The sequence below is a fragment of the Pecten maximus genome, chromosome 14, assembly GCF_902652985.1.
Source record: "Pecten maximus chromosome 14, xPecMax1.1, whole genome shotgun sequence".
NCBI lineage: Eukaryota > Metazoa > Mollusca > Bivalvia > Pectinida > Pectinidae > Pecten > Pecten maximus.
The window spans coordinates 29,996,963-30,122,240 of NC_047028.1; the positions used below are offsets into that span (position 1 = coordinate 29,996,963).

General features: G+C 35.0%; 5 protein-coding genes and 1 long non-coding RNA gene across 7 annotated transcripts; 4 read left to right on the top strand and 2 right to left on the bottom strand.

Annotated features, from left to right (window-relative positions):
* The first annotated feature begins 13,039 nt into the window (after positions 1-13,039).
* LOC117342118 lies at positions 13,040-15,323 on the top strand. The gene is made up of 3 exons (XR_004535748.1): positions 13,040-13,105; positions 14,446-14,673; positions 15,189-15,323. It is a non-coding gene; the product is annotated as an uncharacterized LOC117342118 (long non-coding RNA).
* Positions 15,324-16,561: 1,238 nt separating this feature from the next.
* On the top strand, positions 16,562-19,871 carry LOC117341857 (delta and Notch-like epidermal growth factor-related receptor). Its single transcript, XM_033903717.1, has 5 exons — positions 16,562-16,597; positions 16,966-17,059; positions 17,492-17,626; positions 18,297-18,480; positions 19,636-19,871. Exons 1-5 carry the CDS (start codon positions 16,562-16,564, stop codon positions 19,790-19,792), a joined length of 606 nt encoding a protein of 201 aa, XP_033759608.1. The 3' UTR covers positions 19,793-19,871.
* Positions 19,872-24,751: 4,880 nt separating this feature from the next.
* LOC117342286 (ankyrin repeat domain-containing protein 42-like) lies at positions 24,752-40,432 on the bottom strand. 2 transcript variants are annotated; one of them, XM_033904382.1, is made up of 13 exons: positions 40,339-40,432; positions 38,165-38,322; positions 37,134-37,241; positions 36,544-36,663; positions 35,984-36,119; positions 35,279-35,479; positions 34,741-34,866; positions 34,299-34,448; positions 33,165-33,278; positions 32,184-32,310; positions 31,279-31,414; positions 30,049-30,099; positions 24,752-27,151 (listed from the first exon to the last, which is right to left on the bottom strand). In XM_033904382.1, the coding sequence occupies exons 1-13, from the start codon at positions 40,343-40,345 to the stop codon at positions 27,008-27,010; spliced, it is 1,578 nt and encodes a 525-aa protein (XP_033760273.1). In that variant the 5' UTR covers positions 40,346-40,432; the 3' UTR covers positions 24,752-27,007. The 2 variants fall into 2 exon arrangements, with proteins under 2 accessions (XP_033760273.1, XP_033760274.1); XM_033904383.1 differs by lacking the exon at positions 30,049-30,099.
* Positions 40,433-40,593: 161 nt separating this feature from the next.
* LOC117342979 (nuclear fragile X mental retardation-interacting protein 1-like) lies at positions 40,594-54,496 on the top strand. Its single transcript, XM_033905310.1, has 11 exons — positions 40,594-40,678; positions 41,453-42,046; positions 42,427-42,549; positions 43,873-43,935; positions 44,653-44,735; positions 46,233-46,325; positions 48,136-48,265; positions 48,576-48,678; positions 49,356-49,523; positions 50,814-50,989; positions 51,462-54,496. Exons 2-11 carry the CDS (start codon positions 41,480-41,482, stop codon positions 51,639-51,641), a joined length of 1,686 nt encoding a protein of 561 aa, XP_033761201.1. The 5' UTR covers positions 40,594-40,678; positions 41,453-41,479; the 3' UTR covers positions 51,642-54,496.
* A 2,829-nt stretch (positions 54,497-57,325) lies between these two features.
* Positions 57,326-73,951, bottom strand: LOC117341858. Its single transcript, XM_033903718.1, has 17 exons — positions 73,840-73,951; positions 72,209-72,367; positions 71,845-71,895; positions 71,328-71,599; positions 70,441-70,635; positions 69,314-70,264; positions 68,503-68,596; positions 67,308-67,468; positions 66,294-67,061; positions 65,714-65,755; positions 64,101-64,180; positions 63,309-63,486; positions 62,677-62,906; positions 61,694-61,810; positions 61,233-61,378; positions 59,784-59,927; positions 57,326-59,250 (listed from the first exon to the last, which is right to left on the bottom strand). Exons 2-17 carry the CDS (start codon positions 72,285-72,287, stop codon positions 59,072-59,074), a joined length of 3,687 nt encoding a protein of 1,228 aa, XP_033759609.1. The 5' UTR covers positions 72,288-72,367; positions 73,840-73,951; the 3' UTR covers positions 57,326-59,071.
* An 8,597-nt stretch (positions 73,952-82,548) lies between these two features.
* On the top strand, positions 82,549-115,015 carry LOC117342848 (alkaline ceramidase 3-like). Its single transcript, XM_033905123.1, has 11 exons — positions 82,549-82,699; positions 101,146-101,256; positions 102,213-102,265; positions 102,605-102,657; positions 105,214-105,295; positions 105,662-105,697; positions 106,046-106,101; positions 106,943-107,044; positions 108,852-108,959; positions 109,733-109,778; positions 110,803-115,015. Exons 1-11 carry the CDS (start codon positions 82,606-82,608, stop codon positions 110,881-110,883), a joined length of 822 nt encoding a protein of 273 aa, XP_033761014.1. The 5' UTR covers positions 82,549-82,605; the 3' UTR covers positions 110,884-115,015.
* Positions 115,016-125,278: the final 10,263 nt, after the last annotated feature.

Sequence of the window (125,278 nt, forward strand, 5' to 3'; positions counted from 1 at the left end):
ACATGATATACCAAAGAGTTAACATGATATACCAAAGAGTTAACATAATATACCAAAGAGTTAACATGATATACCAAAGAGTTAACATGATATACCAAAGAGTTAACATGATATACCAAAGAGTTAACATGATATACCAAAGAGTTAACATGATATACCAAAGAGTCAACATGATATAACAAAGAGTTAACATGATACACCAAAGAGTTAACATGATATACCACAGTGTCAACATGATATAACAAAGAGTTAACATGATATACCACAGTGTCAACATGATATACCAAAGAGTTAACATGATATACCAAAGAGTTAACATGATATACCAAAGAGTTAACATGATATACCAAAGAGTTAACATGATATACCACAGTGTCAACATGATATACCAAAGAGTTAACATGATATACCACAGTGTCAACATGATACACCAAAGAGTTAACATGATATACCACAGTGTTAACATGATATACCAAAGAGTTAACATGATATACCACAGTGTCAACATGATATACCAAAGAGTTAACATGATATACCAAAGAGTTAACATGATATACCAAAGAGTTAACATAATATACCAAAGAGTTAACATGATATACCAAAGAGTTAACATGATATACCACAGTGTCAACATGATATACCACAGTGTCAACATGATATACCAAAGAGTTAACATGATATACCAAAGAGTTAACATGATATACCAAAGAGTTAACATGATATACCAAAGAGTTAACATGATATAACAAAGAGTTAACATGATATACCAAAGAGTTAACATGATATACCAAAGAGTTAACATGATATACCAAAGAGTTAACATGATATACCAAAGAGTTAACATGATATACCAAAGAGTTAACATGATATACCAAAGAGTTAACATGATATACCACAGTGTCAACATGATATACCAAAGAGTTAACATGATATACCACAGTGTCAACATGATATACCAAAGAGTTAACATGATATACCACAGTGTCAACATGATACACCAAAGAGTTAACATGATATACCACAGTGTCAACATGATATACCAAAGAGTTAACATGATATACCAAAGAGTTAACATGATATACCAAAGAGTTAACATGATATACCACAGTGTCAACATGATATACCATAGAGTTAACATGATATACCACAGTGTTAACATGATATACCAAAGAGTTAACATGATATACCAAAGAGTTAACATGATATACCAAAGAGTTAACATGATATACCACAGTGTCAACATGATATACCAAAGAGTTAACATGATATACCACAGTGTCAACATGATACACCAAAGAGTTAACATGATATACCACAGTGTCAACATGATATACCAAAGAGTTAACATGATATACCAAAGAGTTAACATGATATACCACAGTGTCAACATGATACACCAAAGAGTTAACATGATATACCAAAGAGTTAACATGATATACCACAGTGTCAACATGATATACCAAAGAGTTAACATGATATACCACAGTGTCAACATGATACACCAAAGAGTTAACATGATATACCACAGTGTCAACATGATATACCAAAGAGTTAACATGATATACCAAAGAGTTAACATGATATACCAAAGAGTTAACATGATATACCAAAGAGTTAACATGATATACCAAAGAGTTAACATGATATACCAAAGAGTTAACATGATATACCAAAGAGTTAACATGATATACCAAAGAGTTAACATAATATACCAAAGAGTTAACATGATATACCACAGTGTCAACATGATATACCAAAGAGTTAACATGATATACCACAGTGTCAACATGATATACCAAAGAGTTAACATGATATACCACAGTGTCAACATGATATACCAAAGAGTTAACATGATATACCACAGTGTCAACATGATATACCATAGAGTTAACATGATATACCACAGTGTCAACATGATACACCAAAGAGTTAACATGATATACCACAGTGTCAACATGATATACCAAAGAGTTAACATGATATACCAAAGAGTTAACATGATATACCAAAGAGTTAACATGATATACCACAGTGTCAACATGATATACCAAAGAGTTAACATGATATACCACAGTGTCAACATGATATACCACGATGTCAACATGATATAATGCAGCGTCAACGTAATATACCATAGTGTCAACATGACATACCACAGTGTCAACATGACATACCACAGTGTCAACATGACATACCAGTGTCAACATGACATACCAGTGTCAACATGACATACCACAGTGTCAACATGATATAATGCACCGTCAACATGATATACCACAGTGCCAACATGATATAATGCAGCGTCAATATGATATACCACAGCGTCAACATAATATACCACAGTGTCAACATGACATACCACAGCGTCAACATGATATACCACAGCGTCAACATAATATACCACAGTGTTGACTCATAAAGACATATACCACAGTGTCAACATAATATACCACAGTGTCAACATAGTATACCACAGCGTCAACATGATATAATGCAGCGTCAACATAATATACCACAGTGTCAGCATGATATACCACAGTGTCAACATGATATAACAAAACGTCAACATGATATACTTCAGTGTCAACATAACAACAGCGTCAACATGATATACCACAGTGTCAAGCGTCAACAGAATATACCACAGTGTCAACATGATATAACACAACGTCAACGTGATATACCACAGTGTCAACATGATACAACACAACGTCAACATGATATACCACAGTGTCAACATGATATAATGCAGCGTCAACATAATATACCACAGTGTCAATATGATATAATGCAGCGTCAACATAATATACCACAGTGTCAACATGATATACCACAGTGTCAACATAATGTACCACAGTGTCAACATAATATGCCACAGTGTCAACATAATATAATGCAGCGTCATTATGATATAACACAGTGTCAACATGATATAATGCAGCGTCAATATAATATACCACAGTGTCAACATGATATACCACAGTGTCAACATAATATACCACAGTATCAAGATGATATACCACAGTGTCAACATAATATACCACAATGTCAACATGATGTAACACATCGTCAACATGATATTCCACAGTGTCAACATGATATACCACAGTGTCATTATGATATAACACAGTGTCAACATGATACAATACAGCATCAACATGATTATCACAGTGTTTGGCACATACGGACATATATACCACAATATTAGCATGGTATAAGACAACAATATACCAGTGTCTACATGATTACCACAGCGTCAACATCTGATGACATTGTATACAGAGCATCATCACATTATCACACAATGTATCACAGCATCAAAACATCAGTCCACATCCTATAAAATGCGTCAACACATCAGTACACAACACACCACAGCGTCAACACATCAGTACACAACACACCACAGCGTCAACACATCAGTACACAACACACCACAGCGTCAACACATCAGTACACAACATACCACAGCGTCAACACATCAGTATACAACATACCACAACGTCAACACATCAGTACACAACATACCACAGTGTCAACACATCAGTACACAACACACCACAGCGTCAACACATCAGTATACAACACACCACAGCGTCAACACATCAGTATACAACATACCACAGTGTCAACACATCAGTACACAACACACTACAGCGTCAACACATCAGTACACAACATACAACAGCGTCAACACATCAGTACACAACATACCACAGTGTCAACACATCAGTACACAACATACCACAGTGTCAACACATCAGTACACAACATACCACAGCGTCAACACATCAGTACACAACACACCACAGTGTCAACACATCAGTATACAACATACCACAGTGTCAACACATCAGTACACAACATACCACAGCGTCAACACATCAGTACACAACATACCACAACGTCAACACATCAGTACACAACACACCACAGTGTCAACACATCACTACACAACATACCACAGCGTCAACACATCAGTATACAACACACCACAGCGTCAACACATCAGTATACAACACACCACAGCGTCAACACATCAGTATACAACACACCACAGCGTCAACACATCAGTATACAACACACCACAGCGTCAACACATCAGTATACAACATACCACAGCGTCAACACATCAGTACACAACACACCACAACGTCAACACATCAGTACACAACATACAACAGTGTCAACACATCAGTACATATCATACCACAGCGACAACACATCAGTATACAACATATCACAGCGTCAACACATCAGTACACAACATACCACAGCGTCAACACATCAATACACAACATAACACAGCGTTAACACATCAGTACACATCATACCACAGCGTCAACACATCAGTACACAACATACCACAGCGTCAACACATCAGTACACATCATACCACAGCGTCAACACATCAGTACACAACATACCACAGCGTCAACACATCAGTACACAACATACCACAGCGTCAACACATCAGTACACATCATACCACAGCGTTAACACATCAGTACACAACATACCACAGCGTCAACACATCAGTACACAACATAACATAGCGTCAACACATCAGTACACAACATACCACAGCGTCAACACATCAGTACACATCATACCACAGTGTCAACACATCAGTACACAACATAACACAGCGTCAACACATCAGTACACAACATACCACAGCGTCAACACATCAGTACACAACATACCACAGCGTCAACACATCAGTACACAACATACCACATCGTCATCACATTACTACACAACATACCACAGCGTCAACACATCAGTATACAACATACCACAGCGTCAACACATCAGTATACAACATACCACAGCGTCAACACATCAGTACACAACACACCACAGCGTCAACACATCAGTACACAACATACCAGTGTCAATACATCAGTACACAACACACCACAGTGTCAACACATCAGTATACAACACACCACAGCGTCATCACATCAGTACACAACATACCACAGCGTCAACACATCAGTACACAACATACCACAGTGTCAACACATCAGTACACAACATACCACAGCGTCAACACATCAGTATACAACACATCACAGCGTCAACACATCACTACACACCACAGCGTCAACACATCAGTATACAACAAACAACAGTGTCAACACATCAGTACACAACATACCACAACGTCGACACAGCAGTACAAAGCAGACATCATTAACAAACATCAAACCATTTACCACCTTGTCAAAGCAATAACGTACCATTCACCTCGTAAGGCTTATTTGGAACTCGGAGTCGATAAAACACTAACAAAAGCTGCAACGTCCAAAAGAGTGAAATTTTCAACTTCAATTTATTTGCGAAATGTGCGCAGGAAAATGTAGGAATATTTTATATTACCCACGGGTGGTTATTTCTGTACGAGGACATGCATAAATAAGGCAACGTATCATATGGAACTAAACAACGCCAAGACATTAAATTGTTCTGCACACGATATATTGTTCTTACTATAAATTGTCACGCTAATTCAAGCGTGGGTTTGATCCTGATGGCTGATGGTGTGTTGAGGAAGCGAAACTTCACTGGACAATGCATGTGATCGGTCGCATTTCTGTGCTTTCACAATTCCTACGGAGCCCTTTAACAATGCACTTGTTTGAAAATACACTGGAACCGCGTATATACAACCTTGAGGTGTAGATAGCATTTCCAATTTCCATGTGGTATTTACAGTGATCATAAATGACAGACCTTTAGGGCAAACGCTGCAGTCTATATGTGTATGATATAATTGACATGTGTATGATTACATTTTCTGAGCCTTGTGATGCCCTATGTAGATTCAAATCGGAATTTCCGAATTTAGATAAAAGAATCATTAAACTTTCATTTTGACGATGTTAAATTTCCTCCGTCCATGCCTACCTTTATCACGTTATAAGTGTATTTTAAAATCCTTTTGAAATCGCATTTTTCTCTAGATCGTTTTAGCCATGGCATTATCAAGGAAATGCACGGCTCAACTGTAAAAAAGAAATAAGAGGATGAACATATTTGCCATTCGGTCGTAAATATACAACATAGATATAAAACAATAGTGCATTGTTTATGACATAACAGAACATGTTGCATGATACATTCATTGCTGTTGTTTGCTGATGCTAACGAGCTCTGACCAGAAAAACAATTTTTCAGACTGATAGTAGCTTACTTGTTTTGCTGATATGATAAAGAGAAGAACCAGGCACGAATAACCGTCATATGTTACCAGTCAGGACGATAACAATATATCTGTTCTATCCAGTCTGGAACCATTTTACATTGGTATCAGGGAAGGAAGTGACAATTTCATCAAATCGTATATCAATAAAGATTAACTATAAAAACGTGAACTGATTATGGGGCCCACGGCGGGACGGTGTTGGTGTCTCCAATTTCATGTATTTGGGGACCAGTTGAGAATCTCAGAATAAGGTTTAGTGCACCCCAAGACAAAGTGTATGTTAAACGTAGAAGCCGATACAAAGTAAGCTTTAAGAGAAGAACAAAATTGATTTGTTGTCCCTAGTTCGAGCACAGTAGGTCGACATCTGTCTTTAACATTTTTTTGGTGATTACCTTTTTTCTTATTTTGCTGATTTACCTACCTTGTATTGGTCCTAATTACCTTTTTATGTGTTGATGGGCCTTTGAGAGGAGTATCATTATGATAATTCTTATGGGTCCCTGTTGAAACATTTGAATCATTGTTTTTATTTCCTGTCTTCTTTTTGGGGCCGCAGTGGCCGAGTGGTTAAGGTGTCTCGACACTTTTTCTCTAGCCCTCAACCTCTGAGTTGCGAGTTCGAAACCCATGGGGACAGTTGTCAGTTACTGACCGTAGGTCGTTGGTTTTTCTCCGGCTTTCCCCCACCTCTAAAACCTGGCATGTCCTGGCTGTTAATAGGACGTCAAACAAAATAAACCAAACACCCTTCCTTCTCTTCTGTCTATGCTCTTTCTTCAATTGCGATGAACTTCACCTCTGTAAAATAAAAACAATCTCTGTAAATAGAGGCATTTAAAATCTTTTTGATTTTATATTATTCGGGGAATCTTAAAAAGGTCCATATCAGCAACACGATAGGAAAAGATAGGGGAGATATCAAAAATTCCAAACTGATTAATGTATAGAGTTTTGTTAAATTAAGTTTAGTTCTTCTAGATCAATATTTACACTATTCGTCATAGCCAAGATATTTTAATTTTGGCTGGATAAACTAATGAGCCACACCTTGGTGGTACGCCAGTAGTTATCCATTGATTCGACTCGAATACCCTGGCTACCAACAAGACTATTTCCCGAGTATCACCTCTGCTTAACATAATACTTTAATTCAATAAAGATTCATTATCTTTGTTCCTAATTCGATCAGTTTGTATTTGTTACCAATAATTTGCTGTATAAACCCACTCCATGTTTGTACATTCATGTAAAATTGACGAACAACTACATGTTTAGTAGCTATGGTACGATTCTTCCTTGCTGATTCGATTACCGCCGAAATACAATCATCATCCATGTTTCCCTATATTGGTGGAGGAATGGACTGCAAAATAGTGCCGATGACTCATGTGACACAGATAATGTTCAAGTAGTGCATTATGGAAAAAGTGTTTTTATTAGGGGTTTGATTCAATTGCAATAGCGGACGTCATATCTGGGAGGGTTTCGAGGGAAAATTTGGTTTGCCGGGTATAACGTCCTTGCGACAGGTTAATATGATATGTTGACGGTTAGCAAGGAGACACCGAGGGGAGTGGAAACAAAACCAACAGAGTACCGGCATGATAACGAAACCGTAATAATCCGAACTCATTTTAATCAAGCGAGGGCAAAATATGTACAAAAAATGAAGATTGAAGGGAGCGGGATGGGGGTTGGGGTGGGTGGGGGGGTGGGGTGTTGTCCTGCAAAAGTACAAGAATAAGACCAGGGGATCCTCAAGGATAAGCTTTCGGGTAAAGCCACAAAATGAGAAATATGGCGATGGCAACGAAACCATTAGCTACATCAACAAGAATTGAAAACGTCTGATTCAAAAACAAAATTTATTGTCAAGGAAATACAATATTCCCACTACAGATCATTGCAAGAAATAAAGAAAAGAAAAGGCATGAAATTAAAATCATGAGCTTTGTTTTGAGTTCCCTAAGTAGGTTACATTGAAGAAAATCTCGATTCTGGTGGTGGCACACATGTGACATACATGTAGGATACAAATTTAGTTGGACACAGTGGGAATTTTTCAAGGGTTTTCAATGCCAGCTAAAAGGGAGAGTTTGAAAATAAAATATCATAGACCCTACCGGTAAGTCCCACAATTAGTTGTCCTTGACGACTTGACATCTTCTGGCAATTTGGTCAATAACAATTTAGTAACTAGTTAGTGACACGTTGGTAAACTAAGTCATGACAGTGAGGTCATTGGGTTCAAAATAGTCAGGTCACCGTAGTTCCAGAGGTCATTGGGTTCAAAATAGTCGGGTCACCGTAGTGCCAGCCTAAGGGCCAGTCAATACATGAACACGGTAAGTATAGCACATATTGCAAAAAAAAAGCAATCATTTCACGTACCTTCGACATTACCAGAATGGCAATCAATGGCCAGGATTGGCGAAACCCCTGATCATTATAATGGAAAATGGGGTCATGGAGTACGTGTTCACGGTTACGGAAAGCCCGAAGGAATATAGCTTACAAGTACAAGTTTAAAGTTGAATGGTGTACGTTACAGTTTATGTGTGAAACACAAGTCAGTTGCTGTTGAATACACAAAAGGAAATATTCTTTTTAAGAAAGACGCAGACAAATGTAGAAATTCTAAAGATCAAATATTGCTAAGCATGTATACCTAAAGGTCAGAACAGAAATGTCTGTATGTTTAGAGGTCCAAAGTGACCGCTTAATATATATATCATATAAAGCATATACCATGAATATCACGCGATGTTGTCCTATTCTTTCGTAGAAGGAAAGGGTTATTGTTATTCGATGTAGCACCGTTAATCACCCATTCAGTATTCTGACTTCTCATTAGTCAAATAAACACAAAAATCGGTTTGATTTGGTTTCGTATTGTTTACCGTCCTATCAGCAACTAATGACATTTAAGGACGCCTACCTGTGTGCGAGGTGTATGCGAGTGGTAAGTGTGTGTGTTTTTGGGAGCTGTTGAATGTTCGTGTTTGTCTCCTTGTGATAGCGCGGAACTGATGCCCGACTTTATAGTGCTACCTCACTGAAGCATACTGCCGAAGACACCATACAGGACACTTCATCCGGTCACATATTGACAACGGGCGACCTAGTCCCAAAATCCTGAACGCTAAGCAGGAATAGCTAGAACCCTTTCTATATATCTGGGTTTGTCTCGACCAGTGCACACAAAGTCTTTATCACAGGGGCGAACGCTCTACTAAAGGCCAAATGTCAAGGGGGGTCTAAAAAGAAGATGAAAGTTGCTGCGAAAGAGGAGATAAGTCTCATATTTACTCACCTCTTACGATCATGCAATGGGAACAGTAGGTATAACTAAATAGGTCAAGTTGTGGTGAGGACACCGAGAGTCAGAACAATCCACCAAGGTTTATGACAAGCAGAAGGAGAAAACTGGGATAGATACAGCAGTATTATAATCCATTTGTACGTTCTTCAGTATCTTTTTCATAAAAAAAGTATCCAACCCCTTTTCGGTGGTCCACATAAGTCGCCTCTAAGATTTTAATCTGCCACATATGTCGATTCTATTAAAGCGTAGTTGGTTGACGTAGTGCGAACGCAAACGCGTAATGGAGCAGATTCCATCTTGTATTCCTTTGTACTTAACAAGGCCTTGACAACTAAATCAAAAATGCAATCAACATTCACAATGACTACATTTCAGAGAAACTCGACGCACCGTGCATTCGATTATAACATCCCGCGGTATGACAAACTGTGCTGTCAAATTGTGAAATTGTGATAGTTATTTGGTGCGAAATTTATTTTATGTTATATAAATAGCAGGTCTTACTCCTTTGATTACGACTGCTATCTAGAGATATAGAAATATATAATAGACTTGGGATTTGAAATGTGTTATTCTCTTTACCTTTTATTTTACTACCGTTTCGCTGGCATTTCAAGTACAGTTCGATATATTTCCCCAAGTGTTTAATTTAAATATAAATTGAAATTACATTTGTTTTCAAATTGCAATTATTTTTTAGATTATCCATTAATGTCTAGACAATCGAAAAATAATTACATTCCCATGTGAGATTTTCAAAAGCTGATTAAATGTGAAGAACGAAAAGTAAGATAAAATGAATAAAAATGGATTAGAATTTAATGCTAAATTAAATTACTAGCGCTGAATTTAACTTCCAAATTCATTCTCTTAATCTTATTGTTCTTAATTTATCTTAAGGTTTTTGTGACGTATTTGTTCTCGTGAATCAACAAAGCATAAAATACTTCTTTTGGAACATAATTGATTAACTGTAATCGAATTGTAAAACTTTGACGCACCGCACACAAAATTTGCGTTTCCGCATCTGTACTTCTTAATTCCTCTTTGTCACTTGTGCTTCACTTTGAATTCAATAATGACGCCAATTGTCCTTTAATAGATCTATAGAACACCTCTGAAGTAGAACATGTTACATAACAATAGTGTCCATTCAACTTTAATTGAAGGTAATCTCCATTGATAGGTTGTAGTTTAGTTCGAGTCTGATGGGTTTCTTTTTGTGAACTCTTGTTGTTTAACCCCAAATGACTGCAATTGTCGATGGACCGTAATACAATAAAAACAACTTAGAATGATACCAGTTTCCATTTTTGAACTTTCAATTTCCGTTGACATTTTGACTTTCAATGACCTTTAATTCGCTAATGACCTTATTGTGCCAATAACACTGCTCATTGCGTTTAGGGAAAAGGGCACTTTGTATTATATCAGTGTTGTTAAATGACCTTGTTGTGATGAAAAGTTGATGTTAAACGATAAAATATCAAACCATGCCTTCCACGAAATATCCTTTAATCCCGATATCGACCCTGGAGAAATAAAACCTCTACAAAATACATCACGAACGAAATACATATGTAAATAGCATTACACTTCCGGTAAAAATAGTCTTTTTTAATCAATTTTCCGTTATTTTTTTTTAGAGATCTTCGCGGAGGTTTTTTTCCAAATATTTATTCAGCTTTCATCGATTTTTAGTTAGAACTACAGATTGCGTACGCATTAGTATTCTCTTGTGTCCATTTGATTATTCAAATACATTTTTTCAGACTAACGGAGTATTATAGTTAACTTATTAAAATGTTCTTCTGAGTAAATGAAGTAGCACTATCAATCGGCGTCAGTTCCGCGCTATCACAAGAAGACAAATCCAAACATGCCGCTGTCTCATTTACACCCTATCTCACGAACTAAGACATTAGTGTTGATAGCATGTTCAACAATACAAACGTGCCTAAGCCAAACTGGTCAAGTAATATTAATAATAAATTAATTAAAATATTACTTTAATGATAAATTATCTTTCATTTATTCTTAACCGGTCTTGTTGCTATGATAGCGCGTTGACGATGATTTATTTTCCGTGATTGAATTTTTGACGTTGGATTTAGTCTGAACACTTTTAAATTCTGTCCGCGGATATTTATTGTAATTCGGGTTTACTGTATAGAATTACTGTTGTTTTCCTTCCCAAAGTCAGGCACAGATATCTGTACTGTAATGATTTCGACGTTCGTTAATTCTTACTGGATTTTTCCCGGCATTAGATCGACCTTGTTTCATTTCCAATTAAGGATTCTTGTCGCGAAAATTTCTCATCAAGTCCAATTTCATTTTGTAGTTGACAAATACCTTTCTTTTTTCAGTTAATTCGACGGATAATTGCTTTAGAGGGATGAGAATAGCTGTGACAATAAAGACAAATCTTTGCTGGCCGTTATTTGGGAATCAATCCCGACTCTGTGGTGGGAAATGGTAATTGCGTCGTCGATTCGTCAGAGGTAATGAAATCGACATACGTTTCCTGTTTTTACTTCCTAAAATGTTCAATAAAGGACCACGAGTCTACTTGACTGTAGATTCTTGAGCAGACAAAGTAACATGATTTCGGTTTTGTTAATTAATTTAAATTGGATAATTGACGCCAATGCAGAAAAAAAATTTTTTTTTTATACATGATGAAATGAGAGAAAAAAAGTTCAATGATAGTGAATCGGTCATTGAATTACCTTACCATGTATGTGGCAACAATTTAAGGCCACTGTAAGTCAGATCAATTAAGTTATAAGGGAGCATTAAATCGGACAGTGATATGGAGGTGCCTTTTGAAGAAAATGTTGTGTTTTTTTAAATGAATGTGGGCCTTCACAACATGACATATACGAAGATAAGAAAATATATTTTAAAATACTATATACTATTTCACTGACGGATCTCGGCTTGGCTTAACCATAATGGTGCCAATTTATATCTTTTGCTATATATGGAAATTCGTTATTGCCCGAATTGGTTAAAATTCATGTAATAAACGGATATGTTCAATAAAAAGTTTATTGTCTACACAAGTTCAAATTTGATTTAAAGACAGAATTTTGATAGAACAGTGCCATTTACCAATAATGATACAAGAAACTGATTCTTAAAAATTTACAGGATTAGTAGAGAGATTGTATAATCTTAGTCAACAATATGGCGTCATTAAAAATATTCTGATACAAAGATTATACATTAGCAGCCTGATACTCAGTTACTTCATAGCTTACGTCTGTAGCTAATATCGTTAACGCATTCTATGAGGCACTCAAATTGTAAACTTCAACTTAAGATACTCTTTAATGGTACAACCACTGACATACCTTTGCCCAAAACTTCATAAACCATTACAACTCGTTTCCAAAGACGTTTTATCGCTTGAAGATATTCCCTCATTTAATATATCGATGGCTTATTATCATCGATATTTTAGATAGTAATTAAACTCTTGTCCTTGATTTCCCAGGAAAAGTTTACATGTGTCTGCTGTGCTGGATATACTTCGACGTACTGCGATAAAACGTACCAAGGTAAGTGATTTATCTCCATTGAATCTTAAGTATGGTAAACTTACTTATTTTTGCGTACGATTAAATTTCGTGGGCGATTTAAATTCGCGAAATTAATCGTCGCGAATTAGTTTAAAATCACAGGTACAATATAATATGTATAAGTTTTATTATTATTGCAGTTTTCGACTGTCTCGTTGGCTTGTACTTATCTAATTGGGAAATAATTCCAAATTTTGTTGTCATATTTGAATATCAATATATGCCAATTACGATTGTATCTTTTGGCATTTAGCTTAAACGGTAATGTTGTTATAAAGTATTGTTAATCATGCTGTAGATACCGTGATTACAATACACACAATTGTTATCTGATGAAGATAAAAAAAAAATACATTTTTTTTTTTTTTATGTTTTATACTAGGTAGGTCAATGTTGTTCCGACAGTGATTACATCATTGTGATCGCTTACCATTAGCTAAGGGTGGCATCCATGAGTTGTACTCACCCTATTTTGGCCCTGTTAACCATCTCCAATATCTAGATCTTGGTTTGAAATCTTATTTGTTGTTTTTTTTTCTATCTAAGGGTCGCTTTGTGATTTGTCATCATCGTCTTTCAGTGTTTTGAAATCTAACCGAAACATGTAACGATTTATCGCTCGTTCTTACAATTTGCGTCACTCACAACAATCTCGCATGTGGTAGATAGGGGAATATCTTATACATACCAAAGTCAATATGTATTGGCTTTGTTTCTTGTTCGTGACAAGAAGGAGAGTTGAACGTTCGTGACAAGAAGGAGAGTTGAACAAGTGTGTTAATCGATAACCTGTATCTGCTCTCTTGTTTTACGTGGTGGTTGTTCCACATTGATTTAATCATAAAACTATTGCATATTCTCAACAACGTCACGCATTACTCAAAGGTCTGAAAAAAGTAACAAGTTGAGCAGCAACTTGTACAGTGATTGCATTTCTATAACATGTTGACTGAAGGAACATCAAAAGGCATCTTTTCCAATAGCTAAATGATATCAATATCAACGTGAAATGTTTCTTATTGAAGTCATCGTGAGGTTTCTCCAATTTTCACTCGATCTTGAAACTTGGAAGATTTTATAACAGTTGAAATTTTCTTACCAGCATTTTGATTCGAGTATTTGTACAAAATTTATTGTCTTTTGTTTATCTTAATCTTGTCCAGAAATCTTTTGTCATATTTTTAACCGATCATTTTTAAACTCGGGTTTATGAAATAGGGTAGAGTTTACCTGAGTCACATCTTGATGAGACAATTGTAGAAAATTGAACTATGCAGTTTGACATGAGATTGTCTTTGTTTCCTGATGTTATTTTACAGATGTCATAAATACTACGACGCATGATCAACCGACAAACATATGTCAATCATCACCGTGTTCGAATAATGGCACGTGCGTAGTAGTAGATACAACCTCCTTCACATGTTTGTGTGCGGAAGGATATACTGGAACACAGTGTCAAAATATAGACCAATGCACACCAAATCCTTGCGCGTTTGGTATCTGCCAGACAAATAACGGCACGAGACAATGCTATTGCATCCAAGGTGAGTGGCATATAGAGATCGAAGCTGTACGTTACAGCTGCAGGGTTCTCGGTTAGCAGTATGCATTATTGTCAACACCAACAGCGAGTTTTAATGTTGCATTCGGCAGATTAATTCATTAACAAAACCACAATTCAAAGCAAACAACTCACACAATTCATCTTTCTTTTTTTTTGTCTTCTATTTGGGGGGCATTGAATAGTCCAAAATCGATCGCCTCTCCCAATTGCAACACTTGGGATCTTAAATCGTCCCTTTCTTTCCTCATTACTATGTCTTTCTGCGCTTTTCTTACTCTTGGTGTCTCCTTGACATCCGTCCTCATATGACCTTTGATGTCGCTATGACGTTAAACCTCCAAAAGCAAATATATTAATTAGCACTACTAGTTTGTAAATGCGTTTTGAAAATAGGCTAGAAATAGAACGAAAATAGTGTTTACAAGTAGAGCGTGCGTGTTGAGAGCCAATTATTCACAAAAACCATGACCCACTTTGTCTGTTGTCATTTTGAAGGATACCATGGGGAGCTGTGTGAGAAGGATTATAACGAATGTCAAAGTAAACCTTGTCAACATGGCGGACATTGTTTAGACCGTCAGGACAGATATGAATGTGTTTGTCCTAGGGGATATACGGGCGCTAACTGTTCCAGGAAGGTGAGTAAACGTCAAGCATATATGGGTATTAACTGATCAAAGAAGGTGAACAAGCCCCGAGAATATTTGGAAACTAAATGTTCAAAACAGGTGAATAGACCCCGAGGATACACGGGTATTAACTGATAAAAGAAGGTGAGCAAAGCCCGGAGATACACGGGTATTAACTGATCAAACAAGGTGAGCAAAGCCCGAGGATCCACGGGTACTAACTGTTCAAAACAGGTAAATAGACACTGAGGATACACGGGTATTAACTGATCAAAACAGGTGAATAGACTCCGAGGATACACGTGTATTAACTGATCGAATAAGGTAAGCAAAGCCCGAGGGTACACGGGTACTAACTGTTCAAGAACGTGAGGAAACCCCGAGCATACACAGATAGTAACTGTCCCATAAAGCCCAGTAATCCCAAAGTATGCACGATACTAACTGCTCATAGATGGGTGAGTAACCCCCGAGGATACAGAAATAAAAACTGTTCCCAGAAGGTGAGTGAAACCCGAGGATACATGGGTATTATCTGTTCAAAGAAGTTGAGTAAACCCCAAAGATATAGGCGAGTAATACCCGATGGCACAGGGATAAAGTTCCTAGGATGTGAGTCATCCACAAGGATATAGGATACTAAGTTTGCAGAATGCATGGATACAATGTTGGTGCATATGAAATGATTCTGTAATACAACCAAGCTCCTATGGAGATGTACGTGCACTTATTTCGATGGATGAGACACCCTTATTGAACGTGTTAGAATCGACACGTTCGTTAAACCCCTAAAAACAAAGCAAAGATTCTCAAATGGGAATTGGTCAGAACTTTGATCCGCCATTTAGGTTGAATTGTGCCAACTTATCCTGCCAACTGGTCAGAACGGTTACTTATTCTTGAAAATGAATTGATACGAATTATTCAGAGGATAAGTGACATCCTGGAATACACGATTACAAATTCTTCAGAAAACAGATTAATCTTCAATATACTCTGTGTGTCATCATTGCGATAATAGTTGCCTCTCTGAAAGTACTCGAAATATGGATGGTCATTCGGCATTCTCGCAATTCGAGGAAGGATAAATGACACTAACAGCTAAGAAAAATATCCTTTCATTTACTTCACCTGAGAATGATGGCAATCCGAGATTATTAACTCTTCTTCGGTGCTGAGAAGCGCAATTGAACACACAAACAAACTCAAAGTGGTTGTTGGGTATAATTGTTTTGGAAAATGACTATTGATCGGACATGGCTTCAAATTGTCAAAGTAAGATAAAAGGAACCTTCTAGGTTAGTTTACAGCCCGATATATGTATTAACACTGATGCGAAACAGACTGAAAACGTTACTCAAAACTTCGTTATTCTTCCTTAAGGGACGATCAGACTTCCCGGGGTCACACAGAGAACTGTCTAGACTGCATGCATATACAAGGTTTGCTATTACAATGGTCATTGTTCTTTGTTATCAATCTGGGTTGGAAGTAAATACCAATCAAGGAAGCAGACAATAGACAATAAAAGTAATCCCTCTCTTGATGATATTCACATATTATTTACATGGAAAGTAATATTTATTGAAATGTGAATGGTAATATTCTTAACCACGTGATAATATATAAAAATTTATTTGTAGGTAAACCTTTGCGCTCATAATCCTTGCAGAAACAATTCGGCATGTATCGATCTTGGCACCAGTATTAGATGCCTGTGTCGACCTGGATATACAGGTAATACTTTAGCTGATAATAACAGCTTGTTTCGTTTATGTTGCGTTAACGGAAAGGATAATTTACGTACACCATATCGAAATGTTTAATCACACATTACTACGGGATGGTGTTCAAGCGGCTAGACATGGCTGGGAATCAAAGTGGCATTAGTTCAAGGTGGTAAACTTGTGTCTCCTCCTAATGGACCCTGTTTATTACAATAAAAATACGTTAAAACCAGAAGTCAAAACTGCTCTCACCGAAAATCCGTGTTCAAATACTAACCGTGGCGAAATAACGAGAAATTTTGAAAGACACAATCATTTTTAGAACTTAAGTACGTCCGTACTGTAAAGCGAAAATACAATGTACATGTTACGATTCAGCTATTAACTTATTTCAGATCAAATTTAACACTCTTTCAGTTTTACCATGTTACCAATATTTCAGGTCACAATTGTGAAGTTAACATCAACGACTGTTCATCCAATCCCTGCCTTCACATGGGCACGTGCCACGACAGTGTCAATGGTTACTGGTGTTCGTGCACGGAACCGCACGCGGGCTTTAACTGCGAGTTCACATGTAAGATGTCAGAATTCAACCAATCGCCCAAACACATAAATGTTTGATATCCACTAAAATCTGACACAATATGCAATTAGATAATGTATCTTCATCTTTATATGTCCGATAGAATCAATATTTCATTGTCTCTACAAACGTAATGATCGGATAGAAATGTCGAAAGGAAACGAGAAATTATGATACAGAAAAATAAACAATAATTTTACGTCCCCTATCCAAATAAATAACTAAAATAGAAAGCGCAACACCTGCTCCGGAAACTGTATCATTCGTTGTGTGGATCACGTGTTTCAGCTTTTATGTTGTAACATGTGAAATCGGGAAATGTGTATGTCTCTAATGACGCAATTCATCCTTATTATAGCATATGCACTATCAGATTTTGAAAAAAAAAACAAACATTGATCGAGTTATTCAATATATTAAACAATGTGTTGAAATTGATATATATTCCAAACAATATACTGCCATAATCCCCTATTTATGGCTTACCAAATATAAAACTGCACATGTTTTACTATTACAGTGGCACATAAAATGCATTTACACGTTCAGTTAACATGGATGCGTTCTAGAAATGAGAACTGAAAACTTCTTTTTTGAAATAGCGTGAATAAATAAATAATTAATGTCCATGTTTCTTAATGCAATGTCATTGAAATTGCAGTTGACGTTTTTGCACCTCCTATGGAAACCGAAATTACAGAAGAAGCGAGCAAAAGTTATCTCCATAATCTATACATCGTGGCTGGAACGCTGATGGGCGCCATTTGTATTGTGGTTGCTGTGGTAACCACGTGCTATTGTCGTCTGCATGAAACCTACAAGAAAATTAGATGGAAGAGATTGAGGTAAGATATAATAAAGAGAGTAGGTCATAAGGCTACAATACTTTATTCGCTTATTATTAATGAAATAGTTATATCGTTTTGTGAACACAATAATAAACTTAATTATTTTTTTACGGTTAAGGCAATGTGTCGACGAAGACATTTATATGAGCATTGAAATGTTACTAGATGCTAGCATTGAGTCGATAGGAATACAATTTCTGTATTATTTTCAAGTAATTTGTATAACTGTTAATGTAAATATTGTTTTTATTTGCTATGGAAAAACGCCGTTAACCGCGCAATGAAATATACTGCAGAAGTGATGCACTTATTCCAAACAGAACTCGTACGCGATGGACAGAACGTCCCCAAAATAAGAAAACTAATATTTTCTATTAACTCTCAAAAAATGTGGCATTTATAAACAGGAGCATGATCACCTACCATTATCAAGCAACCTCCATTTGCAGTCGATCCTTTCAATTGCAAGAAGGGCGTAGGGGGAAATTTCACCTGTTTCCCCTATTGCATGATCGTAAGAAGCGACTAAATTATGGATATTATATTTTCTCTTCTTTCTGAATAGCTTTCTTCTTCATAATGTCTCCATTGACATTGCCTCGCTTTTGGCCATTAGTTGAGCGTTCGCCCCTGGGAGGAAGGCTTAGGGTTATATCCCCTGGTCAAGACATACATTGTACCACTCTATAAAAATGGAAGTTGCTACTCCTGCGCTCAGCCCCATGGGAGTAGGTCGACTGGTTCGTCAGTATAATGTGACCAGGTAGTTGGTCTGATAGGTGTCTTCGGCAATATGATTCAGTGAGATAGCACTATGAAGTCGACATCAGTTCCGCGCTATCGCAAGGAGAAAATATACCGCAGGTTCCAAAAATCCAAACGCATATACATCACATATCTCGCACACAGGGTAGGCCGTCTTTAAAGTACCTTAGCAGATATGATGTTAAAAAATAATTAACCAAACCAAATATTTGAATTGATTGTGAATGGTGGCCATGTTTGTCTTGATTACGCGGAAGACGTCACTGGCTGTATTCCTATTCCTATTGAGTCACAGTAAATTTGTACATGTAGACGAATACAACAAGGAATGCCAATATTAAATTATACGTAGTACTATCGTTATTGCTTTATGTCATTTAATTGCAGATCGTTTGAATTTAGAACTCCGAAAGGAAGTCTAGAAGTATCCAGCCTCAACAAGCCTCGTCTCTCTACCGACGCCATCATGGAAGCCACATCTTTGACAAGAGATTTGCATACCAGTTCATCTTACAGTGAGACACTTTCAACAAGACTAGTGTAGACAAGGCACTGTGTATACCGATTCAATTGATAGAGATGTGTTCAGATGGTAAAATATGGATATGCTGTGGTAATGCATTGTCTCCACCTTGACTGTTACATTATTATGCCATTTAAATCATATTCCGGACGGCCATCACATCGCTATCATATCATAACGACCCCGTTAACGACTCGGAATAGAATCTCTAAAATGCCAGGATTTATAATATAATTCACTCAGCAAACCATCAAAAAAGTTGCAGTGACGCAAAACATTGCAAATGTCGATCAAAGGTTCCTTTTTATCTATTCCAAGAAAAGTATACAATCAATAAAAAAGGTCTAAATGAGAAAATGTGAATTTTCACAGAAAATCATCCGTTTTGCTTAGACCTCGAACATTTGACCACCAAAGAGCATTTACACTTTAATTGGTACGATATACTGTTATGTGCATAGAAAAAACATTCGCTCTAGCTGAAAGAATGAGGCAACACATTATTGAAACATAGTGCAATGTCAAAATTATCCGTCACATTAAGTTTGATGCCAGCGGCCGCATTAACCAACAGCCATGTCCATAATGATTGTTTCACATAACGTAACGTTGACTCAGTAGGCGATTGTTTTAATGATCATTCCAATACCCGTAAATTTGCCAAGGGCTCGTGCTATAAACATGAAAGAAAAAACATCTACACCGAGGATTCAGCGAATATGATGCGAAAGTAGTTTACATCGCGAACATCAACCGCGAATGTCATTAACGCTGCGGAAACAGCGACAAACAGTCAAAAGAATAAAAATGTATAAAGTAAGGAGGTAGATCCATTCATTAATGATCCAAAAGAACATCATTAAGAGTTTAATTAACCCTCTAAAGCAGAAGGTATTCACAAGGCTGTATGTTCGGGTTATTTTCCCCTATTGAGACAGGCAGCAACGATGTCGGTTTGTTTCGTTCCTTCATAAAATTCGCTTGATAATTCATCGCAAAAATACAACAACATATAAAAAGACTGCAGAAGGAACGAAGAAGCAAACACAATGACTACGTAAGCTTACTAAATACATCAATTAAAGTTCCTCGTGGTAATTCTGACATCATCATATGGTTTTTTTTTTATAAAGAACGCTCAACCATCTGGAACTGAAAACCATGCTTATTAAAGCAAAAATTCCTAAACATTTGAGACCGCCATAATGGCTGCTGAAATATGTATCACCCAAATATCTGGGTCGTGTGTGTCCATCAATTCATATAGATCTCCAAGCCACCAAGACACTTCTGGACCATGTTTGCTCTGGCATACCATCCGATGGTCTAAACGGTTATAGAAGGTGTTTTTGTTAGTACTGATACATCTTTTACAATTTTTACATCATCTTGAATGACTGCAGAAAGACACAAGATATATGTAAATAATTTAATTTTGTATGAAACACGCATTTTCATTGGCTGAAATAATTTTGTTATACCTCCATAACAAAATTTTGGCGTTGCGAAATGTAACGTCATTTTTGATTGGCTGATGACGTTGCGTAATAATTTATCGCAGAAAAGAGTTCGCCAAAGAAAGTGAAATATCTTGGTGTGTATAAGACGAAATTAAATTAAAAGAATTAACATTAATTATTTTTTCTGTTATACAGTCATAACATAAAAAAAACTGGAGTGTACTCTCTTCATAAACCGCTTCGCGGTTTATTTAGAGTACACTCCAGTTTTTTCTGTTATGACTGTATAACAGAAAAAATAATTGATGTTAATCCTTAATTACCTATTTCAAAAAATCACATGTTAGAAAGAGTGAATTACAATAGAGCCAAAATGCAATAAAGTGCACCATACAGCTGCATGCTATTGATCTTGATTGATCAAAGGCGACGACTTAAAATAGTACGAAAGTACATACCCAGTATGCAATGATATACTATTGAATATACGCCAATTGTCCTTTAATAACACCGTCAAAGTGCAAAGGTAACAGCAATCGAATTCTTAGAACAACACTAAAAGCACAAGACTATTAAGAGAACCAAATATATAATTTTGTTGACGATTGTTTGTTTACCGAATCTATTTGAATCACTTGTAGACATTCCACGCCCGAACTACAAACCTACAATAGGCAATATTTCTCAGTTGTGTCAACATTGTAAGTTAAATCTCATCTGACAATTGTTTATTTATGTTATGTTTTCTATATTGTAATCGTAAGTGGACAAACGGTATCATAGCTACATACTGACATGGACAAAACATCACCCATTGAATTTGAAGTCGCCTCATAATTTACTCATCCATCCGCTGTAAAAGTATGAACGGACAATGAATACATAGGAGTGGATTCTACCAAAGCATTTAACAGTACATTTACCCGACTCCAGCTGAAGAAACTGTATTCCTGTGAATTTGGTGCTACTTCAAATGTACTCTGAATCTCTACAATTTTTGCTGATTTTAGTGTTTCTTTCTCTTCTGTATCCTCTCTCGAAGCACAAATGATTCGTTTAATGATTCCAAGTACGGTGTCGTTTTAAAACCTGTGTTAACTGTCGTTTTCCTTAATATTGTGCAATGTAAGTAATTTTGTCAGTTTTGTAACAAGATTTCACGAAACAAGCCGGTTGCTAAATATCTCCGCCGAACTGCGAAAGTAATCGTTGACCAATCATAGATAGACGCCAAATTCAAAATTTATCGCGGAAGTTCACGAACGGTTTTATAAGTTGTCGTCAGACAGACTTTTGTACCAAAGACATCTGTATAACACCATTTTGTAACGGAATGTTCCTTTCAAAAATGTTTATTTTATTTTCGTTGTTGCTTAAAGCGTAAACGTGTAGAAACAATTTCAAAATATTTCTGATCGTTTTCTATTCCGTCTTCTCCCGAAGGCCTGATTAACTCAAACCATGGATGAAATTGGTATTAAACTCAGTGAATTATCATTGATCTGGAATGATTCAGAAACATAGTAATACATGAAAGAACATTGTTGAATAATGTTTAATTTGTATATAGAAGAGTGTGCATATGAAAATTATTGTGTTAAGAGTGTGAGGTTTTATTCATTGTTGCAAGTGTCTGTCGAAATGTTCCTTACATTTTATTAAAAATATTTGTTCTGCTTGTTTGTACAATTTCGTCAGAAACATGCGTTTGCTGGATGCTGGAAAAAACCTTAGTTATAAACGACATGAACGTTTTAAGATGCCTCTTACTGACCGTGTATATGTTAGATACATGTACACTGTTTTCGTGTATTATTTTACTTGTAAATAAATAGATTTGTTGAAATGGATGTGTGTTGGGATCTTGCTTGTCTCGAAAGATTAAGGCAGAACCAGTTTCTTGATTTATTGATTCGACACTCAGGGTGCGTTCGAACGAGTTCCGTGGTAGATACAAACTGCTGACTGAGAAATAATTTAATACACTACAGAGTTTCTAACATGTGGTATCTGAAATTGAAATACATAATCACAAAGTTTGAACAATAATCACAAAAGTCTAACAACAAATTTTGACAACAAGAAACAATTTTGATGTTATGAAGTACCACATCGTCAGTACACTTTCCTCCATAGAAAATGGACTTACGTGACACCGAATCAAGGGAGACAATTTTAAAAGTTTAGTAAATTCCTTTATAATTACAATAATGTACAATCAAAATGGAACATTAAGCTATAAAACATGGGGTTTCGATCATGAAAATAATAAGATTTGAGTGGATGACCTGATGTTCCTGTGATTTAAAATTATTTCGCTGCGATTAATTTTCGCAAATTTTAATCATCCGTGAAATATGCGAAAATTAATCGCACGCGAAAAAGATGATTTTTTTCAGTAATAACAAAGCAGCACGCTATAGTCAAACAGTATCATTCGTTATTTTTCCTGATTCTGTTAAATTCCTTCAACTGCAAATGTATATTTAGTCCGCTACTTCTATGTTTTATCAAGTGTTTTATGGAGTCTACCTGAACAATACAGTCCGATTGTCTGGTTTGAATGGCGAACGATTTGAATTAAGTACGTACAGCTGTTTTGGCCATCAAGGATTGATAAGAGAAAATTATTAATGTTTTAATATCAAAACACTTCGCTGGGGATTCGATGTCATAGCAACAGTCCCATGTCTATAGACATATAGGGGTCACCCCTTCGTATCAGCCAAGGTCATACGAAGAAATGTCCTCCTGTCTATATATATATATTGGCTTTAACCCCTTCGTATCAGCCAAGGTCATACGAAGAAATGTCCTCTTTCTATATATATATCTGGTTTAACCCCTTCGTATCACCAAGGTCATACGAGGACATGTGTCCTCCTGTCCGTAGATACTGGTTTTAAAGCCCTTCGTATCGCCAAGGTCATATGAGGACATGTGTCCTTCTGTCTATATGTATTGTGTTTAACGCCTTTGTATCAGTCAAGGTCATTTGAGAAGGTTTTTGCTTCTGTTAAGGTCACCAATAAAACACAAAATAGAGAAGACTGAAAAAAAGAGATAAAGATAAAGATACTAAGTGTTGCGATGGAAGGCAGATAAATTTGGACCGTACAATGTCTGGAGCCAAATTATAAGTCTCGAAAAATAACCCCAAATTCTTTATACAGCATCAACTTAAATGACAACCTGCACCTGGATGCAGCGATGTGGGGGCCAAGTTTATGTGCAAGTTGGAAGAGGAGTTTGACCATTCCAATTCGCATAAACGCATGTGCATATTTCTATGATAAGTCTTTGCAATAAAGTCGGTAACCATGGCAATGACGGTAGTAAACAGTTACTCTCCTCAGCTACCTCCATTGCATACGCTACTTTGTGAGCGGAGCGCCGTCCTGGCGGAGAGTGAAGAACTAAGGGAGGGAATCAGTCTATGACAATAGTTGTTGACACTACACCATGTATATCCACACCACAGAACTGAGACTTCCGTAGGAAAAAATAACAAAAGAGGATGACAATTATTTTATCCTTGTTTATTACATGTATTAAGCCGATTCATTTCTTTAATTAGAGATGCTAATATGTACATTCATTTACATAAACATAAATTACATACATTTTCAATGAACAATGAACTTGTCTAAACCTGCTACAAATGTATGCTTGCAGCGATTTTGCTATTGGGATAATTGAGGAAACTGAGGAGACATCAATTTAATAATTTTCTTGAAACTTTTTTGTCTGTAATTTAATTTAAGCTGGATTTTTTTATCATAATGACAAGTCGATCGATCCATACGTTATTAACGATGTAGGTAGATATGCTAATGCTAGTTCATTTCTAACATCGATAGAGATTCTTAGAAAATTAACAGGTTTTACTGTATTTGTTATATTTATTTAACAATGACATGACACGGTTGCAGTAGTATAGATATATACATATAAAACAATAGTGATGAAGATTCAGAGAATGCATATTCAAAATTGGAAACAAACCTCAAACGGCATTGCGCACAACTATCAAAGTTAATCAGATACACGATACTCCCATAAAATGATATGTTTCGTTTAGATTTCAATCTTATACGGAACATTTAAAAATAAATAAAGAATTATTGATTTAGAAATGAATATTATAACTGTAACACAAGTCTGTAGAAGAACGACCGCAATATCAATTACAGAATCTTTATTCAGATACAGATAACAGACTTCTGCATTCCTACGATGTAATAAACTCTAAAACGACCTACAAAATAGATGAATATTGAATTAATCAATAAGGCAAACATTGACTCCATCAAGAAATTGTAACTGTATTACCGTAATTATTCAAATCAGACATCAGAATATAATCTCTTGTTAGTGGAAAGAAATTGACAAGAATTGATGAAAAACGACAAAAACAGATTACATGTACATGAAAACAAATGTAATTTGTTCTTAAATGAAACAATCTAGTGTAAGTGTAATTTTTTTTTGGTTTGATAGCAAATTATGACATATTAAATGACAATCGGCTTCCTCTTCTTACGCACGCTTTCGAAGATGGCGATTCGTTATATTTTATCCATAATCAACTAATAAGCTATTATCTATTAAGTTAATGTACTTCCTGATGATGAAAGCAAACAAAGGGCATATTATAAGCTATTTTAGGGAATAATATTGAAGCATTTTCCTCCACAAAAGTTTTTCCTTTTCTCTGCGTCTATGCCAGTCCTAATGCACTTGCACAGAAAAATCTTTCTCGCAACAACAAATGAAAAAAAATGTATCTATTCATAAAATACCAGCGTCTATATGGCGCATATGTGGGATCGCTCTCCCACAGCCAATGGGATGACGGGAATATAGCTTATTCTACCTTAAATCAAGTCAACAAGATGCGTCCATCAAACGAACATTCATCTTTAAATACTCTCTTATTGCTATGGTGTCATCGATCTGTCTATACATATGGCAATCATGAGCCTATTGATCTCAAGCACAATAGCAGATAAATTACTGTACCGGTTTACCTACCACGTGTGTGAGCCTTGAGACGGTCTGTCAGAAGGCAACATAGGGGTCACCAGGTGCATCAAGTATTTGTTTCAAATTATTTGGATTGGAATCTCGAGAACAACGTCATAATGTCATGTATATAAACATAAATGGCAAAAATACACTGTTTTTGCCCTGATAACCATCTTCTTTTCTAAATCACAAACATTTCGCGGGTGACCTTTGTGGGTCAAATCATAAAGGACGTTGTTCGTTGCTCTGTATTTTACTTTCTATCGTTCTAAAAATAAAAATTCACTTGACTATATAAACAAACGCAAAAGATTTTGCGTGTGAAGAATGTAATGAAAAAAGTGGATCTTACAATTGTGACCGAGTACCGGAGGTAAAAGGCAGCTCTATAATTTCTTTGAGCAGTTGTTTTCGTGTCCATTCCCAACGAAAATTAGTCAGTCATGAATATTTCAACAAATTATTTTTGCTTCTGCTTGCTTCGAAAAATTCAAACTATTATTTCTGTGACAATTAAAGGACAGTAAAAAAAGTCTTATCTAACGTCAGTCACTGTCATTTCTTGCAATTTCTCTTGGATCTTTGCAGTTACTGATTATTCATACTGGACTTCAGACCTCCAAAAAAAAGGAAAAGTACGAACATATGGTCACAACTTCATTACGTACATCCGCCTTTTAAATGGTCATCAATTGCAATTGGTTCATGTTGTTTTTTCTTTGTCCGTCGTGTTTTGTGAGATTCTAGTTTACACTACTCTTTTAGATCTTCTTTTTGGTGCCGACACGTTCCGCTTTATGAATATCCCATCATCTCCAAGACTCTTCTTGCCTTTCGAAGTTTTCTTTGACCGTCTTTGCCTTGCCATATACTCGCTGTCAGCGTCGCTGGACTGAAAAAATAAAATAAAATATTTTACAAATTGGAATTCATTTTTCAAAGTAATAGACATTTTGATACAAATCTGATAGCATTATCAATACTTTCATTCGTTTGAAAGAAGGCACAAATATACCACATCGCTGAAAAAGATAAATGATTCATGTTCCGTAACAAAAACGAGGCAAAAAATATGAAGATTTTGGTTGCTGTCTTCTTTTTATAACTCAATTTTCCTTCATCATGTTCTGAAAAGAAACACAAGCTTAGATAACAATTTCATAGACGTATATATAGTTATCAAGATTAGGATATTTCATGGCACGAGTCTCGACAAAACCTCCTGCGGATGTGGGACTAAAAGAGCAACAACTGTCACGGACTTTCACACACGACCTCAGAACGCTACATGGATGACGTCATCGTTTGAGCAAACCTCACCACAAACATATTTGGAGTGGGACGACTGATTCGCCCGTTGCCAGTATAATGTGACCAGCTGGTGGAGTGTCTTTTCGTTGGGTGCCTACGGCAGGATGCTTATACAGTGAGGTAGCACTATAAAGTCGACACCAGTTGCGACCTATCACAAGGAGACAAACCGATACAACATACACACACAACAAACATGCTTCTCACACACAGGGGTGACAAATGTTCAACCAAACCGCAAGCTATGATTCATTTTCATTCATTGGAAATCGCCACTATACATCAAAGAAGTCATCCAACACTTAATATTGATGTCAATCAGTGGTTCAATATAGTCAGATCTGATACGCAGTACATTGCGCCCAGTATACCCTACCATATCCACTTTTAATCAGGAGCATCATTTACAAGCTATATTACAAAAGTTTGTATTTCCCAATTGGCTCTATTTCAGATTGAGACATTTTCAAAGTAAAAACCACAGAGAAAATTCAAGTCTGTTTCACGATTTCTGTGACAAAATTCATACTTATTTTGCATATATTTGATAATTAAAGGAAATTAAAATCATCAAAAGAAAAACAAACAAAGAACAGTGAATTATATAGTCATAGCAACTTCATAGCAACTCAATATAGCGAAAGGTAAGCTCTTTATCCATATTTTTCAATGGTCACAGAGATTACATTACTTTAACTATGCTTATGATTACAACTATCTTGGTTTCACAAACTGATAATATGAATGATGTTTTCTTAATGAAATATTTAATAGCATTGACATTTTTGAAAAGACATTTAGAAAAAAAAATCATTTTAAGCATGTTAGTCTAAAAACAATAGTAAAGGTATAAAAAGGAATAAAAAAGTCTACTCTACCATAAAAAATATTGGATGTTTTCTTTACTACATTAGAAATAACAACTCATTTTGAAATGGATCAGAATACAACAATTTAATTAAAACTACCAAATAAATTGTGCAGAATCACAAAGTGCAACAACGAAAATGGTGCCATAATATAAGCAAAAAACGAAGCACAACAAAGTGAAAAAATAGAGGAAAGGAAGTAGAAGTGAAAGAAAAACTTAATTTTTTCTTGATTTTTAATTCCTGGAAAGGTGTTGGAGAATTTATGAGTAAAACCCATATTATTAAGAAACAGATTTCCAACTACAGCTGATGTTGTCATTATTTCAAGTTAGGTAATATTTATGGTACTTTTTCTGACTCTTGGTTTATGACACAAAGGTCATAGATATTTAAATAACATGTTTTTGCGTCAATGTGAGACAACATCAAAATATCAAACCTATTTTCTTTTTAACTGGTTACATACTATTGAAACATTTTTTTTAAGTTGTGTTTTCAACTGTTGATTGACATATTGAACACATGGCCAAAGACTTATACATGAAGCAACAGCTCCATCACAAAGTAAAGAAAATATAAATCTATAAAAAAAAAGGATCATTATTTGTTTACCTAGTTTTTAAAAAGAGTTAAAATAAAATTAATTTTAATAAATATGCATAAAATGTAGTTTTCAAGTATTTCTTGTGCTCTGTGTTAGGTTTCATAATTAAAAATGTGAAGTTCAATATTCTTTTTATAGTTCATTATCTTATTCTAAAAGATTGTCAATTTTGATCTGAAATTTGCATTTTATATTGAAATAGATGAAGAAGGTTTATCAATAACTCATTGAGCCATTAATTTATCACCTTATCTGACATAAAATCATATTTTTTAATTTTAATTGATTAATCATGCCAATGTCCTTGACAAAACATTTTTAAAACACCCTACACTTAAATGACTGACCTTCTTTAACTAGTTTATTCAATTTTTCTCATCTTCGTGACACATTCCCCCATAATGTTCTTAATAAGTCAATAATTTCTAGATAAAATATTTAATTGTAGTAAATTACTTGGAATTTTGCACAAAATAAATGTATGTAAATATGCTGCAGGACACTTTCAGTGTGTTAAAATACCAGGTCAGTATTGCTTGTACATAACGTTAAATACAGTCTCTGTCTCTCAACTGACGAAGCATGCTTCTTTGGTTCAGCTGATGGAGACCTGGATTATCATCGAATCATGGTGAAACAGCCCTGGGGTCAAAACACCATTATAGTGAAATGACCCCACCCCCAAATCAAAACCCAAGTGATCCTTTTTGCTGTGCCTTTCTTATACCAGGTATTTGAAGATGGATCGAGATATACAAGATACAGGATATGACAGCATCACAAATTGCAATCCTATTTTTGTTAATAGCATGAGAATTGTGCAACTGCCATAGATATGTGCAAATTTGGAAGATTTCAAACTGTTAAAGACATGGAAATACTGTTTAAAAGAAACACTGAAAATAGTCGAGAAAGAAAGTCTATTTTCTGAGGAGAATGGAAAGGGAGACAACTCTATTCCTCATAAGTCTACAGAGGAATGTTTAATGTTAGACCTCTCACCTCATGGTCTACATATGTCCTTGAGCCGTGTATGTTGATGGCCACATTTTCCTTTTAATTAATTTGAAAAAAAAAAAAGATTTATACATCTTTCTTTTTATAATACAAAATGGAAAAACCCTAAAAAATGCCTATACATGTATAAAATAATTAAAAGTAAATTCTGTCTAATCTGACCCCTGAGTATAATGACATGCTATATAATCTGACCCCTGATTATAACAACATGATGTCTAATCTGACCCCTGAGTATAATGACATGCTACATGTATCTAATCTGACCCCTGATTATAATGACATGATATCTATTCTGACCCCTGAGTATAATGACATGCTGTCTAATTCTGACCCTTGAGTATAATGACATGCTGTCTAATCTGACCCCTGAGTAGAACAACATGCTGTCTATTAAATGTAGTCCACAAGTATTCTGACATGCTGTCTATAATGTGGCCCGTGCATATCAAGACGTCAACCTAAACTAATATTATGTTACAATCTCATTTCTGATGAAAACTAGCTATGAAATACAAAATAAATTTACAAACCCTTATCTAACTCAGTAAAAGGGATCTACATAAATGGTTCTTACTATGTGGCGTAGTTCACACGGATATATCAAATCACACATCAAAACTTTCTCCGAAAATCCCTTTAACGAAAATAGCAGGACTACCGTTATAAAATCATTTTTCATAAACACAAGTTGGGTCTTTTTTTCATTTAATTTGATATTACTGGAGCTTTTAAAGAATGCACCAAATTTGTTGTTTTCATTTCTACAATGATCTTTTTTAAGAGTAATTCCATTGAATTATACCGAATATTTTCATGAATTTGGAGAAAATGTAACAACACATAATCATCTCCTGTAAAATACCATATTTCAGTTTTCTTTTCTTAGGGAAACTGGTTAAAATATTTCAAACTTTCATAACTTTCACAAATTATTATCCATGGTTATTAGGCCTTAAGAAGCAAGCCAATATCTTGCTCATTGGCCATTTCAGTGCTAACAGCTTCCAATAAATATTTTTTTCACTGCCCTATCACATACTCTTTTACAGAAGAGTTTACTTGATCACAACAAGTTAGGTATCTTGATCAAGAATACAACACAGCGTCCTTGCCAGGACTTGAAATAGCGACCCTCAGGTCACATAGCCCTAGTCCTACCACTAGACCAACATGCCTCCATTACCAGGAAATAACTAATACTTATTAACTTACCCCAGAGTTGTAGTCGCGGCTCTGGAGTTGGTATTTCAGGTCAGCTATTTCCCGCCTGTACTGGTCAAGTTGAGCCTCAAGCTTTTCTCTCCTCAATCTCTCGTAGTCCAGCTGGGCCTCCAGCTCACTGATAGTTCTGATATGGGAAAAGGCAACAGTGAATTTGATTGACTTTGATATTTGTTATAATTTGTATAAACATAAAATGGTCATTAAGTTTAAACTTTATTTTATTATTGTAAATTGCAATAGTGCACACATTATACAAAACTTATGTAAATCCGTCTCCTATATCAAATGGTCATTTGAAGGCAGGTGTCCACAAATGATTGGGCAACTGGAAATTATAGTGTTATCCCACTGAAATGCCACATTTGGATATAACCATGTGACACACCTTCTAGAGAATCAGTCATTACAGCAAATGTTATACTGGTCACCAGCTCCTAATTTTTTAGCTAAGAATTGCAATGCTAAGTTCTAATACTAGATTATCTCCCCCTAGTTTGAAACGTAGTATCAGAGAATGATAAGAATCAGAATCTGACACATCTTAGAGACCAAAACCATAAAGCTCAATTTTATAAATAATTGTAATGTTCTTGAGACAGAGGCCATTCTACAGTAAATGTCAAAAACCTTTACAATGCCAGAAATTTATTTTATGCAAATGATGAATGGTAAAAAGAGAATGAATTTATTTTGATCATTTTGATTTTGGTGTAAAATAAGATAAAATTTCATAATTACTAGGGTATTTCCCTAATGCGAATGGAGAGTTTTAAAGTGAGGGATAGACTAATACCTGGAAATTATGAACATGGGCTTATTGCTGGATAAATACTGCCTTAGGGAACTTGTTTAGTTACGGTTTGTGGCCAGGTAAAGGTCAAAGTTCAACTTACTTATCCTTGTCTCTGATCTCCTGGTTACGTTTGCGGTCCTCAAGGAGTCGTCCTCCTAACTGTGTGTAGTTCTTCTTGGCCACCTCCAGTAGTCTCTCTAGTTCCTCATACTTTTGTCGGGCTCGCCCTGTCAAGGTCATGTGAAGGTCAAATTTACAGCAAGATCAAATATACAGCAAGGTCAACATTTAAGATCATGTTTACAGAGAAGTCAAGTTTACAGCGAGATTGGAAAGTTGAAAGTTATATTAAGCTTTGGGTTGGCAAAAATTTTAGGATAACCGAAAACAGCAGTAACACATATATTTTACAAAAAAATTCACATTCATGGTTAAAATACAAAAAAAAATAAACATATTATATACTTGTTCATCATACACATGCAAATACATTTTATTGGATGATTATTATGGATTAAATGTGATTTTTATTTTGTTTGCACAAATTATCACAAAAAGCTGATATGCACACCAATGACTATGCATACATATGCAGATGTGACCAGTGTTTTAATCCTGGACATTTTGGTAAATTGACACCAAAAGTCTGAAATTTAGGGGTAATGGGGATTTCGGCTTTGTTTCACCTTTGCATGAAAAATACCAGATTTTGGAAAGTTTGATGACTTCAATGGGAAGAATAAACAACATAATTAATTGTGAATTGTGCCTTAACTTGGACCCAAAAATGCAGACAGAAAAAAACACTGGTAAAATGACGGTCAATAGAGTAAAGATATGTGTGTTATGAGAATATCTCGACCCAAAAACTAATAATATTGAGCACACCCCCTTATTGAGACCACCTGTATTTCACATCAAGACTCCAAGATCAAAAATATTGATCCAACCCCCATATAGAGAACACCTGTATTTTACCTCAAGACTCCAAGACCAATAATTTGAGCACACCCCGTTGTACAGACTCCAATATCATTGATATTGCGTACCCCCCTTTCTAGAGAGCATCAGTATATTTTACCTCGAGATTCTTTGCGTTGTTTATCTGTAAGTAGGACTGAACGTCCCTCTGTGTTGCCATCGGTAACATCATCCTCATCTTCATCTTCCCCAACAACTATCGTCGTCTCCTCCTCTGTTGGTCAAAACATTAAATCATCTACATTGTACTTTACTGCACAATTATTTTTGTAAGTTTTAAATAAAATGTAAGATTTTCTTTCATGTAAATTTCTTTTATTCCAAATATAGAACTACATTCTCCCCCATAGTCCCCCCCCACCACCACCACCACCACCACCACCACCACCAACTTCACCACCTCTCCATACACATCTGTCACTTCCTCTCCACATCAGTATCTTCCCTTCTGTTGTCCTTCATTCCCCCAATAACTTTCCTTTTTCCTCCTCTCCTCATATTTCTCCATCATTACTTCTCCTTTTCTCCATATCCTCCTTTCTGTCTCCTCCGGTGTGTCAATCTTTCCATTCTCCTCGTGATATTCCCATTTTTTCTTTACCATATCTTTCCATATACCTTTATCATTTCATTTTGTCCTCTTTTCTCTTTTCCAAACTTACTTCATCAATTCCCACTTGTAAGTCTGGCTCTTTCTTCATTTCCCCTCTTTACTCCTTCCCTATTTCCTCTTTTTCATTTTCTTCCATTTCTTCCATCCCCTACATTTTCTTTCTCCTTTCCCCATCTTTATACACTTCTACCTTTCCACTATCTCTCCTTCCTCTCTTCCATACATTCTCTTCCTCTCTTCTATCTTCCCTTCCTAGTTTCCCATCCTCCCTTCCCATTCTGTCTTCCTTTCTTTTCCTTTTCCTTTCTCTTCCTCTACCTTATCTTTCTTCCTTCCACTGGCTTCCCTTCCTGTCTTCCCAATCTTTCCTTTCTCCTCCCTTCCTTCCTTTCCTTATATTCCCTTCCCCTCTTCCCTTCCTCCTTTCTTTCCTACCTCTCCTCTCTCCCATCTCTCTCCTCCCTTTCATTCTTCTATTTATCTCTCGTCTTTTCCTTCTTCCCTCCCATTCCTCACTTCCCTCACCTATCTCTCTACCACTCCTGTCTTTATCTTTCCCATTGTCTTGTCTTCCCATTCTTTCTATCTATTTACCTCGCCCCTCTCCTCCCACTTACTTACCTGGATCTCCTCCTAGTAACTTGACACAAGCGAGCTGTGAGAATCGTCTTGCTACATCTCTGGGTGCCTCGCCTGCCTGGTTTGTAATGGTCATGTTTGCGCCCATCTCAATCAGCCATTGAAGGATGTGGAGATGTCCATTCCCAGCAGCTGTACCCAAGCAGAAATAATAAGTCACAAAATAAGGTTGTTATAGTTAAGTATCATAAAAAAGACAAAGTCATAAGAAAACACAATGTATTGATTCTGATAAGCAGGTCTTAATTAACAAACACTTTCAACGTTTTTCTTATCATATTTTCATTTGGCCACTTAAAGTCTAGAAGGAAGTTTTAAGCTATTGACAAAATTAAACAGAATCTATATTTTGAAAAAAAAATGTAAATTTTTAACCAAACCATAAAGACAAAAGATAAATAACAATAAACAGTATGACACATACCTTTGTGAGCAGGTGTCGATCCTTTATCATCTCTTTCGTTAATATTGACGACACCGTTTTCCACCAGCATGCGTAAATGGTCGAGTTCTCCACCGTAAGCTGCCACATGAGCCGGGAAGGAGAGATCTGAAAAAGTTTACAGATTCATTGAAGTTCGAACCTCAGAAAGGACCATTTACATGCATCCTATTGAGAAAATAATAACAGTAATTTCAATAGGACTTCTATGACAGTGAACAATAGAAGAGTTTATCTAATAAATAAATGTATGAATAAAGTAATAAATCTGGAGTCTCCTTCCCAGATATAAAGAGTTGGATGTCTGCAAAGTGCCCAACATATTATCAACCAAAAATCAGAAAGTGTCCTGTTTTCTTTTTTCCAAACTTTGATTGGTTATATAATTGTCTTTTTAATTTTGGCCATTACTAATTGTTTGCATTTCATTTTCCAATTAATTTTCATCTTATAATTAGATAATTGGCCCCATCACTAAGCACATCACATGAAAAATAACTTCAGTATCTGATTGACATACTTTCTGCTTCGTCAGGGTGGTCTCTTTCCCACTCTATGCCGTTGATGTACTCGACGATGTATTCTTTGTAGAATTGTTGAGCAAGGTCCTTTGGTGTCTCGCCTTGATCGTTTCTTGCCCCGAGGACATGCATGGGACTCACCCCAGAACTGACTAGGTATTTTAGACAAGGTAGGTGTCCTTCTGATGCTGCTAAATGTGCTGATAACAAACATCACATATACATGTACTGATAAATGATAGAACTTTTTATTTCTGTTTGAAATTCTATGAAGATTTTTTTTATTTCAATGGGTGAGTGGGGGGAGGGCACTAAATTCATCTGACAACAATCACAATTCACATTTCATTAAAAGGACAATCATTTTCTTCATCACTTCAACTTTACAACTTTTTAAAATAAAGTTGGCATCCATTTTGTTGTTAATTCATTACATTAAAACTGGCCTTCTGGTTTAATTCCAGGACTTTTGTTCAAGGTTGCTAACTGCACAAGGCAACAAAATGTAATATTTGTTTCATACAACTATCTTTATAAGGCTTACATAAGAAAACAATCATGTCTTTATAAGGCTTACACCAGAAAGCAATCACAACTTTGAACAATAGTGAATGTTATAACTGCCATAAAGGAATTTAGGGAAAGCACAAAAAAGGGTCTGTTCAGTAAGTAACGGGTAACAAATGTTCTTTAACCTAGCCTACCTGGTGTATTTCCTGTATCGTCAGTCTCCTCAGGACTACCTCCCCATTTACACAACAACTGGAGACACCCTAGACGTCCATGGTAACAAGCTGAGTGTATCGGGGTCCAGCCATTTGTATCTGTAGATCCAACGTCCTGAGGAAAACATCAATCATTTTTTCATCATTAGTAAATTTTATTGTTAATCATGACTGTAACAGGTTTAAAATTTAGTTGGCAATCTTGAATTTGTCCACCATTAATCCAGTTAATTATTGGTTGTTTGTTTCTTCTTGAAGGAAGGAAGGAAGGAAGGAAGGAAGGAAGGAAGGAAGGAAGGAAGGAAGGAAGGAAGGAAGGAAGGAAGGAAGGAATGGATGGAAGAGATTGATGGATGGATGGATGGAAGGAAGGAAGAGATGGATGAATAGAAGGAAGGAAGAGATGGAAAGTGAGGAAGGGCATAAGGGCGGATGAGAGGGGGGAGAAAGGGAAATAGAGGGGAAAGGTGTGATATATATAAATTTTAAGAAATGATATTTTCTGAACTCAATTTATCTGATAACATTTCTGTACTCACCACACCGGATCTGAGAATGGTGTTGAGGGTAAAGGAGTTCCCATGAGAGGCACTCAGATGGGCTGGTGTACTGTCTCGTGCGTCCTTTGTTGACATGCTCACACCATTGTTTACAAGGGCCTGGACAACAAACAAAAACAGTTACATTTATACCACATTGATTTCACTAGCCTTGTGAAACCATAGTAAGGAAAATCACAACTGAACTAGGAAAGAATCAGGACCCATCCAAAACTTTAACAGATGTACCTCACAGAAGTGTACCCTGACAAACTCAACATTGGTTCAAGGAATACAATTTATATACTTGTACTGCAATCAAACAAACTAATATTTTTTGTCATTTTTACATTCTGTGTATTCCACTTAAAGCCATATTTTACTAGTAGGTCTATATACATGTAGGCTTTAGAAAAGCTGGATTATCAGGATTACAGCGGAGCGTCTTTTTGCACATACAATTTAGATATCGTTTTAACTAAGGAAAAAGATAAGCTGGTAATTTTCAAATTTGGACACAGTGCTGTATAACTGGTTAATACTCAATTATAATAACTTGTGTAAAAAGTCAGACTTTATGAGTTGTTTACCTGCATACAAGCATCCTGTCCCCGTATTGAGGCTATGTGTGCCGGGCTCCAGCCTTTGGGTGTCACTACAGTGGCATCGGCACCGTGCCATAACAGCCAGTGTAGACACTAAAAAGGGAGATAATTCAGTTTTATAATAACTTTGAGATATCAACACAGCCAGTGTAGACACTAAAAAGGGAGATAATTAAGTTTTATAATAACTTCCAGATATCAACACAACAGCCAGTGTAGACACTAAAAAGGGAGATAACTCAGTTTTGTAATTACTTCGAGATATCAATACAACATCGGTTCGGCAATGTAAAGTGCAATAACAGCAAGGGAAGATACAATGGAAGGGAGATATTTCAATACTGCAGCAAATTAAAGATCTTTACTGTCAACAAACTAACATCTGTGACATGCACCAAAGCATGACTTAAACAACACTATAGATTTAGCGGATACATCAGTTTCCTGAAATGTGTGAAAATGATCTACTTGTAAGTGATGACATAATTGAAGGGAGATAATTCAGTTTCAGGAAAATTTGAAAAATTCCCAATGCAATTAGGCTGGGAACAAAACGATTCCATATTAAAGAGCTATCCTTGACACTTAAGAAGGGAAGCATTTCATTTTCTTGAAAACTTTCTGTTGTCGATTTCTCAACATCCAGACAGTGTCATTACAACCTTTGTAAAGTCTATACAGGGGAGATAATTCAGTTCAGAGTCTACACAGGTCGTCATTGGCATTATCCCATATAACAAGGATGATTTTGTAAACTTATACTAGGAAACAGTCAAGTTGTAATTGCAAGGCCATACCACGTTACCAGTCAGGACACTTATACAGACTAACACAATTACAAAATTTAATTAAAAAATTCTTTTTTTTTTACTGACATGCTGTTTTAGTTATGTCCTAATGTTAAAATCAAAACAAAAATTACAAGGTACCAGAAGAATCTTAATATAAAAAGTAAAAAAATCCATTTTTCTTATTTTAATTAATTTAAGACAAAGTGGTAATGGAGGATGCCTTACCTCGAGAGCACCACTGTTACAAGCAGCGTGAAGAGGGGTGAATTTATCCTTTTCTTCGACCTCATTTATACTGGCACCATTCTTGACCATAGACTCCATCTCCATGACGTCCCCATGCTTGACAGCATCATGTATAGTAGCGTAACCTTTCCTTGTGCCTGAAGTAGAAAGTTTTTAAATTATCAGCCAAATATGTTTTATCAATCAAAATGGAATAATAATTTAAATAATGAAATGTCAGACAACAAGAATACCATTTCTTGTACCCCACGGACCACATGACATTATATTTGGTGGGATGAACATTTTTTCATCAGGTAATATTTCTTTGTATGCTCCAGTGGATATAAGGTATTGTGTGGAGCCATAAAATGATATGATGATCATTTGAGATGTAATGGATTTGGGAAATTTAATGAACAAATTAACTTAAACCAACAAGTCCAAATTCAATACCAGACACTGACTTGGAATCAAACCTGGCTTTTCTGAACTTGAACTAATTGAGCTTAAAGCCATACACTTTTAAAAACAATAAAGTGCTAATGATTCAAATTCCTAATGGATGGACTTCTGCTTGTAGTGTGAGGTGACCGACCTGACCTTGTGACAGACTACTGCGGACAGGGGTGTGAGGTGACCGGCCTGACCCACAGACTACTGCGGACAGGGGTGTGAGCTAGGTGACCGACCTGACCTTGTGACAGACTACTGCAGACAGGAGTGTGAGGTGACCGACCTGACCTTGTGACAGACTACTGCAGACAGGGGTGTGAGGTGACCGACCTGACCCACAGACTACTGCAGACAGGGGTGTGAGGTGACCGACCTGACCTCGTGACAGACTACTGCAGACGGGTGTGAGGTGACCGACCTGACCCACAGACTACTGCAGACAGGGGTGTGAGGTGACCGACCTGACCTCGTGACAGACTACTGCAGACAGGGGTGTGAGGTGACCGACCTGACCCACAGACTACTGCAGACAGGGGTGTGAGGTGACCAACCTGACCTCGTGACAGACTACTGCAGACAGGAGTGTGAGGTGATCGACCTGACCTCGTGACAGACTACTGCAGACAGGGGTGTGAGGTGATCGACCTGACCTCGTGACAGACTACTGCAGACAGGGGTGTGAGGTGACCGACCTGACCTCGTGACAGACTCCTGCAGACAGGGGTGTGAGGTGACCGACCTGACCTCGTGACAGACTACTGCAGACAGGGGTGTGAGGTGATCGACCTGACCTCGTGACAGACTACTGCAGACGGGTGTGAGGTGACCGACCTGACCCACAGACTACTGCAGACAGAGGTGTGAGGTGACCGACCTGACCCACAGACTACTGCAGACAGGGGTGTGATGAGCCTTGCCTGACATACAGACTAGTTACTGCTGACAGGAGTGTGAGGTGATTTGTCTGACCCACAGACTTACTCAGACTGGGGTTTGTGGTGACCTGCCTGAATCACATGTGCAGACTACTGCAGACAGGAGTGTAAGGTCATAGCTGCATGTGGACAAGAGTGTGTGCCCAGCAAGCTGAAGTAGATCTAGAGTGTGGGGTGACCTTCCTGACCCACAGACTACTTCGGGTAGGATATTTTTCATTACTCTTCATTTCTACAGTTAATTATGTCAAGAGTTACCTCCCCTATCACCAATTCCAATCACACAAAATATGCTTTTACTTAACTCATTGTTCATCAATATGCTTTCACTCTGCGTAGTTATAATATATATGCGAATAAACACGTTTATTAACATTCAATACCAAAATATATGCCTAATTTAATATGAAATTAACGATTTAAATCCGGTCAATTGCACAGACTACACGTACGTTTTGGTACAAGTGGATTTACATCAGTAGAAATTGAATGCAATGTTTTAAAACAATCTAGCGTCACCATAACAATATTGATAAATAAAACATACAATCACATACAGAAATTTAACACGATATCGAGAGATTGAATATAGCACGTGAATAAAAACATGGACACCAATGACCAAATAAATATTGCATACAGATTGATAATAAAACATCGAGTTACATTCACAATGTAACAAAATTTGAGTTTTGAGGAATACAAGATACCAAAAACAGACTATATCAAGTTATTATTAAATCATAGCAAATAGTCTTAACAAACATAATTGTTTTTACTCACCTGGCATCTTGGTTGCCAACACTGCTTCTAAATTTGTTTACACTAATTTGTAGGACCGCACCAACTCATCTTCGTGAAGCGTCATTAGTTAAAATTGAATTAAAAATAAATTGAAAGCACAAAAATTGGAAAATTATATCAAGGATATATATAGGTATATATAAACTGATTAATTCATCATACAAATGCGCAAATGTTGCCAATTTTATTTGATTGATAATATAGCAGGTGCGCGCTCGAGCTACGTTAATTGACCTTGACCTTAGCCAGGAAGGATCCATACACACGTGTTTATGTTTTGACTGGTTGAGTTGAACAGATAATAAATGCAGGTGATGAGGTATGTTCAGTAGATTTAGCAACCTTATTTAGTGACTAGATATTGTAACTTTATCTGGCTAATGTAATGTTTATATACTTTATATAGGATACGCATTTACTGTATATTATGCCAGAACATCCTGGACCTTTAAAAAATGAAAAAATATATTATATGTAAAATGTATCAGTTTATCTGTTTATTGAAACATTTTCATTTTCAATGAAAAAAAATGAAATACGCAAATGCAGTTTACATTCATCACTGGATTAATTGACATTAGACATGAAGTAGTGTATGCCATGGAGAGATGTAACTCTCAAGCAGCTTAAATTTAATTTCTAATAAGAATGATCTGGGACGTAATATTATATATACCTCCTGCCTGGAATGATAGAGTGTGCACAGTTCCATCCCTTCTCATCGTGTTGGCTTTACCAAGATTTGACGAAACTAACTGAAGAGGTTATACAATTATAAACAATTTGTGAATTGAATAACATGTCTCATACACAGCATAAATATTAAAACTAAAAATGAGTCAACATAAAAGTCAAAACTAGTACTGAACACAGGTTCTTGGGGCCATAGATATTATCAAATGATAATCTCAACCTGTCTTTAAAGACAACTGGTCTACTCTATAGTGACTATTTTTATACCTCCCCTTGTCCAGTGTTCTTTATAGACAGGTTGACCATATTTGGCCATATAAACAAATAAGTACTGAATATATATAGATAACAATGTTCTGATGATTTGGTAAATTATCATTTATGGGATTCTTTGTTGTAGGATTTCTTTTAACTAATCACTTTGAAGATGTCTGGACCTCGTTTGCCATGGAGAGGAGGAGGAAGGGGAATGAACAGCAACCCTTGGGGGATGGGTCGATTCTCCGCTCCACCCCCAGGGCCACGCCCTCCAATGATGCGTGGACAGGAACCAAACAACTGGCGAAGCCCTAACAGTCGACCTATTGTTCGCTATGATATGGGACCATTTGATATGGCTCCTAGAGGCATGAGACCAGGATTCTATCCCAATTCTGGTCCTCGTATGATGAATATGTCGGGTTGCCGACCTCCAAATCCAAATAATTTTCAGCATGGTGGACACTTACAAAAATCTCAAGATCAAAATGGTTTCAGTAATCCTGGGATGAATTCACATGGACAACAACCCTTAGGCTTTAATCATACAGAAAAATGTAATGGAAATATGCCAAATCGGCCCAACAATAATTACAGAGGAAGTGTTCAAAATGGTGAAAGTTTTAATGATAAAAGACTTTCTGGAAATGGACCATATAAAGAACATAATAGTGGCCAATCTGGCAACTTTCCAACAAACAAACGGTTCCAAGGAAACTGGAATCAAAACAAGAAGGTAAAACATGAGAGATTAACCTCTCTGGTCTTGACCAGTATATATGTGATTAATTTGCAATTGTCGGTATTTACAGGAAGCTAGTACTATTTCACACCAGCCCCATTGCCTCCAGGATGGTCCGATATATCTTAAAAGTGATAAAATAATTGAATTTAAGTAAATGAACATTTCTTATATCCCTAAATTTTCCTTTGTCATATATTGCTGATGATTTTTAGTTGTACAGTGTATTATATTTCCAAGTTAAGATTCAGAATCCATTACTGTCAAAAGATCCCGCTTGATCCTAATCAACATTTATGAGATAATATCTTATGTAAAATATGATGTAGAATCATGTTTCTTATTTTCATGTTAAACCATATTTTATGTTTTAGCCAAAAAAGCAGAAAATTGACAAGAGAGAGCTTCCAGAGAATAATAAATTTTCCTGTGATATTTGTGAAAGAGGATTTAAAACAGAAGAAAAATACAAGGAACATGCGGATGGTCATGTAAAGGTACAGTATACATGTATATATAAGATATATGAATTAAATGTGTCTATAGTACTACATATACCTATCATAATAAACAAGCAGATACTAATTGCTGAAGCAATACATGTCCCCTAACAGCCCCCCCCCCCCCCCCCCTCCCCTTCCCTTAAAATAGTAGCAGAGACTTTGAGCCATAAACCCCTTAAATTGATACTATGGATCCTTTATCATTTTTTGAGGTTTTATCAAAATCCCTCAAGGAGTGAAACCGCTAGAGCATTGTCTAATTTTGCTACGTAATTTCAAGATTGACAGAAAGGATATATAGTTCACACGGTTTTACCGACAGGGGACTAATTATGATAGCTGTAACAATTAAATATCTTCATTTGATGCTTATCCTATCAATCTGGCAATAAGTCCATTGGACAACACATAACTTAAAGTATAGGGACGTGGCATCTAGTACCATTATAATTGTAATTTTACAGGACAATGAAATTGTGTTGTTGGCATTTCTACTTCAAATGCAGTAGCTATAGGTAAGGGTGGACTTTTTCCAGACATGGGCTTATGGCAGGATAAAAACAATATTTACAGACTTGCTATTGTAGTTTTCTGTGTCATTGTTATAGATATCCCTTAGACATCAGTTGATATAGATAGACGTCAGTATTTTATCTTGTCCAGGGGCCCAATGCATTAACTATGGCTCATCGAGGGGTTGAGGTGGGTTTTTGCAAGGATGATGATCATGAAATAGCTTTGTTAGCTTTGTACAGAACTGTGATAGACAAAGGTCGGCTTATTACCAGTAATTGGCTTATTGCTGGGTGAATACGGTAGTTGTATATATAGGTGATCTGTCTCGAAGATATTTACTATATGTACTGTTACACTTTAATTATAATTATATATAAGATGTGCTGGAGATAGAAAATAATATGCATGGATAGAATTTTGAAAGATTCATTTATTTTGGTGAGGTATACAATTTGACTCCTGTTTTTAGCTCGCATAAAACTAAGTGCCAATGAGCTTATGGTATGATGCGTGTGTGTCCGTCGGCAGTCGTCCGTCCGTCTGTCCATCCGTCAACTTTTAACTCCTTCTAGAAAACTATAAGTGCAATTGTAACTGAGAACTGATTTTTGGCCAGGAGGTACGTGTGGAAGAGAACATTATGTTTCCTCATATGACCTTGACCTATATTCAAGTTCTTCGAATTCCTGTTGCTTGAAGTTAGTGTATCGTTATCAAAATAAGTGTACATGTATTGTATTCAGAATAAGTGTGTTGTTATCAGAATCAGCCACATGATTTTATGGGCTTTTTTATTTTCAGTGTACATATGAAGATTGCTCCTATGTAGCTGCTCCAAAACTGGTACAACTCCATGTCCGAATGGTAAAAATATTCTCTTTTGTGAAATTCTAATTATTTTGTGTTTTATTTACATTAAGTCAACTTTTTGCTTACAAACACCCTGACTCAGTTGATAAAAACTTGGATTGATTTGTGCTTCATTCAAGTCTTAATTCTCACCATGCATTGCAATTATTTAATTTTGCTTATTGAAAGATTTAATTGATTTATGAAATTAATAAATTTGATATTACATGAACACAGTGTTAAATAATATTAATCATATAACTCTAGAAACATGCTTTACTTTATTTTCTATGCTTAGAAGTAACAAGTTTTACCACCAACATGATTTTGTGATATTATGTACATGTATGTCACTGTTATATTAGTATTGTATGTACCACTACATGGTATATAAGTCAAAGTCATGCTCAGAGTTGCTTAGACAAATTTTAGCTAATTATCAGTTGAATATATTAATACTTATTATTGATATGTAATCCGTAATACCACATATTAATGGAAAGTTGCACAATTTTCTTAAAACATCAAGTTATATTATAACCCGTAATTGATTTACAAAAATTCAAAATTGTATTATAACTTGTAATAGATTTACAAAAATTCACTATGTCAAGATCGATCATGGATTTTACTTTGATTTACAAATTACATGTTTATATAAGCCGTGATAAATGACAATAAATTATTATGATGATTATTTACTTTTAGATACCGATATTGTATTCCTTTCAGCAACACTACTCCGGTCTTGCAAAGAAAATATGGTCATTAGAATCCAAAGAAGACATTGAAAAGTGGCGAGCTGAACGAAGGAAGTAGGTGTAGTTGATGATAAGGGTTCTACATCAATAGTTGATTTTTTTATCCTGATTTAAAAACCGGAAGTTTGCTTGCTCCGTGTTGTTTTAATAATGAGCCAACAATCTTAAATAAAGATAAATTGTCAGTATGGCAACAGCTTCAAAGCAGTCCCATATTTTATCATTGCAATATCATTATTCATTAAAGGGGCATTCCTTCGTTTGAATAAAGTTTAGGTTGTCAAAATTAAACTTACTGGAAAATATGGATTTTTTCAAAGTAGTAATCTTTTAATAAAATTAATTTCTTGTTTCTCAGGCCCGCCCGCATCCAATATGAACCCCCCGCACCACTCACTTTTTATTGAAATCAAAAAAATAAAAACGTCCGCGCCGAAAAATAAATCCGGAAAAAATTCTGACGTTGGTTCCCGCATTATCCGGAACTTGGCCGATCCGTGTTTTAGAATCTCCCAAATCAGATCATTAAAACGTTTGTTTATCTTTTAGAAGCTTGATTTTTCGATTGCACATGGTAGCAATGATTTCCATTCAAATATCTTTTTCTGAGAGTGTTATTTTACCCTGGGCAATCATATCGAATTATAGCGACACTTGTTCGTTTGGCGAACTTTACAATGGCCTGCGCGATGGATCGCTTGGTCCCGACGACTGGTAGTTTCCGCCAAAATTCACGGATCATGATGTGTCGGCCGCGAACGGCAAACGGAAAGCTGATGTTTTTTTTTATAAAGTAATGATGTCTTTGAAGGTAAACGAAGCAACAAAACTGTTTGGACATTAATTTTGTGGGATGAACGAAAGGGGAACAAAAAGACCAAATCTTAAAACATAGGCAGTTCCGGATCACTTGTGTACATCTGGTGAACATTGAACATAAAATTGTATTTCAGTTGTTTTTCAATTTAAATTGTAAGTTTAATACCAGAAAATAAAGACAATAGTTTAAAATTAAGATTCCTTTATTCATTTTATGCTTTTAACAATTGACACAATTTTAAATCACATGATTCATGCATATGTATCATTATGTGACCGAGAGAAAAAAATAAAAAAGTCCCTCCCTCATCACATTTTTAGGTAGTAAAAAAAAAAAAAAAAAGCCTCCCTCCCTCATCCTGTTTTGAAAAAATGTGCCTGAGAAACAAGACATTAATTTTGTTTGGCCTTACATAAATATGGCAGTTTTACTCTCAAGATAAGCCAAAGGTCTTCGAGTATTAAGTCCTGAAAATTCTTAATTTGACCCAAAGTATCACTAATTACCACGAGGACATACAGTATTTGCATACGATACGCCCTTTTCTTTTACATTTCAGCATTAATTTCATTACATGTAGGCACAAACACTCATATAACCATCGTTTGGACATAGATTTCATCAATAGAAATTATGCATGTTTCTGATATCCTAACGAAGGAATGCCCCTTTAATGATCCTAAATTAATTAAATTAATTTAAATATGTATTGATGTTTTTTTATTTTGCAGAAATTTCCCCACAGCAGAAAATGTGGCAAAGAAACGTGCACTGTTCGCAGAAAGGAAAGCTAGGGGAGAGGTCCTGGAGACTAAACAGTTTGGGTATATAAGCATTAGTTATTTCATCCCCTGCAGCTCTCTACCCCCCACGGTAGGGGGGGTGTATGATTTTGTTCTGTTCATCCGTTCTTCCTTCAATCCTTCTACACTTAAGCATTTCCCACTTCTATCTCCTACACTACTTGTCACTGGAACTTCATACCAAGGTGAGGCAGTGTGTTAACGTTGTGTACCGAAACTAGGTCTCTCTGACCTACATTTTGACCTTTGACCTACATCCAGGGAGGACTGGAATTTCGCTGGATTATCTTCATTATCCTATTTATACAATGTTCTTCAAATTCTAGATGAGGTACAACCATTACTATTCAGGAAGTATCTTTTTACAAACATTTTCTTTTAACATCGTGTTCTGTTGGTTTATTGTTCTTTACAAGGACCACACAGTAACAAAAAAATCGAAAACTATAAAATGTCTTTTTTCTGGAAATCCAGTCACTCAGGCCTGCTATGCAAACATGTTGACTTTATCTGTAAGCTTTATGATTTACATGCTAATTTTCCATTGACACAAAGTATAGAAATTATTTATTATTCCAAAATTTAAAAAAAAGGTCTTAGTTTTTAAACTTAGAAAAAATTCTACACAGTTACAATGATAAACCATTAGATCTTAAATTATTAGCTAGAGGTGCTCCAAAATCATCCTTGTATTAAGGATATTCTAAAATTATGCATATGGGAGGGATGGGAGTTACTTATCAAGAGATCCCACCACCCATCAAATATTAAAACATATCTAGTATAGATACTATTTGAATAATGAGACTTTATCCCACCACCCATCCAGTTTTAATACAAGTGCCTCTCACCCCTCCTACACAGATAATTCTGGAATAGCCCCCAAACATATCCTCTAAACTGAAATAAGTAATTTTTTTCTGTTGCAAAGCATTAACTTTTATATAAAACGTCCATGGTACACCAATACCTGTGGATGCACCACAAATATTTTTAGCTCACCTGTTACGAGTAACCGAGAGCTAATGCTGTCACCCCGGCGTCTGCGTCTGCATCCCACCCCAAAACTTTAAAGTTTTTGGGATCAGTTTTTGGAAAGCTTTTAAGTCTAAAGTATACACCTCACACCCTTCTTATTTGGTTTATACATTCATTAGAGGTCTAGGAGAAATGTTATGGCAAAATCATGCAGACAAAATTTGGGATTTTTTCGCATTTTACCATTTTGTGAACTTAACTTTTTTAGCATCAAAATCCACTTAAGTTTTTGGGATCAGTTTTTGGAAAGCTTCTATGTCCAAAAGTATACACCTCACACCCTTTTAAGTTGGTTTATACATTATGGCAAAATCATACAGAAAAAAATTGTGATTTTTTTGCATTTTACCATTTTGTGAACTTAACTTTTTTAGCACCAAAATCCACTTTAAAGCTTTTGGGGTAATTCCAAAATTATGCTCTCACATCCTTCTAATTTGATTTATGCATTCATTAGATGTCCAGGAGTGATGTTATATCAAAATCATGCAAAAAAAAAATTGTGATTTTTTTGGGAATTTTACCATTTAGTGGACTTATTTTTTTGGCACAAAAACCCTCTTTAAAGATTTTGGGGGTAAGTTTTGGAAATCTTGTAAGTCCACACCCTTCTTATTTGGTTTATACATCCATTAGAGGTTTAGGAGCGATTTTATGTTATGTACAATTTCAAAATGACATGCTTATACATACATAAAAAATGAATGCATAGTGTGATTGTTGCGCCGGTGAGCTTTCGCAATCATTGATTGCACTTGTATATAATTCTGATGATTTCTGTGTCATTTCACAGTAAAATGAAGGGACAAAATAGGAACCAGAATCAACAGGAGAACCGACGGAATAGAAGGAAGAGGAAAGGTCAGAGGTCAGAAGACAACGTCGAGGGTGACGAAAAGAAAGCTAAGCTGGATGCTGTGGAGGTCAGTTGTCTCCTGAATACAAGTCTCCTAGTATTATTGATTTTTAAAAACAAAAATGAAAAGGCAAATGATAGTTGGTGACATTTAGTTTTTATGTTGTTTCATAACCTTAATTTAAGATCATTCTTTGATTGATAATGTTGAATGATACATGTATATTGGTGGCATGATCAAAAATTGATGTAAGGACCGGGTTGTAAGAATAAGTAAAAAAAATTCTAAAAAAACCAGCCGCTCCATACACATTTTTGGAATAGTGTATATTTCTGCAAATTTATCTTAGCTGATTTTCATGTTATGTTATAAATAGGTCAAGAATTCTACAGAAGTCAAATCAGAGACACCAGAAACTGGTACCACCACCACCAGTAATGTAGATCCTTTGTCTGTCCTGCTTACAGACTCAGAATCGGGTAAATATCACAAAACAATGGGGCTGATCATTGACTCAGATATCACACAACAATGGGGCTGATCATTGACTCAGATATCACACAACAATGGGGCTGATCATTGACTCAGAATCGGGTAAATACCACACAATGGGGCTGATCATTGACTCAGAATCGGGTAAATACCATTTAAGCATTGGAATTTCTTTCATAGAAGAATGAAAAGAATTTTTCGACCAATCACATTTGAGTATTTACAATGAAAATAAAGAAAAATTAATTATACAACAATGGGGCTGATCACATCACGGGTCCCGGCCGTCACCTGTACACCTTAATTGTATACGCAAAATAAGACTTGGCAACTTTTCCCTTTGATTCAAGCCGATATTATTGTGGTAGAAACAGGTAACAGGACTCGTGATTGATCGATATGGAATTTATTTCACACTTGTTATTTTTTAAAAGTTGCAAAAGACACGAGCTTTAGCGAGTGTCTTTTGTAACTTTTAAAAAATAAGTTACGAGTGTGAAATAAATTCCGTATCCAACAACCACTCCTTGTGTAACCTCTATAGCTGGAATAGCCATATATGTGAGGTCAAATCAGAATATCAACCACGTAACTTACCCCACACAATAGGTAACCAACCATCTCATGAAAGTCAAGATATAATCAGTATCGTTTGCTGTTTTAGATTGTGATAACGGGGAGACCAGTCCTGTAGCCAAGCCTGTAGGGAGTGGAGCAGACGACGAGACACAATCTGGGCTCCAGGGAGGCCTGGGTATGATCCTTGCTTCCTACGGAGCAGACACTGACCAAGTCGCAGACAAAAACACTGAACCAGACATTAAAGATGGAGGTAAAAACGTAGTTATGTACCTTTAGTTCAAACAACAGTTGTCAACTTATGAATAGTATATTGACATACAGTAGAATGATTTGAATACTAAAACTGACAATTCAGCTGCATAAGAAATGATAGTCCAATAGCCAACTTTTTTGGCTGTGCGGTTGAGAGTTGTATCCATGAACGGAATTTAACAACATCAGGCATGGTCAGCTGTTTGATGGATGACCTGTCCATTGTACACTGGGTGCATGATGCAAAAATATATATTTCTGACTGTACGGAGAAACTGTCTCTTCACCTTTTGGAATAACTATAATTGACATTTGTTGTTAAACTAAGGTGATATTCTGTTGTCATGGTGTATTGTCAACAGTTCTAAACTATTCCATAATACAGAATTTTTCAAATATTACATCCCAATTGGCAATTTAGGAACTATCTGGTACTTCTTGTATTTGTGGTTTGGGCTTCTGATGCGAGACTTCGACTGCAAATCAATCATTCTTCAAAACATACCAGTTTTTATGTGTGTGCAGTATTGTCCACAGCATATTTTCTGTCGCTCATTTATGTTTAGTTAGAGCGAAGCATCACATTAGAGATTCCCCATAATTACTGGGTAGTTTCCTAGTTTTAAGTGCAATTATGAAAGACTACGGTGTTGATTCTCACATAATAGTATCGTTAGGATTTTTGTTATTTTGTAATACCTGTCGAATTTCCAGTTCAAAATTTGGTCTTGAACTGCAGATATTTTCATTCTATTTTCTATAATTCTTTAACAGAGTACATTCCACTATATTCAATTTTAATGATACACAGCAAAAACATTTTAATTTACTTAAGAAACTAGAAACAGTTTTTAATCTACACATCTCAAGCTTTCTTTTTTTGAATCATAAACAGTTAGTATGTTTTAGTCTTCACAAGACTTGTGGTGATTTCAAAATTACATTAATTTCTCCTTAACTTGACTGATCACTTTCATTACCAAGAGGGTACCGGTTTATTAGTTTGCATAATTGTCAACATAATGTGGACATGAAAACATCATTGCTGTAAAACAAATTCACAGTAAAATAAATGCAAACATTGCTATAAAAGAAATTCACGGTAAAATAATTGCAAACAGTGCTGTAAAACAAATTCATGGTAAAATAAATGCAAACATGAAAATGATTTCATTTGCAACTCAATAAATCTATAACCTCAGAAAACTTTTTCTACCGATTTTTAATTCATTAATGAACATAATTATAATATGAATGCTTATCAAAAGCTAAAATTCTGTTTTTTAAGATATGGAGAATACCTGTGATAACAAGACTTCAAACAAGCAAAGTCCAAATAGGAATAAGAAAAAGGGAGGTAATTCAAGGAAAGGCAACGTTCCAAACAAACACACAAAAGTTGAAAAGAAGAAATGGAAAAACAACAAATTGTTTAATAATACAAAATCATCTTTATTGGAGAAGGTAAGGTTATGAAGTCTTTGCTGTTGATATTTCCTATATATTCTGAATATTGATATAACAGTATTGTGTTGGCCATTGATATTGTTATATGTCCTGAACATAGGTGTCAACCATCCCAGATTATGCGGGAAGTGCCCGGAAAATCAGTAAAATTTCCCCTAAATCCCGATTGGGTACATTTCCCGAATCGGGGTTAAATTTATCCCAGATTTGAGCAATCATCCCTCATAAAACCCCGGAAATCTCCGACACTTCGACCCTGGATTGATTATATAAACAAAACACCCCTCAACCTGTTATAATTACTGAACATTGTATTTAAATTTTTTAAATTCATTATCAACATGAATGTTTAGATGTAGTTTTCCTGTTATGTTTAAAATAGTAAGATTTCGGTATCCAATGTCTTTGCTTATAGATATGTCTATTAGGTTATTTTATCATAATTTTTTTTTATGCATTAACTTTTCAGTTGCTTGCCAAAGAAATCCGACACGAAAGGAATGTGATCCTGCAGTGTGTCTATTACATTGTGAAAAATAATTTTTTCGGAGCTGGCAAGTCGACATCCTCTAAAGACTATCAGAAAGACAGTTGTGGTCGTACAACACTGAAAGTAGGCCCTGCTATTGACGATGAAGCTTGTATGTGAAACAGATCAGCAGTATTTATTTTGGATTCGGACAGAGCACACAGATTGATAATAATCGGATAAATTTATCCGTTTAGAAATTACGGAATCGCTGAGAACATGGCTACTAAGTGGTTTAATTTCTTAAGTTATTTTAGTTTATTGTTATACAAACAGTTGGACCAATTGATGGTTTATGAAATAAGGATAGGCTTATGAAGTTTATATATGTTGCTTTCAGGTGAGCCTTGACAAAGATTTTCAAGGTCTGTTTCAACATACGTCAAGATTTATGCCTGAAATATGCATTTTAAAAAAGGAGACAAAGCTTTTTGTCTACATATACAAACAGGCCCTAGGTCTTGTTGTTACATCCTCTTGTTTTTGTTTGAGAGCTCTGCTAGGACAGTGTCTTTGCTGTCTGGCTATGACTGAAATCTCAATGCTTGATCTGGTGACTTGTTTAATACAAGATATACACAACTATTTTGTCCCAGTGAATATAGCATTCATCCTGTTCTTCCTGTGCCAAGTAATGTAATTCCTTCGTATCAGCGATGTCATTTCTAGGATGTTAATGTTTCATGTATTGCATCACTGGAAACCAACACTATACTGTAATCCACATATTTTAACGGAGACTAATTTTCACATTTTCATGCCTAACAACGTTTCTTCAGCAATTTTCAGTCATAAAAGGCCCACTGTATATGTGATTGAAATTATTTTGCGGCAATTTATTTTCTTGAATTTTAATTGCCCACGAAATACGTGAAAATACGTTGTGTTACAGTATTACACAAGTGTTCAAACTCACAGGTTAGAATTATCTGTGAACTTGCAGTGAACTTTTACAAGAAAGATCAGCAGGTGACCTCTGCATGTAAGATATGTATTGTATGCAGTTGATGTCTGACATTCCTTAAGCATATACTACTCGCTGTATTCAAAAATACATGTATATGAAGTATTTCATTATTATTATTTAAGAATAATAATACATGAATTAAGTAATATCAATGTTTGTCAATATCATTAATACATTAAATAATTGCGCTATGATTTTAGACATTGGTAACAAAACTTTATAATTATTTTAAATCGTTTCCAAATTGTAATTTATTTACTGGAAACATAAGTTTTAAAATATGTTGTTTAATGAATGACATTTGTTCTATCTCTGTATACTGTACTTACAAAGTTTGAATGCTTTTAGTTTCCCGTGTGGAAATTTTTACAAACAAAATTGACAAGTACAAAATTTGTTACCTATTATACATTACAATCAGTGTTGTTCAGATTAAAATAAGGTCATAACTCTTTAAATATGTTCAGGTAAGATTGAAATTCAAATACATATTGATCTTTTAACGGATGTATTGTAGCCATGATGTTTTATTCATGAGTGTAACAGTGTTGCACAAGTCTGCACAAAATTACAGGGCAACAAATCTTACAACTTGCGTAAGTTTTTACAGGAGATTCACCCAGTTTGTGTATTTGAAATTATATATTGGACCAAAGATGGTGAATTAAGTATTTCAATGAGCAATAAACAAGATGAAATAAGATACTCACATCAAGTCCAAGTTATTGAAAAAAAATGTTCTATTAATGAAATATATTCATATTTTATTGCTTGTACTGTTTTGTAAATGGTACTTTTTCCCTCCATCATCAGATTCAAATCGCCCTGTATCCATGGGTCCATCTGTTCATAAACAATCCTTGTTATCGCCATTTCTTGAGAAGTACTGGAAGGGTATTTCTCTAACTTCACATGTAGAATCTGCTTGGTCCCGTGTTGTGCCCATTTAATTTTGAGTGTGTTCAGGAAAAGAAATGGCCGACGGGCAGCCATCTTGAATCTTGGCAGTTGAAGTTTCTTGAAAAGTACTTGAGGTATATTTCTCAACTTTGACAGGTATGTTCCCCTTGGTCCCCAGTTGTTCCAGATCATTTTTGAGTCTGGTTGGGAAAACAAAATGGCCAAAAGGTGGCCATCTTTGATTTTGACAGTAGAAGTATTGTGATAACTTTTTCTTGAGAAGTAGTACTGGAAGAATATATCTCAATCTTGGTATGTAGGTTCCAGTTGGTCCCATGTAGTTTTGTTAAAATGGAAGAGTGGAAAGAAGGGGAAAGTGGAGAAAAGATCAGTTTTTCAAAGGACCGATAAAGATGATTCAATGGGGAGGGGGCAACAAGATCTCTGTGGGATCTCATTTAATTATTTTATAAGATTTTGTTTAGGAATAAGAACTTGAACAATAATATGCTCAGATGCTACACCGTTGACAGCATACACACTGATGATCACAAGCATAAAATGGCACAAAGAGTAGAAATATATCTAATTACAGTAATTAATGAGAAAAATAACAAAAACAACATCTGAAGAGTTACATTCATAGATTGAATTTCTCAGGAGTTATTTACTTTGGATTTAAAATAAGAATTAGTGTGTTAGGGAGGGTGGTAATTATGCAAGTATGTAACTTTAAATAAAAGTATACAATAACATAATACAAACATGCATGATTACTCTTTGAATTGGATAACACAGAACTTTTTCACGGACGTTGGATCTCCCACCTCCCATATAATTACCCTTTGTTGAAAGTGTAGCAGCTTTACTTGGATTTAACTAATATGCAACTAAATAAGACAATAGAATGTTTTAGATGCCGACGTACCTGGTATATCATCTGCTTATAGAACGGACTGTTCTGGCATATAAAGAACAAGGCACCTATGGTAATGTTAAGCTATCTGCTTTATGTATGAACTATATATATAGAGCATGTTATAGACATTGATATATACATGTTGTTATTGTTACAGCTTTTCAGTAATAAAACATATATTAAAATGAATTAGATTTTTATTTATGAACAAGTTATAATGTATTTTTCATATTTGAAGTTTATTAGTTCAATGGGTTCATTGCCCGGGATTATTTTCAGACAGGGGCTCTTTGCAGTAGCTGGTGGCTACCTCACCTGGTGAACAACTGACAGGAATCCCCTTGTATGCTATCCAGTGCAAGAGGGATGAAATGATCCAAATATAACCAGAACAAGATGCATGGATGAAAGTGTCAGAATCAAAAAATACTGAAATACCTGTTGTCACAAAAAATGCACGTTAATATATATTTGGGAGAACATATTTCAAAAATATTGAATTCAGTATTAGTACTGAAAACTTTCATCCATAAAGATGGTCTGTGATTTCAATTTCCTGAGGCCAACTCGATTTGCACTCTTCTCGGAAGAGAAGATTCCATTATATGAAAATAAAGTAAACGGAAGAACATAACCCAAAACAAACAAGTTTTAAGTTTTCTCAAACACTGTGACACAAACCTGTGCATGTATGTGCCATAAATCCTTCTCTAGTGAAACTCATCACTCTGCATGTCGCACACTAAACATGGTCGCTGCCATTTTGGACGATAAATCTTCCATCTTCCAGACGGAAGAGGTAGAAGATCTTCCAGAAGCAGAAGAGCTACAAATCGAGTGACTGGAAGTTATATTCTAGAAGGAGAAGAGTGCAAATCAAGTTGGTCTCTGGAAAAGCAGATCTTCCAACATTTAAAGAATGCCAAAATACCAACCAACGATACATCACTGTAGCTACAGTTTATTTCCATGTGATTTGTATACACAAGTTTAATCTCCATCAAAATGAAAGACATCAAAGAATATTTGAACATCAAAAGAAGCCAAATGTTGTACATATACACAATTATATTGAGAAAGCAAACCATATTTTCTAAAATATGTGTTGGATCATACATCATTTTCTAACTTAATGACAGACAAGTATTTCAGGTTAACTAATTTTTTTACCCAATTCACGAAACATTGTTTATTTTCAAGAGTTTCAAAAACTGCACCTTGAGAACGAACTGAGAGAAAATATTGACTGCAGGGTTTCTGGTTTACAAGACGGGCACCTATTTATAATAAGTAGGAATCTTACAAACACAACTGCACATGAATGAAATCCTAAATAGTTTCAAAGAGGTTGGTTGATAACGAAGATCTCCAGACAAACAGGTAAGGTTTTAGTACATGTAGGTGGTGAGAATTCTTCCTGTCCTTGACAATGTGTAAGTAAACTTTTTGATTTTCAAACCATTGCTTATATATTATGTCTGAACTCTCACAAGAAAAATCTCAAACGAAAGTGTTTGATAAAAGTAACATCATAAATTTCAATTCACAAAAATATATTTTTTTCAAAGTGATCGATATCTAAGATACTCAAAAAGGTGTTGAATGCTCACAATTTTGAATTTTATATATGTTTTGTATATTGGTAATGCATCGTACATGAAAATCATTGCTACAAAATTAGCTTTCTGATATCTATCTGAGTTATTTCCCTTTTTTCACTTTTTCAGTAGGTGGTACAATGTATAGGGATAGCTTACCAGCTGATGTGGGCCGAGAATGCAAAATTAGGAGGTTGCACAAATAGTGAAATGAGCTAGTTGAAGAATACAGAAAATTTACCATCATTTGGCAAATTTAAATTATAATATCTACTGTAAAATGTCATATGCAGCATCGATATCACAATTCAGAGGTGGGTATTACCAGGTACTGTACTAGAAACTAAAGATACAGAAACAAAGGTGTCTAAAATAATACCCTGCAACAACCAATAATTCCCTGTCCCCCACAAAAACCCAATTTTTGCTAAAAATAATTGGCCACTTTCTTCTCATGAAACAGCAACAAAACTGAAAATATGACCTTATGCATGTTATATTGTGTTAGATTTTCATTACATATGATATGGAAAGCTAATTCTCTAGACAAGCTGGGCAAATAAAGAAATGTGCTGTCTAACCTATTTAAAAAATTATAACAAAAAAGAAGAAAAAACACCAAAATAAAGCAAACTGAGGCAACAGTACAAAATCATATAATTTGTACATCGAATAATGAAATGTTTGTCTCGGACCATCTACCATAATTCAGTGAACTTGACGGTGTAGAACCTTATGCTTGTGTGGAAATCTGTTGTAGTTACACAATAGTCAAAATGATATTTTTCTTGCAAAAACAAAAAGTTGCAACACAACACCCAAATACACTTCTACTTACAACAAGATGCATTCAGTAAAATATTTAGAATTCATGGAATATATTGTACTGTTTTAATACCGATCATTACTAAACACTCATATGATACAGACATACTAGATTTTCTAAGATAATTACAAACATAATTATCTACCATCATAATAATAACACAATTAAACAAATGGGTCATGTTTATCTATCACAGTGAAATGAAACAAAATAGACATCACAGTATCTTGTTCTACATCAAACATTACCAGGAATTGGGATCCTTCCACTGTAAAGATAAGTTTAGCCTCCATACCCCAGGGGTTACGTCCCCCCCCCCCCCCCCCTGGAATTACTATGACAGTGTTATAGATTACACGGCAAGAAACTTACAACGGGCCTTTGGCACAATAACATCAGATAATAAATCGGCTGACCAGCAGCCTCCTATGTTAACGGGGTACCCTAAAATACGTCATAGTAGGAAAATCGAAGGCTTCATCACCGCCATCTTGTGGATACAATTAACATAAACAAACGAGGTCGTCATTGCACCTCTGTAATCTTCAAATCAAAAACATCACTGTGTAAGCAAACAAGTGATCAGTTTTTTTCCCCTGACATCAATCAAACTGAAAATCTGATGCCTTCGATTATGCCAAGACATATTCTAGGTCGCAGAAAGTGATTTAAGTGAGCCCCTGGAGTATTGAGAATGGTCAATATATTTTCTCTCTTAATTTTTTGTTTCCCCATCCCAATAAGAAATACATGTAATAAGTGAACTTTACAACATGCAAATTCTTTTAAGAACGATAAAAAGTAGACTTATTCCAATTTGACACACTGGTATACATTAAGGTGATTGTAAATCCAATGGAATGATGAATTTGTTCAATGGCCTACAAGGACCAACGTTAAACATGATAAAAATATCATGTTTATAATACTAATGTAACATTTAAGCTGCTAATATGACTATTCCTCTAAAATAAAATCTGTCTTATTCTCCAACCTATCTGTGGGAAAAAACGTATAAAAAGGATGTCAAAATATTTTATTTGTTAAATTGCACTATCTCACTAGAAAGCACAGGGTGTCAGAATACTCAGATCTGATCAGCTAAGAATTATGAATAGTCATGAGCTGAGATAAGAAGGAATGTAAGAAAATTCAGGGTTGAGATTAGACAGGATGTCTGACAACTCCGATCAGATCAGCAAAAATTTCAGAATATTCATGGGCTAGATAAAAGGGATATCAGAAAATTCAGGATTATGATTTAATAGAATATATGCTGTAATATTCTGGGATCAGATAAATCAGGATTTTGGAATACTTGAGAGATAGTAAATAGGATACCTCGATTTCTTATATTCTGGGCTTTGATTTAAAAGAGTGTATATATATATATATATCCATTTAACAGATTAGACAAAGTGTTGGAATATTCAAGGATCAGATAAAGTAGGATTTTTTAATATCCAGGAGTCAGATTATACAGGTTTTCAGAATACAAATGGAACAGATATGACAGGATGTCAGAATATAGCTTCATCAGATAAAACAGTTTTTTCGGCAATCTTAGTATTTTTTTCAAAATTCTTTAGAGAGTTTGTATTGCATTGTATGTTCAAAATATTTCTTAAATTAAAACCATTCTTATAGTTCAATTCATTTGACAACATATAGCACAATATCTATTGAGTATTCACACAAACTTAATCAACCTTAACAAGCATTAGAATCATTAGGATAAACAAAACATGGCAAACAAGTATAACAAAAGTTCTATTTCGGCTGCGGTATAGTTGTTAAATTTTGCTGGGATGGTATTTTGCGATTTTCCTAGATAGAACTTGTTCACGAAGTATGAAATTTTATGCAACACCAACTTAAAAACATGCTGCAGAAATTATTTCATCACATTCGTGTGTTTATATGAATGTTAATTCACTGGGTCTTTATTTTCGCGCATATGTTCAATGGCTATGCATACAGTGAAATTAAATTCCCTACGAATATTTACCAAATATACAGAATTTCACTGAATTCTTTAACTTCCAGGTTTCAGGTATGCTTTCAAACTGAACTTATGACAACATAACCTTTGGATGCCAAAAATGGTTTTAAAATGTGTTTCCACAATAACTAAAAACAAATTCTCTATAAAATCATTAAAGCTTTTTCAAATTACAAAAAAAAAGAAAAAAAAAACAGTCAAAAATTGGTTCATTGTGGAAAGCATTTTTTTTTCATTCTGGATGCACTACAAAGGGAATTACATGGACTAGCATACACTGTGACAACCATACCATTCATAAGTATCCTGTTTTGTACAAATGTCTAATAATCTAAGATTCAAGAAGCAACCGCAATATCCCCTGACTGGTTCTGATCACAGCTGCCTTGTGAAGTGTTTGGTCCGTTTTGAGGGAGGGGGCCGATTAGGACTGGGTCCGCCGTGCTGTCTGGCACCATCAGGCCCTCAATTTTGTGCCGAGTAAGAAACTCCTGGAAGTCGAATTGCACCTCTGTTCCTGGAAAAAAGAGTAAATTGTCTTGAATTAGTATTTACAACTTTATTTGGTGAGAATTAAATCCTTTTTTGGTCAAGATCTAAGCATTTAATTAAAAGAGCTATTTTTTGGATCTCAACAGTTTTGAAGGTGCCAATAATTATCCCAACAGGCCAAACATATATGTTTTTACTTTTAACAGACAGTAGCTATATTGGTGGTGGCCTTATTGAAGGGCAATTAATAGCATTTGCTAGTACATGTACATGTATTTCCTTTAAGGGGCATATAAACAGCAAATTCAGTCAAAACATTGATATTTTACAAGGCCATAAATACCTACTATGTATGTGTTTGAAATTCAACATTATTCTGCTATATAGATGACCCTTAATAACTGATCTTTTATACAATTATATGGGTGGGCTTATTACCAGACATAGGCTTTATGCAGGACAAATATGTAAAACGCCCAAGGTTTCAGCACCTATCGAGTGTCTGTTATACTATAAGCTATATAAAGACCTAGTTGAGGGTGTGGTACCAGTCCTTACCCTGTCTCTGGTAGAAGAGGATGTAAGCGTTACTGAAATCACTAGAGTTTGGGTCCTGCTGTGAAATAGTCTCGTCATTGTAGTAATACCACACACGGTCCTGGGGATGCTGTGCGTACGCCGTGTAGTGTCCAGCATTGGCACCTGTTCACCAAAGAAACTGGGTTAATAAACCAATCTATCATGATTTTAGTTTAATTCTACTATTGTTCTGTCTGTATTGGGGAAGACTTATATAGGCCAAGCCTGCTGTCTAACCCATTTGTATAAATGTTATACAATAAAATATGTTGAAATGAAATCTATCATGATTAGGTTTCTCCTTAACAAATTCTTAAATTTTAACCGACTGGTGCATCCCAAAATTATGTTGTGAATATATCTTAAAGAATCTCCATCCTCATAGTTCAACACAGCATTAAAATACCTCTCAAAGCAGATAGCAGATTAAGCAGATTAAGATTTGTTAATAAAAAAAAATTACCATATAGCTATAAGAAAAACATAGGGGCTTCTCTTTCTTTCTAAAGCATTATACATGTAGGCATCAACTAGATAACTAACACTTCAGTGAGCCGGAGGGCCCCAAAATGTCTGCATCACAATTTGTCTCTTATTCTGAAGCAAGTGTTACATTGTCATTAGATAACTACTTAATTCAGGCTGCAAATATACAAATAACGACATACATTATTTTGATAGTATGTAAGTATGGTGAAGAAAATTGATTGTAAGGGTTCATGAGGAATCTTGTCTTGTTTTAATTGCAAAAGTGGTCAAGTGCTTTAAAGGTTGCCCACCCAAATCTAATAGTGACCTTGACACTAGGAACCCCCTGCATATCTACATATCATTGTGTAAAATTATGTGATATTTACTTGACAGCATGAACTACAGATTTGGTCACTTGACACCTTGTTTGATTACAGGCAACTTTGCCTCATAATGAAATAACAAAATGTTAACCAGTCAAGAAATTTAAAATCTGACCTTGACGTTTGACCAAAAAACCTAGCTTTGGTCAGTTAAAACCTTGTTTCAAATTTGATTTGGACCACCGTCGCTTCATGATGTCATAACAAAATGTTAACCAGTCATGTAAAATTTGACCTTGACATTTGACCCAATGACCTTCAGCTTTGTTCAGTTGAAACCATGTTTGATTGTTACCAACTTTAATTTAGAATGTCAAAATAAAATCTTTACCAGTTAATAGCAAAATTTGAATTCTTTAATGATAAAATCCAAGATAGCTGATTTGCAGCAATTTTGAATCCAATCAGCACAAAAACTTACCGAGCAGAACTAGGATGCTAAAAAGACCTACTCCATTTATTCCATCAATATTGTGAAAAAGAGAAAAAAAAGCTGATGGACAGACAGATATACAGACAACCTGATTACTTTGTGGCATCCGCATCTTCAATGCAGGCCCTAATAAACACTGACCTCCGAAATGACAGACGATTCCATAGAGGTCGTACAAAGGACATTTGGTGTTTGGTCCTGAGATCATCTGGGTTAAATCGAGGCCCGCCAAGGGGAAAACAACGTTGTTGTCAACCTTTGTGCTTGACAGCTCATGGAACATAAATCTGGAATTTCAATGTTATAGTGTCAGACATATATCATACAATTCTGCATTTGTTATAAGTGTGAGAGGTGTCTCTCTTGACAGCTAAATGCCAAATATCAAATATCAAAAGATCACATAATTATAAATCCAAACTTCCAAATATCCTGCTGATGTCAACTCACATGAATAAGGATACTGAAGAACTCCAAAAAAACCCTACATGGTAGCATTAGTGACCGGTCTGGTCAGTCTAAAAGGTCTGTAGGTTATAGCTTTCCACTTTGTCACTGACCATCGAGTAAACTTTGACTCGTCTCTTGTAAACAATATTTACCTTTTGAGGTGAATGATAAGTCTATCGGGATACTGCCAAACCGTCATAGTTTTCTTTGCACACTTGTTCCTCTCACATCGTGGACAGAACCATGGATTGTGTTCATCCAGTACCTCACTAAAACAACAGAAAAATTACGTAACTGTATAACATGAACACTTAAATCTGTAAAATTGGAGAATTTAGAAGATTAGATTGTAGAATTTGTGACAGAAGGTAAGAGAATTGCAACCCAGGAAGGATCTGGAAAATAATATGCATGTTGTATCTCGCTCCATGTTGTACAAGGCGACTTATAGCTACTATTGCCCTTCTCCCTGCAAGATTTGAGGAGACAAATTGTGGTAGTTCCTTTGGATTAGAGATGGTTTGTCTAATGTCAGGAGTATTGAAGATGTACATAAATAAGAACTTCTGAATCAGTATTCCACTATCTACTGATCAAGGATTGTGACAAAAAGTGGGAACATCTACAATGTCTGGGCTACATCTTCTGTGTCATCTACTGTCAGAGAGAAGATTAATTAGATAATTCATCTTCTGTGTCATCTACTGTCAGAGAAGGGATTAATTAGATAATTCATCTTCTGTGTCATCTACTGTCAGAGGGGGGATTAATTAGATCAAAGACACCAGAAAATCTATCTGCTGTCCCAATGCAGCAACTTTTCCCTGTCTACTTTCTTTCTTTCTTTCTCCTGTTGAATCCTGGTGTGGGGACGTTAAACAAAGAAATGTGAATCTATACAATGTCTGTTGTGGGGACGTTCATAAAGAAATGTGAATCTATACAATGTCTGTTGTGGGGACGTTAAACAAAGAAATGTGAATCTGTACAATTTCTGTTGTGGGGATGCTAAATAAAGAAATGTGAATCTATACAATGTTTATTGTGGGGACGTAAATAAAGAAATGTGAATCTCTACAACTTATCAAAATATTTTCTGACTTGTAATACATGTATGGAGTTCTAAGAATGGTACCTCTCTGTGAAAGCCTCTAGGCAATCACTGATATGAAGTGGTTTGTCTGGTCGGAGAAGTTCCATCGACTTGTCTGTGTGGTAGGCTTCAGCTCTGGCTAGTTGATCCGGAGTCAATTCACCATAGCATACGGCCAAATTGTCCCCAGGTCGAAACAAAACATCATCCTCGCGAGTCAACAGACATCCCTGACACTTGGATGAGAAGTCACAGCGTGAGCAGTGCAGGCCCTGTACAAACAATAGATCACAACATTATCCTCAAATCAAATCAGTTCACCTACTTTACCACACAGAAAATATGTTTTGACAATCTTGAAGCGACCTGAAGAAATTAGAAATTAATTAAACCAAGATTAATGTCACCCCTAGATGAAATTTGAAGTTGAAGACTTTGGGAGCTAGAAAATATTGGATTAATAGTGAATCACAAAATGTGAATATTTAGGTGTGCATGCAAACCCAGCTTTTTTATATACATGTACTTGTGTTCACCACTAAAACTGATATGTCAGGTTACCAGTGTTTTTTATACTGACCAGTCCATCAGTGACCACTACAGTCTACCAGTGTTTTTTATACTGACCAGTCCATCAGTGACCACTACAGTCTACCAGTGTTTTTGATACTGACCTGTCCATCAGTGACCACTAGAGTGTAGTCCTTACTGACTGGACACTGTTTATCAATGTAGTCATACAGCTCCTGTCCGGACATTGTGTTGGCCAGGTATAACGGACGAGGATGACCAATCAGGCGGCGATCTCCAGTCTTAGTGCAGATATTAAACGATACTGGCACAGATACGACCCTATAAAAAATTGTGAGATATTGTTCATTGAGAATAAACACTAAAATTTAAAATATAATTAGGCAAGCTAGTAGTTTCAGAGGTAACTATTGTGCAGAGAGACTAAACTTCCTACATGAACTTTATTATGTCCTAAATCAAAGAGAATTACATTGCATATCTTTATCTGTGATATGAGATTTATCACATTCATTTTAACCTAAATACATGTATCTACACATCTACTGGTTTGGTGATTCACTTCCCTCTAGGGTTGAGGCAGAGAAATTTACTTTTCTGATCAGAACAATAGTATGACATCAGAAAAATTACACAATGACTTAATATCTGCTACGCTATCATGTTCTGTCAACAAAGTCTTACAAAGTCTAGGTGAATAATGCAAACATATTTAACAGGGCAGACAGTTAGAGATGAAAAATAATTATTCAATTCTTTTTGGATGATAGGGAATCTCAATCATTTTGGGTAAGATTCTTATATTATCAAACACTCAGCAAGACTGGTATTTGTCAGGAATCTTCCTCCTAGGGTCGAGATCCTAGTGTTTGTTGTAGTTGAGAGCAAATATCCAATATTATATATTATCAGCTACTGTACGTCAGGTCACTTACCGAATTTTGACAGGTTGATCAGAGTTGTCTGCCCCTAGAGAAATGAAATCCTCAGTTAAAACAGCCGGTGCTGAGCAAACCTGAAATGAAACATATAAATTGGTATGTATGTGTGTTTTGGGCATCTTCGCTAGCCAAGGCTTCTGATTACGTTACACTACACGAACCCTTGGCGGATATAGTCGTGTTCAAACCGTCGCGCCCTGGAATCCCAGGGCACCCAATCAAATCGCGTTTTACGTTCAGGCTTGGTTTCGCAGTAAACAAAAATTGCGGCACCCAGTACAGAGCTACAATGTCGACTATGTCATGGCATTTTACCTATATACAGAGACGAACTATCTTAGGGAAACATTTGCAGTGTTTGATCAATCTATTTAAGTCATTGATCACATATCTCATCAAAATGACATAAGCCTCCATGTGTGTTTGTTAACATCACAGATGAAGTAAATCGGACACGCTCGTTTTGATTGGTCGAAAATTTCATGCGTAAAGAGTGGTAATTTTGAATCTCCGCTAGAGGGCCAGAACTGACGCCTATATCCGCCAAGGGTTCGTGTAGTGTAACGTAATCAGAAGCCTTGGCTAGCGAAGATGGTTTTGGGAGACTGCGGTATGTTTGTGTCCTTGTGATAATGCGAAACTGATGTCGAATCTATATAGTGCTATCTCACTGAAACATATACTACTGAAGACTAAAATGCTGACAGTTAAGTGGGAGCACTTCACTGAACCATATACTACTGAAGACTAAAATGCTGACAGTTAAGTGGGAGCACTTCACTGAACCATATACTACTGAAGACTAAAATGCTGACAGTTAAGTGGGAGCACTTCACTGAACCATATACTACTGAAGACTAAAATGCTGACAGTTAAGTGGGAGCACTTCACTGAACCATATACTACTGAAGACTAAAATGCTGACAGTTAAGTGGGAGCACTTCACTGAACCATATACTACTGAAGACTAAAATGCTGACAGTTAAGTGGGAGCACTTCACTGAACCATATACTACTGAAGACTAAAATGCTGACAGTTAAGTGGGAGCACTTCACTGAACCATATACTACTGAAGACTAAAATGCTGACAGTTAAGTGGGAGCACCTGCAGGGCAGACATCTCAAGAAAAACAATAACAAACTTCAACTGTCAAAAACAAAGATGGGCATGCGTCGGGCAGAAATTTTGTTTTCTGCATCAGACTCAAAATCAAATGGGTACAACTAGACCCATAGGGACCAAGGGGAACCCACATACTGATGTTTGAGAAAAATCCTTCCAGTACTTCTTAAGAAATAGTGATACCAGCACTATTTACAGAAGGACCACAGACGCAGGACAAATTGAATAGCCCACTTTCTGATGATGTGGATTAAAGCGATCCATTCAATATTTCCGGAGAAAAACTGTGACAAACTTCAACCTGACAAAATTGACACAAATGGCCAAATGTGTTGTTCATATTATCAAAAGAATTCTTTCAATTTTCAGAACAGCACTATTTCAGAATCATGACACATACCTGGGTACTACAAACAAACACAAAACAGGAATATGGTGTTTTGTTTTCATATGCCGTAGCTCACACATACATAGAATACTTACTGGACATGTGTAACTGTCTTCCCCATAATGCCTTACAGACATCTGAAATGTAAAAACAAGATATAACACATTGTAGTTTTAATGCTACAAAAGGATCTGTACCTCAGATAGGCATACACTGATTTTCTGTACCACGATAAACTTTTTAATGCTTTTCTTCCTATTATGAACGGAAAAAGTCGCAAAACATGAAAAGCATATTCCTTAACCCCAGATAAACAAGGCAACAATGGCTCTTTGTCTCAACATGAGGAGCAGAGTTTGTTGACCAATTCTGTTAAAATCATATATTGATCTGCATTCCCGATCTGTAAACTACGATGATCTGCTACATAAGTAAACAGGATCCTTGATCAAAGCACAATATCATTAAAATCAAATTTGAACAATTCTGAATCTTTTGACATCTAGAACTTAATTATTGAAGGTTTAAATTTTTAGATACTTTGCTGAAGATATGATGCATTAATACCAGACTATTATTTGTGCTTATAATGAAACTTATATACTCCACAAATGATACTTAACAAAAACAGAACGGAAATAAATTTGGATTTTACTGATCACCATGTCAACCTACCTCCAGACAAGTCTGACAGAAAGTTCCGCCACACTGCTGGTGGACCATCAACTCAATATCCATCAGATCTTCAAGACAGATCGCACATGACTTCCACTGGTCTGGAGTCACCACAGAGGGCGTTACTGTTGACCCAGATCCATTAGTTCCAGGTAAATTGTCCGAGATCCATGTTTCAATAGATTCCTGTGTTGCTGATGATGGGAAATTTTCTGATGTGGCTGGATTTTCTGGAGAAGTTGGGCGATAACTCCAATCAGCTGCCGAATCTTTTTGTTCTCCCCACAGTGCAGTGTTTGAGAAGTCAGACTGGAGTTGGGTTGAACCAGAATCCAACATATATGGATTTTCATCGGATAAGGAAAGATCAGTCCTTAGCGGAGACGGATCTACTGTGTCATCTATTGTCATCTCGACTGTCATGGTCATCGACGGGTCATACCCGTCCTGTCCGGAAACAACATCAGATATCACAGTAGCTTCAGCCATTTGATTCTCCCCAATTTCAATATCATTTCCCCCGGAGTTATCCCCCATAGATCTGGTCTCGCCACTTACATTGTCTGGGGCAAAAACAACAGCATTCAGAGATAAACTTTTGTCCTCCAGTTGTGATACTCCCGGTACGAAAGTGTCCATTTTGCTGAAGATGTCAGTTGGATTGTTACTGGCATTGGACTGCTCGGCACTTTTCGCTGGAGACGGCATTTGGTACGCAAACACTAATCGGGTGGAGTCGTTAACAAATCGCAATGCAACGTTGTCATCCTAGGGAACAAAAAAAACAACCAAGTCTATAATCAAACCTATTTCCATTTTCATCTCTTTTTCATTCAACTATTTTTTTGAGCAAATTTCCTTTTTTTTATATATATATATATATATTCATAGTCTCCTTTTTGATTTCATAGTAACTTCAAAATATATGATTAACTATGACCCTTGCGAAACATGACTGTTTCCCATCTGTATTTTCAGTTTTATAGAATCAAGTTCAGAATGTGTTCCACTTACCAGGGTCTTGGCTATGTGTCCCTCTAACACCTCGGCCATGACAAGGTCTTGGTCCCCAGTAAAAGCCTTGAGTTGTTGTTTGATGGTTTGGACCTTGTCGTTTTTATGCAGCGTTACTAGGTACTTGGTGGGACTGCCAGTGACCGGCATTAACCATACACCTATAAATATGTATATATCGTGTAACATTTATTGATCATAGTTGTAAAGAGACATTGTTATAACCCAGCAAACAAATAAACAAACAACCCAGGAATCAACACTGTTACACAAGGGAGTGACTTTAATACAAGACAATTTGTTTGAATTTTAACTGTCAGAACTGCAACAGACACGGTCAGGCTTATTATACCAGGCCAGGGCTTTTTCTCATTGGTTTGGGATGGGGTCTTTTTGTCTCTCTTTGGGAAGAAAATTGATGAATTGGGAAAGATTTCTTCAGGAGTAAACAGAAAATTTTGGGAATTAGGCTTTAAAATGAAATTATTCCCCATCAATGGCTCCATTCCGCCCTCAGAAAAAGCCCTGCAGGCATGCATGAGCTTATCACAGAATAAAAACAGTATTACATTGTGTCTATATTAGGGGCTTATAGTTGATGAAATTGCAATTTTTGATACATGAAGTTATATAATGGCATCTGGATAAATAGAAATACAATGATGTACACATTCCAAGCTGAAGAAAATATTTCTGGTTGAATTTCTCAATGAAACACTCCTTTTAAAAATTATTGATATTACTATCATGTTAGATAAAGTATTATTGATATTACTATCATGTTAGATAAAGTATTATTGATATTACTATCATGTTGGATAAAGTATTATTGATATTACTATCATGTTAGATAAAGTATTATTGATATTACTATCATGTTAGATAAAGTATTATTGATATTACTATCATGTTGGATAAAGTATTATTGATATTACTATCATGTTGGATAAAGTATTATTGATATTACTATCATGTTAGATAAAGAATTATTGATATAACTATCATGTTAGATAAAGAATTATTGATATTACTATCATGTAAGATAACTATTATTGATATTACTATCATGTTAGATAAAGTATTATTGATATTACTATCATGTAAGATAACTATTATTGATATTACTACCATGTAGGATAAAAGATGTTTCCACTCCCCAATAGAATGACTTTCCATATTTAAACTGAAGACTTACAGATTTGCCTCTCCATACTGTGTGGTAGTGGTATGGACAGGTACATGAAAGGTTCAAAGGTCACAGATATATGACTACAGTCAGAACAGACCACCTGAAATCATAATACAATGTATAATGAGAAAACAAAATACAGAAACATAGGACGTACAGTGCACTAATTACATATTTTAATATAAACTAGACTAAGTAAACTTGACTGAAATAATGACTTCACCAATCAGTGCTTTTTCTTTTTCAGGTCAAATTTGACACTCCATTTCCAATTAGTTTTTGTGTGTTCTTTATTTTTCCCACGTCCCCAACCATAATCCCCCAAATCTTTAAATCCCAGGTATTTTCATGCAACGACCTTAAGTGTAACCATCTAGGTTCCTCATTTCCCCACTATTTTTTTTACACTTTTCATCCTATGTTTTTTTTTTTTTTTTTTTTGCGTTTAAATTCTTTTTTTTTTTTTATTTCTATCAGGTGGCACTTCCCAAAATGACCAGAAAATACTGGCAACGTATAATTAATCCAAATTTTTCGGGTAAAATGATTTCAACTCCCAACATAATAACTTGATTTTACATCATCAGAATTTTTAACAATTGATATGTGTATAATGTCTATTCAATATACAATGTACTTGGTAAAGTGAATAATGATATATACCCATACAGATAATATCAGGTATACTCCCCCCCCCCCCCCCCCCCCCCAAGCAAGGTTCTCTTACCCTTTAATATTTGTTCATATCAAAATGTTCCATCCTTCGTACATACCTCATTGAAAACGGAAGATGGGATGAGTACATACTGAAACTCACCGTAGATTTAAACATGCCTTGAAATGTCGACACGACAATACTGTTATGTCGCTTGATGTAGGAATCCCACGCTTGATCAGCTGCATCACACAAAACATCCTCCTCGTCCTCGTCTTCTTCTTCCTCATCTTCATCTTCCTCTAACTGCTGGGCCCCGACTGACTCCGACAGACCGAGAATTGAATTGGACTCAACTTCGTCTTCCAGTTTGGTATCAGTGTCAGTTGATTTTGGACTGTCAGGGACGCTATCATGCCGGTTTTTAAAGTCCTGTAATACCGTGCTACAGGATCCCTCGGTATCTGCCATTTTTTTGTTGAGCTTACTAAAAGCTTGATGCTGGAAATTTTTTTCGGTGCTTTCAAATTTCATCCGCTTCACACCATCCACATCTGGATCGAAACACATGGATTCACTGTCTGTGTTTTTTTTGGCGGTTTGAACAGGCAGCGAGTCCTGCTCTGCAAAACATAGGGCGATACCTATGGATGCCTTATTACACTTGTCAACCTGGATATTCACATCTTTTAGGCCTTTTGGATGATCATTTTTATCAACCTCCATTGGAGCCATGTCTTGTAGTAAATTTACTTCATTTAATCTTAAAGGGCTATCGTTATCTTGTTTGGCGAATTTGTGCGAGTCTGTGTTGAGGGATTCTCCACCGCTCTCCTTTTCTAGTAGAACGTTGGTATTGAGGGTCTTTGACTCTTTTGCATAAAACTGATGTAACGATGGCAGGGTTTGTTTAAACTCTGTGGAGTTGTTCAGAAGTGGACGTAATGCAGACATGTCCAAATTCTGCTGACCAGAAAATCTGAAGTCATTTTTTGAGTTTGTGTCCACTTCAGCAAGGGGAGGTAATTGATCCGTAATCTGCTGTTGTTGGACATTTGTACTCCTCTCCCTTGCTTTGCCTGCCACAGCTTCGCATCCTCGAGAAGGTTTCAACTGCATCTACCTTTTTTCTTTCAAGAGAATTGTTCAACTGTTCTGAGGAATTGGATTCTAAGGTATTTTGGGAGTACTGTTCGTGAGAGTTGTTTAGCTGATCATTACATAGTGTGCCTGAAAATTCTGCTGCGGACATTGTGATCTGGTCAAGAGAATTGTTAAGCTGGTCATTATTGCCTGGGCGTTGTGGTCACTTCTGCTGTGGAGGCTGCTACAAAGTCAAACGAGTTGTTGAGTTGGTCCTGTTCAGACTTCGGAGTATCTGTCGATGGCAGTGATCCTTGTCTTTCCATATAAATTACATTACTCTTGTTTGTCTCCTCGTGTAAAGTGTCCAGCATCAGGGCCAAGAACTCTTGACAGTCATGCTGCAATTAAAACAAATATAAATCAAATTTTCACTTAAGCCGGCATTAGCTAATTAATTCTGGCAAATAGTAATTGTTTTTGAAAAAGTTTACGAAATACCCTTTCATACTAAGGTTTCATGTAAAAAGAATGTTTTTTTTTTCTACCAAGCTGAAACATATAAAAAAGTGAAGTCAAACCTGCCTTAGCCCTTTCAACCCTAAGAAACTTTAGTGGACTCTGCCATTCATTCATCATATGAAGTCCAATATGGTCATTAGGGGTGAAAGGGTTAAAGACCACATGTTTCTGTCCTGAATACAACATTTCATTGAAAATTAACCTCCATGTAAAGGCCATACACCTATTAAAGACCACTTTTGTCTGCTCCCTTGAGTGGCCTTAATAGACAGGTTTGACTGTACAAATTACAACTTGCCGATATTTTCTTCAGCATCTGTCCTTCTTTTATCAGACATAAGGCATACAAAGATATAATCAATGATAAAATGGGTTGGTAGCAAAGCAAAAATTTTGTTATATATCTTAAAAGTTCTGTAGAATTCGGATTATAAATTATTAAATGAAATGTGTCAAGAAAGATTAATAAATACCGGGTACATGCAATTGACATGTAAAAATTTTGCTCAACAAAAATCATTGAATTTAAACAGGGGAAGCTTTGTCATTGTGTACCAGCTGGTATATGTACCTGTCTATAGTCCTCAAACTGACTGTGAAATGTGCCCAGGCAGGTTTTGAAGTCACCGGGATGGATGATGGCATAACTTCCACTCCAGTATTTACAAGCTAGCCAGTAGAAATGGGCCGCTAGGGACGGTCCAAACTTTGTGTCACACGAGTACTGGTCGAGGAAATATTTGATGATAGGAGCGGTGTTCATCAGGCAATGAAGGCCAGCGTTCATAAAACAGGTGTTCCCAAGGTTGTAGATACCACACTGACCAGGTTTGGCTGTAGAATCTGTAATATCACATCAAGTCAGACACCCAAAATGTAGGGGTTTTTCGTCACTCTCATACACAAATGTTTTTACTTTTCAAATAAACATTTCTTCAATTGTTTTGGTTTCACTGTATTTATACATTGTGACAAGCATTTGCAGGTCAATACATTTAAAGAATACAGTACACAATCTATTCACATTCTGAATGAACTGTTAAAACATTAAATCTATGATAATAAACTGTCAGGCATTCTTATATTACCTATCTGGTCTTTGCTATAGTTGGCAACTGATACAGTCATGTTGTTGTTTGCTGTGGAAAAAAACAAACAAGTATTGTATGTACAGTGTAATATAATAAAAAAAAAAATTAATATTTATTTATCTATTTAAAATAAAGGATATACTAATATTCTGTACTGATATTAGGCTAACCTGGAGAAACTCGTAATCATTTATAATTGTTTTGATGGATAACACAGTGATGTTAAATATTTCTGATAAGACTGGTGTCATTTTAACTTTTAAGTTAAAAGAGGTGGAACAATGAAAAAATCTTTAATTTCGAAAAACAGCAATTAGGTTTAGCCAATTTAAAACTACTATTCAAGTCATCACTTCATTACCAGGTTTTGGACTACTGTCTGTATCTGAGGTAGCTGGACCAACAGGCCCAATGGGTATTGGATCCGGAGAGGTATCCATGATTGTTTGCAGGATCTTTTCACAGCAAGCGTCCAAACAGTCAAAGACTTCTTCAGACTCCAAGATGAAATCTTGTCAATCTGTAACATTGAAATAGTTTCATTGAAATCTTATCTGGTTATATATATAGGCATGATATATTCATTATAGTGCTTAAAACATAAATAATACAAAGACCTGAAAAATAGAGATTCTGAATTTTCAATTATTTATTTTAATTATTTAATTTTTATTTTACTCCAACAGGCAGCTTTATAAGCCGCTGGAATTGCCTTGTCAGCTATGTTGTTTAAAACTAACGTTGGTCAAGGGAGATAACTACAGCTCTTCAGGTAACGTGATACAAATCAAGGATAGATGTCACGATGCATCAATGCACTACTCTGCGATTCAATACATTGATATCGGTTAATCGTTATACCACTAATCCAATACATATGTAGTCTGTAGTTCCATATTCTCAGAGTACTTCATGGAAAGTGGCTGGTGTCGTATGTTATTGTAAGCATATTATTTAGCTGAAAGACAATGTGATTGATGATCAATAATTGTTGAACACAGCTTATAATTAACCACTTGTCTGCGAATGACGTGCAGTCGGTTAATGAAAAAGGCTTGTACATTTAAGTCAAATTTTTATTTAGTTGCCATGAGAATAGGGAACCCATGACACCATAACATGGTTTAAAGATGCTCACAACCAAAAGCAAATTGTAATTTTCTAATTAATAAAAAGTGAAAATTTAAGATAATCTATATGATTTCCCTAATTAACAGCAGGTAGCTCAGTTGGTTGAGTGTCCGTCTAGAGTTTGGAGGGTCCCTGGTTCGATCCTTGTTATTGCCGCTCCATTTTCACTTTCTCCAGCTGTTACACTAGTGCTGGTTTTAGATTGTAAGTTAATGAATATCAGAAAATATCATATAATTTCTTACAACCAATTAGTAACGTATAAACTCCACAGTAACCCCTACTATCCAAAGTCGCAGTTAAACTTCCTTGTTGATTTCCGGGAATGGTATATAAATTATTGGGTGTATTACATGTAAATTACATTAGCCTATAGTGTCACGTCAAATCTGCCAATAGTTGTAAACAAAAAGCAACTTAATGTCAAGAAAACATAGCACTGTTGTGTTATATTTATTTTCTGATTGATAATTCCGACAAACATTTTTGTTGAAGAATGTCAGTTATATTTATAGGCTACACTTTTTAGATAGTACTCTACAATACGATCACAGAATCAGCTGTTCACGGGAAAATGAACTTCCGGTTTAAAATAAGACTGTTCCTGTTTGTTCAAGCATCACCCAGAATAATACAGAAAACAAGTCGATTAACTGTAATATATGGAATCCAATTCATGCAATGGAAGATTGAATGCAAAACAGGTTTCATTTTAATAATGAAATATGGATACGGACTTCTTACAATGAAAGCCGTTGTGATACTATTGCACAATTAACAGTCAGTTTGCTGAATTTAACACAAAAACCGTGTAAAATGATATCGTTGTGTGAAACAGATATAATTCATGGAAATACCTACGTTGCAGCTGTTATCGAAATGATGACAGGCAGCTAGTATCCTCACATTCTACTTTCCGTTTTTGTTCAGGTACAAGAACCTTATTTTGGGATTCCCCTCCGGTTCATCAAAGGGACGTCACTCTCAGATTACTGACGGTATTAGTCATTATTCTTTAGGTATCACCATACCAAAGTTAACGTTCCACCCTGAAAAAAATAGCATCCAGTTATGAATTCAATACTCTTTGATTTACACATTGTGTTAAAGTACGCTTAATGCTGCATTATTTCATCTTCGTTTACAGCCAAGACAAAGCTAAGAAAGGTTAATTACATATAAGATTCTCCACGAGATGCATTATCATCCGCGTAAAGTAAAATGAATAACTTCAGATATGATAATATTAGTCTCACGGAAATCTTAAATTTCACCGAGGGACATTTAAAAGAAAAAGTCCTCTTAATCATTTAGAAAGATTGCGAATAACATTGGCGACATATTTTCCTGTTGTTTTTACACCGACGTCACAACCTGGAAATGTTTTATTGAATTTTTTGTCAAATTAAAAACGAATTTCATTTTCTTATGGAATGTCCCTTATACTAGAAATCATGTCATTATTTTTATATCGGAAATATAATGTTAGATCTAATATGTTTAAATCTATAGATGCTATGTCATCAGAGAACTGTACCATCATTCAAACCCTGGTTATGTATATTTACAAAGAAAATGAATTAAGAAATGAAATACTGTTTAACAAGAGAGACATGTGAAATTACGTGTATATTAGCCTTTGCATTCGTTATGGTTATACTGGTTTTTTATGCTACAATGTTCTGTCGTTAATACTGTGATGAAATATTTCATTTATCAGCAAAGGATTGGCAGCAGGTCATACGATAGTACTTTTTTTGTGACCAGCTGGGATGAGGAACCGAGACTAAGGTTATCTCTTATACATTAATTGATAACAGCTTGGTATTCAATTAATTTTCAGCAGTAATGTTTGTATAATTTAAGTAATACGTTTATTGTACATGCACATACAATATTGTCAAATAATTGACCTACTCTACATTATGTATAGCTATTCCTCAACCAAATTACATTGTAATTGGCGTTTGCTTGACATAAATACACTGTACAGTTTTCACAGATCTTTGGATCCAGCATCCGTTCTCTTTGATATTTTGCAAATCAATGAAGATTTTCAAACTCAGACTATTTCTAATACTTAGTCAAATAATTCAGTATCCGAGACAATAATTTGTATTTTACAACGCTGCAACTTGCAAGTGATTACATTGTTGTACTAGTCTATTATCGTATTATTTGTTAGAATCACATCACTTGATAAATATCAATATAAATGGTCTAGATATTTCCTTCCAGAAACGGCCAAAATGTTGAGGTACTGATAATTGACATTATAGGGTCCCTGTGGGGTTTGACTTTTCACTCCCGGAGTCAAACTAATGGATTTTTGCAGAGAAGAAACCTGCCTTATGACATGTATTGGACTTAGCCATTTTTTTAATTTTTTTTTTTGTTGAAGATATCGGATATTTTTCAGCTATTATGAATTTTGTCGATTAGGGTTGAGTGTCACAAATTAATTCTGTCAAGTACACAATACAATGTATAACTCTTCATTATCCAATATGCAAAATAATACAATTTTATATATTTTATTTGTTGACAAACAGTTGCGAGACGAGCTATGCTGTTCTTCAACAGCTCTTGTTGAAAAACGATGTACATGCAGAAATCAACACTGCCGCAACAAAAGGCAAGCACTATTTCGTTAGTTCTGACATTTTTAACCACACATTTTAATCAATGCACATGTAGACATACTGCTGTTACATAGTTCAATGTGATGTTGCCAACACGCACGGAGTATTTAGTATTTTATTTAAAGGGGCATTCATTCGTTTGAATAAAGTTTAAATCGTCAAAATTAAACTCAATGGAAAATATGTATTTTTTCCAAGCAGTAAAAGTTATAATCTTTACATTAATAAGACAGTTTTACTCTCAATATAAATATATAATTCTTACAGTATTAAGTCCTGAAAATGCTGAATTCGATCCTATATGTATCGCTTATTATCCCAAAGACATACAGTATTTGTATACGATACGCCTTTGTCTTGTACATTTCGGCGTTGATTTCATTACATGTAGACTCAGGCACTCATATAATGAGGGGCCGCGGTGGCCGAGTGGTTAAGGTGTCCCGACACTTTAACACTAGCCCTCCACCTCTGGGTTGCGAGTTCGAAACCTACGTGGGGCAGTTGCCAGGTACTGACCGTAGGTCGGTGGTTTTTCTCCGGGTACTCCGGATTTCCTCCACCTCCAAACCTGGCACGTCCTTAAATGACCCTGGCTGTTAGTAGGACGTTAAACAAAAACAAACAAACAAATCATATAATCCATCGTTTCGGACATAGATTTCATCAATAGAAATTATGCATGTTGCTGATGTCCGAACGAAGGAATGCCCCTTTAACTGTTACCAGATTTGATTTTCGTATCACTAAAAGTGGAGAGAGAAAAAACCAAAAAAAACTGGCGTGTTTACAGAAACAAAAATATGTTAAAATACATAGTGATATACGGGAAACTGTATTAATGTGATATGAAACACTGGTCAAATGCATCATCCCGAGAAAAAAGATCTCCAATCGGAAGGTCTGTAAGAGTTATCCCCCCTGTGAGCACGGATGCATATCCTATTTAGTCGGGAGCCATGTTGATTTGAAACGGCAACATCGAGAAAACAACACAACAACGTTATAGGGATATAACTCCTTGTGTGATAGAAAGAAAAAAAATACTTGATTATTTGTTACTTACGAAAAGATCCATCTTTTCAACGTTCATAAGCATATTTCTCTACATTCAGCAAACTTTTTTTTCATCGAGAAACGTTGTCGGTGTCGATTTTTTTTGTGTGTCACAGAAAGCTTTCCTCCCTTTTCGTATATATATATTATATATATATATATATATGAACACCGGTGGTGTCATTTTTTTACCGAATTTTAATCTAGCCCCCTAAAACGTCTCAAAATGTGCCATCCACACTAGGGAAGGTCCAAATACACGTACAACACAGTAGACTGTAAGAAATTTTCAAGTTCCTGATTTCTCGACTCTGTTTTGTTAAGTATCGTCAGTTATTATTTCAAACTTATTTTCTCACAAACTTATTACCAAGGTATATCGGGGGGGAAACGACATATAATCCAGGTAATACACATTTACTGAGAGAAACGTGTTTCCCTTACAATTACCCTAACAGTGATTTTCCAACAAAACTTTGGAATTATTTTCACAACACAACAAAACAAAACAAAAAACTTTTAAACTTCTTCAAAAGTAATCTTTAAAAATCGACGACTAAACTACAATCCTTATCATCTTTCTTTCTTTCTTTCTTTCTTTCTTTCTTTCTTTCTTTCTTTCTTTCTTTCTTTCTAGTTATGGACCTCGACTGAAATTTGGATATTCTTCACTGTCGTCTCGGAAATTGAGCAAGCTGTCTAAATTATGATCTGCATAGAGAAAATATCATAGATACAGCTGAGTGTCAATATGGACATCCCTGTGAAGATTGGTAATCTGGTTCTGGCGTCGTCAGCCATACTCAATTCAATTTTTATTTAACTTAATTAGGACTTACAGCCCATCAGTATAAATACATGTATAACAACAAAACAATAAACATAACACGCATGTGTCGTAATTATTAATTACATAATGTATACACATGTAATAGTGGTGGCCCTATAGTGGCAGATTCCACCCTAAATATTAGAGCCACACAGGTGGTCTGAACTAGTGGTCCAAAAGGGGCCGTTCATAATGAATAAATTTGAAAAAAAAGTAAAACATGTTAGATATGAAATAAAAATAATTAGGTTACCTAACTGACAAAGAATTGTATGATTTATGTTTAGTTTATTCAACTTGACATTCAAAATGTAACATCCTACTTTCTACAACTTATGCTAGAACAATAGAATTTGAAGTATCGCCAAGAAAAAATATCTGGTGGTTCCGCTGGACAAAAGATATAGATTATATACAATGTAATGAATAACACACGTCGTTTATATTGCAACTTGAAATGTAATGTCAAGCTAACTATGAAACTACTAATACTACTACAAGTAACTGGTTGTATCTACAACAGTCGTGGACAGACGGACAGGCGGACGGAAGAACATACATGGCAATCAACAAGGAGAGCCGTATGAACTTAAGAAAAAAAAATATAATACTGTACTGATGACATATGTCATTTTAACGCGTTAAAACAATAGCTGAAACTTTTGATGCGTTTAAATTACGAAGCTTTCCATGCATCGTGTTAAATATATGTTCTATTATCGCACGCGTTAAATGCTAGGTAAAAATTTAGCGCATTAAGTGCGAAGTAAACATTTAAGCGTTGACGGTTAGTAAATTGAACACATCAAAACTAAGTTTATGTTTAACAAGTTAAATGTCTTTAACACGTTAATTTATCTTGTTTTTGACACGAACAGCCTTCCATACTTTATAGTGTTGATGGGCCATTAAGTATGTTATAGCTTAAACATCATATACATTATACCTGTAACAGGAAAGAGAGTATTGTGCCTCCACCGGGGATCGAACCAGCGACCCTCGGCTTACTGGTCCGCCGCTCTACGGACTGAGCTTAAAGGGACAATTTAGTCAAGCATCCTTTTTATAATTCAAGCAGAATCGATAAAACATATACCCAGACTAAATAATCTGCGGTCAACAGTTATCTGCTACGTAGCCAATGTCCATTATGTCAGTTTAAGTTTTGGGAAAAGCCCACGTCAAATATAGCTATGCTCCAAATATAGTGCAACTTGTTAATTGCGCCCTCTGGCGGAAACAGAGTTGGTTGTAAGTGACGACACGGTAGATCCGATGTATACTTATTTCTTTGGATTTCGATTTAACAACATGCGTGGCAAACAGTTGTTACATGTATTATAATTGATAGATTCAATAATAATTTATTGTTTTTACAATTCAAATCCACCAAACATTTATTCCTGGATCACCGAACGGGAATTCGTGTTCATGTAATTGTGTACACACATGCATGTATACGGCCGATACGTATGCAGAAAAAGATTGTATTTTCATTTGTGTACGAATGCAAACAAACGCTAACACTAATCTATGTGATTTATTCCATCCAGGATGTAATCAGAACAATACTTATAACAAGTACGAATGGAATTATGATAATGGAAGTTGTACAGAACAAAAATATCGCACTCAACATTACTCCGTAGGCCGATCTAGGTCAAGTCTCGGCAAACTCGCTCGCAACTGTACGTTCGAAAAACTCACATTTGTTATATTCATGACCTAACAGTAATTCTCCATATATTTTGTTTATCCATTCACTGTCTACATTTGGTACGAGACCTAGCTGCAACCTATAGTTAAAATATCCGCTAACAGCTTCAAATGCAAACCAATGTTGTTTACAGTCACGAGACGGGGCTGTGCTTGCACACATGTATACAAAGTGTGTAGAGAGACTATAGAGACGACTTGCTCATTTGCATATAAATCGTATGGTTATACGATTAGGACCCCCCTTACAATTAATTAAAAAACGCATGGAAAACATAAACTTGTATCAATATATGACCAAGGATAGTTCATAAGGAGAACTGAAGTACACTTTCATGAAATAATGTGTGAAATGATAAAAAAAGTAAACAAACTTGACTAAATTGTCCCTTTAAGGGAAATTACCCCTAGCGAAGCTAGAAGGCGACCATATCACTATGTTCAATCAAAACCTGCCACATACCTCATATATGTAGCTAACCGCACTTTCCGAAATTGAATATATATTTTAACAGTTGACTGTGCATGACGTATATGCACCTCCCTGAATATTCCATTCCGTCTGATACTGTGCGTATAATTAACTTACCTATTGCAAAACACACTGCGGTATTCATTAAAAAGGTATGCAAATATGAATTCATTTTAAGAAATATTAACGAGAAAGACTGAAAAGTATTAAGTCAAACTCGAACTTCCAATAGGAACAGGACATTGGAGTGATACTCCACGTCAAGATAAAGTGGTAACATGTTGGAGATGAATACCATTATCTATATATAAATGTGATAATACAAAAATACTACAACTCGTTCAAGATTATTTTTGCAAATATCCATGTTTCATAGAAAAATTAAGGGAGTGTTTACTATTTTCAATAAACGTTTTTATTTTAGACATTTGTAGATTTCTAGAAGAAGAAAGAGCTGATTATGTGATTCGTTGATATTTTTTTTTATCTTTATTACATGTACATTTTGATCTATAAGAGTTACTTCCCTTCGATTAACTCTGAAGATAGAATTCATTTCTAGAGATTTAGTGATTTTCACCAACTGGTGAGAAGACCTTTTGGAATTGTTGTGTTTCTTCTTATTCTTCTGTGGTAAATTTTGGGTTCTTTATCTCTTCAACAAAAACAGAAATTTTCTTTGTATATTGTTTATTAGGCCTCTAGGTACGGTGGCTGATTTGTGCCATTTCGTCCTTCCGTCTTTTCGCCCCGAAAAGACGAAAATTAGCAAAACTTAAATTTCGTTTGCACAAATCAGCCACCGTATATATGCCAACTTATGAAGATGTAAATGCAGCATTTTCCTTTCTGGAGATTTCAACTGCCGAGACGTAAATTTGGACTCTAACTGTAAATCAAACAGTATAAGATAAAGAATTGTAGACAAGCCTCATCGATGTATCTACAACTGCACATTTAACACAAGTACATGACGAGACCACTAGAGAAAGCAACCTAATAGACCTTAGTGTTCACTACAAATTAATCATTAATAAAGTCATAAACAAACATTCCATGGATATCGGACCATCCTATGATTGCCACAGACCCGGACACAAAACCTCACTGTCAACAACAACAACATCCACGCAAACAATACCTGTATTGGAAAGTAGACTGGGCCAATCTACACAAAACAGTTAAAGATCTACCGCGAAAAATCCAAGATAAGTTCAATAAAAGGGCCCAAACACAAGAACAATGGGACATGTTTAAAACAGTTTAGCTAAAAACATGGATAAATTCATTCCATCTATGACCACCAGCAGGAAAAACAGCTCCCTTGGATCAACCACAACAACATTTATACACCAAGGTAGAAAAAAAAAAAACAAGAAATATCTTTAAAAAAGATAAACGGCATAGTTTTAATGCTGGTGGTTATAATATAAAACTGCTGGTGAAATAAATGAACGAACTAATGTGTTTCAGCACAGATAACAAAATCATATCAGTTTGAATCATTTTTGGCGATAATAAGATTGCATTTGAATCAGGAATATAATTTTATTAAGATACATCCACTTATTCAGCTTGCATTCAATTTTATCTTTGTTTCGTTTTTAACTGCATATCTGCATTTTGCTTAAACCGCTACATTGACCAATCACATACTTCATCTTGACCAGTAACGTCACCTGTCGCGTCATATCCGGGGCCAAAAGAATATTATACGCCTATTATTTTTTTTATACCTATATCGCATATGCCGAAAAACTTCTTAATAACAGTGTGACCCAAAGACATTATTTTTGGTTTACATCATACTCGAGCCTATAAACTTAGATATTGTTCAAAAACTAAATATACCATTTCCGAAGCGGTCAAGTAGTCTAGCGGTGTCTTTTAGCAGGGAGTGATTTGCATTTTACGTTATTTTCCTTTTACCATATGGAAACAAATAGTTAAAAGCCTAAATATTACCCTGTCCAAAGCGTAACTTCAAAATCGTTTGAGATACAGTAGAGAAGACTTGTTTAAATATATTGCATTTTCAAAAAATGGATCTATTGCAACATAAGCAATTAATTAATTAACACCACGTGAAATACATTATTCGTATTTACAGAAGTACTTTTACCAAGAAAAAAACCCAGATGCATTTCTTTAAATCGATTTTTGAAATGGTTCAATGAGAAAATAAATAAGGAATAGAGAGAGTACATATTGTAAAGGATTTTTGTTTTCTTACAGGAAGTATAAAATATATGTAATGCTAGATTTTTTTTAATCATGAAATTCCAGATCGGATCTTCGAACATTATGAGCATTTCTTAAATTCTATCATTCTCAAAAAGGGTTACATGGGAATTAATTATCAAATTGTAGGCCTTTCTCATTTTTAGTCATGAAGATAATTAAGTTTCCAAGAAAGGGAGAATATCTGTGTCAATCAAAACACTCGCTGTCGGTGAGATAACCATCCATACAGATACTTTCTATCCTCTTTAGGTTTCTGTCCATTTTATGTTACTCAGTTTTTGTACAGTGTACGTCTGTGGTTTTAATTTACCGCAAAAGGTTGATTTCTCACTCCCCATCTGACAAACGGAAAAAATAAATTGTGATAATAATACCTGCACTCTGTAGTAACTTCGATTCTGCCCACTGAAAGTTTTAAAATTAAAATGATGTTTAACTACTTAAATGAATCGCATATTGAAAACACTGACTATATATTAATAAAATATATACGTGTTCAGACACGGAACGAAGCGGAGAATTCTAAAGTCCGATATATTTAGATCCGGGTCAACTACTAGGCACGCCGCTTGATTTGTCTGGGTTAAAGCAACGCTTACGATACTCCTTACTGCGTTTTGTTTACAAAACTCTCGAGGTAACATCTAATACATAAATGCACACCAGCTATGGCACCTGTGGAAGGGTACTGGGGAAAACAAACGGCTACAATCGATTGGTGTGAGGAAAATTACAGAATAACACCGTATATAGCAGAATTTTGTAAGTTGTACAATTATTTTGTTTATTTCAGCATTTTCTCAAATATTGAAACGGACGGAAATCCGTTTCAAAAATAAGCCTTTCTGCTATAGGGTATTGCATAAGACTGAATGTCTAAGAATGGCTAATGATAATCTGACAGCTCTTACCGCATTACCTCAGAATGCCTTTCTTTTCGTGTCTAGCATATATTGTACTTCATCTGTATATAGTCGTGCACTAGTGAGCTGGTACATGTACAAACATCGGATGGTTGCGCAGCAACATAGGCCCACATGTACGGGGGTACACTGTCATGTATACAATGGATAGTATCTGATTTGTGATGCGGTTTAACTTCATGCTGCACTGAGGCTGATCTATAGCCTTGATGGTGTTGCCACTGTTGAATCTCACTACTTTTACTTTCCTCTTCACATTCTCACATTCTGTGAAACAGGAAGATGTAATTAAGGAAAGTAACTGCCTACACTACAGTGACCATTGATATTTGAACTAGAAACCTTTTTGTTATTAAATTGGACATGCATCCTACCACAAGGGAATTTCCACTAAACCTGGCTTATTAAAGTGACATTAATGCATCCATTTTTATATTGAATACTCTCGGCCCCTCTTTCACAAAATCAACCACAGCCTATATGTACTTAGAGGCTTCAATTATGTGATTTTAACTCCAACAGTTTTAAAATTCAATAAACCATGGAATGCAGTTGACCCTTGAGATTTTGCAATTTCAGAAGTCAAATCACCATTTCTCAAAAATGTGAAGCGTCAAGACATGTCCAATAGTCATGTCCCTTGCTTAATCCCATGAGTGATATATCATTTTGGGGAATTTACTCTCAAAGGGTCGACAACTGGATGTCCTGTAAAACCTGACTATTTTCAGATTTCGTGTATCCCAGCTTAATATTCTTGGCCAAAAATGACCATAGCTGCATGTTGACAGGTCATTAAGCATAATCTGTCTATCAAATGCAACCATCTTCTGTAATTACCAATCATTGTTAACAATTTAAACTGCATATTCAGCAGTTATGCTTAGATAAATACCTGTGTACATTTTTAGGGCCGCAGTGGCCGAGTGGTGTACGACACTTTATCACTAGCCCTCCACCTCTGGGTTGCGAGTTCGAAACCTACGTGATGCAGGTGCCAGGTACTGACCATAAGGCCAATGGTTTTTCTCCGGGTACTCCGGCTTTCCTCCACCTCCAAAACCTGGCACGTCCTTAAATGACCCTGGCTGTTAATAGGACGTTAAACAAAAACAAAGTACATTTTGTTTTTTTAGAAAGTCCATTCAAAATTTACAGTCCTCCAGAAATTAACTTAATGAAGAAACCATATATACATTGTTTATATATGCAGGGTAATATAAAAATAAAATATTTTTTTACATTACTTTACAGCATAGATAAATCTATGTATTTACATGAAATATATTTAGAGATCTGACGAAAAGGTATATGTATGATATGATTATAATCGGATTTGAAAACTTAAATCCAATGTGTTGTCCTTGATATTTAATAAAAGCTTATAACTGGGGGATAATTCTGCTTGAATGAGTGAAAGTTCAATTGTATGATTGATGCCATATATCATGAAAGATATTGCACATCGCTTATATCATGTATGTACAATGTATATATGTATATATCGTCATAGTATAAAAGTAGCCAATGGATTTATAAATACAGACTACACACATTAGTTATTTTTGTTTTGCATAACCTCACAGTTGTGTCCATGGCAAACAAATATTGTTGATTTGTTTACCTGTAAAATCATAATAAAGCTAATTATGAACGACCCATACTTGGACTTTATTCCGAGCTGAGATTTTGATTTGAATTGCGAGTCCTGTGTGTGCCTGTAAGGCTGTATTCATTAGAATAATAATGTACTGTTCATGTGAGCAAATAGTGGTTTTTAAACTTCTATTGAGAATGTGAAATGTCATAGCCTTAAAGGTCAATAGATGTAACGGGCTATATATAGCAGCATGGTGCATACACCCTACTATATCCCTCGTGCTGGGTTCCATTCATTGATGAGTACTCGAGCATAACCAGAGTCCAGGAATCAATAACTCGACAAGCATAAGTCAATATTGCCATTTTGTCCAGTTCGTATTTAAACTTGCCTGGAAATTATGGTGAAGTCTTTAGAATCTGTTAAAGGTATTTTATAAATAATTGATCATACTGGATTTTAAAGTCCACTAATCTTGCTGAATACCTGAACCAGCGACCGGGAGACATTTTAATGGGCAGGACTTTTAATCTCTCTGTATATATAGACTTAGAGTGTAGTGTTGTACCGTTAATCAATTTAATCAATCGTTTATTTTGCCTTTAACTACAGCTAATTGATCTCTTCGGAAAGTTATTCTCACTCTTTGAATTAATACAACATTCATGTACATAGTTAAGATACATGAATATTTATGAGAAAAAAAAATTTAAGATGCATGTATCATATTAATAAAAAATAATAAAGCATACAAATCCTACATTTCCAGTATATTATCAGTGTGCAGCATTAAATACCAAATATAAAGAATATTTTATTTCACTTGAAAATATTAGTTAAAAAAATCAGATCAATTTTCTGTCAAATTCATAATTTATGAATACTATATATATATATATTATGTGGAATACCAGAAAGCTAATTTGAAAAAATAGAAAATAAAATTCAAGACATGATAGTAATGGTCTTTCATTTACATGTACATGTTTGTACAACTGGAATAAACAAATCCATACCCACCAACATATGATTCAGATACATGTATATATATATATATATATACCTACATATTTCAAATTCATACATATATGTATGTAGATCAAGATTTGAATAAATCAATTACATAAATTACTACCTTGTAAATACCATCCTACATCTAACACTGGCACTTCTGTAGATGTTGGCTTTTATCAGAAAATAAAATCTGATTGTATACCTGAGATACAGGTAAACTGTATGTTGGGACATATGAATATATGTACATGTACGCAATTGATACAACAGTTGTGGTTTGTAAAAAGCTACTACAACATCAATGATGCATGTAATAACTTTATACAACATCAACATTATATTTTTCCATAACAGTAAAAAACGAATAATTTTGTTTTATTTCATTTTATTCATTATTTGAATATACTAACTCACTTTAAATACCTACCAGCTGTCACAGGAATGGACTTACCTAGCAGACCAACAGGATATTATATGATACACCCAGATATTTATTGCATAAGCTTATAGCTTACATTTTCATGAATTCATTGAAAATATCTATAAACAAATGAAATTAAAGTTTTAAATAACAGTTTTGTAAATTAATTATACACTGTAATGCTTAATTGTTTCTGAGATTGTGGGATTTTCAGTTTATAGATATACGAGATGAAGAAAACAAATCCAGAAAAATATTAAAATTCTATGTCAAAATCACATCGATTTTGGATTATGTTAGATCCTGTGTACAAATACATAGACAGACATTTAAAGTAATCCCTCCCTAGCCGATCGCTGACACCTACTGTTATTGATAATGTGTTACACTTTGAAAGAGACACATATATACTTCCGTAATACATTTTGGTACACGGAACGTACCGGTAAATGTAATGTTTTATTATAATTAATTACATAATCAAGGTTAGATTTGTCCATGTAACATGTTTGCATATATAATAATGTCACTAGTAATGATATACCCTGCATGAATTTTGATTGGCTGTCTCAATGAGGAAACTGATCGTGATGTCAGATTTTGGCCTACACAAGACTGGAACTCTATCCATGACCTGTGATATGACAGACCTAAACACAACTCTATCCATGAAATGTGAAATTATGTATTATGATGTCATGAATTGAAAATGGCACAACAAAATGCATGGCTCACACATGGTCTATTTGATTTGTCCTTTGATCACCATATGACTTTAAAACTTATCAAAATGCAAGTTTTCTGAGTTATATGATGTAAAAAATGGAGGGAACTGAAATTAGTGACTCTCATGATGTCATGTAGCCCTGCATCCTACCACTAGACCATGTGTAGCCTCTAATGAATTTCAGATTCAATCAATTGAGCTATTTGTTATTCATTGCTTGTGTAAAGAGGGTACATGCTTGTGTGTTCATATCATGATAACCACATATTACTTACAATAGGCCCATTCCTGACAATAAGCCCATGCCTGACAATAAGCCCATGTCTGACAATAAGCCCATGTCTGACAATAAACCCATGCCTGACAATGAGCCCATATCTGACAATGAGCCCATGCCTAATAGTAAGTTAAGCCTACCCATGTTTATATGGTGCCATTTGATAATATTGCTACCAACTATTAAATGCTATACATTTTCATTATCATGCATGCCTGTAGCCCCATTTCATAAATTCATAATTGGAAACCCCAGAGTCTCAACTCAAACAAAAGAGCAGAGAATGTAGGCTTAGAACATTACCACAACCCCTACATTGAATCAAGGTTTATTTGTTTGAGAACATTACCACAACCCCTACATTGAATCAAGGTTTATCTGTTTGAGAACATTACCACAACCCCTACATTGAATCAAGGTTTATCGGTTTGTCCGATGGGCTTATTATAGGTTAAATACTGTATATTGAATAATCAGTTCTGCATTTATTGATCCATGTGTTAAACTGACTGACGAGGACCATTGTTTGTAATCTACAGGATGTGTGATGCTCATGCAATGTTAAGAACCGGTCATCACGTACAGGATGGATTTACAATTGTGCTTATAGAATAGTTTTATTTGTAGGTTCAGTAGAGATGCACAGAAGTTTGCATTCAATTTTCATAGCTTTACATTTTGGCTTTGTTGAACAACTTTAGATATGGAGGTATTAATCTATGCCACAAATGTCAAAAAGAAAAAAAGGCTGTAATTAACACAAAGCAGGTCACTTAAGCAATACTTTTCATTATAAAAACAATGTTATTCATTATAAAACAATACTATTTTTTACGAAACAATGCTATTTATTATGAAACAATGCTATATTTATTATGAAACAACACTATTTATTATAATACACAATTATGAAAAGTAGCTCATTTATTATCCAATGTATGTATAGAAATTGTTTTGTTTTATTAGAATCTTAAATTGTCCCTAGATTGAAATATTTTCCACAAATATGAGTTAGAATTACAGTGTTGTTTTGTATGTCTATCATATTCTCTGTGGCGATATGGAAACTGCTAAAATGATGATACTTAGATCATAAGTTTGGTGGTCCTGTAAATAATGCATGGTTAGGTTGATAGAATGCTAGAGAATGTTACTCCAAAAGTGGGCCTTTTCTCTGTCATATCATAAATATATTCTCCTGAATGATATTTCTGTACGTTCAGTCCTGTAATTATAAGAATCAAGCAAAGATTATTCATATTACATATACAGATATATATATATATATATATATGAGGATGAAATATTTGGTAATCAAAATTGGTGACATATCTCTTTTATCAACTCTAATTCACCTGCAGCTCCTTGTATCTCAGATTCTATAAAGTAATTATACAGACCTGTACATTTTCATATGTCTGTTGGGCGAATACAGGCAGGTTAAATATACAGTTATCCTGACTGTTTGTTTAAAGTACTTCTTATCGATCTTTACCAATTTTTTGTACAATTCTGAGAAACATCAATTTCTCCAGTCAAGTTAAACATGAATGAATGTCTGACTCTAATAATAGATTATAAGTACCTAATTTTAGAAATTTAACACAAAAATCTCATCTGGCACTTCCTATAGGAAAACACTTAACAGATCATGATCAGACTTCACAAAAGGCCTAATTTTATAACAAATTAATACACATGCTTTCACTAACACATCAGAAAAAATAGGTCAGGTGAGTTAAGAAGTCTTTTTAATTTCTAAACAGTTTTTACTATAAAACTTCATAATTAGGCACAAAATCTAGGGTTGGTATAAGGCCAGCAGAAATAGGTATTTTTTTTATGTCAAATTGTTTCCTGCATAAAGTTTTAGAGCTAGCTGCAATACATTTTGTATATCATTCTAGGTCACAATTATATAGAAAACTTACCTGCAGGTCATATACATGTATTTAATAGATCATACTTTTCTCTCTTAAATTTCTTTTAGAAGTTTTCCTTTTTTCAATTAATTGCAATTTTTTTTTACAAAACAACCTTGTTATCCCTCTCAATCGAAGATGGAAAGAGGATATTGGAAAGACACCATATCTGTCCATCCCTCCATCCGCACCAGGGCGATCTATCTCGATCCTCTTAGTCGGCTTTACCTCACAATGAACTGGTCAGGGGGATCAACCTTCTCTTTAAGTCGTCCTATATCCTCACAATGAACTGGTCAGGGCTGGGATTGATCTCCTCTCAGTTGGTTTTGAGTAGATCTATTTAAAACTTAATCATTATATTGAGCCTGATTTATAATCATGTTAGCTGGTATTCAATAATAATATTGTAGCGTTTTCCTAAGCAGCATTTTGCTTCAACAAATTTGAAAAAAGCTAATTGTTACCCTTTCTTTATTTCAGTACAACTGACTTTTTAAACAGATCACTTTGAAAATTAGCAGAATGTGTAACCATGACATTACATGTATATAAATAGACATGTACATGTGGTAATTGATTAGACGATTCTTCTTGTAATTTTTCAATTCCATATTTTTTATATATTTATATAAGAATCCATGTCACATTGGCATCCAATTTTGGCTTATATTGTTCTGATCTCACAGTGGTACATACTTGATACTCGCGTTGATACAATGGTATTTAATTAATTAACGGACAAACAAATGAATTACATGTTTATAATTAGTGATATACAATGTATATTCTTGACCTAATATAAAACAGGCCAGAAGCAAACAATTTGGTTTGTCTGAACTTTTACGGACCATCCCCGAGTTAATTATGAAATATGAATGGCCATGAGCCGACAGACATCTCCAATTAGTAATGGCCGTTTTTTTAAATACGAAAAACTTAAAACACATTTAAATTACCCTGAACCCTGAGTCACAGTTTAAAGACAGATTTAGAAAAATAAAGACACGTGCACAAATCGTGACCTGGAGATTTAAGTCCGTGCAAGCAACTAGCTGGTATTTAAGTTCGGTGTTTTTCGGGGCGGAGATTATCTTGGCAAGCATACCAGATTTACTCGTATAGTAAGTATCTTGGTCACCCAACCAAACAGAACAAAAGATGAATGGAATGATATGAGACAAAACATAATTGGATTAAAAACGATTCCATTTATACACGCACAAATATATATATATATACAGTATAGGCCAGCATGCATTAATATAAAACTTTATCGGCTTTAAAAAACCAAATTAACAACAAAGAAAAAAACATAGTTGTCATTATCTTTTCAACAACATAAAACTATTTTCAGGAAATTAAAGGATTTAATTTGATATCTAAATCTTTAATCGTTTAACCATGTGTTAACTATATGATGCTGTATGTCTCAAAATAAACCCATGTGTTGTACACAGTCTATATTTTATCCTTCCATGTATGTTGCAGTTTTACCAAATTCCTATTTCATCATCAAACAGTCACCCACGTACCACTTATATATAACTTTAATTTTTTGTGTCAAAGATTTTCTGCCAACCTCATGGACTACATTACAGAATACAAGAGAGTTTATTTATGGACTGGTTTTCTATTTGAAAATGTAGCAATTTATGAAATGGTTTTCTGTTTGAAAATGTGAGAATTTAATCTATGAAATGGGTTTTTGTTTGAAAATGTTTGAAAATGTGGCAAATTATGAAATTGTTTTCTGTTTGAAAATGTGACTGAATTAATTTGTTGCCCATAAAAATAATTTCAATAAATTAAGTTATAAGGGGGATGATAATATTTTACTGTGTACATCAGATATATATGCGTGTTAGCTTGGTATACATTTATAAGTTATAGGATAACTTAAAGTTCGGAGCAGACTCATTTGTGTCTCAAATTACGTAATCGTCACCATCTTAAATGTGTAGAAATCTTCCACGTTCTGATGGCTTTAGATGATCAGATATAAATGTGTTTTTCTCAAAATTTATTTTAATAGATACAGTCGATATCAAAATACGGGGTCGTTATTTACAGGTGGTTGTTATATACAGGTGGTCTCATATACTGGTGATCGTTATATAAGGTAGTCGTTATATACATGTGGTTGTTATATACAGGTGGTCGTTATATAAGGTAGTCGTTATATACAGGAAGTAGTTATATACAGGTGGTCGTTATATACAGGAAGTAGTTATATACAGGTGGTCGTTATATACAGGTGGTCGTTATATACAGGTGGTCGTTATATACAGGTGGTCATTATATACAGGTGGTCGTTATATACATGTGGTCGTTATATACAGGTGGTCGTTATATAAGGTAGTCATTATATACAGGAAGTAGTTATATACAGGTGGTCGTTATATACAGGAAGTAGTTATATACAGGTGGTCATCATATACAGGTGGTTGTTATATACAGGTGGTTGTTATATACAGGTGGTCGTTATATAAGGTGGTCGTTATATACAGGTGATCGTTATATAAGGTAGTCGTTATATACAGGAAGTAGTTATATACAGGTGGTCGTTATATACAGGTGGTTGTTATATACAGGCGGTTGTTATATACAGGTGGTCGTTATATACAGGTGGTTGTTATATACAGGTGGTTGTTATATACAGGTGGTTGTTATATACAGGTGGGCATTATATACATGTCATTATATACAGGTGGTCATTATATACAGGTGGTCGTTATACATACAGGTGGCCGTTATAGAGCAGGTTTATCACCTTTAGCTCACCTGGCAAAATCCTTGCACTTTGAATTTAAGTGAAGTGTTTTAATAATTGCAGTGTCAGCATTTTCTTGGGAAAATTCTCAAGAATTTTAAAGAATACATTTTTGTTTAAATGAATATACAAATGCATATACTATGACCATTATATATAGGCAATTAGCACCCAGAGCTACCAGGTATATGTCAAAACCAATATCCTCGATATGTACAATATTCTGTGTAGATATTGGATTTTACCTCTGGGTGGTAAATTACCACATACAAGTACCTAGATGTATGCTATGACTTACTAGCAATGTCAGTGATTCAATGATTTAATGCTACAGTAGCTAGCTTTTAGTCATCAAAGGTCAATTGAAGATGTTGAGAAATGATTTTTGGTCTGTGGTGTAAAATAAATCTGTCTCTGACCCTTAAAATTACCTCTATATCCATATCTTTGTAAATTCATTCTACTTGGGCGGGTTTATTACTGGACATGGGCTTAACATTGTATAAATACGGTACTATATATAAATCAGTACCTACGAATAAATTCACCGGTTATCTGTTTTCAAAATCATTAAATATTCATGGAGAAAAAAAAATGTCATAAATCCACACATCAGCTTTAATATATAAAAGTACATTTCAACCAGACGTATACACATATACAATAAAATGACACTTTTAAAGTGTTGAATTCTTGCAGACTGTCGCTATTTGAAGTGCATGACATCAAAAATGCACAGAAGTTATTTTGATGGTGATGACGATAACTAATGATTATATTGAGTGATGATACCAGCTAAGTATATCTGATTATCAGTGACAGATGTGGTATATACAGAGCTATACAGATGAGACTCCAGGGCCTTCTGCATATAGCAGCTTGTAATCTGTTTGGATTTTATAAACCTCTGCCATTTTGCCTGATCCAAAGACATCAGAAGTAAGATATGGTTACACTGACTGTATGGGGTGTCTGGGGATAAGGATTGGTGACTCCACGGCCAGGCAATGAAATATAAAGTCAAGTTCGTGGTGTACATTTGGTACAAAGGTATACTTTTATGTTAACACATTGTATATTGTATGAGGGGGCCGCGGTGGCCGGTGGCCGAGTGGTTTAGATGTTACGACACTTTATCACTAGCCCTCCACCTCTGGGTTGTGAGTTCGAAACCTACATGGACAGTTTCCGTCTGGCTTTCCTCCACCTCTAAAACCTGGCACGTCCTTAAATGACCTTGGCTGTTAATAGGACGTTAAACAAAAAACAAACAAGTATATTGTATGAATCTGACAGTAAGTCCATGCCAAGAAATAAGCCCATGAGGGACACCTGTCTGGTTATAATTATAGTCAGTACATGCCTTGTAAGAAGTCTGTGTCTGGTAATATACACAGCTCTAGTAATAAGCCCATGTCTGATAATAAGCCCATGTCTGATAATAAGCCCATGTCTGATAATAAGCCTATGTCTGGTAATAAGCCCCTGTCTGGTAATAAGCCCCTATCTGGGAATAAGTCTTTGTTTGTCTGGTAATTATAATAAGTCTGTCTGGTAATTATAATAAGTCTCTGTGTCTGGTAATTATAATAAGTCTCTGTGTCTGGTAATTATAATAAGTCTCTGTGTCTGGTAATTATAATAAGCCTGTGTCTGCATGCGGTTTTATGCCTAAGTCCAGCAATGGGCCATGTCAAGAAAATTATAAGCCTTCTGTCTGGAAATAAGCCCATGCCTGGTAAAAATTCCTAATGTCTACTGATAAGCCAGTTACTTATGCCAATTAATGTCTTGTAATAATTAAACGCACATAATAATAATTATACAAAATAATGCCATTTTATTGTTCTGCAATTATCCCACTCCCTACTCCAAGAGGTCATGTGATATATGTTATTGTTTGATAATGAGGGTGACAAATTGTTGAGACAAAAAGATTTCGGGACACTTAAATGAACCATTGAAGTCATACATTGTAGATGTACAGATATTGGTGAATATATGTCGGCACTATTACCAGCTAACAATAGGGTTTTACTGTGAAGTGAGAAAGTGGAATTTTGCTCAGTACATATACACTTTCCTTAAAACAAATTAATTAAACATGAATGCTGTTGAATTTGGCCATTTTCTGAAATGGTACTGGTATACAATATATTTTATGTTCATTTATCAAACTATGAAATGAAGCAGTATGTGAATTTTGAAGGTCACTAAAGTCACAAAAATATTTTGTTAAATTGGGAATAAAATGTTTTCATCTTATTCTTTGTTTATTTAAATTGAAAAAAGACACACAGTAAATATTGTGTTTTAATATGATTTGGATAGTTAATAACTGAATACTTGTAATACCATTCATCACCTGTCCGGGAATTTGTACGATTTGTTAATTTCACCTCCCACAGCTCACAGAAAGGAAACTGACTCTCAGTTATCAAAAGGTCAAATAGTCCCCAAACTCGTGTAGGAGAGACCTTTAAGAATATTGATAGACACTGATAACAGCTGTCTTTTTTTCTCTGGATTCTTCAGTTTATCACACAAACACTTCTCATAGAGTGCCATATATACATATATAGTACATCTATATTGTCATAGTGTGAAAATTGGGACAGATTTAGATCACAATACAAAATGTCAATTTATACAAACCTGAGAAACTCTGTGAATATAAAAACAGTTTTAGCTCACAGGGACGAAGACCAGGGGAACTATTGCTTAAATATACCCCTGGCGTCGCCGGTGCATGGCCACTGTAGGTATAGATAGCTAGGTTTAAGATTTTCGTTATGAAACAGTGTTGTGTCAATACTAATGAGGATACAGCTTAGGTTGATTATATTAATTGACATGTGTACATGTGTTTCTTGTGACAAGACCTTTCCATTGGTACTCGTAACATTTGAGGACCTGCTTACACCTTAACCTTGACCTTTGACCTTTGACCTACTTTTAAAAAATCAATTCCAAATTTTCCGACCCACTTGAATGAAGAGCTACATTTTTGTACGTAAACCTTGTGGTATGTTGTCTTGTGACAATGTTCAGGAAAAGGAATGGTCCCAGCTTAATATATGTCACGGCTCATTGTCGGCTGTATGTCAATATGTCGTTTAAATCGCTAACTGGTCCTGAACAACTGAATCAATTTCCATCAGATCTTGTCTGGAGCATTATTGGGCGAGGGAGACCAGATTTTGTATTAATGGAAGGTTTATTTGGCTTTCCCTGGGCCAGAGGGGCTGGGCTCCATAGGGGAAATAGATCTTAAAGAGGTATATAATTTAAATCATTAATCAACGGAATGGGATGTATTCAATTTTGACTGAAGCATTTATTTGACAATTAAAGAAATTTGTATGAATAGAGGATGTTGCTCCCCTGGGGCTGCAGAGGCTGACCATTAGGGCACAATAGGGGAAACAGACTTACATACTAATGGTAACTTAACTGAATGGATTTGGAATTACATGTAGATTCCGTGGTTTAAATATTGAGACTTAATTATTTAAGTGAATTTTAAAGAAAGCTTCACAAGAGTACATGTACTTAGAAAAATATTGGTTCATACGTACGCATACTTATTATATATATACACCTAGGTTATGGTGAACCTTTTCATTTAAACTTGACTATGATTATGATTTTAAATCTTTTAAACTCTTAAGATTTGATTAATTCAGTCTATATTTAACTCGGGAAATGCAAATTATGTTTGGCTTGTTTCCAATTGTTTTTGAACCACAATATTCATTGTATGAAAAAAATCTGTTACTATGTATATTGTCAGAACTTGCTTACTATGCCAAGAAATTTGATTGCTAGTTCAAACATGTCATTTACTCAAACACCTGTAAGAATGAAGACAAATCATCATAAGTGTCTCTTTGTTAAGAACATGCTGTTTTGTCCTTGGTGAAGACTCATTACCATAATTAATTGCTCACAGACTAGCATGTGACAGGCATCCTGCAGTATGTTATTTAGTGAGGTAGCCACCAGCTACTACAAGGGCTGACTCAAAATGTCCCTTGCTGTTCATGGAGCGATAAATCCAACAAACATATTATCTATACTTCAACTAGTACTGTTATCTACAGACAGGGGATGTGTTGGCTAAGTGGTTAAGGTGACCCGACACTTTATCACCCAGTGACGTGGGGCAGTTGCCAGGTACTGAACGTATAGGTCGGTGGTTTTTTACCAGGTTCTCCAACTTTCCTCCACCTCCAAAACCTGGCACGTCCTTAGATGACCCTGGTTGTTAATAGGACGTTAAACAAAAAACAAACAAAAAAAAACTATGATCAATTGTGATATTAAGTAGCTATAGTTTTATGTACGACATAGATTTCAGTGTTTAATTTTGAAATACTTTCCTGGAAAGTTATAGACAAGTTAAATGTCATTTGTAAGCACTTCTGTTGAACTATATGTGAAAAATAATGAATCTGTGATATTGTACCCTTAGTATAATTACTATTTGCTTCCTACTGACTCCAGGCTAAAGATCATTACTCATTAGCTCAACCGGTAGAGCATGTAATTAAGACTACAGTATGCCTGGGCCCCGGTTTGATCACCATCGAAGGCATTGAAATAAATAATATATAACAACCTCTGTTCCTCAGTTACAATCATGCATACTTCAGGCTTACTAATTATATATAAGTACATATGTATATGCAAATCATATAATTACATTACTTCTTTACACATTTTATACAAAATTCAATCATTTATTTTTTTGGTTAAGACACCAAAGAGGACTATGACTATGACTGAATGATTGTGCATATATAAGATAAAAGACAGAGACAAGTATTGAAATTTTATTTTATTTAAATTTCTTTTCCAACAGTTCTTACCTCAAAGGGCGACATTCATTGTATAAAGTACTTTTCAGAAGCTAGCTAATACCTACGTACCTTATATATCCTGTTAAAAGCCCAGGTCGAAAACTGATAAACTTTGACTGAAAATATTACTTATATTAGGATTGTGTGGGCTTTTTTGAACTTGTCAGTGGAATAGTAGGTTTTTAGTAGTTAAACTGCAAAAGACATTTGTATATATGTTTCAGGGATTTTCCTACAATTGAAACAGGGTCCGTTAAAAGGACCCATTCCCCTAAAAAAAATCTTGTGAAAATTCCGTATTTTGAAGTCACTTTTGAATGTTTAAGTATGTTTTATATACAAAAACCTATATTAATGCAATTTTGAAAAAATAGCACAGATAACAAAACTAAACAAAAAATGAAAGTATGAATTTCACTATTTTTTGTTTTTCCCATGCAATGTCATATTTTGTCACGTAGAAATTCCCAATTCAATGGACCCTGGACCCTGTAGTGAGTTGAAAAATTGTGGGAAAATCCCTGTGTTTATTACCAGACATGTTCTTTACTATAAATACAACAGTTTGTCTTAGTTATCATCAAAAGCAAAACAGAGAATCTTATATAAGTGGTTTACTGAACTGAAACAGACATCGGTGACATAGGTTAGGTGTTACTTCACGATAATATTGTACTTTGTACTGTATGAGTTAGTACATAACACATGCTTAGGGAGTAATAAGTTGTCAGATTATATATGGCAATGTAAAGAAAAATTATCTATATATATATAATTCCAAATTTCTGGCTTCTATTTCTTCTCCTTTGAGGAGGGAAATAGACTCTTTTCACTTCTCTAGTCACACTGGCTGTTCGACTGACTACTGTGTTCTGACATTTTCATTTATAACAATGGGTTGTTTTTTTTGTTTTTTTGTTTTGGGGGGTATGTTGGGGGGGAGAGGGAAGTGGGGGGGGGGGGGGGGGGGGGGGGGGGAGTACTACCAGACATGGTGTTATTGTCGGATAAATTATATGAGTTGGAACCTTGAAGTACATCTCAGAAGTATAATTCATTGGTTGTAACTTACTGGTGATAACTTCAGCAGAAATATGTACAAATTTAACGACATGGCTGACATTTGTAGAGGATGATTTCACTTCACATCATTAGTGTCAGTCTAGTAACAGAGTGTAATTGGTACTTCCTGTGGACAGGGGTCGCCAAATAATTACAGCTGTCTAAAGCTGGGAGATAAATAGAAAGGCGGACATGTACTACAGTTGTTAACTTGTTTATATCATACAGAAACACAGGCAACCTCAAAATTATATATCATATACAATGTAGTCCCAAACACAGACAACCTCAAAATTATATATCATATACAATGTAGTCCCAAACACAGGCAACCTCAAAATTATATATCATATACAATGTAGTCCCAAACACAGACAACCTCAAAATTATATATCATATACAATGTAGTCCCAAACACAGACAACCTCAAAATTATATATCATATACAATGTAGTCCCAAACACAGACAACCTCAAAATTATATATCATATATACAATGTAGTCCCAAACACAGACAACCTCAAAATTATATATATCATATACAATGTAGTCCCAAACACAGGCAACCTCAAAATTATATATCATATACAATGTAGTCCCAAACACAGACAACCTCAAAATTATATATCATATACAATGTAGTCCCAAACACAGACAACCTCAAAATTATATATCATATACAATGTAGTCCCAAACACAGACAACCTCAAAATTATATATCATATACAATGTAGTCCCAAACACAGGCAACCTCAAACTTATATATCATATACAATGTAGTCCCAAACACAGACAACCTCAAAATTATATATCATATACAATGTAGTCCCAAACACAGACAACCTCAAAATTATATATCATATACAATGTAGTCCCAAACACAGACAACCTCAAAATTATATATCATATACAATGTAGTCCCAAACACAGACAACCTCAAAATTATATATCATATACAATGTAGTCCCAAACACAGACAACCTCAAAATTATATATCATATACAATGTAGTCCCAAACACAGACAACCTCAAAATTATATATCATATACAATGTAGTCCCAAACACAGACAACCACAAAATTCACATATTTATCTTCAGTTTAGCAACACTTAGTGTACATTATGCATTTTATGGTTGGGTTGTATATTTTAACGTCCCATCAACAGCCATTAGGGGTCATTTAAGGACATGTGATATGTATGCTTGAGGCGAGTGTATGTGTTTTGAGAGGCTGCCGTATGTTAATGTTTGCCCCCCCCCCTTGATAGTGTGGGGCCGCGGTGGCCGAGTGATTAAGGTGTCCCGACACTTTATCACTAGCCCTCCACCTCTGGGTTGCGAGTTCGAAATCTTACGTGGGGCAGTTGCCAGGTACTGACTGTAGGCCGGTGGTTTTTCTCCGGGTACTCCGGCTTTCCTCCACCTCCAAAACCTGGCACGTCCTTAAATGACCCTGGCTGTTAATAGGACGTTAAACAAAAATAAAAATAAAAAACACCTTGCGATAGTGTGGAACTGAAGCCAAACTTATAGTGCTACCTCAGTGAAGCACACTGCTGAAGACATCCCTGCAGGACACCCCACCTGGACACATTATACTGAAAACGGGCGAACCAGTCGTCCCACTCCCAAAATGCTTGGTGTTAAGCAGGAGTAAAGAAACTACCAACTTCATAGACTTGGGTATGTCTCATAAAAGCTAAAAGTGAAGCAGAGTCAATGAAGACATTAGGAAGAATTAAATTACTAGAAATAAGAGAAAAGATTCACAATAAATTTAACTTTTATGATCATGCAATGGGGAAAACAGGTAGTCAATTTTTAGGGCCATTCAACCTGGAGGTTTTTATAGCATAGGTACACAAGGTGTCAGAAGTAAACAAGGAGTCAACTGACCTGAGATTAAGATCACTGGGTCAAAGGTCAAGGTCATTTAGGTCCAGTGGTGAAGGACAATGGATCTCTTTACAATTAATTATATAATGACCCTGGTTTTTAATGGGGGAGGTAATTAAGGTTTAAATAAATCAAATCAAAGCTAACAGTATGAGTATTATACTGGTATAATCATTTCCATTAGCACAGTAGATATGGCGGTGGAATGAAACATCGTAATACATGTATAATGTATATTTTGCTTTCTTGCAGATTTTGTTAAGGTTCAAATGTCAAATATTTTTAAAATTAGAAAGCTAGGTGTAAGTTAAAGGAAATTAAGTGTTGACTGTAATTCATGTTACTGAGTATAGTAGATCTCAGACTGGCAAAGTTTTTGTAATATAAATTAAATAGGAATGTTTTGAAATAATCACTGAAATATCAAGATTACAGGCCCTCTGGGCATCTTGTATATATATTAATGGTAGGATTCATTGTGAATGTAATGGATACATGATTTGTGTTCATACCATCATGAATATTTAAAATACTACATAAAATCAGAGACCTGTAATATATAGTTATATAGGTCTCTAATACCATGCTGTATATCTATCCGGTAAAATCCACGCCTGGTAATATTACCCGAACTTTTAAATAGGCTACTCATAGGACCATAAACCTAATAAACAAACAGTGTACATGTTCCACCGATTTACAACAATGGGCTATGTCACATCCCAGACAATATCGTCATGTCATTAATTAATGGTGTGATGTATATATGTCAAGGTCTGCCCGTTTGTCTTTTGACATTGTAGTCTCGACCGTTATGTTTCGTAACACCTACAACTTAAGATTGGGGTGGCCTAAATAGTGACATTTACAGACAATGGAGTCCTTGGATATGCCTGTCTTTGACAAATACTGTTGATAACAACCACATTCAACACTGTGTAATTTGAAAGTTTGCCATCGAGATCCGAGTTACGAAGATCTCCTTGGTTTATAGTGGTTCATGTCTTCATAAATATTTCTTGAATTTCATTTAATTTCCTCTTTGTTAGTTGAAGTGTATTAACCCTATTTCTCAGAGATTTTTTGGTGGATCTTTCTCAGATTTAATATGAAGGGTTTCTCTTGCTTTCAATTGAATAAAAGAAAGAATTTAAGAGTAGAGAAAAGATCATGATCAGTCTTACGGAGATTCAATAAAGGTCATTCCCTAGTGGGTGCCAAGATCCCTATGGGATTTCCTGTTATGCTTTATTATCTGTAAGTTAAAAAAATTATTTTGTTTCTCGGGAAGCAGGGAAATGGGCCAGTCTATGATGTCATGGTTGTGTCCTTGGGCAGGACACTTTACATACCCTAATAGCTCTGGATGGCATGTGATGGGCCTCCCATATGTTGTTCAGTGAGGTAGTCACCAACTACTACAAGGATCAGAGACCCTGCCCCAAAATTATGTTAAAAAGGAATTTATGTTCAAATTGACCCTGGCTATTCTTGAAGCTGGTAAACCCATTTAGCAAATGAACAAACAAATAAACCCATCCTTTTTGTGCTAGATTTTGACACTGTAAGAAAACTGGCTGACAACTATCAATTTGCGAGAGTTGACGTTGATTATGCTGTTGTACAACATTTAAAATACATGCTTTTCACTGTGTTCTAGTTTACATGCATTTCCTGATAATTTGGTGTATATTGTATTAAGGTACATTTCTTTTCTGTATATTTTCTAGGGAATACAATCACCAATTTCATCTTCATCATCCCAACGTTTAGCGTGTTAGCCATCGCCATTACACAGAATCATGAAAATCGCTACAAATGGTGCCACATTGGCGTTACAAGTAAGTTGTTCTATCGTAATTTTTAAACTTCAGATTTTATTTGACAACAATTACGAATTTATATCAATTTATACTGATCATTAATTGTCCCAGACAAAAGTGTATGATGGGTCTTATTATTGGAAGTGGATTACCCAGAGAAAACCTAGGTGGTAGCTCGGGCCACTTGGAGACCCCATCCCTTTTTGTGTCAGCCATTGATCTTTGGGTGAAAGGGAAACGTACGCGTGAGATTACCATGGAGCTACCACTGACCACCTAGCCCAAGTTTCCTCTGGCCCTGACACCATTTGTCTGGTGTGTCAGAGCCAGAGGAAACTCGGGCTACTGACCACCCAACGTGGGCTTAATGACACAGACTGTGATTTTGTCATATGTACAAAGTAGCAGTTTGATGCATGTTAAAAGGGAATTAATTTTCAGATTAAAAACCTGAAATACTTAAATGTTTGTAAATTTTGTTTTCAATGAAAGTGTTCAAGTCTGTGGTCATGAATATTTCCTAACAATTTTGTTCATCTGCATTTATATTCGTTGATATACAGTACAAGATATATTTTTTTGATATGCAAAAGATATTTTGTTGATACACAGAAGATATTTCGTTGATAAACAAAAGATATTTCGTATATATACAGAAGATATTTCGTTGATAAACAGAAGATATTTCGTATATATACAGAAGATATTTCGTTGATATATAAAAGATATTTCGTTGATATACAGAAGATATTTCGTTGATAAACAAAAGATATTTCGTTGATTTACAAAAGATATTTCGTATATATACAGAAGATATTTCGTTGATAAACAAAAGATATTTCGTATATATACAGAAGATATTTCGTTGATATACAAAAGATATTTCATTGAAATACAGAATATATTTTTTTGATATACAGAATATATTTCAGTTATAGCTTTCTTTCCTCAGTGTTTTTGTAATTATCTTACAGGTGTGGGTTTTGGGTCTTGGTGTTTTCACATGACGTTATTGTACAGTATGCAAGTAAGTAATATATACCTATATCTTTACATGCATGTGTAATGGTTCGAAATTATTTTGTTTGATCTTTCAGTCAATACAAATGAGTTGGTATTAAATTAAGAGAATACTGACATTAAGACAATACGAGAATTCTAACTCAAAATCAATGAAGCTTGGGTACAATACATTGTACATACAAATTATAGATTTACATCATAGACACTTGAAAAACACAAAGTCCAAGGAGAATAAGACCAGGCGTTCCCATAGGGAAAGCGTCTCCTACTTCATCAGCAATATTGCACATGTAGTGTGTATTGGAGTGTATATGAACTATATAACTGTGCTCTGTTGTTTCAGCTGCTGGATGAACTACCTATGATATATAGCTCTTGTTTCCTGTTGTATTGTCAGTAAGTATAAAAATGGTAACATCTGAAGACTCTGAAGTAATATGTAGTTTCCTAAGATTATACTTCATGAATTTAGGATTCAGGAATTGCTAATATGGTCCTTTTCACCTGCATGTATAGTGATGGCGTTTACACATGTACTGTGTAAAGTCAAAAGACAGCAAACATTTTTTTAGAAGATCTCGATATACACAGGCAATATTCCTTCACGTGAATTTCACGTGAAATTTTTTCACATGAATTTCACGTGAAATTCACATGAAATTTTTCATGTGAAATTCATGTGAATATGTTTTTCACGTGAAAAAAATTCACATGAATTTCACGTGAATTTTTTCATGTGAATTTCACGTGAAAAATTTCATGTGAATTTCATGTGAATTTCATGTGAATTTCACGTGAAGGAATATTGCCTGTATACACCTCTATTCAGACTAATGTGACTCTAGTTATCCAAACAAAAACTCCTGATATCTGGCCAGAGCAGATAAAGCTGTGTGATATATTGCTCAAATTTGGTAATAAAGATAAAACTGTATATACGTAGCACTCCAGTGATAGCACCCTGCTGTCAGATTTTATTTGTTATTCAGAACAACCTTCTGTGATGGTTACTCGGTATAGAGCTGTTTGTTTGTGAGGTTTGTCACTCCCATTAACAGCCAAGGTCATTTTGAGGCGGGGGTCTCCTTGTAGTAGTTGGTGACTACCTCACTAAGCAAAATCAGGGAGGCCTGTCACATGCCAATTAAGATAAAGTGTCTTGCTCAAGGACACAACTACAACAGTATAGACCGGCCCGTTTCTTAGCTTCCTGAGAAACACAAACCCACACTTGTAGTGAGCTTCGAACCATACACCTCGGATCTTCACCTGAGGTTACATGGCCGGTGCTTTAACTGACTAAGCTATCGCGACCCCTTTGGTATAGAACATCATTGGACATACAAAACCTCAGATAAAGATCTTAGTATGTGGTTCCATCTCAAACCAGGAAGAGATCACGGACCGTTCAATGTACTGTCATAGTTTTGTCCTCAGACAAGACACTTCCTGAATTTCCTTGTGTAGTATGAGACAAGCTTCCTGTAAGTCTAGCCAACACTTCGCCATGATATCCTGTCTGTTCAAAATTAGACTAGCTAGGATGCAATCCTTTTAAAATGCGAAATACCACATGTAGATGACTATATGCAGATAATGATATTGCAGGGAAACCGGGGCAAAACAAACCTTTTTAGGGCTCTGTATCGGAGAGATGGGTCCCTGATAGTAATCACTCTGTCTGTCCACAAATTTTGTTCCTGACTGATAACTGATAACTTAAGTATTTATTGACCGGTTTACTTAAGTATTTATTGACCGGTTTACTTGAAGTTTGGTCAAGATGTTCAATTTACGAACAAAATGTCAAGGTCAAAGGTCAAGATTGATTTTGGATCTTTTTACTGATGAACATTTTGTTATGGCATGATGAATCAAAATTGGTCAGAACTAAACAAGGAGTCATATGACAACAGGTCAATGTCACTGTGTCAGAGGTCAAGGTCTAGGTCGCCAGGACAAAGGTCAAGGTCAAATTTTGTATCTTTTCATTGATGAACATTTTGTGATGACATTTTGAAGCAAAATTGGTTGGAATTAAATAAGGAGCTATCTGACTAAGGATCAAGGTCACTGGGTCAAATATCAAGTGTAAATTTTGTATCTTTACTGATGAACATTGTGTTATGACACTATGTAGCAAGAAGGAGTCATCTGACCATATGTCAAAGTCACTGAGTCAGAGGTTAACTAAATAAAGTCACTGGGTCAAAAGTCAAGGTTGAATTTTGTAACTTTTCATTAATGAACATTTTATGAAGACATTATAAAGCAAAGTTGGTCAGAATTAACTAAGGGGTCATGATCAGCTGGCTCAAGTTCAGGATCGCAGTGTCAATGGCCAAGGTCACACTTTGTATCTTTTCACTGATAAACATTTTTTATGACATTATGAAGCAAATTTGTTTGAAATCAAACAAGAATCAACTTCCAAAGATCAAGGTCACTAAGTTAGAGGTCAAGAACAAATCTTGGTCCTTAGTGGGAAGTTATTTAGGATTAAAAATCAAACAAATCAAATTTAACAAAAGAGGTTATCCTGTTATTTTCATTTCCATTAGCCCAACATATATGGAGGTGGATTTGTATAATGATATTTTGCTCCCTTGTGATTGTTTTTAAAGTCCAAATGTCAAACATCCATCTCTGAAGTGATACAGGTTTTTCAATGATTATAGGGGATAAATTGCTTCATGACAGGGCCCTGTCTGACCTTTCAGTTTTCTTGATTCTTATGTTAACTTCTAAAGTAGGACAACAGAACAAAGCACTTTAAACACTTTTGAGAATCACAGGGGCTTGGCACAAATTCCCAGGCCACATTATTGTAATTCATATATATGGACTGTGGCCTGAAAATTTGCGTCAAGCCCCTGTGTTGAGAATTACATGGAAATATGTACTCATAGGGGAAAAAATATATGATACATTATTTTGTGTGTTTGTTTTCAGATTGGAGACCACAAGTCCGGAGAATCATCATAATCGCCCTCTACAAATATTTTTTATTGTTATATCTGTGCTGATAACAGTGGTGAGTGCTGGTTATCCTTATGTATAAATGTGTTTGATGGTCTTTTGAAATCCAATGTTAAAAGTTATGAAATATATATTTAATTATGGGGCGATTACATTTCCTCTTCAGAAATTTGAGATAATAATGTAATAGTAATTGGTAACAACTCTGTAATAAATTATTCAAAATGTTTACAAAACTAATGGAAATGTATATCGTCCAAAATGATCAAAATACATACAGTGTACTTATAATGACTTTTAATCATAAGCATGGGGTCATGAATTGACTTCATTTAATTACATGTGTATGTTCAAATGTATTCACACTTTAAATTATCAATGCCACAATATATTTATGATAATGTATAAATTTCTTTTTCAGATATATGTGTCAACAAAGTATGTACTTTTCTTCCAGGTAAGTAAAAAAATGATTGACTATCAGACTCCAGGATTTAAATTCTCATGATTCCCTTCTCAGAGCATATATCTGCTAATGAAAAAGATATGTTGAAAACGAAAACTTATCATAAGATTGTATATTACAAAATATATAAGAACATCTGAAAGTTAGAAAATGCAATGCATTTTTTTTTCTTTTTTTTTTTGAGATTTTTTTTTAGGTTTAAGTTGACAGCTTCATGTATATTAAAACTTTTAAAAAAGTATCACAGAAAATAAAAAATGAACAAAATATTGGAGAGAAAGAGGGTAAAGGTGCAATGTAGAATTTTTAATGAATCATTTAAATTCTGTTTCATTTCAGGCTTGTTATGGTATAATGGTGATATCAATGGTAGTGATCACTGTTAGAATTATAATGTAAGTATTGTATGACGTATAATGTAAGTATTGTATAACGTATAATGTAAGTATTGTATAACGTATAATGTAAGTATTGTATAACGTATAATGTAAGTATTGTATAACGTATAATGTAAGTATTGTATAACGTATAATGTAAGTATTGTATAACGTATAATGTAAGTATTGTATAACGTATAATGTAAGTATTGTATAACGTATAATGTAAGTATTGTATAACGTATAATGTAAGTATTGTATAACGTATAATGTAAGTATTGTATGACGTATAATGTAAGTATTGTATGACGTATAATGTAAGTATTGTATGACGTATAATGTAAGTATTGTATAACTTATAATGTAAGTATTGTATAATGTACAAGATATTGTATAAAGTTTGTGTAAAATATAAAGATATTACAAAAGTATTGTATAATTTTCAAAATATTATGATTATATAAAGTTTGTGTAAAAGTTAAAATCATAATGTAGGTACAGTGTTTTGTAGGGTAATTATAATAATTCAAATATTTTAAAGAAATAAGAAAAAGAAATATACAAGTCTTTTGTATGTATGTATGATATATATATATCACTTACATGTAAGTAAAATATTGAATATTCGTAATGTCGTCCATCCATCCAGTCTATCTGTCCATTTTAATTCACTTTTTACAACTATTATGAATTATTTTGTCAGCGAGTCTTGTGTTTTAAATGCATCTCTAAATAAAAAAAAAAAAATCTTAATAAAGAAAAAAAAAATTCGTAATGAATCTCTTATTTTGTAAATCATAAAAAGTTGTTCGGAACAACAACTGAACATTTTTTATCAGCATAATGTTTCCACCTCCAGGACATTACGACATAGCAGAAAACTATACATCGCCTCCCTGGCTACATATGTGATGGGGGTCATCGTCTGGATACTAGATCAGCACCTGTGTGGTCAACTTAAGTAAGTTTGTGGTCAGTTATGGCACCATATTTATCCGGCAAACAGACAATTCCTGGTAATAAGCCTGCCCTTGTCTTTCCCAGTTCAGTAAAGTTACAAAAAATGTAAAATAATGTTCTTTTATTTTGTTTTGGAAAAGACTATAAAAGTCTATATGGTATTGGTCCCCGGGGCTTATTACAGGATAAACACAGTAAGTATTTAGGTGTGCATGATAAGAGTATTTTAGGAGATGTATACATGTATATCTAAAAAAAACATTTTTCATGATCATGTGTTTATTCAGGGAGGATAACAAGTGTACATACCTTTTTACAGGGTTAGCACGGGCCTTGAGAAAGTCTTGAATTTCACCTTGGGCCTTGAATAGCTTTGCAAAGCGTTGAAAATTGGTTTATAGTCTTGAAAAAGCCTTGAATATTAAGGTTTCATTAGGATAAGTGAAACCCTGGCCACTGATCATTTGGATTCAACTTTGTCCATGTCGCCTCCCTACAGACATTAATAATTACCATGTCTAGTTGTATTTTGATCAAGTGGATAGTTATAAGTTTCCTTTTTGTTCTCTTGTTCCCTGTCAAGATGACTTAGATGACATGTAAAATGGGCCTTGAATATGCAATTAAGACAGTGAAAAAGCCTTGAAAAGGCCTTGAATTTGGTTTCACAAAATTCGTATGAACCCTGTTTTAGGCCTAAATATCACATTTACAGCTGTTTATTTCTCAGTATGGTTAGCTGGGTATTCTGGCTGATCAGGCCCGAAGAACCAGTTTGCTTATGCAATGGGGCGTCGTCCGTCGTCCATCCTTCAACTTTTCCTAAAAATCGCTACTAGGCATGAGCTACTAGATGGATTTTGACCAAATTTTGTTTGAAGCATCCTTGGGTGAAAGGGAACCAAACTTACATATAAAAACAGTGGGTCTTTTCTCCTAGGAGGCTGAATATGGAGCCCAATAGGGGGAATATGGCAAATTATTTAAAATCCTTTTTTCTGTAGGAATGAAAGGATTTGGTGTGAAGTAACCTTGGGTGAAACCAATTTTGTATAAAAAGTGGATCTGGCCCCACAGAGGGCCTGAGAGGTGGGGCCAGATAGGGGAAATATAAAGGTAGCATGTTCTTTAAAATTCTTCTTCTTTTATAGGAATGAAAGGATTTAGTCCATGTTTGGGTATTTTAATACGGGGGGTCGGGGTAGACACAATGTCCGAAAAGTTAGAGAATCATAGAAATGCAGACAAATCTGCTGTTGATACAGGTGTATACAAGAGGTCTAACCAAAAAATCAAGGAAATTTGTGCATAAATACGGTGAGCCCAACACGGAGAACCATTCAATGGTCCAATTTAATGGTGAGCATTGTTGACATGTTTCTGCTATAGGGTATCAGTCATCAGAACTCTACAGTATAGCCGAAACATGTCAACAATGAAACCCACGTAGGGCAGCTGTTGCCAGGTACTGACCGTAGTCCGGTGGTTTTTCTCCAGGTACTCAGTCTTTCCTCCACCTCCAAAACCTGGCACGTCCTTAAATGATCCTGGTTGTTAAAAGGACGTTAAACAAAATAAACCAAACAGAGCTGTTTGATTGTATATAATGTCCCTTTAAAGGGCTCTAAATATACTGTGTTTATTTTTACAGAGCTGTGCGCGCGGATGTTATCCCATAAGAATTGTCTCCCTTTACAGGACTCTAAATATACCTATGTTTATTAATACAGAGCTGTGCGATCAGATGTTATCCCATGAGAGTCGTCTCCCTTAACATGGCTCTAAATGTACTACGTTTATTTTTACAGAGTGGTGCGATCGGATGTGATGCCACGAATGTTGTCCCCAGTTACAGAACTTCACGCATGGTGGCATTTACTAGCGGGGGTCGGAACATACCTATCTGTCTTCTTCAGGTAGATTTCAGTTGATCAGCAAATCTAATCTGATATACAGATATACTGCTATTTCTTAATCCCATATATTGTTTTATAATTATATTCATAGGTTTTGTCAGGGTTCCAAAGTTACTTTTTCTCAACCTTTAATTTCATATACATACAAAACCTTTAATTTCATATACATACAAAAACATTGGCGCAGTATCATTTTTCTGTATCACAAAATTTTAGTAGTCTGAATTTTAAGGTGGACTGATAAGATATGATAACATACTGCTCTTAAGTTTTTAGGTCACCTGAGATGAAGTTTTAAGTGACCTATTGTAATTGCCTTGTCTGTCGCTGTCTATCATCTGCCGTGCGTCCGAAAACAATTGACATTTTCGACTTCTCAGAAACCCTTGCACCAATTGTAATGAAAGTTTTTGCAGAAACCTTCCATGGACATATCTCAACCAAATCTGTGAATTATGTCATCCATAATCCCCTAGGGGCCCTAGGGAGGGGGCAAAAAGGTGTCAAATTGACTGAAATTTCAAAAATTCTCTTCCCATGACCCAAATATGGTAGAATCAAATTCTCTTCAAGGATTGAAAGGTCGTAAGGTGCTTTATCAAAACGGTGAATTTCATGGCCCTTTGGTGATCTGGGGGTTGGGCCCAATATGACCTTGTTATATGTGCCATAGGAACGTGTCAAGTCCCTGTGATATTCTATAATGTTATGGAGATTGGTGATTTATCAATAAATTATCCTCCCTTTAATGTTTTGATAACTTTTCATTTCAGTGCACACACAAGGTACCTGTACTTGAACAAAAACCCAGAAATTCGTGTAAGTATTTGTACTTAGTATTTGTTACTGACATGAAGCTATTTAGTATGTGCAATCTATGAATACATCTCAGATGTGTACCGGGTAATCTCCTCAAATACGCCCATGACTGGTAATAAGCCTATGTCTAGTAATAAAGTCATGCGCCTGGTAATAAACCCATTATTTGTAGTAAGCCAATGCCTGGTAACAAGCCCATGTTTGGTAATAAGGCAATGTCTAGAAATAAGCCCATGATTGGTAATAAGCATATTCCTAATAATAAGCCCATGGTTACTAATAAACCCATGCCTGGTAATAAGCCAATGTCTTGCAATAAGCCCACATCTGGTAAAGAGCTCATGTCTGGTAATAAACCCATCCATGTCCCTTAAAGTTTCATTTCTTGAAATAAGCCCAACCAGTATGTTGAGAGAGAGTTTTTGGCATGACCTCATGGGCTTCTTGTTGGATAATTATATATTTGGTAACTGGTATCAGATATTTATCAACTTTGTACAGTAATATGTTAGACAATTGATTCCTGATATATCTGGATGGTATGCAATGGACCTCTTGTATGTTGTTCACTGAGGTAGTCACCAGCTACTACAAGGAGACCCCACCTCAAAATGACCCTGTCTGTTTCTGGGATGGATAAACCCAGCAAACCAACAAAACAAATAATATTCCTGTTTGTAAATGAAACAGTCAGTGGTTCTTAACTTAAGCTATTCATTGTAGTGTAATCAGTGGTTCTTAACTTGCACGTTCAGCAGTTCTGTCAATTGTTCTTGATCTGATCCATACTCTTCTTAGTTAATAAAATGTTTGACAGCAACTCTTACCATATACATGTACTTGTACATAGTAACATCTACATCTACACTTGACTAGAATATGATGGTTATTGACAAATGTGAAGAGTAAAAGTCACACTTGACCACTTTTAAAGTTTATTAGCTTACTGATACCATTCCTTGTTGACACAATTAAGGAATCTTCTAATTAATTAAGGCTGACATTGTTTTTCTTTTCTTTCCAGTTTTGGATGGGTTTCTGGCCTTACCTATCAGTTCCATCTTTGACCAAGTCAAAATTTAAACATCGCATAATGTCCTCATAACCGTGTGCAGAAGGACATTACAATTGAATAGAATATGGAAAAAATCTTCAGAATTCTTCTCTGAAATATAAGGGAAAAATGCATTAAGCGTAATATAACGCTGAATTGGAAATCGTCAGTTGAGAAGGGTTTTGGAAAAGGAGTCGAATCAAGAAAAACTACGCTCTTCACTAGAACCTAGTTATAGAAGATAACAGGTATATTATAATATATGTTTAATGATCTCCTAAAACTTTCTTAAAAGTATTTAAGAGGAGATATTTTGGGATTTTCATTATCTATCAATATTATGCTTTGGTGTAGTTTCATTTTGGCTACTATGTAGCCAATTTTTACAACTGATCATCTTAGTTAGAAATTTCACAATCTACAGAATAAATGCCTTAAGTGTTATAATATTAGTAATTTATGATTATGTGTCTTTCACCAAAAGTGTGATTAAATTTATCCTGTATTTTTTTTCCTAGGTAATGTAACATGTAAACTTTTGAAGCTGTTTGACTATAAGATATTTTCCTCAAGACGATTCTCATTAATTAAGTTAAAACATTTTTTGACAGTTATCACATACCTATTAAGTTCAGATAATTTTTTTAGAATTATTCAGAATGTGAATTTAAAAAAAAAAGTTTCAGAAATTATCAATCAATTTCTTCTACTGATATCAATTATTGAAATATAATATTTAAAATTTAAAAAAAACTAAGTGTAATAACACTTTTTAATGACACAATGAACAAAACAATAGAAAATCTGCTTTGTCAGTTAATAACCGAAAAGTTTCATGTTTGGATGCTGTTTAAGATTTTAAATATTTAATCTGTATTAAGTGTCGCAGACATTTTTACCATGTTACACATATCTTGTTTGAACTGCTACAGAAATGTAACTTTGCTCTATTGAAAGATTCTTCCAACCAGATCTAGATCTGTGGGGACCAAAGAACTCCTGTTTTCATTTTCTTGAAATTTTCATTTTAAATGTTAGAATTAATGTATTAGTTGCTGTTTTATGTTATTTATTTTCACAGCTTGCATTTACTGTTATCAGAATTTTACTGTAAATCATATCCTCACGCAAAATCTACTGAAATGTATAAAAAGATTGATTTATATTTTTGGAAGAACAATTTTAATATATTGACTTTAGTAAAACGGAATAATTTCAAACTTCAATCTGCATAATGTATTTGTAAGTTATTAAAACATAAGAGGAACTATTTTATTGTTTTATATATGTAAAGTATAGATATAAAAAATTGATAAAATATTCTACTGGATAAACATTAGCATCAATATTTATGAAATATACATCCATGACGTCTTCCTGACAATGTGTGATACTTTTTTTCATTTACGGTGTCCTATATTTATAAACTGAATTCTGTCCATGATATATTTTGTCCAAGCTTTCAAGAAATACCCCACAAGTGGCTGTATGCTTTTATGAATTACATGTGACATCTCCGCGACTGTACAATGTTAAATTCTTCCCTTTTATAATGTAGAGTATCTCTATATGTTCATTCTCTATAAATTTGGTTTCTATCCCTTAATTTTTATCATCTTATTTCAATGTACAATTTATTTATCAAATCAAACAATAGGCTAATATGCTAGATCTCTCCATTAAGAAACAATGATAAGTGATTTAGTTACTGTAACAATAGTATATATAGATAAGTAATTAACTATGAAAAAATTGAAGTGTCTTAAAATGATAAAAAAAAATTGCTTAAAGGGAAGTAAATCTCACTATGGTTATATAGTTATGTGTATTAAGAAGTTTATTTGTATTTATTTCTTAAAAATATCCTTTCTTCGAATTAACTATAAGCTAGTCATTTATGTTGTTTATCTTTGACTTACTGTATTTATCCTGAAATAAGCCCCCTCATCTAGTGTAAAAGTTTAGTACCATATTAATCCTGAAATAAGCCCCCTCATCTAGTGTAAAAGTTTAGTACCATATGTATCCTGAAATAAGCCCCCTCATCTAGTGTAAAAGTTTAGTACCATATTTATCCTCAAATAAGCCCCCTTCTTAGAATAAACTATTATTGAATTTTGCGGAAGGCTTATTTGTGAACCACTTTTCGCTGACTACATTTTATTTCAAAATTGAGAAGTAATGAAGAAGGAGGCTTATTTGTGGGCAGGGGCTTATTTACTGATAAAAACAGTAATTTATAGTCATCATTAGTCTTTATTGTATTTACTGTATAAGTTCTCCATGTATACTTGTTCAGGTATCTACAAGTGTCACTACTTGCTTTAAGTCGCTGTTCAATGTTATTCACTATTATGTTGACAAGTCTCCTATAATTTTACATTATATCTATACCTACATGTAGATTATTTTTACTTACCTGTACGTATAGTTATCTTTACTTACATGTATCTATTTATACTTCTCTAGCTTGGCCTGTACCTTAACTCTATATTTATTCTTCCTTTACAAGTATTTTTTGTTTATCCTACAAAATATAACTAACATATAAACATTCTTTTTACAAAATTAACTTGTTATATTGTTTTCAGAAGTCATTCTATGGAGTTCATAAATTTTTCATTCCAAACCATCTTCACTGGTATTTTATAAATCTACCTTAAAGTTTTCAGTATATAATATTTAATTCTATATTCATTTTTCTGCTCATTCTCGATCTATTAGGATATTACGTCAATCAACTCCCACAGACAGCTACTCATACAGCATTTATTCAGTTAGATAGGCTAGTTTTTGTTTTAAAATTTATTCAATTAACCAAGACGTTTGTGACGGGACTTGATGATATGGTTAAGGGTTTATCTCATGTTGAGACTTCAGCTGTATACTGGCCCTAAAATGTGCATTTTTTGTTTGCTACATTTAATGTAAGTCTCTCAAGGTCACTCACTACAATTGTCAATGTCACATTTTAAAACGCATATCTTATGTGTACATACCTTTACTACTGCCAAACTTTTCATACAAGTTCTGCTTGGGATGGAAGTGTTTTTCACTAAATCAAACTTTATACCCTTTAGATAAAAAGTTACATGTATTTCCCTTTAGATAAAGAGTATATGTCCAATAGTTAAAATGTTCCGTGTATTTTCCTTAGATAAAGAGTTATGTCCCTTAGATAAAGAGTTATGTCTCTTAGATAAAGAGTTATGTTCCTTAGATAAAGAGTTATGTCCCTTAGATAAAGAGTTATGTCTCTTAGATAAAGTGTCACATGTATATGTCACTTAGATAAAGTGTTACATGTATATTTCCCTTAGATAAAGTGTTACATATTTTTGTCCATCTTTGTTTTTGTCCATCAGATTAAGTGTTACACAAATTTTCCTTAGATAAAGAGTTACATATATACGTCCATTACTAGATAAAGAATTACATGTATATGTCACTTAGATAAAGTGTTACACATAATTTCCTTAGATAAAGTGTTACACATAATTTCCTTAGATAAAGTGTTACATGTATGTCCTTCTATACCTTGTCCTGTCACCTTTTCTAGGGTATATTTTGTATGTTTTGGGTACTTCCAGAGATATTATAAAATTTTGGATCATGTGACAATCTTAATTCAGAGTTACAATTATTTGTTTACTTCTGACACCAAATTTTGTTGGAGTTGAAAAACATCAATACTCTTCCTTATTTTGAATTTCACAGCTCAAAATGAAAATTGTTTGGTTTGATAAGCCTTGTATTTACTGCCAATTCATTATCGAACCAGTATTTAAGATTTTATATGGGGTAAAGAAATATACAAATCAGCTGGGTAATTTGGTAAGGGGTAGAATTTCAAGTGACAAAGAAAAGTTTCTAATACTCCAACTGTGAATATTTTTTAAACAAATGCAGCACCTCTTTCAATTTGCTATCAAATTCTGTTTTCCATATTTAGTAATTCCTCAATGAAATTTTGGTATGTATTCCGTGTATTGTCAAACTTCTCTACAAAGCCAATTTGTTCCCAAGAGCAAAACATCAGGGTTTATTTGCTATCTTACAAACGAGGCATGTGTTTGGCCGGAGTTCTATCTAATGTCAAAACTTTAAACTATTAAAAATTAGTTGAAACAATTTTTATACATAAACATAAAATTTTTATTACCAAATTTACAAAAACAAGAAAGGGTTTTTAGCTCACCTGGACCGAAGGTCCGGTGAGCTTATGTCATGGCGCAGCGTCCGTCGTCCGTCGTCCGTCCGTCCGTCCGTCCGTCCGTCCGTCCGTCCGTCAACATTTGCTTCAAATCGCTACTAGTCAAAAAGTTCATATTGGATTTTGACCAAATTTGGCCAGAAACATCCTTGGCAGAAGGGGAACAGATTTTGCATAAATGATGACTCTGACCCCCGAGGGGCCAAAGGGGCGGGGCCCAATAGGGGAAATAGGGGTAATTCCTTTAAATCGCTACTAGTCATAAAGTTATGAATGGATTTGAACCCAATTTGGTCAGAAACATCCTTGGGGGAAGGGGAACAGATTTTGCATAAATGGTAGCTCTGACCCCGGAGGGGCCAAAGGGGCGGGGCCCAATAGGGGAAATAGAGGTAATTCCTTTAAATCGCTACTAGTCATAAAGTTACGAATGGATTTGAACCCAATATGGTCAGAAACATCCTTGGGGGAAGGGGAACAGATTTTGCATAAATGGGGACTCTGACCCCCGAGGGGCCAAAAGGGCGGGGCCCAATAGGGGAAATAGTGGTAATTCCTTTAAATCGCTACTTGTCATAAAGTTATGAATGGATTTGAACCCAATTTGGTCAGAAACATCCTTGGGGGAAGGGGAACAGATTTTGCATGAATGGGACTCTTGACCCCCGAAGGGGCAAAAAGGGCGGGCCCCAATAGCGAAATAGTGGTAATTCCTTAAATGAAGCTAACTTGAGTGGATAACCAATTTGGCAAAGAAATCTTGGGAAGGACTTTAAAGCAATTGCATAGTCTGACCGAGGGAACCAAAGGGGGGCCCAAGGAAATTAGGAATGAACCTTTAATCTTTGTCATAAATAGTTATGGACAAGCGATTTGGTAGAAACATCCTGGGGAAGGGAAAGATTTTGCATAATGGTACTTGACCTAGGGGCAAAGGGGCCTAATCAGGGAAATAGTGGAATAATTTGTAAATGACTCAGTCATCAAAGGTATAGACCATTTGGTCAAAATCCTGGGGAAGGAATCGATTTGAAAATGGTGACTCTGACCCCGAAGGTCCAAAGGGCGGGGCCCAATGGGGAAATAAGAATTCCTTTAAATGCTACTGTTACACTGGGCAAGGTTGACCCATTTGGTCAAAAGGGAAGGGGAAGATTCATAAATGTAATGACCTGAGCCAAAGTTTGGGCAGAAAGCCCATGGGAAGGGTAATGAGTTATCAAATATTATCAGGCTAACTATTTGGGTGACCTATTGGGAAAATTTGGGAAATTATTGCGAATGGAAGTGACCCCAAGGTGAAAAAGTGGGATCCTAAAATCGTAGGTGATAAGCTTTAAGTTCTATAACAGAGTTTGAGAACCCATTGGGCAAGAACGTTGGGCAATAGGGGACGAGAGGTTAAATGTGTCGACCCAGGGCAAAGTGGGAATGGTTTAAATAGATACTCTGAAGCTACTGGGGAAGGACCAATTTGGAAAATGTTGGTAACCAGAAATCCTGGAAGGGGACAATTGGAATGGAACCTAAACGGGGACCATAGGGAAATGGGGTAACCCAAATGGAATGAGGATATCCTTGGGAATGAACGACTTTGGCATAAAGGGTCTTGGAAGTGAACCATTTGGCAGAAATCTGGGGGAATGGGGAACCAATTATGCATAAATAGGGGAAGGAATTTACCAAAATGTGGCAACTGGGGAAAGGGGTAATCCAATTTGCAAAATATGGGATTAGGCAATTCCAATTGGGCTCAGGGAAAATCTTGGAATTGCGTAAAATCTTGCTAAATGTAGATTGACCCAAGGTAAAATGGTGCCAAGGGAACAGAGATCTTAATGGCTGATCGGATAATAATGGTTTGCGAAGCCAAATGGGGAAATGGGGAATGGGGAATCCATTTGCATAAATATGGGATTGACCCGATTTGGTCAAAATTTGGGGGAGCAACAATTGGGAAGGGAACTTTACCCGTATTGGCCAAAGGGTGGGGCCAATGTGGGACAATAGAAATCCTTAGGTGGAAACTAATTTGCATGAAGGGATGACCCCCGAGTTGAAGGGGGCCCATTTGAAATGGTGACTTTGAAAGGGCATGGCATGCTAAAGGGAATTGCCAAGTCTAGTCAGACAATGGGAAAGGGTAAAATTTGTAAATCAATTGTCAAAGTAGGGGGAAAGGGGCCAATTGTGAAATGATCCTGGCAAAGGCAAAGGGGATAGAATGGGACTGAACGCCAATTGTAAATACTGGGAAGGGAAAGATTTGTGAAACCATTGGGAACTCGGATGGCCAAGGGGGCAAACCAATGGGGAAAGGGAACGTCAAAGGACTGCAATCCTAGTGAAATGGGACCCAATTGGTCAAACATCCTTAAGACAACGTTTAAAAATTTCAGACCCAAGGGGAAGGAAATTGGGCCAATGGGGAAAAGGGATGGCAAAAGGGAGTCCGAATGGTAATAGATAACTTAAGTAATTTGTAAATATAAAGATTTTGAAATTGTGAACATCTTGCCAAGGGCCAAGGGGGGCAAAAGGGCAATGAGGTTTCCTTAAAAGCTAGCATAGGTAATGGGTTTAACCCATTGGTCAAATCTTGGAAGGGACGATACCATAAATGGTGACTCTGACCACCGAGGGGCCAAAGGGGCGGGGCCCAATAGGTGAAATAGAGGTAATTCCTTTGAATCGCTACTAGTCATAAAGTTATGAATGGATTTGAACCCAATTTGGTCAGAAATATCCATGGGGAAAGGGGAACAGATTTTGCATAAATGGTGACTCTGACTCAAAAGGGGCCAAAAGGGCGGGGCCCAATAGGGGAAATAGGGGTAATTCCTTTAAATCGCTACTAGTCATAAAGTTATGAATGGATTTGAACCCAATTTGGTCAGAAACATCCTTGGGGGAAGGAGAACAGATTTTGCATAAATGGTGACTCTGACCCCCGAGGGGCCAAAAGGGCGGGGCCCAAAAGGGGAAATAGAGGTAATTCCTTTAAATCGCTACTTGTCATAAAGTTACGAATGGATTTGAACCCAATTTGGTCAGAAACATCCTTGGGGAAAGGGGAACAGATTTTGCATAAATGGTGACTCTGACCCCTGAGGACCCAAAGGGGCGGGGCCCAATAGGTGAAATAGAGGTAATTCCTTTGAATCGCTACTTGTCATAAAGTGATGAATGCATGTTCTAAAAGCAATTCTTGAGGTCTTTCAGACCTTAGAGAGTCTGGACTTCATTAATCTGAAAGCAGTTTGAATTACCACACTATAACCATATATAGCATTAAATATTGTTAGAGATTAACAAATAAAACAAAGTGAATATGAACATTATTTTGACATTTGGCCTAATCCAACAGGTGAGCGATGCAGGCCCCATGGGCCTCTTGTTTTCATTTGTCAACTATCAGCTAGATTGCTTCCCTGAAACATCTTTCATGCAGTGTTGTCAGAATATATTGACTTATCACTGATATAACTGATGCACGTTATGGACTTTATCGTGCATTATCCTCTGTCCATTAAAAAAACCTGGTGTGGCAGTTACAAGGTCATATAGGGTATAATTACATAACAAAAGGGCCCCTAATTCTTATGTACCATACATTCTTAAGGAAAGACAAAATACCAAATTTGTTCAGAGTTTCTACATTGTGTTGAGTTTTGGGCTGGTACTTACTGGTATGTCACATGAACAACAGGTAAAGACTAGTGAATGAGGACGCCATTTTTAAAGGGAGACAATTTGGTCCTTTGCTGTACAGTCCGATCACATGTCCTTTTCGTTTCATATTGTTTTGGTGCAATGTTGTTGAAGACCTTTATCGATATAAAATTGTAGTGCATTTATATTGGTCAATCAGTTATTACCATGTTTTTATATATTAAGATATTTATATTTTCCAAATATGAAAAATTATTTTGTCAAAATGTTGTGTGATTTGATGTATTATTGTCTTTTTTATTGAGATACTTTCCAAAACACTGAAAACAAACTGTTTGTTGGCAGGGGTGTCTACCTTTAAAGGTGTTTGAAGCATTTGGATCAGTTGTTTTTACAAGACTTCGTTGACTCTATACTCAGAGCTCTGTACATTGTTGACCAATGCAGATTCAAATGTCCGTCTCTGTAGAAGGAAAACTTTGTCCTGCAAATCATTATTTTGTTGTTCTGTAGTTCCGGTGAAAATTTTATCTTCGACATGATATATTGGATAAAATCTGTCATATTGTATCATTGTATAGTGAAAACAAAAAAAAGGCAACAAAACAAAAAAATAAAATGACAAAATTATTTGGGTCAAAACGTTGTATATATACGTACTTGATCATGACAGGCAAAAAATGTCTGCAGTAACCTACAGAAACTGATTATTCACTCAAAAATGATTGGAAGAAAAAAAAGCATTATCAATCACTCTTGTACATTCCATGGTTTAAAGAAGTTTTGATCAGGGTACTGATGGAACAGTACACAGGCAAAATGTCTTCATGTCAAATTCAGGTCAAATTCAGGTCATTTCAGGTCAATTTCAGGTCAATTTCATGTCAAATTCAGGTTAATTTCAGGTCAATTTCCTGTCAAATTCATTTCAGTTCAAGTCAATTTCATGTCAAATTCAGGCCAATTTCAGGTCAGTTTCAGGTCAATTTCTTGACATGAATTTGGCATGAGATTTTTTCCATGTGAAATTCAGGAAGAATTCAGGTCAATTTCATGTCAAATTTACCTCAGGTCATTTTGCCTGTGAAGTGATACAAAGATAACAAATAAAGAAAAGAGGCACTTTTCTAATTCTAGGGAAATAACTATGTCGTATTTATCCTCAAACAAGACCCTTTATAAGTGTAAAAGTTTAGCCCATAACTTCAAAATTCATAATTCTGCAAAAATGAAGATGTAGGCTTATTCATAGACAGGGTCATATTAATGGACAAGTGCTTATTTCTGGGTGGGTGCTTATTTGTGAATAAGGTTTAGCAATGAAAGCTGTTTATTATTTATTAAAAACATGTATGATTCTGTTCCTTTTTCAAGTCATGCATATTGTGTGATCGTCTGCTGTTTGTGCATTTAATGATAAACTGTTATATTTGGTAATATATATTTTATTTATTTCTAAATATCATGATATATATATATTTTTGAAAATGGGACAGTGTATCTGACAGCAAAGTTTAAATGATGTATAAGAAGGTTATTGATAAAGTTGACTATCATAAATGACATTTGACATGCATGTAATGTTCTATCTCGCGGAACTCTTGTTTAAATCACTTTCCCATTCACACCTCAGACACCTGTGTACATTTGTTGGTTATGATCTCACCACTGGACCAAAGAGATCTGTAGATTTACACGACCATTTATTCCGTCGTTAGGTACACACATAGTGGTATATGACAATTATTCATGTATTCTTTAATGCTGCAAAATTTGGCATGAAAGATCTTCCCAGAATGGCAGTGTGTCACACAGGGGCTTGGCACAATTTTTCAAATGATGGTCCATATATATATATATTATAGTGACACTATAATACATATATATATATATATATATGGACCATCATTTGGAGACCATAATACATATATATATATATATATATATATATTAACCATCATTTGGAAAATCGTGCCAAGCCCCTGTGGTATATCACATATTAGGATAGAATGTCATTATCCAATATATATTAATACAGCATTGTAGACCTTTATTTACTCTGTAGATTTTTTATGGACATATCTGGTATATATAGATATGTTTATATCACAATTGTCTATTTTTTATGGGATGGCAATTGCACATGTCAGTGCCTATGTGCCTCATAGCGTACAGAATCATGGCCCTTTCTTTGGTGTGCATTACTTCTCCTACAAATATCTCTTGCACTGTATTGTGTACAATTATTTATTATATAACTTCTCCTCGGCACATTGCCAACAATTGTCAAATCTTGATAGAGTTATTCCTTTTTTTGATAGAGTTGTGTCCCTTTGTTTGATGAAAAATATTATTAGAGTTATTACCCTGTATTCCTCTTGTTTTGATAGAGTTATGTCCCTTAGTTTGATGATAAGTATTATCAGAGTTATTGCCCTTTATTCCATTTTATCACCATATTTGGTAAGATGCCAATGGAGTTCTTACACTATCTGGCATTTGTTTGGTGTTTATTTCAAATTAAATGATAGGTATTATTTAAAAGTGTAGATTAGTGATAAAAGGGCCTATTACTACCTCTTGTGAGTGACCTGGTGAGGAAATATGATAAAGACTATATTTATTAGAGATTAGACTAGCTAGTAGTATATATTTTACCCAAAAGTCTTGGCAATATCTTATGTAATTATCAATCTGTTCTTTATATATATTATTTTAATGTAGTTTAGAAAAACATGTACATGTGTAGAATTATTCCAATAGAGCGTGATATATAGATCTTGTGATAGATTTAGGGAGAATATTTTGATGAAAATACAGTAAGACAAATACTGACTTTGTGGAAATTAGAAGTAGAATTATTGAGAAAAAAATGGAAAAATTAGGGAAAAAACAGATGGAATAATTAAGTACAGAAGTAGATGTAGTAGTTAGTACTATTCACTACAAACATTTGGGATAGTGAATATATTTCCATTGAGGTAGAATATGTGTGATAACAACAGCTGCACGATTGAATATCCAATGACCAAATTATTTAATGTTAATGTTTAAGGCTATAACCCAGCTAATATAATTGTTGCCTGATCCTAGTTTTCTGAAGATTTTGTAAAAACTTAACAGTAAGAAAATCAAAGATGGAAAAAAATGCACGATCAAATTTTAGCAGCCCTTAATAGCTGTAGACTTAAAAGTGAAATGTAAAATTTATTATACATGTACATGTATTTGTTTAAATCTGCTTAAAGTTGTATGATATTAAGTCAGTTTATGCCAACATTTTGATAATGCAAAGATATTTATGTGAGGAAATATTCAAAGAACATAAGTGATATTTTTTCCTTTCATTAACTTCATTTTTCCATGCTGATCAGTTGATTGTGTGTATCTGTAAAAATATTTTCAAACTTAAAAAATGTAAAAATTCCAAGGTTCCATCAATAAGGTGTTTCTGCCTTCATAGGCTTTTTCAGGTGGATTCATTTACACATATATAGATACATTTTATACAAATTGTAAGCATAAAGTTTTGAAAAGGGAGTAGAAATCTGATGTGATATTGTTTTGTTTGTTTGTATTGTCAGTGCATTGTTTTCAAGAGTTGTTTATTGTTTATTTATTTTTACCTTTGTTGAAGACGTAATCAAATCAAAATGATAAACATTAATTAATGGCCATTTCACGATGTTGAATAAACAAAAGGTACCAAAATACATATAATTAAACTGTATTGAATAGTTCGTCAATTGATAAGATTAGAAAACACTTTGAATATTATTCCAAAGGGAGATAACTCTAAAGACATGTATATACCAGATTGTCTCCCTTTTGAATTTCCATTTAAACTTGTTAGTTCTTAATGTAATTTTCTTGATTAGAAAATTATATTTTTAACTCAAAAAATTATATTGATAATATTTGATAGAAACTGATAAACAATTTTAAAAACAATGCTGAATTGTAACAATCAGAAGTTGGGTAAATGGGTAAAATGCTGAAATGTTACAATCAGACATTGGGTAGATTGAATAAAAATGCTAAATTGATGCATTCAGAAATTATGTATAGTTTTTTGTTTCATCAGGCTTCACTCACTGCCTTTTAGTAATATCTTCCTGACAAACATTGTAATACTAAATATCATAAACCAATTTCCACAGTTTCACATGGTTAACATTTTAATATTTGTCCTCAAAGTCCAAGTTTGTCTGAGTGTGTTTTAGATCTACAATAGGAATTATAAATATTTTGTCATCAATCAATCCACTTCAGCTCAATTTTGCATTTAATCATTAAATCACCATTTTCATTGTACTTTGCTCCTTTTAGAGAGTACCAGATATTTTCGTTTTTTACAGAGCCTTCCTCAGAGATACTAACATTAAAAAATCCTAGATAAGCATAAGCATAATTTGTCATGGGCAGAGTCTTAAGAATTTTCTAAAAAATGCTTGGGTGATAATTTCCAAATTTCATAGTCATTCAGTTCCATGTGGAAAATCTCCAGGAATTTTCCTAAATTCAGTAGGAGTTGTTTAATTTCATATGTAAAATATATTATAAATCCAATCTTCAGTGATGTTTGTTTTTTTTTTTTCTCTCTAGAAAATAGGAATTTTCATGAAAATAATCCTGGTCTCTTTGTTACTTTTGAAAAACAAAGTAATAAGGCTTTGTTTTTTAATTTTGAATAAAATTTTAAGTAAATATTTACATTGAACAAGGACAAATATGGTATATATCACTTAGTATTGTTTTAAATGAGTTGATCATGCACTATGATGAGAAATAGTCAAAACTTCGGAACATTTTAGATTAAATGAATTGATTTTAAGATATGAGGAGGTCTGTGCTTGGTTACGGGACACTGAAACAAACTTTCACCTTTTTCCTGGAAATTTGTCAGTTGTGTACATTTAACATAACAACATTAATCTGGGGCGCCAATAAATTAAAATGGCTGAAATTCAATTACAGGTAAATGTGTAAGCATTCCTAATCATTTCATTAGTAAAGAGGTATTGTTTTGTGTTGAATCATGTTTGTCAACAGATTTTAAAGGTTTAGAACATTTGAAAGTTATACATGAAAAATTGACATCATTTTGTGAATACATGTACATGTATGTGTTTGTATGAGTTATAATATGGCTATAAATCAAACAAAGTGCAATTGATAGTTACATCAAAACAAAATCATCTATATTTATTTTGTATATAAGATATATATTTAATTTATAATATTAACCAGAGCTGGAATTAGTAGTCCTGTACAAATGATGATAGCACTACATGTGTATGAAAATACTTTTAAGTGAATTAATGGCCATAAATCTTCTTAAAACTATCAGGATTCACATTTATTTTTTTTCGTAAAGTTTTTATAGATTTTCTAGCCATAAAGAAGTAACTTAATTTGAAAAAAAGGTATACAAACTTTATTTTCTATGTTTTTCTTGCTAAAATTACAGGAAAGATTCATTTCCACAAACATAATTTAGTCTCGGACATAATAAAATGTATATAATGTTCTGTTCATGATTTAAAATATGGTTTTAATGTTTTGCTACCAAAAAAACTTTAAATTTTGCTCGATCTACAGTATAGTTTTTGTCAAGAAGTTGGGGTATAATTATGACAGTGGCCCAATATCTTTAAATAGTGCCTGATGTCATATCTTTTTAAAGATGGATGCTAATTTTATGAGGGTTAGACTGGATTGCCTGTCGTAGTTTTTCTACTCTCTGCTAGGCTTCGCTTATAAAATACCTTATAATATATTCAAATCTTCCATGGGTTCCCTCCCTTAGTTGTTCACTCTCCACCAGGGCTGTGAGTTGATTCAAGGGAGGTAACTGAAGAAGGTACCAGTCTAATTCCAATCTCTACCTAAAGTTGTCATTCATCATACCAATATTCATGAGCGCAGCCAAGTGAATAGATATGTGCTAAGGCAGGCAATCCAATCTATGTGAGGGTCAGCTATGAATTATCTCCCCTTACAACAAAATCAACGGGGCCTTTATGTTATTGTTAGAATACACATATCTATATAAATATACAATGTGCATTTCCTGTGAGTATATATGTTTTCTGTTTTTGATGATATAGATATATATGTATATATATGAGTGTTTGTTAACTGTTTAAGACTGCTGAGAGAAAATAAAGTCCCTTAAATTAACTAACACTGTGGTTTATCTTTTATTATCGCGTGTTGCATCCTGTCATTTTTGCTGCCTTTCTGAATGACAAGTTTTCCTTCCGAATGATGGTAAGTTTAGTTCACCTGACCAAACAAACGTTGAACTTAGATTCTACCTTACGGTGAAGTTACCCCAATGTTGTATCCATCTACCAGCTGCCATCAAATTTTGAAGTCAATGTTTGACCCTCAGTTTGTATTAAAAAAAAAATCACAATTTGGAGTCATTTTTTCCACAAGAAATATTGTGTAGATCTTGTGCGGATTTCATTTTAATTTAGTTTAAGAATACTTCATGGCTCTCAATTTGCATGAAGTCCATGAAACAAATACCATATCAAGGGGAGATGTTGCCAC

Excerpts from the sequence above, each read along its gene's own strand:
- LOC117341858 (XM_033903718.1), bottom strand. The coding sequence starts at position 72,287 with ATGGATACCTCTCCGGATCCAATACCCATTGGGCCTGTTGGTCCAGCT. Across the intron at positions 70,265-70,440 it reads TGACCACAACGCCCAGGCAA|TTGAAACCTTCTCGAGGATG; the intron begins TAATGACCAGCT and ends AGGTAGATGCAG. Across the intron at positions 64,181-65,713 it reads AAGACAGTTACACATGTCCA|GTTTGCTCAGCACCGGCTGT; the intron begins GTAAGTATTCTA and ends GTTTCATTTCAG.
- LOC117342979 (XM_033905310.1), top strand. The coding sequence starts at position 41,480 with ATGTCTGGACCTCGTTTGCCATGGAGAGGAGGAGGAAGGGGAATGAAC. Across the intron at positions 43,936-44,652 it reads TACAACTCCATGTCCGAATG|CAACACTACTCCGGTCTTGC; the intron begins GTAAAAATATTC and ends TATTCCTTTCAG. Across the intron at positions 48,679-49,355 it reads GCTTACAGACTCAGAATCGG|ATTGTGATAACGGGGAGACC; the intron begins GTAAATATCACA and ends TTGCTGTTTTAG.
- LOC117341857 (XM_033903717.1), top strand. The coding sequence starts at position 16,562 with ATGACTATTGATCGGACATGGCTTCAAATTGTCAAA. Across the intron at positions 16,598-16,965 it reads CATGGCTTCAAATTGTCAAA|GTAAACCTTTGCGCTCATAA; the intron begins GTAAGATAAAAG and ends ATTTATTTGTAG. Across the intron at positions 18,481-19,635 it reads ATTAGATGGAAGAGATTGAG|ATCGTTTGAATTTAGAACTC; the intron begins GTAAGATATAAT and ends ATTTAATTGCAG.
- LOC117342286 (XM_033904382.1), bottom strand. Across the intron at positions 34,449-34,740 it reads ATCGACACCTGCTCACAAAG|CTGCTGGGAATGGACATCTC; the intron begins GTATGTGTCATA and ends GCTTGGGTACAG. Across the intron at positions 27,152-30,048 it reads GGACATATGTAGACCATGAG|TCCAGCGACGCTGACAGCGA; the intron begins GTGAGAGGTCTA and ends TTATTTTTTCAG.
- LOC117342848 (XM_033905123.1), top strand. The coding sequence starts at position 82,606 with ATGGCACCTGTGGAAGGGTACTGGGGAAAACAAACGGCTACAATCGAT. Across the intron at positions 102,658-105,213 it reads TGTTTCCTGTTGTATTGTCA|ATTGGAGACCACAAGTCCGG; the intron begins GTAAGTATAAAA and ends GTTTGTTTTCAG. Across the intron at positions 106,102-106,942 it reads ATCACTGTTAGAATTATAAT|GACATTACGACATAGCAGAA; the intron begins GTAAGTATTGTA and ends TTCCACCTCCAG.